At 42.1% G+C, this 121,896-nt stretch overlaps 2 protein-coding genes across 2 annotated transcripts; both read left to right on the plus strand.

Annotated features, from left to right (window-relative positions):
- Nucleotides 1-48,572: 48,572 nt before the first annotated feature.
- MAP10 (microtubule associated protein 10) lies at nucleotides 48,573-111,486 on the plus strand (the record flags this gene model as incomplete). The annotated part of the gene is made up of 2 exons (XM_080341448.1): nucleotides 48,573-50,965; nucleotides 111,171-111,486. The coding sequence occupies 2 exons, from the start codon at nucleotides 48,573-48,575 to the stop codon at nucleotides 111,484-111,486; spliced, it is 2,709 nt and encodes a 902-aa protein (XP_080197574.1).
- Nucleotides 111,487-111,623: 137 nt separating this feature from the next.
- Nucleotides 111,624-121,646, plus strand: NTPCR (nucleoside-triphosphatase, cancer-related; the record flags this gene model as incomplete). Its single annotated transcript, XM_080341449.1, has 5 exons — nucleotides 111,624-111,719; nucleotides 114,402-114,564; nucleotides 115,634-115,730; nucleotides 118,494-118,703; nucleotides 121,548-121,646. The coding sequence occupies exons 1-5, from the start codon at nucleotides 111,686-111,688 to the stop codon at nucleotides 121,644-121,646; spliced, it is 603 nt and encodes a 200-aa protein (XP_080197575.1). The 5' UTR covers nucleotides 111,624-111,685.
- Nucleotides 121,647-121,896: the final 250 nt, after the last annotated feature.

Genomic DNA, 121,896 nt, shown 5'->3' on the forward strand with positions numbered 1-121,896 from the left:
AAACTCATTTCACAGAACGAAAAAGAAGAGGTAAGTCTTGAAAATAGTTAACCAAACAGCCCAGCCACTGCATGGTGGAGACTGATCTCAGAAGACACTTGTGTCTCAAGCCAAGAGAAGTAATGAGAAAAACAAGGATTATTAGGCAATAAAAGAGTTACTGTGCATTTCATATTTAATTTAAAATATCTTCCAGCAATGACCTCTTTCCCCTTTCAAGGAAGAAATCCATGGATACAACACTAGAAAGCTGGCCCTAAAGAGCCAGCCACTGTACAAAAAAATTCCATTTCCTCTACCCAAAGATATGGATACATTTCCCACTTGCATTTGAATTAATTTCCCTGGGTATTTACAGATGAAACACCAGGCACGGCAACCATTTTTGCAGTTTTTGTTTCCTAAGGTCATTCTTTTAAAGCTATCTTTCTGTTCCTCCACACTTAGCATTGTTTGCCTGCAGGGAATCTGAGAGCAAGGCAGGTACATCTGTACACACTGCAAGTGTGGCTAGCCCGTTCACTGTAGCGAGTGAGCAATAAGAAAAAGGAAAGAAATAAATAAAAATAACTTGAAAAACATCCAACTTATCAAGCCAGCAAGGACTTTCAGACAGGGATAAACACACTTCTTGTTTGCACAAATCTGTACCTGAAGGAGTGCCGCCAGTCTATTGTGGCTTTTTTCCAGGCTTACATCACCATAAAATGAGGTTGAATTGTGGTGCCCAAAAAAAGTTGAACACAAGTGAAGCAAGCCTGAGGCTCATGTAATGTGCTGAATTGATAGACTACTGCACTTCAGAGGCATTGTACCAAAGTGTACCAATAATAATCAGCCGTCAGCAGGGAATATTCATCAACTTAAAGCTTTTAAGGCCTTGAACTTGATGGCTCACTGCTGCACATTGCCACAGCTCCATTTAGTTCAGTGAAATTGCACTGACTTGCAGGTCTAGCCTCTTCCCTTTTCTTCCAGTATTGCTGATTCTTAAATCAAGGTAGTGATATTGGCCAAATTACTAAGGGCAAGCAGGCTCCGTATTCATGACAGGTATAGAATATAGAATACCGTTCTCCATAGCTTTTTCAAACCTTCTAGCAGTTTAACTGGCAAGAATCAGTGTGTCATACTCCTCAGAACAAGCCTGCTCTAGACGTTGTGGTAATTTCCATTATGTATTAGCACGAAGTTGTGGATGTGAAGACGTGACCCTTTATCATACCCTAGAGGAGGCAAACAGGCACAGGTGCCAGCATTCAGTCTCCAAACACCTGTTTGCTGAGGTCTTTGGGCACAGATCACTTACTGTCACCCACAGCTCAGATATTACAGCACATTAAACTACACTGAATCCTGGTGTTACAGGACAAAGTGCATCCTCCCATACACCACAATGACTTAAAAGAATACAATGAGACGGGTTGGCACCCCTCAGCACCCCTTGTGCTCTCAGGTTATGTCAGTTCACAGCCTTCCCAAGTACAAAAGGTACCTGAAAATTAACAACAGCCAGAGGCTTGCTCATTGAAAGTCAGGAGAAAGTAAAGAGCTAAAGATATTCCTCAGTATACGTTAAAGCAGGCATTCCTGCTACAGGATTACTTAAGGAACAAAATCTCTCACCCCACCTCAAATTCTTCCCAAAAAGCAGCTCTACTAGAAGCCACGGAGCTTTTGAATGAGCCCCAGAAATAGGTTTTTGAGTTGCACCTGTCACCAAGAGAATCAAATGACTGATGATGGGTCCACAAGTACCTCCTTCAGCGTTGTGTCAGGACCCAGTAGAGGCCCCAGGGAATGGCAAGGGCTATCTGGGGGTGAGAACACTGAGCTGCTGCCAGGGACATCCAGTTACTAGGACTGTCACCTTCAGGACAACACTTGCTTATATGACCAAATGTAAAAGTATGGCTTTCAAGATTAATTTTGTAGCATGGCGCTCAGGCTGCCATTTCACCCATGAGGTGGCTCCTCATGAACACAGCTTTGGAAGCCCCTACCCTGAAATTATTTCCGCTAGAGTAATGTATTAGACTAGTTATTCAGAGTCTGTCGGAGTCACTCAGGTCCTGCTTTGACATCAGCAGCCTGGTATTTTCATCATAAGTGAAAATGTCAGGAAAGCTAAGGCAGCCTGGTGACAGTCACATCATTGCTAACTCAAGAGCAACCTTGCGTTTCCAGTTTCTGAGTCAGTGGTGACTGGGCACATTGCACCGGTAATGGGCTTCTTATCTGAGGATGAGCTGCCAGCCTATTGCAGCAGCCTGGTGACTCATCCCGAGAGTATCTGCACTACTATTTATCTAGCAGGGAATGCTGATAGTTAGTGGGGGGAAAATGGCCTTGTTCCAAAGGAGTGAAGTAATGGGATGATAGTAATAATAATTTACTTCTGTAAAGTACCTCTTATTGTGAAAAATCACTCAACAGATTATATGTGTGTGTATGGAGGGATCAATCTGTCCCCTCTGCAGGGGACATGGCAACCATTCTGCATCAGCAATGCTGCACAAAAGCATTTCAGAGGAGAAGTGAAGAACAGCTTCTCCAAATGAGCACACAGAACGAAGATATTGTGCAGGGAAAAACACTCAAGACATATTTGCAAATATTTGTATCTTCAAACAGAAGGCTCTCTTCTGCTTTCCTAATGCCAGGGCAGTGCGAGCGCAGGGCTTTGAAGAAATGCCTAGGCCACGAGAAAAATCCAAGGCACACAGGAAAACAATAAGTACACACAGATTAGAGAAGTGGAAGCTCAGCAGCCTGCCTGCACTGTTACCTTCAGTTTCACCCCCATGGGCTCCCTGTTCTCTGCACCCACAGAGCCCACCACAAAGGCTTGCCTTGGCAAAGCATGTGGAGGCATCACATTTCCCTCCTGCTCAGATGACTTGGTTAGATGGGCTCAGCAAACAAAAGGGGAACACCATATGTGAAAATGTGACCTCCTCTCATGCCAAAGTGGCCACAACCCTGTCTCGCACGCTTTCCCCTAATGCTCAGCACTGCTGAGTTTCACACAGCCCTAAAGAGGCATATCTACAGCTCACCAAGATAGGGCAACTCCTCTGAACTTAGTGATTCTGTCCCAGGTCAGGCCAGTGGAAGATACCATCTCTCATCTCTCACCCACCACCAAGGAACGAGCCCAGGTGGGCAAGAGCCTCCTCACGCCAAGCAGCTGCTGCACAGCATCTGCCCTGCCCAGCAAGCAGAGCTCTTCAGCTGCTTCCAGTGGGGACCAGGGTCCTCCTGCACCCTCCCAGAAGCCACCCAGGCTCCTACACTTTTGCTGAACCACACTTCAGCTTAGGGCTGCTGTGAAAATAGGTGAGCTCACCTTCCTTCCCAGCCCGCCCAATGCCCCACTCCCTCCATTAGTGATCATCTGGCTGTGGTGTGATCAAAGGAACGGGCAGATCCAGCTCAGCATAAGTAAAAAATAATATGATAGGATAGGATAGGATAGGATAGGATAGGATAGGATATAATATAATATAATATAACATAATATAATATAATATAATATAATATAATATAATATAATATAATAATGAAATATGCCATCAACTCTTTCCTTCCCTGACCCAGCTAATTGGGCAGGAGTACTTGTGCTGACACAGAAAAGCCTCTGGCACCTGCCCTTGTCCACATCCTCTGCTTTGCAGCAGATGAGTGCATCCACAGCCCTTGGTTCAATTCCTACTCACACCTGAGGCACCTGTACGGATACCATAAGTGAAAGTGGCCACTAGATAGTAATAGAGTGCCTCAAAGGAGGCCTATTTCGTCTTTTCATGGCAAACTGCTATTATCTTTGTTCTTTTCACAATGATCTTACAGGAAAACACAGTAAGGTTCCAATAACTGTGCTTACTAACCCTGTGCGAGGTGTGACATAACCACTTTGCAGTGCTAGCAGTCCTCTGAACCACCATAGGGCCAGGAAACAAGTTGCATACAATTTAAAAGACAGTTGGCCTATTCCCATACATTACAAGTAGGTTTTAATATAGGAACTACTGCAGTTAATGTATGTAAGCAACCCAGAACAAAGGAAAAAAGCCAGTAGGATTTTCAAGAAAATGCCAGCCAAACGAACAATAGACATACCCAGTGTGGGCATTTAAAGACAACCAACAGTGACCTAATTGTTCTCCCATCAAAGTCGATGGGGGTTTTGCTATTGATTTCCAATATAGCTACTGTTTCCATAGGCTGGAATTTAACAGCCATGAAAAGACCTCTCCTCCACCTTCAGTTTTACACACCGCCTCTTCCTGTTCATAACTGCGGAGTCCTTTTTTCCATGTTAGCTCCAGAACCTTTTACATAGAAAAGCGATAAATATTCAGCCCTATTGGATTTTCTCTTGGTGCAGCTTGGAAGCTGGAAGCGAGGGAGGAAAACCAGGATCACAGAATTAGAAAAAACATCAGCAAACATTGCAGAGTCTCTCTGCATCAAACCACAACTAATGTCTGAGGCATGTTTTTTTTCAGTGTTGCAAGAAATTTTTATCTGGGCAGATGGGAGATGGATTCAAGAAGTATCTGACTCACTGGGCAGAAAGAGTAGGTAAAAGCCTAGACTGTGATGCTACTGTAGTCCAGGAATCACTGAGATCAAAAATCCTATCAGATTACTGTTGTGATTTAATTAAGTGCTCAGACATACACACACTCACATTTATGTATATGGGGCATCACACCCCCAAACCTCCCATGAAAGCATTTTAGATATTCATATTGTAGTAATGGCTAAACGCTGTTGGCAGTGGTATCTTTTATTTGTTCACTGCTGTTAGGAATGCCATGCTAGATGGCACATGAAACACCTCCCCTCTACAATTTAGGGCAAGGACAAGACACCTTAGAAAGACAAGATGAGAAAATGAGCAACACATGAATATTGCATTTTGCCACCCCTGTTCGCACAGTACGGCTCACCACCCGCTCAGCAGATATTTTTCATATGCTATTTCTTTAGAATATGTCAACAAATGCATGTTTATGCATAAATGTTAATTATGCCAATGCAAAGGAAACCAAGATGGTATTAATGATCCTCTCTGTGCTCCTCTTTGATTTTGTTTCCATTTGATGCACTGAGTTGGCCTCAGTGTGAGTTGCAGGGTGGCTGAGGTTTAAAAGCGCACATGATGGATCTCTCAGGCTGAACTACCCAGCAGCCTCTGTAGCGAAGGTCACGTCTTAAACCATTCCCTTGCTCATAATCATGTCAGAGTCAATAAACATTTATATCTCAATACCAAATGTAGCAGTGCTGGTGGTTTAGATTAAGAAGGAAGGAACATAGGTCAGGCAAAGAGACTGCTCTACGGGTTTTCTCTGTCACAATATCTTTGATCAATGCAACAAGCATCTCTCACCACCTACCCCACCACTTGAGAATATCTTACCTACCTCTGGAGAACAGCCTGCCTGGAGTCTTTTATAAAAAATATGATTTAACTCTTGGTATTTTTACAGAACCTTGAAATGTGATCTGTTCTGGTCTTTCTTCAAGGTAAGACCTGATCTTGCCAGCAATGAATTTGCAAAGCTAACAAAACAATTCAGACATGTTCATGAGGGTGTTTCCAATGTCACCGGGACAGATCATAAATTTTGCCGCTTCTGCCAAAAACAGGAGATAAGCTCTAGGCTAAATTGCAAACTCAGCTTAGTCAGCTCAAGGCTGAGCCCGAATGCTTTTGACACCCCCACACATATGTTGAAGTGCTTGCAGTTAGCCTCTGGCTCTCAAAATTGGCATTTAAGTAGATGGAGTTCACACTCCTCTGGGTCTCAAACATATTTTACTGAGTGGAAAATAAAGTATGTAAATTATTAGTCCCAAGATTTGGGTAATTAGAGGGTTAGTCACTTTATATCAGCAATTGCAACAACAAACAGAATGCTACAGTATGCCTTCTGCATCTCACTGGACTGATTGGCACTTAATGACAGTGAAATTCAAGGTACGCTGCTGACAAGCTGGCCCTCCCAAGTGACAGCCAGGCTTGTGGAACACCTTCTATGATTTTTTCTGCTGTGTGCAGGTTGCTTGAAATCTCACCTGTGTAGGAAAGCGGGGAAAATGAGGGACTCATGACTGACTGAGCATTCGCAGACTAAATTTTGTCTGAAGCAACCGTTAGTTTTAAGTGGTTTCAAATCATCCATTCAGAGCAATCACCGGAGGGACAGGTTCACTATAGCAAAACAATAACAGTTTAGGAAATGTTTTCAGTACACTTCAGTAAATTTGGAATAACCTTCTGCATGCCTTTCCTGTGAGCAACTGGTGATCCAGGCAGTTTTAGAAGACAAACGTAGAGAAAAAAGAATAAGCTGAGTTTAAAATTGTGATGCGAGGCAGAGTCTGTGTGTGAGCTGGGAGCACGAGGCCTAAAGCAAACTCCGTGGTGGCACAGCCAGATTCTTCATTGTCGTGGACCATTAATGCCAAGGTACACTTGTAAAAATCACTCTCCCACTTAGTAACAACACACAGGATCCTTTCTGTACCGGTAAAAATGCCAGCATAAAATGTGGAACAGTAGTGATCCAGGCCGGTAGCAGTCATGGACGCTCACCTGAACGCCAAACATAGCTCTCCTTGACCACACACATTTTTGCTATAAATTGCTGTTTACTCACATGAGCGTCCATTGACCTTAACACTCAGGAAGCCCCAGGAGCACGGATCAGTGCTCAGTCTCCCACACCGGCAAAGACACCAATGACACCTGCAGGTAGGTCTTCATCTGCCTTGAAACTTCGTACCTCCTGAGGATTTGCACCCATTCCCTTCCGCTACTGATGGGGTTTTTTTATTTGTTATGCTCTTCACAAAGTTTTCCCTATCAGCACCATGAACTTTGGTTAGGCAATTCTTCTCCACAAAGCAGATAATTTGCATGCCATGGAAGTTCAACATTTTCCGACATGTTAATCAGTAAACAGTTGCATTTAAGGGAAAAAAGAGAAAGAAAGAGAGGAAAAGAGAGAAGTTAGAACTCCCTAATTGATTCACGAACCAATGGGATCAAGAACTCTTTGGTTTATTTATTCACAGTTAGCAATTTATCCAGCCCTAATTACAGCCGCTAGAACATTTTCTTAGCTGCAATATTAATTATACTTCTTTCATGGCTGCTATTTATATGAGCAGAAGATGAAATATGCAATTAGCTGATCAGATGCTACAGCGGTATCACTGATAATTTTTTTTTACAATAGATATCATTATCCTCTTAAAACGGGGCTAAAGGTTGGGTGTAATTGCTGCCCGTCATTTACCATGCAGTACAGAGAGTTCCCGGAGAGCCCATACAGAACCAGAGAGTGAGTGCAAAGCACCCTCAGCCCCACAGGCAAGCCCAGAACACCCCAAACAAAGGCATATGTGTGCAGAAAGTTTTCTCATTTTGGAAAGGCTTGAGTATCAATTACAAACAGAAAAAGAAACAGAGAAGCTAAGGGAGAAGGCTGCCAAGAAACACCAGATCAGTCAGGACAATACGAGGCACACAGTCCTGAAAAGAGCAAAACCAAAGAGACTTCTGCACCTACGTGCTGAGTGGAAAGGGGCTCAACGCTGCAGGCAAGGACATCAACCAGATGGATGCAACCCCCATGTAAAACAAGACTCTTGCTCAGCCAAGAAGAAGAAACTCAAAGAAACCCTTGATTCCATCACCATTTTCTTCCAGCTATGGAAACAATCTATCATGGCACTTTATATTTAGCTGAATACTTGCGTCAAGGAGGATAAAAACAGGAAGAGCACTAATAACTTGGTCTTTTATACTGTTCCTTGTATACTGCTTTTCACAGGAGGCAACACGTTATTTCCATTTTGCAGGTAGTAAAGCTGAAGCACAAGAGAGACTAAAAATATGCTAAAGCATTACTGTACAATGCAAGAGAAAAAAATAATATTTCCATTACAGAAGCTCCTACAAAATTTATTAAAGCAATAAGTTCTTAAAATTACTTTTTATGGTATGCTTAAAAAAAAAAAAAGGCAGATATAACATATTTAATTTCATAGACTCTTGGAGTATGTTATCCATATGAAAAGATCCATATTAAAATCTGACAGAACATATACTGGTTTTATCTCTGCTTATTTTACATCTCATATGCTTTGTTCCCATAAAAATCTTCCCTGGAAAAGAGGAGAGGAGATGTATCCTAGGGCTTTAGTTTTCTTACTTGCAAGTTTGAGGAGAAGGTGTTTGCAAACCATCTTTCTCCCCATTCTTTCAGCAAAAGTCTATTTTAGTCAGCTTTGTGAGTTTGGCTTCTAAGGTTAGTTGACTGTCCTTTCTGTGTATAAAATGAGAGCACCACCACGGATTCAAGGATTTGCTTTCAGAAAGAGAAGTTTATGTATGAGAGGATTATCACATTTACTATTTAAAGTTCCAGCAACCTGCAGGATTTATTTTTATGAGTCCTGTTAATTGTCACAGTTATAGGAAAGACTAAACTTTAGCTAACAGAAAGGAAGCTGCTTTGCTTGTGTTTTGCTCTAACACGGAGAACAAAGCCGAGCCAGACTTTTAGTTATTGCGAGTGTGCGCAATTTTGGAGGCCTGAAAAGACAATGTATGTTTGCAGAAAGTAAAACAATTTGGTCTGAGATTCACTGCTCTGGAGAGGCAGCCATGAGGCTGAATCTCCAACCGGTGAGAGGGTGCCAAACACTTGCCCATTTGTGAGAAACGCTGTTTCACAGAGCAATTCGGAGCAGCCGTACTGCTGGTAGGAACACCCCGAGCTTACCGTGCTCTGGTGGGACGCAATTATTACCCTAGTATTGTCAAAAAATATTTGCTGGCCAGAACTTTCTTTAAAGCTTCTCCAGAAGTGAAACTTTTACAGGGAACACACTGATCTGGGCCAAGTTACAAATAAGTAAAAGCTTAAATAAATAACTTCCACAGCTTTGCATTTACATCAGCTGTTCCATCCTGTTAATGCCAAATTGTTTTTGTGAGGCAGAACTGTATATATTTAACTTTATTATTTTGCCTTTCTATTTAAAGTACTAAGGCATTGTGTTTAATAATTGATATTTAAACTTGCAATGTGACCAGATGAGACAATTAAATATTTTCAAAGGAACTTTAAGTAGGAATTTCCTTTTCAATAGTTTAAAAACTTTGATTCCTATTCAGAATATCAATTTTCAAATACTTGAACTTCTATTTTCTAACCAGTTTTTGCTGGTCAAAGTGCCCCACGTTTTTATAGTTAGACCTAATTTTCACTGTTTCTTTGTCCATTTAATAAATAATATATCTCTTTCTACAGCTCATTCAGAGCTCGCTGCTGGAAGTATATTTCTGTAGGGAGTTCTTTTTTTCATGACACATTTCCTTCCAAACTTTAACTTACTCAGTTCCTCTGGTTTCCTTAGATGACCTGGGCTTGCCAGAGAGAAATATGTAGCTTAATATATTTGAGGCAATAAGAGCCCTCACGCAGCTGATGAAGCAGCAGCACTGGCCGAGGTTAATGGGGAGAAACAATCCCCTTAGAACATGCTCAGTGTGGTACCATGGAAATCAGAACAATTTCGCTGAGTGAAGAAGACATTTTTCTTTGAGCATTGCCTCCTTCAAAGCAAACCGAACTCCAGCCCCACTGCTCAGAACTGTGCACTATTCTCTGTGGCTGAGAAACATGATGGATGGCCCACATTGTTTAAAGACAAAGCTGTTTATAAATATCTCAGCCTATGACAAAGGGCCTGATCTCACTTATACCAATTTTAGCCCAGCTTTACATTAACTTATGTGAAAGAAGACCCATAACATAGAAGCTCCAGAGAGTAAAGTTTCTTCCAGAAACGTGATCCACTTCCTGCGTTTAAAAGATATTTATGCTCCCTCTGTAGCAGGCTGGAGTCTGCAGGGATATTTTTTTATTTCCTGAGGAAAGATTGATTTATGATGCTCTGTTCGTGTTGTTATGTAGTCATTCCCTTGTGCATTTAGAAGGTCTTTACCTTTTTACCTTCACCAGCAGGACTTATCAGGAAATGCATACAGCAAAAAGGGATGACCAGGAGGAGGGTGTCACCTGACGGCATCTGGGCAAACATGATGTCGTGCAAAATTCTGTATCTCATAACACAGACTGTGAACAACATCGCTTAAAAGACCAGGTATGTAGATAAAATACCCCCTCCCGCATTTTTAATGAACATAAGTAATTAAGATATCTTTCCAACTCCTCCTACACCCTTGCAGCCCATTGCTTGCTTGCCCTCCTTTCCAGGCTTGCTGAGAAATGTCCATAGTTTCTCAAACATGTACCACTCAAGCTGACGGACTCATATGTCTGAAAAACAGTGATGAAGGCGAGCCAGAAGATTAGAAAAATGCTGCAGTAGGTCATCCAGAAGAATCAGCTCTGGAGGGGAAAGCAGAGCCCATTAATAACAGACTTGTTTCTTTCCACTTCAGAGCTCTCAAGGTGCAAAACTTCAGATGTGCAAGACTTGACAGGCCTGTAGCACTTACAATTAGGGTGCGCAGACAGGAGCATTTGGCACCAATGAGATAGTTTGTAGAGAAAATGTACTATTTCAGTCATCTGAAAATGGGAGCGTTAGCACTTGTCACAGGCAGAAATTGGAGGGAGATGGCAGCTGAAGTGGGGCCAGGAAACGTGTAGCCAGGACAGTAAGAAGCCCAGAGCTCAGGCAGTGGGAGAGGAGTGCCTTGGAGATCAAACAGCCCAAGAAGAAATGCAACTGTAAAAAACACTGCATGGGAGTGACAGTGCAGTTGGAATTGGGGTCAGTATCGCTAAGCCGAAATACAAGACTACTCAGGACCCAGAAGAAAGAGTCAGTGAAGACAAAGCCAAAAACCAGCAGTCTCCACTGCACCCAGATTGACGAAAGTGGGGAAATCTGGTGAGTTTCAAGCTGAAGCAAGGGCTCAGCTCCTCCACAGGTGAGTCTCTGAGCAGCTGCCTATGGGATGTGAAGGGTCCATGCCCAGCTCGGCTGCTGCACCCACACAGCTCCGGGGCCCCGCGAGAGGCGAGTGAGCAGGGGCTGATGCTTCTGGTGTCTCCAGTCTGAAATTCACTCTTAGTAAGTTAGTGTTTAACATGTGCTGATGCAAGAAGAGTAAAAAAAAAAGGGAAAAGGGCAGATAGTTTATACCTCAGACACAAGCAATATAACATTAACCAGCTTCCCATCTGAAATACATTGTAGGACTCATGATGCTTAGGAAAAACTCACCAATACAATCTCCATAATTAAAAAGACATGAGACCACTCATTCAAAACAAAGTCTTTGCAATTGAAATTGCTTTCTTATTACAATTATGAATTCCTTTCCCCTTCAGTTCATGTTCTTTTAGATTCCTTATTTCAGTGTGACAAGAACTTGATTTTTTTTTTGCCTTTATAATCTCTGCAGGGCTGGATTTTGATATCACCTTCCACACTAAGTACCTGTTGGCTTTCTTGGTCTCCAAGAAGCAGTGACATTTAATTTACAATGGAAATCTAGCTTGATTCTGATCTTTCCTTCATTAGTATTATCAAAGATGGCTTCATCTAAGTCAGGTGTCTAAAACTACTGAAGCAGAGTGGGCGAGAAATAAAATCTCCATATTTCCACCACTGTTTGTTCTATTAGCCCTAGAGGGACTTAACATCTATTTTCTTGATCAGTCCTACTTCAGCAAAAAGTTCCAAGCTACTCTCCTAAAGCCTAGTACTATGTCTGCTTTTTTTATAACTACACCATAGCAAGGATTAAAACCTACCTCTTGAATTGGTTTGGAGCATCAACTCGATGTGTTATATCTGCTCAAGAATGCTTACTTCAACACATCTTGAACATGCTGTTAGAAATACGTCTTTGTGTCAGGGAAAACAAATCGCAAGAAACTAGCTGTTGATTTTATCCATGCAATGAGTTAATGTAATATGTATGATAACTGTATAAACAAAAGGACTTCCTATAGAAATGTGGATTTATTTTAATAGAAGAGAAAAATAAATGAGCATATTAGAGCAATATGTGAGAAACACAGATTAACAGTGTACTTGGCACTAAAGTCACAATGGTATAAAGCTGATTCACTTCTGATTTACATTAGTGCAAACTCAAACTGGCTGTGACTTTTTGGTTAATGTGACAGTAAAGCTCACTTAGTCACTGATCTGAAATGTTTCCCTCAGGGCAACTGTGACAGAGTGATGACTTCAAGAAGGCTGTTATCATTACGGCTGTGTCACTTACCGTCCATAGAACAGAATAAGCTTCAGAAACCTGAAGTATTCATTAATCCAGTTCAGGACAGAACTGGAAAACAATAACATTATGTGAAGAAAATAAAAAAGAATAAAAGGCCTTGCATCTTTATACAACTCTTGCTCTGCAAATGATACAGGCCTAAAACAGTATAAAAATCAGACCCCTGTGTAAACAACAGTTTTCTAAATCGCCTTTATGCTTGTTTCTCACTGGTGAATCACTTCCTGTGTTCTTGCTACATACTCTTCAACAACAATGTTGTAAACTACTGCTGAAAATCACAGAAGAAACAAATATTTCCTTTCTTTCAACCAAGAAGTTGAAGCCCTCACAGAAAATGAAGAGCTCTGAGTATTCAGCACCTGCAGCTATGGCAACCTGCAAGCATGATCATCTAATAAAGTACAGAATATAGGTAAACCTCTATTTCAGTCTTCCCAAATCAAATAGATTCTCAACACAGAACAACACATATCTAAAACTCTGCAAAATGAGGTGAGGTTGCAGTGACGAGCAAAATCAGAGCAATATGTCACAAGCAATCACACATACTGGCCAGTCTTCCAGAAGACAAGCAGACATTTATCTCTCAAGAGGGCAAAAGTAATGAAGGGCTTAATCCATTCATCTGTTCTCAAAAGCAGGGTCCAATTCTAGCATAATATAGCACGAAGCCTCTGCTTCATGTTGGCAATCAGTCATTCGTCGGCATTTAAGCCACCATAAATTCATCATCCCAGAATGCATCTGAGGGAAATCCTAGGACTGGAAGAGCAGGAATGTTGCTGGTCCAGATGAAAACACTGTGACAGCTCTAGGTAGGGAAAGTCCCGAGCCCCAGTGTAAGGCCCCCTCCTTTTAAACATGTGCTACAAGACCTTATCCAAATCACACAGGTACTGAAGCCACATACACACATATCATGAAAAAAACTAAGACCCCTTTCCTGACTCCTATATCCAAGGAGCAAAGGATGCATATATTCAAGGAGCAAGCGCCCATCCAGTCTGAATGACTCTATGACCACATGGTGTCATTTTTTTTGTAAGATCCCAGTGCTACCTATTGCATCGGGTGAAGCCAACCTGAGAACAAGGTGCAGCCCAACACCAAGGCTCCTCTGGCAGGGCAAGTGGCTGCCACTGCCCACTGAGCCCCCAAGGTCTCCAACCAGAGCAGCTGGCACTGCCCTCGGTGTCAGGGTGTGGGAGGTTGGCAGAACCTCTGTCTTTACTTCTGCTGATACGAGGAAGACACCTGCATGCTGGAGATGAAAAGTAACAAATACACTGGTGCTGCAGCGCCTTCTGTCTTTAACAAGCACTTGAGAAGGCAGGATGGCTGGACTGCTGCTGCCTCTGCAGACAACTAGGTTTAATGTCAGATATCTAAAGTGGACTAAATATTACTTTACTGGGGCTAACATCAGGTTCTGCCATCTGAGACTACTGGCCTTAACTTGCAGCAATCAGACTGATCACTTCTGTCCCAGGAATGTACCACCACACCTGCTCCAATATATGTCCTATGATACCTCCTTTTACAGTGATGGTTCCCATGAACGCTTTGCTAAAATGAAACTGTTTGCGTGCATAACAACAATCAAGGAGATAATGATTTAAATTCATTAAAAATACTTAGCTTACCCAAATTTCTAATTTCTTACAAATGCTTCCTATGTAGCTGACATAAAGTGCACCCTGGATGACTGCAATCACAAACTGGGCTGGGAGGCAGTTTATGCATCGGTAATACATCAATGGGTGCCTTTAGAGACATTCTACTTACCGTCTGTATTCCTCACAGTTAATTTTTACAGGAAGCCGAATACGGTGTTACAGAACAAAAGCCTTGAAAAGTTTCATTTTACTTCAGAGTTTTGTCTTCCCTCTTCCTCTGTCCCAGAAAATGTAATGTTTGCCCGTATATTTGTCATTCTCAAGCCAAGACTGCACATTTGGTGCATTCAGAATATTTGATTTAGAATTCCTATGTATAAAAATTCACTTAACTCCTACTTGCATTCACCGTTTTTTAATACAGGAAAAAGTTAAAGATATTATGCAAGATGGCAAATGCTTAAAAAGAGCATTCCATAGGTGCTATATTGCTGTTTCTTTGGCTCAAGCAGCGAGTTTTGGATTTTTTCTGTTAGGGTGCAATATAAAGTATGTTGGACACACCTAGCACTATTCGAGACCTCCTAGAATATCCAAGCCCCAGCTGATACAGGACTTCTGGGAGGCCACTGCCTGCTGGAGAGGGAGGTCGGAGGCTAAGGAGAATACTGTTAGAGCATCTCAAATTATACTAGATGCTTGCAAATCACTGATTTTTTCCCCAGATCTTGTTTCTTCCAGTGAAGAAAAGCAGGCAGTTTCCCAGCTTAAAACGATCTCTGCCTGTTATCCCAGGAGACTCCATATCCAACACCTCTCTCCCTTTGCTTCATTTTAAAGCCAATTTTCTGCCAGGGACAGAAGAACATTTCCTTAGCTGCTAAGTTCATTTGCATGTTCAAAACCCTGGAAACCCCTTAGTCCATATAATTTACCTCTGAGCTGCCACTGAGGGCTTCATCTTCAGAAGCACACTTAAAAGCATAACACCTTCAGATAAATATATTTTTATTATTATTGTAGCTTCTCAGATTTATGCATACATGTGCAAGAGCTCTGATGGGTCTTGGATGCCTCTGTGTAAAGTAGCCCAAGACAAACATTTGCCAAAACTACTTATGGGTGCCCCAGTGTATTGGGTAGTAGACTCACATATCCAGCTAGTTTTACTACAAAAAGCAAAGCTCTGTTGAAGCTGAAGGCAAATCTTCAGAAGGTGATGGTTCCTGGATCTGAGACTCACTTATTCACCATTATTAACATTTTTCAGGCTAAGAGTATGTCATTAAGAGCACAATAATGTCAATGTAACAACGCATAGCAAGTAACAAACCAGCTTCAGTGAAGCATTTATAATGATGGATTGTTACCCACTTCAAAATACTTGTCATACTTCCCTATATCTGGAGTTAGGAGATATCTTCACAGGCTCCTTGACTGATTTAACAAAACACAGACCTGCGATAGCTGCCTTGAGTCTCTGCACAGACAGGGGAGTGAACAGACACTTATGGGGCACGATGCTCATGTCCCGATATGGGTGCTTGGAAAGGGCAAATGAACCAAGCCATAAAAAGGCCTTTTTCTTCCCTTAATGATAATGGGCATGCAGGGTGATCAGCTCAGCTCGAGGAGACTGGGGACTTTCACGCTGAGCAAGAAGAGTCCACCGGCAGTGCCTGCAGTCTTCGTTTTGGTAATGGCCCAGATGGAAGTGGCAGATAGGCAAGCAGAAGGCCAAGGGCTTGGCCTAGATTATCTGAGACACGTTACAGAAGCACATTCCACTCTTCACATATGTTTTCTTCTTTTTGAAAAGCAAAAAGACAGTAGTATTATTTTTGAATGTGAGTCCTTTCCCATTACCCTCACTGAGGCTGGCAGGGGCAGCTGAGGGTGAGCAGCCACACTGACATGCAGGACACGCTCTGCTTTCTCCAGACAGGTGGCAAGGCTCAGATGTTTGTAAACAGGAAAACATCTTTGATTTATCCTGCTCGAGTAAATTGTCTTTGTCTTTATAACTGGAAATGCAGGTCTTTGTAAAGTCAAAATTTCTGTGGGTAAAAGTAATTTTTCACTTTTTCATTAGACCACAGAAATGAAATGCCTTTGAGTCATGTCAGCCTGAGCAGAAATGTCTCAGATGAATTTGCAGTGTCTCAGTTCAGCACTAAGCTGCATCCACTTGAATTGCTGTAGTGCTACAAACGAGACTCAGCACAACGCCACCTTTCCCAAGAGGACAGTTTCTCAGGCTGCCCCTTCGGCTGAAACATTACACCTGGATGGACAGGGCATGACTGTGGTGTGGCCAGACAAGGTCAGCCCAATCCAGACACTCAACCCGGAGAAGAAAATCGAAAGCAGAGGAGGTAGAAGCAAAAGTCCCACAAGACTCAGATATAAAATAAATTAAAAGAAGCATTTCTTTTCATTTAAACAAGTACTATAAGTAAATGTGAGACTGGAAAGTCTGGGAGTTACCCAAACTGTCTCAACTTTTCATACCAGGTCATGAGGAATTAATATTAGAAGTATCAGAATTTTCCACAGGATGGAAATCCTGGTTTTATTGTCCACCTATAAGAATGACCTCAGGTTTTCTGCATTTAAGATGGATGTGGACAGGCAGTGCAAAAATGAGATGTTTTTTCTTTCTAACCATTAGTATTTCAATTTGTCAATGATTCAGGAAAAACAGAGTCTACTGATATACATCCAGAGGCAGCTTTTTCCAAATAAAAATAGCCAGCTTTTTTTTTTTTTCTTAGATTAAAAATTATACTTAGCAGAAAATAAAAGACAGAAATTCTGCAGTATGTATTTCTAGAAGCTGTAATTATGGTTCACCTCTTTCCAAGATAAATTAAATTCATTATTAACAATGCTTTTGCTAAGAACCAAAATGGTATTTAGACCATCCTATGCCCCAAACCTCTTTCTTATCTGGTTAACATTTCTAAAGATGAGATTCTTTCACATGTGAAAGATACCCTGAAGGACAGGTGTTTATAATGGAAGTGACAATGAGAAGCTGATTATTTTCACCTTAATTTAACAAATAATATGAAATCATTTAACAGTATCTCCCTTTAATTATAAAACAAGAACATATTTTTCTTTGGATTTTCAAACAGCACAAGTAGAGCTGTTGTTGCTTTAAACAGACGTTTCAGGCAATCTCACACATTCCCTGATCACCTTAACATTTTATACACGGGTGGCATGCACATTTACTTACACTACATGCCCGAGGGTCAAAGCATGGTGTAGGCTGCACAATTAGAGTTATCAAATATTTATGCAGATGTATAACTCTGCTGGATATGCTTTAAGTGCTCCAATGCAAGAAACAAAATATGCGTGTGGAGGAAAACAATCTGCACAATACAGAGGCTATTCATATGCAATGGTTGTTGGGAACTTTGCTCAAATAATATTACCAACCTTCTGCTTTTATTATACAGGTTGTCCAAAAAATGGTATTACTGAAAAAAATGAGAGCAGGAGATCTTAGATTTCTGCCTTACTTTTTTCACTCTTTTCTAAACATCTATATTCTTAGGTGTGATGACAATACTCTTTTTCTGCTTCTTACTGTTGTAACTTGATATGGTGACTGCACATAAGGAGATAAAGTATTTAAGAATGTGCTGCCTTGATCAGAGGTAACTTCATATGTCTTGCCAAAAGGCAATAGGTCTCCCCCTCTGGGATGCAGAGTCAGCCATAGCTATTTCCAGATAATGTACGAAACAATTTTATAGTCTCAGGATCCCAAATTAAGGTGTAATGAGCTGGAGGAGATCTATGTGCTATCACGGCATCTCGTGATAAGTAACCTTCAAAGGAGAGTTAGATAAAACAGATGTGTGCTTTATGTGTATCATTTCCAGGACCTATCCCCAACTCTGCATGTCTGGAAAAAAAAAGCAATTGGCAAATTACTTGTAAAAATGAGGGAGTTCCTTGGTTAGAGGCTAAGGACACCAGCTACCCCTGGGAGCACAGAACCGCTTATTCGATGTCTGGAATTAATGCCTGGCTACGAGACTTTAAAGGGGCACCTCATCATGCAGTCAGTGGCTTTCAGCCTGGGATCTGCAGACCTGACCATGCAAAGTGTCTTCCTAAGGTGAGCATGAGGAAAGGTTAAGGAAAACAAGAGTATTAACGCAAGAGGCTTACATACCTCAGTACCTCTAATGGAAGACATCTCTGGCCCATCAAATAAAAATCCCTCAACCTGCTCTCAGCATGCAGAACAGCACTGTCTTATACAGAAAAGTAGAAGGATTGCCTCAGAGTTAGAAAAAAATGATGTTTAATGACAGTTGTTTGTAACACGTTCTCTGGAATAACATCCATTTCATCTTTTAGACTGCATACCATTTGTTGTCCTGTCATGTTGCTGTTGTTTTGACTTTAGAACTAACTGTGCAAATTAACCCTTTGTCAAAAGACGCAATGGACATTTTGTTCTGGTGTCTACCTGTGAAAGTCAACTTTTTCACCTAAGTGAGAGTCCCAGATCCTTCTGACTTCACACAGATTAGTTTGCGATCAGTAGCCAGACTTCTTTGTGACTGCCACAATCTTGAATATTATGCATACACACCCACCCTATTTTGTGAAATGCACAGTGACTGAACACTGGGCTGTCTTTGAAAACCCCACTGGGCCCTCAGCCACCAAATACATTTCCTGGGCTATTTGCACACAATTGAATTCTATGTACCACCCACACTCCCCTTGAGTCTTCACTGACTTATTTTCAGGGTCAATGCCCACCTAGCCACAGCTGGATGAAGCAGGGGACTGAGAAGGTATAGAAACCTTCTTCCATATCACATCTACTTTCTTTCTCTCTCCCAGAGAGCAGAATGGGACTTATTATCGCTGATAATTAGCAAACCCAAGGGACCATTGCTGAACAAGTACCATGACCAGCCCTGGCGTAACCCGATTGTAATCGCTTCTGCTTGGGCTTGCATTGAAATTGGCTCTCACGTATCTCCATGGGACCGGTGCCTGAGAGGCAGAACTGAAAGCGCTGCACCTATCTTCTGGAAGAATCAACACTTGACAAAGCATCCTGAAATCTGCTTCACTGCCAGAAGTTACACAGCACCAGGTTGAACCAAAAATTCCTTGTTGCTATGGTTGCCACTTGCTCTAAATCTCTTTACTACTCCTTGTTGAACAGCAGCAAAGGAGAATAAAAACATATACAACGCTTGTAATTGCCTGGTGCATATTTTAACGTTTCTCTTTGGTGGCTGCTTTAAATTATGCAGTAATATTGCTGGCATGCTTCCCCAGTCCCGCTTCCCTAAGAGGATCCATTTTACAGTGCTGAAATTGGACACTGGGTGTAAGAATCACACATTTGAATATTTTTTTCAGTAGCAGATGTGTCACATGCAATGTATTACAACTCAAGCTGTAAAAATTAAGTGGCATTTGCATTCATTAAGCATACATGAAATCTAATTCCATTGGGTCCAGCAGTATTAAGGTCTGTCTGTTGCTGCTGATGTTACAGCTTAAGGACATTATATCTTCCGGATAGATTCTGTTTCATAACCTAATAAAGCCAGGAATTACATCCTGGCTTGATGCCTTTGCAAATCCAGCTCAGCAAACATACAACATGAAAACTGTAGACGTAAATTATTGATATTAATCATTGTCCAAAATATTAATTTACCAAAAAAAGGTTTAACAGATTAAGCAAACTACGGGCACCATGCCCACAGCAGAACTAATTTAAAAGACAACAATATGATTTGCTGAAACCAAACCTCACTTCTAATCTTCCTGCTTTGTTACAGATACGGTACAGAAAAACTGTTAACATTTCACCAAGGCTATTTAAAGAACCAAAAGCTTGCAGTTACATTTCAGTCAACTTCCCAGAAATGTTGATCTGCACAAATCTCCAGGAAAATCAAAAAGGCTTTACTTTTTCGATTTTGACGGTTTTTAGCTGATGTAGAAATTAGGTTAAAAAAAAAGGCAAAATGTGAAAAAATTTGAATTGCAGGTTTTATAATTCACTCTGCAGAAAGGATGGTTCGGGTGCAACACTACAAGTTCAAGCCTGAACTCAGCCAATAAACCAATGTGGACAAATAACTTTTGTCTGCATGTAGTTTCACAGAAGACTTTATAACCAAGAAGACAAGGCTGCCCTCCTTATTATGAAATCAAATCTATCAATTAAAAAAGCATGAACTGATTTTTTTACTGGCACTTTCTGTGAGATGAATCCAGGTGTCAGTGTAAGTTTCCATCCACAGTCCTTAATTTCCAACTATCAAATTAACAAGGATTCATGAAGTGCAAGTGCTTACCTTCCAAAGTCGTCGATTCCTTCTCTGATTCTTAATGTCATTGCCAGGCTAGTCTTCCTGTTGGAAGTACCAGCAAAATGTTTATTTCTAATGAGCTTAACAACAAATCTATTTCCATGGAGATGTGAGAAACAGAGAGGGTTTACTTAATTATGTATAAATGATGCCTTATTTTCCTATAAGGAAATTCTCAGTAGTCTGAGATGTTGTTTTTCAGAAATCAACGTTCTTGGCTGTATCTACAACATAATTTCAATGGCACAAGTGTCCACCACAGGCAACAGATGATGTTTTTGCCTTTTTGTGGACAATCATATCTTTGTTTCATTTTAAAACATATTAAGTGCATATATTTTATTTATAAGTGAAATATAAATGAGAATATAAAATGGAGCTAAACTCATAGCAGCTTCCGTTTCCAAACCATCATCTCATCTCTTAAAAAAATCCCTCAAACTACCAAGATAGTCTTTGAAATTCTTCAGATCTAAGCTAAGTCATCCATATCTTTCTTGATAGTCAATGGAGAGAGATAGGAACCCTCAGAAAACAATTAATCTCATCTTAAAGTAGGTGGTTTAGATAAGAGACCTAAGCCATTTTTGAGACCTGTTTTGCTCTATGAAAGCATGAATTGGACAGTTTAGATCACTAACTGTTAGAAAGCACAACTTTAATGAGATCTCAATAGGTATCTACTTCGAAATCCACATTGAGAGCACAGTTTCAGCACTATGTTTCCTATTAATTTATTGCAACATTGTAGGAAGAAGCTAAAAAGCTTCATATCTCTTTACTTATGAGTCAACATAAACCATTTCATCTATAACAAAAAAGCACACAGGGGATGACTTAGCAACAAATGGTCCAGGCTGCCTTGTATCCAACCTAGAGAAAAAGCCATAATGTAAAGTCCCAGTCATATTTATGGAGAAATTAAATAATTTTTAAAATGAAGCTGGAAAAAAGTGATATTTCATTTTCTGGTTTCTAGTTGTCAAGCTTTTACATTGGTGTCTGTCTGGAACTTGACAGACCCCAAAATATAAACCTATTTCTATGACACTAAAAGCCAGGGGAATGCAGGAGGCCATCATCAGAGGTGATACAATGCAGAAAAGGCCTCGGGAAGGCTGAGGTTACAGCTTCTCTGCAGTGCTGATGCGTGTCAGCTGATCCCGGCCTTTCCGCCACAATACTCTGTGCTAGACCTGTGTAAAAACATTCACCTCTATGCAGTACGACAGACTGTAAGGTGGGACACATTTTGGGCCAAGGTGCTGGGGGAGAGAGGATGATTTGTTACGAGTGCTCATGGCCCAACAGAGGAAACTGCCCTTCCTTTGCAGAGGGTGCTTACCTTCCTTCTCCTTCTCCCTCTGGCCCAGCACAGAGCTCCTGTCTGTAACGAGAGCAGCATGTTTCATGTAAATCACTTCCCAGTGGAGTCCATCATTAATAACACAGACAGCTCTAAAGGGAGAAACCCATGCCATTTAGCAGCAAGAACTGTTAATGAAAATGTCATTAAAGAAGTCAATCTGCGAGCTATGAAATAAACGGTCTCTCTCTCTTTTTCTCTTATTTCCTGTCTTACACATCTCTGCATCTCTGGGTGCATTCTCCTCAAGTCAATCTTTTTTGGCACCAAGTCACAGCTTTACCTGGAGGGCAGCATCAGTTTCTGGATAACTGGTCATATTTGAGAGGAAGCATTATTTAAACACTGTGGAAATGTGTCAGAAATACTTTAGATAGGTATGGGACTAAATGGCAAGGCTGAAGAAGCACAGATTCCAGTGACTGGCTGTAGGCAATTTCCAGCAGCACTGATCTGGAAGTTGCAGTGTAGCACCTGCTTTCCTGCATATACAGTAGAGTTGACAACGGAGCATCATGTTTGCTTAGATTTCCATGTTCTTCATGCTTGTAAGTCATATTGTTGACTGGAGTACCTTTCTGGCACACCTGTCTTATGGGGGTCTACTTAGCTGATTCAAAAAGCCTAATTCAACAAGAATTTGTGGATAAAGCCAGTATCTTTTATTAAAATAGCTACTGTATTTATTAAAATACCCAAGACTTTAGGTACATAGAAGGTGATGAAAGCATGTGTCCAGAAGTCTGTCCATTTTTTTTCTAACAAAGTTATTGTCTATTAAAAAATAACACAACTCTACTCACAAACCTTATGACCTGACAGAATTATGGGTATAACAGCCCATAATCACGGCATCATAGAAGGGCTGAGGTTGGAAAGGATGTCTGGAGATCACCTTGTCCAACTCCTTGCTCAAGTAGAGCCACCTAGAGCCAGTTGCCCAGGACCATGTCCAGATGGTTTTTGAATAGCTCCAAGGATAGAGACTCCACGACCTCCCTGGGAAAACTGTGCCAATGCTTCATTACCCTCACAGTAAAAAAAAGCATTTCTTGATGTTCAGACAGAGCCTCCTGTTTAAATACACTGTTTAAACTTTAAATCGACCCCTTATTTGTGCTCAGTACACACCACCCCAGCTTGTCAGTACATTCCTTTTCCCATCAGCTTGGAAACTGGATCAGACTTTTACACTGCACCATTATAACCCACTGGTGGCAAATGGGAAAATGACGAGTCTATTTTTTCTCAGCACAGAGTGGCAATTCAACAGAATGTGGTAAAAGATGGGGTGAGGGAGGTGGGACGAGAGAAGCACCATTTCCCTATTCTCCAAAGAAGCAGAGGCACTGAGAGGCTGCCACCAGCCTAAGTCTGTTCCCTCTTCCCCTGTTACTGGACTTGGCAAGAGGAGGGACAGAGCACTGAAAATGTTCACACCAGGCAGTAGCAGCCAGCCAGTGATGGGTGGGGAAAGGAAAGCAAAGCTGCTTCTTGCTCAAGTGTTGAGAAACAAATGAAAGTCCAACAGACAGACAAAACGTAGCCAGCATTTCGGAACACTGATCATTTTGCCATTGAAACTGGCACCCCGGTTGGGCAGTTGGCACAGAGGGAGGCCACTTAGCAGGTCCCAGCTGCCCCGGGATGCCTGTGGGACAGCCGGCAGTGCGGTGTGACAGCCCACAGTGATTTGCTGCGGATCATCCCTCTATCTGACTGCTATTTATTGTGCAGGACACATATAATGTTATGCTTCAGTGGATGTACTTCACTGTCATGCCTGATCAAAAGTGTTGCCTTGGAGCGATCTTAGCTTGAGAGAACCCCAAGTAGTTTTTATAAGTAAGAAGTCACCCCAAGGTGACACTTGAGAGGAACAACATTAAAGTGTTCTCATCTCTCTTGTGTCCCTGGCTACTTCAGAAGCTCACAAACAAAGCCCAGCTCTGCTAGCTGGTACTCCGAGAGTAAAAGGACCTTTATGCCCTTGTTCATGCTTTATCAAGGCTTCCTAAGTAGAAAACTAACTAAAAATGCTGACTCCAGTCACGAACACTGGCGTTTTAAGTGAAGATTGTTAAGTAAAAGATTGATTTCAAGGATATTTAAGTAAAGATAAAAATATGAAAGCTAGTGAGCTCACTTTTTCTCAAACCTAGGGAGAAACCAATGGCACAGAAACAACACTTCAGGGCTCACCTCAAGGCGTAAAAAAACCCAGATTAGCTACACACAGAATAATCATATACCCAAGCACACATGGAGGCAATCCCCCTGGGCAGAGCAAGCTGCATTCCCCCAAGGATTTTTCCTCATCTCCAGGGAAATGCCTCCGCTGTGCGTGGAGGCGTGGAGCAGAGATGTCTGGGCTAGCTCCAGAGCCAGTACAGGGCAACGCAGCATCTGCGCCACAACAGCTGGCTGACCCGCGCCACGTGCACGTCTCCAAGCGTGGGCTGAGGCATCGCCATGTCTCTGCACCACGTGGCTGCTGGTCAGCACAGAGACGGTCTCAGGGTGGGCAGGGGAAATACTCTCCCCTCAAACCCACTGCATGCAAAGAGCAGAAAGTCCTTTTGAAACATCCCTCTGGCCAGTGCTTACAGCGTTACTGCCAAGACCATGCTTCCTTGCTCCTTGATTCAGTCTGCCTACAGCATACTCACTGTTCTACCTAGGTTGGTTTTCTCCCCATTGGTACAGTAACCACAAGCAGAAAAACAGACTAAATTCTCTTTATGTTTTTGTGGTCTTCTTGCTAGGCTTATTCATAAAGGTAAGGCTCGAGTGTAGTCTTACAGCCCTCAGTCAGCTCTGTGTGTGCTGAAACCAGGAACACAAATCTCAGATGAAGGGCTGCAGCGAGCAGCCATGAATGGGTTAAGCGAGTCTCTTAGGCAAAATAAAAAATGCCACTTCTCTGTTAGCAGCTGAGATAGGACTTGTCTCGGGCAAAAGCACTTGGGATGGGACTGCCAGAGTCATTTATTTCCTCAATCTGACAAAGAGCCGAAGGGAAGGATTTGTTAAAGATTCATCAACCCTTCTCATTTTTTTTAAGAGCTGAGAAATCTCACGCAGGAGCCCTCTGAGCAAACCCTTTCTGAGGGCAGGAAAGAGTCCTCAGGTGAGAAAAAAAGCACAACAGCTCGCTCAGGAGCAAGAAGAGCTACACCTTACAGATGGCATCCATTAGAAAGCTGCAAAGCAGGCCACCTTTTTTGCCCAACCAGGTCAGCAGGTAAAGCCCAGGTCTGCACTGCACCAGAGGCCACTGCAGACACTGGAACAGCCTCTCTGCTTTTACTGCTGATGCAATTTTTAATCTGCCCACGTGGATCCCAGTAAAGCCAGCAAATTTATCCTTTGTCATCAGTCAGCCCCAAACCTTTCTGTGGCATCAAGTACTCTAATAGTTTTCTTTTAATTTGCTTTGCTAAAAGTGAGAGAAAAATAGCTATTTCCCCTCATTTTTCATCCACGTGGAAGTGTAAATTTTTCATGCTTTGGAAATTTTCATTCTGAAGAGCTAAGATATCAAAGATGCATACCAGATACTACAAACCACAAAAAATGCAATACCTTGGGAAAAAAAAAGATCTTTGGAAACCTACCAAAAGACTTTGCAATCCAAACCACAGTAAAATTAATTTAATTTTTCTGAGCTCTTTGAAAGATCCAATGCTGCCAAACACCTAGAGAAAGTTCATTAAGTTCTTCAATGAATTTTTTCTTTGATCAGAAAGGAGCAAGTGGCTGAAACAAGTGTTTAGCAGGGAAACACAGAAGCATTGCCAGAACTTTTCTCAGGAAAGGTTTCCATCTCTAGGGTGTGATTTATGGCTGAAACCCAAGAGAGGCTTAGAATTGACAATAGCCTGAAGTCCTGGGCTCTCACACAGCTGAACTTAGGACCCCGGTGTGCTAGGCAGGTATTATAAATCAACAAGCTATTAACTACCTACCAAAGTCAGCCTCTCACAGGCTGGCAATGTTCCATTTTGCATAAAAAATTGAAGATTGTGAAGGAGATCCCTATTACTTCTGTGGTCAGAGCACTTTTCTAGAATGTGGGAGGCCAGCAAAGTTGAATCTTTTTCACCTGATGCGACTTGATTAATGAACTGTTGGCTATGCGAAGTGAGGATCTTTCTTCCTTTCTGCATTTTCTCCCCTCAAAAATAGAAGGAACTTGGTTTCAGCCTTATATAGAACAAAAAAGGGTTTGTCTTTTTGGTTTTGTTTTCTACCTCAAAGTCGTGTACAACTAGAAAATCATCTCTCACCCAGCTGTTAGAGATGACTCATCCCTGTAAGATGGCTGTAATTTTCTTTTGGGACACTCAATAGCTTCCAGGTGAGCAGCAGTGCAGCACATAATGGGCACATCCTGAACTGCAGGGGTTTCTAAAGCAAGCCCAGGTTAAATGATGCTCCTTGGAGCAAAGATTCAGGTTTAACATGGACTCAGAGGGAGAGAGCTGCAGGAGCTGAGAAGTTGCATGGTTTATACTTTGCCTGTATCTTTACCATGGCTCTATTGCTTCATGCTCAGGGGGAATCAGGATTCATGAATGAGATTTTTTTTTTAAACAGCCTGCTTCACATATGGGCCATGCAAGAAAACATTTGTTGCAGAGGAACCAAACAGCTTCACAGTTTGAATGGATCTGAGTCCCATTTCAGCCTTAAATCAACCTTCAGATATAATAGTTTATTCTAGTCTAGTGCACCTGTTTTCACCTTACCACAGGTTAACTGGGGGCCATCATACAACCAGTTATTGTTTCATGTAACCAGCAATAAAACTACCTGTCTGGATCACTGCACACTTGTATATCAACAATAGGACATGATTTAGGAGTCCTTGGTCCTGCTGTTTCAGGTATGAAACCACAATGAACCGTAGCCATTCTGTCAAAAGACTCTCTTGGGGCTGAGGTTTGGGCAAAGTGGAGTGTGCCCAGGAGATTTCAGCTTCGTCAATGCAAAACAGCTGTTTCTGAGGTGTGTCATTACAAATACACTGTGCATCTATACGCATGTGCACATCCCAGCTAAGTGAGGGGGGAGCAACTGCCTGCAGCCCGGAATTTTTACCTTTTAGCATCCCAGGAGGGCTCAAAGGATAAGCAAAATAAGCAGGTGACTCTCTGGAGCCTGTGGGGAGCTGGGTATTTGCTCAGTCTGATTGGCTGTGTTTTCCCACATGGGCAAAGCTGGAGTATTGTGTAGCATTAAACTTCTTGTGGCTTTTCCTGGAGTACCTGAAATCTCCTTTCTCCTCAAGCCCAGGTAAAACTTCCTCCCCCAGGCCTGAGCAAGGTGCTTCTGAAATGGTCAGGTCTCAGGTCCCACCAGCTCCAAGAGGGAAACACATCATTTCTTTTGCAGCCATTCAGCAGGTGTAAGATTATATCATGCCAGGATGTATATTGTCACTCCTGTCCCTTCACTCTTTCACCCTCATTTCCTCAAGCAGTCACAAGAAAAAAAAAAAAGGAAACCAGTAACTTCATTAAAACTACCCTGCTTCACATGTAGCAGGAGTATATTCTACTGAGAAACTATTCTTTGCGGATTAAAAGTCAGCTGCACAATTCTTTAGGACAGAATAAAACTGAGTCCCCTCCAAGCAAAAACTTACCTGGGTGTCTAGGGATCTCTTGAAAATATCCAGCTCTGCAAAGCATTGAAGTAGACAGAGAGCTGGAAGAAAATAGGATGAAAGTAGATGCTGATCTACCTTTTTCTCTGTCCCCACCTACATCAGCCCCAAGGAAGAGCATGTAGCTGCCCTAGCATTCCTCCAGCAATTATTTATCCTTTTCTTGAAGACTTCAGACGGATGAAAGCCCACCACTCCTTTGAAAAGCCAATGACAGTTGTTTTTCCCCTTTCACTCCTTCAAAATAACAGTTTTAGACTGGCTCTTACAAACATGAAATACCATTTTTCTCCTGAAAACTTCCTGTGAACATGCAATAACTCTTATGACCTGGGAACTGTGTAGAAATCCTTGGATTTAAATGGTGCTGCCTTCATTTCAGGTGTGCTGGCTGACAGCTGACACACACTGACAGTAAACATGAAATAATACAACTATGTTTATCTGCTCATATTGTTTGGCTTGTGGCCATCGTCACAGTAAATAAAGCTCTCACATTCCATTTGAAGAAATGGGTTAACAGATTTAACTTAAAATATCAAGCACCTACAGCATTTCCTGTGTCACAGGTCGTATGTGTTTGTGCATATGTGTATGACAGACAGTGCTGGAATATTTTAAACACTAAACTGCTGCATCCAGAGATTGATAAATTAAATAATCATTCATTAGTTACCATAGTGATGCAGATGCAATCACAGTGAACAAAGAAGGAATGGGACAGGGGGAGAAAACAGAACAAATGCTGACAGGAGCAAAGCCCTGCATTGATTTTTGTAAATATATTTTTATTTATTAAAATCCACTCACTACAAGATCTTGTTCCATATTCATTAGTGTTTCACCTGCCTGCAAAGGGAAATGGGAGATACTCTGATAGAGCCTGAAAGATCCAAATCCTGAGCTGGAGCAAATTGGTATAGCTCTATCGACTTTGGCAGAGAGCAGCCAGTTTACAGCAGCTGGGGATATGGAAAAACAAACAAACAAAAAAAGAGCATCTAATTCTCTCTAGTTTCTGCAGCAAGTGAATACTGCTGCATCCTCTGCTACTTTAAAACTTCTTACAGCAATGCTCTCCAGTAAACAAGCACAGACAGGGAGAAGCTGGCTTCCCAAAGCTTTCCCAAAGCCAGCTGATGGATTTTGCCATGTAACTGTCATTAATTTCCATGGCAGCTATACAGCTCTGTCTTCTAGTCAGCCTTGAGAACCTCATCAATAACGCCGCTGCTACTGCTAAGAGAAACCGCATAGGGTGAAGAGCAGTGCTCATCGGGCAGGGTTTAAGCAGAGGGGCATGTGCAGCCTCGGCCAGGCCGTGGGTGCTCCTGCTCACAGGTGCTGCTGCACTCAGCTATGTCACCCGGGCACGAAAGCAGAAGCACCCATCTAATGGCAGCTAAATGACAGCAAGAGAGAGGACTCTGCCCTCCTTTGTGTCACTGGCAAACGTGGTCAACTGCCTGATGATAGGGCTAAGTGACTGGCCTGCTGAAAGGGCAATTAAAACTTCTTATTTCTGCATGTGTCCTTAGAGAGAAGACAGTGTGCTGATAGATAGAAACTGCAATGAGACTACTACCAAGGTCTGGGCTAGAGGGCAGGGTCTTCCCCAAGACAGAGCAAACTGCCTCAGCCCTGCACCCTGGCATCCATCCTCTCACCCCAGCCAGTGGCAGTGGGCAGGTGAATGCCTAGCCTGGTACCATCCACAGTAAACCAGCAGCAAAACACCAGCGTTAGCACCTGACATGGTTACAGGTCTCATCCAGAAGGTCTTATGCAGAAGGATAAGGAATTACTGGAGAGAGTCCAGTGGTGGGCTACAAAGATGATCAGGAGCCTAGAGCACCTTTCTTATGAGGAGAGACTGAGAGAGCTGGGTCTGTTCAGCCTGGAGAAGGCTGAGAGGGGATCTCATCAGTGTTTATAAATACCTCAAGGGTGGATGTCAAGAGGATGGGACCAGACTCCTTTCAGTGGCACTCAGCGACAGGATGAGGGGCAATGGATCCAAACTGAAGCACAGGATGTTCTATCTGAATATGAGGAGAAACTTCTTTACTTTGAGGGTGCCAGAGCACTGGAACAGGCTGCCCAGAGAGGCTGTGGAGTCTCCTTCTCTGGAGACATTCAAAACCCACCTGAACACATTCCTGTGCAACCTACTCTAGATGAACCTGCTTTAGCAGGTGGGTTGGACTAGATGATCTCCAAAGGTCCCTTCCAACCCCACCCATTCTGTGATTGTGTGATTTTTTACTCCACCACCACTTATTTGCTGGTGATAAACTATGACATGGGAATGGGGTGGACAAGCAGGCGGTTAACAGCTTGGACGCAGCAAACACAAGAAGCACACCAAAGCGCATGTGTCAGACCTGAGTGGCCCCAGAACAAATCGTCACCACAGCCCAAGCTTATTGCTCTTTGGGCTCCTGACCCTCGTCCAAAGTCAGAGTCAGTCTCCCAAAATCTGTGACTGGAGTCAGCTTTTGGCTAGTGATTCTCAACAAATTCCACGTAGAATGGATGACCTTTTGCAACCCTTTTTAGGACATCAACTATATCCCCATATATCATAAATATATCAGAAATATTATGTAGATGCTCCAAGAAAAATCATTAACATCACAGAAGCAGAGGTGGAAGTAGGAAACTGGGCAGCATCATGCCCAGAGATCTGCCTGCAGCCCATCCTCACAGTACCTGAGTGTTTCTGTCCAAAATGACCACCAGTGACTACTATGGGAGCTATAACCATCAGAGACAATACAGCACATTGAGTGAACAAAGCTGGGCACCTCCCTCTCAGCTGCACCATCCAGATACCCACTGAGAGATCAGGCACTCTCCAAAATGTAGGAAGCCAGGCTGAGCTCCTTTCTCCCAGCTCTAGAGCAGTGCTGTAAGAAAGGCTGTAGAGACATAAAGGAAGTCCCAAAATATCCAGCACTGTAAGAAGCAGCTGTGAGTGCCCCAGTCATCCCCCAGCAGGCATCTGCAGGCCTGCCCCGGGCCAGAAGGGCAACACCAGACTTTGTGCCATTCAACAGAGGCTGCCAGAGCACAGCTGGTGAAAGGAGACTATTTTCTGCAATGTGGGCAAGGTGCGGGGAGCAAAGCAGCCTTGCTGCACTTCGGGTAGAAATTCTGTCCCTTTTCTTACACTATTAGCTAAAGACATCTGCTCAGTAATGTCTCAAATCTCTCAGCATCATGTAGTTTTTGCTTAAAAGGCCAGTGTTCTCTGGCCATTTAGATAAGCAGGTATTATTAAATCTACTTAGAAATCTTGGATACAGTAACCATCTTTACATAAAAACCTTCTTGATAATAAGCCCAGTGGAAATCACCAACCTGTTTTATCTGGCAGTAGGAGAACCAGTGTTAAGATTTTTCCTACTTCAGTGAAAAAAAAAAATCCCCACTTGATTGCTCTTTTACAAATTGTATTTTGTGTTACATTTTAGCTGGTTGTAAAGGCTCTCTATATACAGTTCGAGTCCTGTATGCAGACCTCTCTGCAGAAGAGAACAGTCTGAGGTTGCTTGTCTGTGGTTTTTTATTTCAATTATATGTGTGCTAATAGCTTCAAAACAACATCTTCGCATTCACAGCACTCTGAAAAGCACAAAACCTTGAAAACACGGTTCACCTCCTCTGTCACTTCCACAGGTACTCATTGGGAGTAATGCTGCTGAACACAAGTGGAAAGCAGCACCTCCTGTGTGCTCCTGCGCCTGCTATGCCCACAACGCCCTGCTGACACCACTGCTTCCCAGGTATGTGGCCTTTCACCAGGACTCAGACCTCTGGCAGAAAATTGCCCCCTTCTGCAGGAAGCCAGATCCTCTGGGCAGCCAGGCTCTGTCTATAGGACTTGCTGTTCTCCTCAGGCATTCGCAACGCTTGGGCTGTGAGCGCTCTGCCTCGGATGAGACGTGTCCTGCACTCTTAGTCTATGAAGTCATATAATGGAAGCACATATGGGGAACATGTTGACATTGGTAAGGTGAGTGATGTAACAACAGAAAGCGCATTTACAGGCAAATGGGTTATGATAATTGCTCAAGCAAACAATACGAGCAACATATTGGAAACTGGCCTTTGGTGTGCTTTAGCAGTGTTGTCATCATCACCCTGTTTTCACAACAGGTAATACACTATCTCTGATCCTCGGGGACTTGACACTTTCCACAGACACTCTCTGTACGTAACTGCTGACAAATATGCAGCCTATAGCTTATTGTATACCTTAAGGCACCATTGGGTGTCCCTCCTGCAGCTTTGTGGCATTCACAGAATGGGGTGATGCAGTTTCAGCATCGCATGCGTCTGGCCTTGGACTTCCCAGCCAAATGATCAACTACTGATTGCAGGTGTTTGGCAGCAAGAGGCCTTCAGAGTGAACCCAGTGAGGCATTAACTGCTTTAGCACTGTGCGCTGAGGAGGCGTAGAAAATAAAAAGTGACTAAATCAAGAGATTCCTCTCCCCATCCAAAACCCAACGGGAACCGCTTCTTGATTTCTTTACTTGTTAGTCCTGTTTCTGGATCTTTTCAGTAGCGGTCACGACTTTTTAATGGTTTTGTGTGATGAAAGCCTTTGACAAGAGCATATGTCACAGGAAGCGCAGTGGTGAGCCATGGCTTTCATATATATGTTAACCAGCCTTTATAGCATTACGGGCTGTGGGTGACACAAGAGTAATTCAGTTAAGCTGCAGCAAAGTACATGGTTTCTGTGCTATAGATCAGAAGACAAAGGAGCGTGGGACTGAAAGGCGAACAGCTGGAGAGCAGCAGCTCCATGGTGTCCCACAGCACACGGTTAGTATGGAAATGCTGCTGTGCGAAACGCGGGGGACATGCTCTGCTGGGGACGGTGCTGCTGGGCCCACTGCACCAGGGATACACGCTGCACAGAAAAGCCTTGCCAGCCAGACAAGTGTTTATGCACAACTTAATGCTGAAGTGAGAATTTGGGACAGCTTGAAGCGTTGAAGAATATCACGTTTCTGTTGCAGATAGCCAGATTTGCCCACAAGCAAAATTCACTCGGAGACATGTACAAAGTGAATTTGTTTTTCCCTCTGATAGTGTTGTCATCCCCGCACCCCCATATAAGAGGAATCTCTGGCTGGTGTAAATCTGCCTTTGAATGAGACTCATGCCTCTAAATGCCTTAGGAGCTTTATTTTTTGAAAATCTGACTTTAAAAGTCCTGGTTTCCACCAAGATAACAGTTGTCTTATTTAGAAAATGACAACAGACCCAGCAGTTGTCCACATTTGCAGTCTCTAAGGAGAGATACTGAATAAATGCAAGTGTTCTGCTTTGTTGTGTTTTTAATTCAGTATTTTCTACAGAGGCTTAAAAAGTATCATCTACTATAACACAGAATCCTGAGATGAGTAGAATAAAATAATAGGAAATCAAACATTTCTCAGGTTAACTGACAGCCATTTATTGTATTTCTATTTCTAGGCTTCAATTAGAGTAACATAATTTGTAAAACGCTGAACAGGTAATCAAACTGCAATCAGCAAATCTTCTTAAAAAAAAGAGACAGAGAGAGAAAAGATTTAAACAACAAGCTTTACAGATAGGAGAATAAAAGTAAATTCTCTTCAACAGCCCCATGGGAAAATCTAGATGTAATCAATTCAGGCTAAAATTTAATTAAAAGCCAGAGCAATGGGATGGGGGACAAAATTCAGGTATATAGGAAATCTTTGAGAAATATTCCAGTGAGAACACAGTGAGATCGTTGCTATTCTGCTCGTACAGTTGAGTCATATCAGTAAGCAATCCATATACATGCACCATCTGACCTATGGAGAAAAAAATAGACTCATTTTCTCCCCCTACCCAAGAAACTCCCAGCTTAGAGAGGTTAAAAGACTGTAACAACTGCTTCATAGCATTCCAAATATTTCTGTGCCTATCCCCAAAATAGTAACTGGTTTATCAGTTCTGCTTTATCTAAATCTTAACTCCTCATTGGCCTGCCCAATAATTTTGGTTGAAAATGACCTAGAAATTAAGCATAATAATAATTACAAAAGAGAGAGAGAAAGATAAGGGACACCCAGGGTTTTCTCTAACATGTACAGCCAATGGTCTCAGGCTGCTCCGCAGTGGACTTTTATGGTCACTGCCCAAAACATAAACAGCTCCTATCCATCACTGCCACTCCTTGTGGGATACTAACTCCTCAGTGTATGACTCTGCTGCTCTTGCCCTGCCATATCTGTGCCTTTCCAGGGGCTTCCAGGTCACACTCCTGCATGCAGCTGGAGAAGGAGGCAATTTGTGGGTGAGAACAAACCTCATCCACATCAGACCTATTTTCCAGATAAATATAGAGTTGTCTAAAGAATAACCACCAGGATTTTCAGATAAACTAAAAACCAAAACAAAAACCCCACCCTGATTTCCAAATAGCTTCACTGCTGCACACCTGTGACTCCTGCACACGTACTGGAGTTCTGCACCTGTGTGTGTAAAACCAGCTTGTGCCCTCATTGCACAACGATAGGGAGCTCAGTGATGTAGCAAAACCTTGACACTGGATGGTGAGAAAAATTATGTCAGAAGGAGGAAGCAACAGTGAAAAACAACGAGAAATATACACCTCTAAACTCTCAGTAAGTTTCATGCTGTCCAGGTAACACTAGGAGGTAAAACATTCCAAGCAGAAATGTAGTTGTCTAATTTGAGCACATTTCTTCAAAACTCTATGTTATGAAAATTATGAAGAGTCTCCTGTTTTTGTTCTCTTGGAAGAGGTTTCCAACTTCCAGAAGGAAAATGAGAGAATTTGCAGAAGAGAGATGAAAAAGTATCTTATTGACAGATGCAAGGAAGACACTGTCCTGATTTGTTCAAATGGCCTTATAAAATGTTCATTGCCTATCAACTGATGTATTAATTATTGACAGGGGAAACCTAGCAGGCAGAGCTGCACTCAGTTTGACCGAGGGTGAAGAAATGTGCTGGCTTGTACCACCAAATTCAGAAAGTGCCGGATCCATGGGAAGCTGTTGCAAATGCAAAATCACCTTTAAGGGGAAATTTCTACATGAAAGCATGACACCAGTAAGAATCCTGTTCCTCTGTCAGTCCCACTTTCTTTGAGTAAATGTGTACGCTAAAGGACTTTTACTTCAGTTGAAATGGTGTATCACATTAACATGCTTTTTCAAACTTGTATTCTAACTGCTAGGAAAACAAACGTGAAAAGAAAGTTAAAAGCACTCAGAAATGAAGCGCAAAAACCCTGGCAGCCAACAAGCGTTCTAATAAAAGCAGAAGAAATACATATATAACATAGATGTATACAATATATGCTGGAAGCTAGCTGGATTAGGGATGTGCTAGAAGAGCCACAGTCAGATTTTGCTTAAAATCAGATTACAGTTCAGTGTGACAGGGGTTAAACTGTGTGTTGCAGAAACCTCCTAGGATTTTAGGCCTAAATAGAAAAAACTCATGACACCAGCTATTTGTAAGAAATTTTGCCAGCATGGCAAAATGTTCAGTTGAATAGAAAGTTGAGGCATACGCTGTGTGCATGCTGGATAAGCAATGTGTATTGCCCAGAGATGTGAAAGTTCACTCCCAAAGACAGCACTGGGGATGGTGTTTTCTCCAACCTAAAAAATCCTTCTATTGATTGTTTTCCCTTTAAAGAAATCACATGCCTACCACATTTCAAAGGGAACCGTCCATCCTGCACAAGCTCTTGTTTTTCTGCTGTTGCTTTTCGCTGCGTCTCAGTAGGGGTGCAGCTCCACACTTGCAATGTGTATACAGCAGGCCAGTACATTGCTCACCCAGTGTACAGTCTCAATCCCTGCAGGCAGGCAGGCTGGCCTTACTGCTAACAGCAATTGCAGAAAAAGAGATTCAGAATCACTAACAAAAGCCCTGCTGAAGACACTGAAGAATTTTTCAGAGACTCAATCCGGAAGCAAGTGTGTAATTATGCATCACGGCTCACACACAAAGCTCTACTGAAACTTCTGGCCTTCCTCTCCTCTCCTCTCTTCACCCCAAAATCTTCCTATTTGTTGTGGTTTGGTTTTGTTTGTTGTTTTTTTTCCCTTGCTTTCTTTTCTTCTTCCACACAAACTGTTCTCTTGGCCCTTTGAGTAGATTCACAAGATCTACTCCTGACCCACTTTTCTATTGTTACTCCTGCAGCTCTCATCAAGAAACTTGGCAGAACTAAAAGGCTTAGTAGCAAGGCAGCAGGGTCCTCTAATGAGCTACACCAGCGAGCAAACCTTCCCCAGCCTCACCCTGCCCTTGTTTCGGTTTCTTTGTCATTCAGGTCAGGAGCAAGCTCTCAAAGGAAGAAGCTTGATCTCCCTCATGGAGCAGACTCTGGAACCAAGCTCTTGCATTTAACCAGAATAGCAGCCCATGGAGGACCCTCAGAGCAAGCAAGGACATTTTGTACCTTTAGGGAAGAAACCAAACACACTCGTCCTACTTGGAGACTTACAGCTTTAAGCGGAAATGTCTGATTTGGTGTACTGCTCTTGGAAGCTGATAACATGCCAAAACGTAACAATAACTGCAAAGATACAAATACAGTCAAGGACAAGAGAAAAGGACAATGTGATTAACTTTGATATCGCACTTATGCAAAGTGGTAACAAAAAAGTGACGGTGAAAATGAATAGTTTTGGGTTTCCTTCTGCTCATTGACTTTTTGCACCTGGCAGAACTGTGCTGCTTTTCACACCTCCATCTCTCAGCAGTTCTCCAACGCTGCACACACCAGGTGCCCACGTGTGCATAGGGCTCCCCCAGCGCTCTGACAGGCCTGTACACCAGCACAGAGAGGCACCCCCTCAGCCAGCAGGCAGGATTTGCAGCGTGATTAATATGTTTCACCCTTGCTGGAAAGGTGCTTTACAAAGCTCCACTGACCTCTACCATTCCTAACTAGTAAAGCGAAAAAAACCCAAAACCCAAAAAACTAAGAAACTGAAAGGAATTTTAACAAGATAAGTCAGTGCATGCTCTTTTTTTTACAGGGTGTTATACTAGAAATAGAAATCTTTTGCAACTTAAAAAGCAGCTAGACATGGAGCACAACCAACAGTAACACTTCTTAGACTGGAGAAGCTTCAGTTCCAGATCTGGAGCTTTACATTGTCTCTAACCTTCACACCTCCTGTTATGGGATCAGGGCTCCAGAAGCTGCAACCACTGGCACAAAATAAAGTTTTGGTTGTCTGGGCAAAGTGGATGTCACCAGCTTCCCTAATATTCTTGCTAGGTTACAAATAGAAGTGCTGTTCAAGAAAAGAAGCCCTTTATTATGTACAGTACGCCACAGTTTATTTTCTTCAAGCAAGGGCAGAATACAAGAAAGTGGCAGGAATTACTGCTGTAGCAGCTAATGTAAGTTTTTTTCCTGCAGTATGAGTAGACTCACTGACACCATGAGCTCCACTTGGTCCCTAAATTACACTAGGATGTATCTCAACCCCAATGCAAAGGGAGCACCTCTTAGTGACACACAGAGTTTGCTTGTTTGTTTGTTTTTGCCAGAGGGGTCTATGATAATTTAGCATGGTCTCCTGAGCAGTGCTGGTAATGTCCATTTGTTTAGCAACTCCTTTCAAGAATACCAGCAGAGGAATTGATTAATTTTGTGACAGCAGTGGTCGTTTGCAGAACGCCACCTCTCGCCTATTAATCACTTCAGGAGGGCAGCCCCCCGTTCTTTGGGGCCAAGCCCTTCAGCCCTCCTTTCTCTGGGGCCAAGAACAGCCTTTGCATACCAGCAATGGAGTTATGGAGCCACACACAAACCTGTGAACAACAGCTGAAACTCTGTCAGTAGTCACTGGTTCCCTGTGTGATGCAGTATGTTAGTGACAGAAAATCACAATGTGTGTTTTCTCTTAGCAAGGTTTAAGTACCTGCAAACTGTGATTTCCAATTCTAGAAAGAGCACATATTCATGAAGCTGTTAAGCTGATAGCCTTACTTATTTAAGCTAATACTGTCTCCTTTTGGCCTGTGTGATTTCAGTGGACTTCACTACATCTATGCAAATATCCTGCCACAAATTATATTGATGATATATCCTCCAGCTTGCAGATCAGATAAGATCACAGCACATTGTTCAAAGATCTGACTTTTATACAGTCAGAGACTGTGCCAAAAAGCAGTATATTACAAAGCAAAGCCTTTGTTTATAAAAGAAAAAAATAACTCCCACTGGAGATCTCCTTGTTGTATACATGGGAAATTATAGGAGTAAAATTAGATTGGTATAGTTTAATAAAGGTTATACTCCCAGAGCTGACACTTTTTCTTGAATGATATACTATTTCCTTACTCACTTCATCTTTTTTCACAGAGATTTAAGATAGAATACTTTACTTCATGTTGAGTCCATTAAGGGTGTAAACATGGTCACTGAGAGATGCAAGGCTGATCAGTGCTCCTGGAGGAATCAGCATCCATCAGCTGTTGTGCTTGTTCATATGCTCAGGGTTGAGCTAATCACCAGATTTGGAATGGGGAAGCAATCCTCTTCCAGATTAGCTCATCAGAGACTGCTGGTTTTTGTTTGTCTTCCTCTGCCACGTGTATGGAAACGTCTGCAAATGTCACCCAGCAAATCTCCTGCTAGCCAGGAAGACTCAGAAATGCCCTTGATCTCTCCCATTCTCCTCCTGCAGCACAATTGTTGTGGCATTTGGTCTTCTAGCACAGACTTGGGGTCTGTTGTGAGAAGCCTGGAGTTGTACAGAATCCCGGGATGAGGTCTGTGCATCTGCACTGCGTCTTTCTGCAATTTGAGAGGCACCGACTCAGTGACTCGGGTGGTGCCCTTCAGTCCTGCATCTTCAGTTCACCTGTGTGGCCGACTCCTTGCTCTGGAATGACTGCCATGGAGGGAGCTCTGCAGGTATTGTGGATGCAATTTCCCGACATATCTCTAGGTGTACAAGATTACCCATGAGCTATTGGCTCTATGTTCCTTTATAGTGTGAGGAGTGAGAGGGAGTCTTTTGGGGTTCATCTCTGTTCATCTCTTATGTTCAGTCTGCATTTGGTCAGATGAGTTCCACCCACAATAACGATACCATTTCAGGCTTCAGCCTTAACTCCTAGTGTCGATGTAAGCCACGTGCTGGGCTTTGTTTTACACTCTGGTTGTGAAAAAGACTCTTAAAATTAGTGTAAGAAAAATAAAGCAAGTGACTGCTCTATTTACATGCTAACCTTACCAAAGATTGAAGTGTAGAGTTCAAGATCACCCCACTCAATTGTAGACATTTAACCCAGCCAGCTAAACAACCTTGGTTCCTGTACAATCAACAGACAAAAAGAGGCTCCTCAGAGAGGGAGTCAATTAGTCTGAAGGTCTGGCAGCTCTGGAAGAGCCTCTCTCCCTGCAGCACAGGGCCAATGTGGCTTGCTTGCCTTCACTAAGCAGGATGAATGCAGGCCTTAGAGATGAACAAACTGAGAAAACAGACAAACGAGAGGGGCAGAGAGTGAAATGAAAGCTGCTGCAAATCTGACATCTGTTTTCTGCAGTGTGTGTTTCTCACACACAGATTTGAGGTGCAGGGGTTGCACTTTGCTCACCCTTTGCTGAGCACCGCACACAACCATCTCCTCACGTGGGCTGTCCCACCACAGCCAGATACTTCCATGCTGTTGCAGGTCACAGCACCACATTTGCGGTGTATGCAGGAGAATGAACCTTTTTCCTGTTTCAGATCCGCCTACAAAAGCACAGCTGAGTTTTCAGAAAGTATTTTACCCCCTGCCTGTGTGCAATGATACAGATAGCTTTCAACAGAAGTGAGAAAGTATTGGGGGGAAGGAATCCTCCTCTGAGAATTTAGTGTTAAGGCCTTCATGAAAGATGTCATTATAAAGAAATGAATGAATGCATTTGTCAGCCTCTGGGAGGTTTCACAGTGGCTTCTATTTTTATCTCTTTTTATCCCTTGAAGGAACTGAGAACTAATATTTGCAATGCCTGACTGAGGATATTAATGTTTTCAAAAAGCTGCCATTCCTTCCAGGGCAAGAAATAGAGTAACCTGTTTGGGTTTTTTCACTGGTTTGTCTCTTGAAATGAAATTTCTGTGACTGTGTTTCCAGCAAGATTTGCCTGCGGGACCATCCAAACCTTCTATTCCTGTCTCTTCAACCACTATCTAACCTCAACAAATCTGAATGATGTGTAATCAGCTAATACATGTCCAAAATACACTTCTTTTTCTTTCCTTTAAGTATTTTTGCTATTCTGTGTGCTATCATTCAGTTTGGACTTACAGACATCTCAGAGACCACACGTTTGTGTAAAATCATGATATGTGTTTGCTGAGGATAAAATGCTGAGGAGAAAAAAAAAAAAATGAAAAGTATGTTTTCAGAACAGAATAATCTCATGGCTGTTATATCGGTACCAAACTCCCTGAGTGCAACAATTTGCCTGCCTGAAGCAGACATATTTCTATTTATAGTTAGCAGAGTGGTAAATCATTAGTCCAGTTACTGGTACATTCATGCCTCAGAACAAGCGTCCGCAAAATACAAGAAGGCTATTTGAAAAATCATCACTCGCTACTGCAAGACTAGATGAGACTTGTCTAAAAGGCTGTTGATCTTGCATTTGATGAAGCAGACAGGTCAGTGCTGAGCACACACTATTACCTTGCCAGAGGCTAGGTCTATTGTCAGGGCAACACTTGTGGCCTCCATTGGCCCGAGCAGCAAACAATCAGCAGTGGAAATTGAGACTGGAGATCCCATCAAAAGGAGATGGCAAAGAACTCACTGCGTAAGGTTATGTTAAGGACCTTTCCTGTATGGAGCAAAGACTGCATATATGTTTTCATTCATTATGTTTCAAATTTCACTCTTCGTGACATGAAACCATTACCAGCCTAGTCACATGCTGACTGTCTCAGGACTTAGTGTGGAAGAGAGGACGAGACACTGAAACCTCTGAGTGCTCTGCCACAGAAACAGGGCAGACTTGCATTTTTCAGGACTTTTCTTCTTGATTATTTCCTCTGCAAAATTAAAATAAGCAATTTAAAGGCAAATTCGAATTAGCATATTGAGGACAGTTTATTATTTATGAGATGGAAATCAGGATCTTGGATGACTGAACTCATTAAAGACCATTTGGAATAGTTTCCATCTATTTCTTCCACGGCACCCACATAACAAATAATTCACACAGTAATTAATGCCACGTCTTCCCAAACAATACATGCTTCCGACAGGAACTGTTCAAATAGGAAATGCACGAAACTGCACTGAAATAGCAATAAGCTTAAAATACACACCAGCAAAACCAGGAGACTTTGTGTCAGGGCAATCACAGCTGCTTTAGCTGAACTTACTGGGCCAAAGACACCCCTGACTTAAATCAGAGAAGGTCAGCAGAGGTAGACAAGGAGGGTATTTGGCCCTGCACTGATACACCTCTCATCTGACCCTAAGTCTGGGGCTTACAACAGACAGCACTCCGTCTTTCTGCCCATGCAGACTACATGGTGTAGCACAAGAGAAACAAGCCTATCTTCCTCCCTAGCTGTAGCCCACAGGGCTATATGCATAGCAGTGAATTACATACTTTTCCAGCATTGCAAATATGTGTGAAAAGCTCCTACAGCGATAGCTAGGCTTTGCAGTGGAGTGCAGCCCTGGGATCCCCTGGCCAGGGCCAGCTGAAGGGCCAGCAGCAGGATAGCTGTGTCAGCACAGTGCTGTGCCTGGACAAATCCTCACAGGAGTTGGGGAGATAATTAGCTCAGGCAGGCTGCCACATTTGCAGAGCCTAAGAGCCCTGCATGGCAACTCGGTGAGCTATGCAGACACAGCAGCCTCTCGGAGCATCTCCCCTTGTGCTGCAGGAGCCACTCCTGAAATGCAGGAAAGAGCTGGTCAGATCTTATATTAGGAAACTGCTCACTTTCAGCTGCTCTTCACTGCTTCTGAAGGGCTGGTGGCCTCACCACTGGGCTGTGGTGTGCCATTTCAGGGGCAAGCAAAACAATCCCAGGGACAGCCACTTGCCATCACCCCCCAAGGCAGGGCCCTGCGGGGCTGGCAGGGATGCTGTGTGCTTTGTGCATCCCAGAGATTTCTTCCCTTCCAGGGGGTACTTATCCACTCAGCATCACTATGAAACACTGGTCATGTCTTATGAGAGGAACTCAGGCACTGAGAAATTAGATCTTCCCAAGGAAACCTATGGCAAAAGAGGGAGTTGAAGCTAAATCTCCAGTTTCTCACATTTATTATCCTAAAACACAGCTTATTCTTTCCTTCTAATCAATAAATCAATCACAGCCACCACCATGGTAAGTAGGAGTCAGCAAATTATGGACATTAGCAGGACACCAGTGAGAAGTACTCCGTCCTTGCCTCCTGGCAGAGTAAGAACAGAAGCTTGAAAGGATGAAGCATGCATGAGTGACATCATGGTTGAGATCCCTGGAACAAAGCTGTTAGCCAAGAAAAGGACTTCATCTTTAGAGTGGAAATCCTACTGCCAGGAAAGCCAGGGACAAATGTTCATCAGAAAGTCATCTGTCTCACAGTCCACCTTACTGAACCACGGAATTGCCACCCTGTCTCCTTGGAAAACAAGAAGGCACATGAAAAATACAGAGCTAACTGGTTTCTCTTTTTGCCACCTCCACAAGCAGCTTCATACCTCCTGTTCATTAAGGGGGATGAAGTATGTTTTTCCCCTTCCTACCAGGCACAGGCACTTGGGTATCACTCAGCCTCATGAGGAGGATCTGGTCCAGCTCTGCAGCTCTGCATAACAACATCCTTGGCTCTTTTTGTTTTGCTCTCTCTAAAGGAGAGCTCCCAAAGCAGTCAAATTGATTTTAATTTGATTTTAAAGGGAAAAAGAGAAGCAGCTTAGAGTTGAAAATGTGCAGTGAACAAAACAGCTGTACTGTAAACCCCTGAAAAAACATACTTTACAATGGTAATTATGACAGATTAAACAATGAGTGTCATCAGTGTGATGGTACAATGCACACAACACTAACTGTTTCCTACTCAAATATTTGCAGACATATCCAATTTTTTATTGTAATGAAATCTCATCTAACTATTGAATTGACTTTAAGAACCATCCTGAGGCTCACAAGAGCTTTCACTGTCAGAAGCTCTGTCAGATACTTGAACTGTAATTCACCCCCAATGGCTCCCAGCTTGAGCTAGAGGAATGCTGTAAACGTAGCTTTTTAGGAGGTGGTGAGTCTGAAAAATCACTGCCTACAGAGAGAATGCTAAACCCTGAGAGGGGCTGACGATCTAACCTTCTCTACAGTTACAACAGGAATTGTAAGGGCCCCCACACCTTTGAGAAAACTTTTGGTACAGATTTTCTCTGCTTCTCAAACATATGCACACAACTGTGCTGCTGTGTGATTAAGTGGTCCTACTCGGATGGCTGAGCACCTGGAATCCTTTCGTCATTCAGTACATATGTGCATGACAAGTATGGGCTGCAACCATTAAGCCAAAGAAAATAAATTGATCCCTTGGAGAACTTTCTGTGAGCTTCCCAGCTATTGGATGGGGAGTAACACAATATAAACAATAATACATTAATTAATGGTAAATGACAGCATGTGAACCCATGGGGTTTCCGTTAATATCAAATGAATTCATGATGGTTTGTATCAAGTAAAAGGAAAGACTGCTGGCAAAGCCTCCACGTGCTAATGACACCCAGTTATTTAAGGAAATTGGCTTTGCATGTTGCTGGGCATTATGTAAAGAATATTCAATGGACTGAATCCTGAGGTCAACCCTTCACTATTGTTTTAAGCAAAAATGTCTATTGGCTTTAATAATAACTTTTTTTTTTTTCCTAATAAAGGAAATCACCTCAGATGTGACCCTTATGGATATGTCTCATTGTCATGGTCGGTATGGTTGTCTGAACTCCTGTATTTGTGGCGTCCTGCTTCCTGTTGGCTCTCACGGAGCCATTCTCTCTCAAGTATTCACCAGATTTTCCCATGTTTCCTTTAAGTGTCTTATTGAGCTGATTTTCCCCAGATCCAAGAAAGATGATGAGGACTGCTCAGTACAGAAGGAGAAGCTGTGTTTTGTCGCAGTCCCATTAATTCTTGAAGAAATTTGGAATCAGAAGGCAAGCTGGCATGGGTTGTATTTCCAAGTTGGCTCTGAAAGCCACAGATTCACACATATCTCGAAGGCCAAACATTTCCCCCTGCTGAGGTAATGAGAAAACAATCCTGTGTGCCACCCCTGCTGACTTTGCAGAAGTAACTCTGCCATAAGCCTTAACTCTCACCACTCTGAGAAAGTAAAATCTTAGGGACAGCAGTGAAATCATTAAAAAGATGGGAAACAGACGGGTGTTTGCCAAATGGAGACGGACCACACATATGGGCAAATAATGTTTATTTTAACACTCCCAAAGTCTGCTAAAGACAGTAGGGAATGAAAATAAAAGTGAGAACTATCATACTGAAGTAAGAGGAGTTAACAAGCATCTTCAGGGTAGCAACACAAAAGAGGTTATTTTGGAGCTGTATGGCTGAACAGGTTCTGTACCAGCTGTTCTGACCGCCCAACTGATGAGGCACTTTGTGGACATGAGAAGTGGGGAGAAATCACAGCATCCTTCATTTTGATGGATAGCAAAACGCCTGTGCCAATAATACCATTGCAACTGTTCCCAGGCTGCTCCATACATCACTAGATCTGGGTCAGCACAAAATTAGGGATCATGAAGAAGAAACTGGACACAGGAAACAGCAAAGCTCCCTGCAAATCTCCGCACAATACACAGAAATGCATGCAAACGGCAATTTCTGAATAAATTTAACTTTCTCATTTGACTTAATTCCTTTTCAAAACCTTTTCTAGATCCTTCAAGAGAGAAACCTAAACATATTGCAAAAACCTCAAATGCCTTGCTCATGTATTTTAATTTTTTTTTTCTGAACTGAAGAAGAGAGTTCATGAAAACTGAGAGAGTTATCAAAGGCTGCCATCCTTATTCCTGAATTTCTTCCTGTTTATTGCCTTTTCACAAGTGGCTGACTCAACAGACAACTGAGAAAAAGACAAAATAAGTCTTCTCTGGGAGGCACTTTAAGATGGAGTATTTTAAGAACTGCTATTATATTGCAGCTGAATATTTCAGCAGACTGTCTGACCCCCTTCTGAATCACAGTGCCACCAGGCTAAATATTTGCACAAATTCCGAGCATCGCCCTGCAGATTATGCACAGAGAAGAGTGATTTTATATCAAGGCAGACAACAGTTCTTTACTCCAGGATGTGATCTGTAAAAATAGCAATCTTGAGAACAACACCAGAATAAGTAGATTTAATTGTAGATCTAACAAAATCCACGTTTTCTCAGGATATTTTTTTTTTAATAGCCATACTTCTCCATCCATAAACAGGTATACAACTGTACAGAAAGATTTCTTTGTGTAGAGAGATCAATGAATCTGAAATTTTACAGAAATCAAGGGCAAAAGAAGACAGATTTGAACCAAAGTTGCTGAAAAGTGGCTGCTAATGGTACCAATTGCCTGGGATGGATTTTTTTGAGACAAAATGTTAGTGCTTCAAACATACAAATAAGGTCAGTGAAAGACTTCACTGAATCATCAAAATTCCTCAGCCTTCCAGTCTTTCAGAGAAACAAAACAAAACAACCAAAAAACAACAGAATTGAAGTCTAGTTCTAAGAAAGGAGGACTAAAGAGATTGCACTGAAAAGAATGAGAGCTATTTTTAAAAGATTACTGAATGTAACTAATGCAGACCTTAATATGTACCTGCTGTCTTTGGGGCAGTAGCAGGTAATGAAGCTTGGCTCCATAACCCAGCCACTCTGAGGCATGCCTATTTTCTAAACCACTCTTTTGTGACATGAAATCTACAGAACTGTTATCACAAGTCTCTTTAAAATGCTGGTTCATAGAAACCAGGACTACTGGAAAGAAAAACATCTTTTTTTCTAGCTTGCAACTCGACAACAAAATGTTCTTTTCTGTTTATTTTGAAGAGACTATGCTCTCATGACCAGAAGATTGACTTAATAAAACATGTTAACAAGAATAAACCAACAAATCAATGCCACTTTCTATTTGAATACTTGTTCTGTCACTCACTCACTGACTGATCTTACACAGCTTATTAACACGTATAGTTTTCATAAGTATTCAGTATTTTTTATTTATATTGTCTGCGCAGGATGAAATACAGGAATAAGGCTGATTTTCAATGACACAAAATTGAAAAGCTTAGTTTCACATGAAACTGTTGGTTCAGCTTCTTAACTGTTGGTTCAGCTTCTTAAAACAAGGCTTTGGTTCCTCCATAATTTAGCCCCTAACTTCATCACAGTTACCACACACAAAGATGCATCTCTTGCCTACTCAAGTTGGAAGTTTCAAAATTAAGAGGTTAAAAATCTTGGACTAAACGCCATAGTGACAGCATGCCCATCTGTAAAATGGGCAAAACACCAATCCTTTGTATTCCCAGGAGGCCTCTAGAGAGACTCTTTGACCACTGTTAAAAACATCTGTCGCTCTCATTGTATCAGGGAGTCTTCTGTCTTCTTTTATTGAGAATAACAACTAAACTGTCAGGCCCTCTTGGGATGAAAACGGGCTAGAGGAAAAGGAAACACAAGGAAAGCAGACAACTGACGGCAGGAGATGAATGTGGCAGGGAAATGGACTGGCCATTTGTTTCCTCTGCCACCATGCTGATACAATGGCAATACCCGAGCACTAGCAGCCTCGATGGCAGAGGACTTGTAGCTCTCAGACTCACGTATTTACAATAGAGGCAGTGGAAGAACTGTGAGGAACTTAATTATTTGCTTCTTAAGCCCTGGTCACAATTCAGAGGTCAAACTCCTTAATTCTCTTCTAGAATAGCACAGCATAGATCAGAATACTTCAGTTGGAAGCCACCTACAACAATCATCCATAACTGCCTGAGCGCTTCAGGGTTGACCAAGGTAAAGCATGCTATTATGGGCATTGTCTGAACATCTTTTCAACACTGACAGGCTTGGAGCTTCAACCACCTCTCTAGGAAGCTTGTTCCAGTGTTTAATCACCCTCTCGGTAAAGAAATGCCTCCGAATGTCCAGTCTAAATCTCCCCTCGGGCAACTTTGACCATTCCCATGCATCCTATCACTGGGTACCAGGGAGAAGAGCTCTGTACCTCCCCCTCCACATCCACTCCTCAAGAAGCTGTAGAGAGCAATGAGATTGCCCCTCAGCCTCCTTTTTGACAAACTAGACAAGCTCAAAGTCCTCAGCTGTTCCTCACAGGACATTCCTTCCAGCCCTTTCACCAGCTTTTTTTCTCAGATGTAACAGCTAATGAAATATGTGTCCTTTAAATAATAATAATCAAGAGAACTGACCAGCAGTGAAGAATTGGATTATTTAATCATTTCCCACTGGTTATTGCTTTTATAAAAAGTGATTGGAACTTGGCAGAGGAAATAAAGAGGGGAAAAAAATGAGAGAATACAAAGAACAAAGAGAGGGGAGTGGTGTTTCTTTTAGTTACTTCCCTGGTGGCAAATGATGAAGATGTACTGTAATTTTAAGTGATCACCATCAGTTTAAGGCACATTGTTTTAGAGTGAACTTTCTAATTGAACAAAATAATTTTCTACCTAGCTCAGCAAGTATTTTCTGTGCCTGTGGCAAGGAGGTTCTGCTGTAAGAGGAGGGTGGTCAGAGAGGCAAGGGCACTCTCTTCACCAGGTAGGAGGGCAAGGAGTGAAATTCTCCACAAGCATGTCCATTCCAACTCCTAGCTTACATGAAGGCTGGAGAAAAAGTAGGAATTTATTAAGATATGACCATGGCCCTCAGGCATTACAGAAATTGAGACATTAAATATGAAGAGGTGACATTTGCAGCTTATTAGAAAAAAAAAATTATTAATGTGGAACTGCAGATTTTAAAATCTCAGCTACGTATGAGCCCTCAACTGTGGAGAGACTCTCCAGTACACAGCCTTCAGCACAGACCTCGATGTTTCTCTTGGGGTGGGAAGAGACCACAAAGCAGAAAACACTGTAACGCCCCTGACTCTACAAGCACTCTTGCTGACTGATGGCACCCAGTGTGCTGTTTTATCCCTGCCCCTGGGGCTGCTTCTCCTGACTCACAGCGGGGAAAACATGACCAGGGCCTCAGCCGCTGCCTTCTGGGCTGAGGGCAGGGGCATGACAGCAGCTGCCACGCTGCACTGGCCGCCCATCAGCAGGCAGCACCTGGTTTTCCCCTGCTGCACCCGCTGCCCCCCACTCAGCCTCTTCCCGCAGCCCGAAGCCAGGACAGGCCTCAACATCGAATCATTTCAGTGGAAGAGACCCTCAGGACCATTGAGTCCATCCATAACCTAACTCTAGCACTAAATCATGTCCCCAAGAACCTTGTCTAAACACCTTTTAAACACCTCCAGGGATGGTGACTCCACCACTTCCCCAGGCAGCCTGTTCCAATGCCTGACAACCCTTTCCGTGAGGAATTTTTTCCTAATATCCAATCTAAACCTGCTGCGGTGCAATTTGAGATCATTTCCTCTTGTCCTATCACTTGCTACTTGGGAGAAGAGACCAACACCCTTGATGCGACAACCTCCTTTCAGGTAGTTGTAGACAGCGATAAGGTCTCCCTTCAGCCTCCTTTTCTCCAGGCTGAACAGCCCCATCAGACTTGTGCTCCAGGCTCCTCACCAGCTTCGTCACCCTCCCCTGCACTCTCTCTAGTATTTCAATGTCCTTATGGTGAGGGGCCCAAAACTGAACACAGGATTCAAGGTGAGGCCTCACCAGTGCTGAGTACAGTGGCACAATCACTTGTCTAGGCGGCAAGTCCGCCGCGGGACTCGAGGCCACGGGGCCCTGCGTACCGCCCCAGCCGTGGGGCCGGGGGCCTCGTACTCCCTCAAACCCCTGTGCCCCAGGGCTGGCGGGCAGCAGTTCCCGTGGCGCCATCGCCCACCCGGCACGGACTACAACTCCCAGTGTGCTTTGCAAAGGCGCGTTGCTGGGGGCAACGGCACCGGGGGAGACTCCCTGGGGCGGCCGGACAGTGCTCCTCTCGCGAGAAACCGGCGGCCTCCTCACACACGCACCTCCCGGGCGACGCGGGGCGGCCATGGCGGCGGCGGACGCAGAGGGGCTGTTCGCGCTGGAGCTGCTGGTGGAGGCGGTGCGGGTGGCGGCGCCGGGCCCCGCGCTGCGCCTGGCCGTGGCGCTGCGCCTCCTGGACTTCCCTACCCTCCTCCTGCGGCCCGCCGCGCCGGCCCTGCGCCCGGGGCAGGCCTTCCCCTTCGGCCGCGGCAAGCGCTGCCTCTTCCGCTGGCGCCGGGGCTCGCTCTGCGCCGCGCTCCGCCGGCGGCCGCTCCGCGCCCTGCTCCTCGCGCTGCCCGCCGGGCTCGCCCCAGGGACACCCTGCCTGCTCGGCAGCTGCAGCGTCTCCCTGGCCCCTGCTGCCGCCGAGCTGCTGCAGCGGCCCGGGGCGACTGGTTCCTGCGGCCGCCGAGGCTGCTTCCCGCTGTGCGACTCCGCGGGCCGCCCCGTCGGGGATTTGTTCCTGGGCTACCGGCTCAGCAGCCTGGAGGCCGCTGAGGAGCCGCCCCCGCCGAGCCCCGCCAGCCCCCAGGCTGCCACGCCAGCTGCTGCCTCCCCTGAGCCGCGGGATGAGGAGGAGGAGGGTGAGGAGCTGGAGGGCAACATCTTTTGCCCTCCTGTACTGTATTACAGCCGTGAGCCCACTGACCCTCTCCTGCCACCACCAGCAGCGGCGGCTGCAGGGCAGTGGCAGCACGTCGAGGCCTGGAGACCCCAGGAGCAAGAGCAGGGCCAGAGCCCGCCGCGTCCCAGTGCTGGGCCCTTGCTGCTGCACCCTGCCAGCCCTCAGCGGCTCCACAGCGCCCTGGGGCAGCTGCCGCTCCTCAGCGCCCTGCTGGCAGAGCTGTCCGTGCTCACCCGAGGCGCTTCACCTGCTGCTGTGCACCCCCACCTGGCCAGGCTCTACCAGGCCCCGGGAGCTAGTGGCACGGCCTCACAGCCCCCCAGCCGCTCCTCTGCTTTCAAGCCTGCAGAAGCACCTTTGGGGCCAGGTGGGAGCAGTGGAGCTGCTCGCCCTCGATTCCAGCGAGATCAGCAAGAGACCATCTCACCAGGGTCTTCTTGGACTGGGAAAGGATCTAAGAAAGCTGTACCCCAAGGACAGCCCAGCTCTGAAAGGAACTGCAAAACTAAGGAAAACAGACCTCCCAGGAGGAAACTGTTGTACGGGCTGACAAATACTCTGAGGCTACGGCTGCAGCAGACCAACCCTGATAAGCTGATAATTCATGAAAAGAGAGAGCAGTACAGAAAAAAACAAATGGAGATGCTGAAGGAGAGAAGCCCTTTATCCAAAAGAAAGCTGCTCCGAAATGCTGGAGAACAGAATACAGTTTCTTACAGGCATTGTAGCAAGGGAGACCGTTCAAAACAGAATAATCAATTTGATAAAGCTGTTCAGACTTCATTACAAAACAGTGTTCCTACAGAGTATGTTTCTGTGACAGGAGATGTGTTCCCTGACCTGCAGAAACAGGCTGTTGAAAGTCTGGTGAGCAATGATGAAATTTCAAGCAAGGAACATCCATGCAAAGTAACTACAGCCCCCTTACTGGAGGAAACTGTATTAAAATCTGCTCACAAGGAAGAGTATGCAAAAGCCCAACTCCCAACAGCTTTCCCATCAGATGGTAATGCAAAGGGAAGTAATGAGGAAGCAGTACACTTAATTCACCATAAAACCATAGAGCACGATGACACGTCTGTTGTAAGTGATCATAAACGAAGCCCCAGCAGGAGTGTTGAAAACAACTCTGAATTCATTTACTCAGATGACTTTGCTAGTCCTGAGAACACAATTTATTCAGAGGACTTCAGCAGTGCTGAGTGCACAGACAGAGACTTGGAAGCTCTTGACAGCAGTCCTGAACCTCTGTGGCTTGAAAGCCCAAAGCAAGGTTGGTCAGATCCAGAGCCGGAATCCAGCAGGTCCAGAACTTCAAAGACAAGTCAAAGAGCTGAAAGTACTTCAGATCTTCTGCCAATTCCTTCAGTTTCATCCCCAGTCCAGTCTTTGAAGAGAAAATATGACTTAAAAACCAGCAAGAAAACTAGTAGTGAGTCTGTTGATTCAGTTAAAGATGCCTCCATTCAGGCAAGGTTATTGGATGAAGAGCAGATCAGTAAGAAAGAGAACAGGGGTGATCAGCAGATTAAACAAGCATCTACACTGAGAAGCACACAAGTTAGCTCCGATACTGACCTGAATAAAGGAAAGGGGCAGACCTCTGGAGGAAGAAGCCAGCCAGTAACTTCAGTTTGCTCTTACTGGCCATCTAACGTGTCTGACCTTGAGCTTAGTGTCCTGGAAAACAGCATGTCGGACAAAGAGGAGGATTTTCTGGGAAAACTACATGTTCCTGATCAATGCAAAGACATCAGTGAACTTGTAGTAAACAAACTTCCGGGATACACAGTGTAATTACGAGTTTTCACTGTCTGGATTAAGATACAATATTTAAATTTTGTAAGGCTGTTACATTTAGGTGCAATATATACAAGTTAACTTAAGACTATATCATGCACAATTAATACATTGGTGAATTTACTTAAGAGTTTTTTTAAATAAAGTAATATTTGAATATCAAACAAATAGGTCTTACGTGGTACCTACAGAATGACTTCAGTGTCAGTATCTTAACATAAAACTAATCCAAACAGCACAAGAAACATCACTTACTGTCAAATCTAAAAGCAAAGACAGAAGCAGCAAATGCAGTCAGTAAGCATAAAACTTGTCAAGGGTAGAAGTAATACTACAGAAGCAGTCAGGTACAAAATACGTTCCTAACTGAATGTTAAGTTTTTATCCCTCATGAACACAGTTCCACACTTCATTTTCATTATAAATATTTAGTTAAAACACACTGTCACAGCCAGTAAGCACAGACTTTTATCAGCTAATGTGCATTGTGATGTGTTTGTTTCACTGTTCTATGACCAAACACAGCTGACCAGAACTAGATAAGCCCGTTTAGAATTTCTTAGGTTGAATTTTCTCATGTAAGTCAGATGTTCACAATTTATTATAAAATACTTTAGGAATTATTGGTCACAGTAAATCTATATAATCTGGGAGGGCTTTGAGAGGTTGATGGAAGTTATTTGACCTTGAAGACTGAGGATGTGCAAAGAGGAGGGAAGAGCGCAGTAAATTTTCAACGCTTTGCAACTCCCCGATTGCATTCTCTGATACAGGGGCAAGGGGGAGGTCAGCACCCACAGTCCATAAACTTGGACCAAACAAGCATCATGATTTACAGATTTGAGATAATGAAGAATTTGCCATGTCCCCTTTTTGGTTCCTGTGGGTAAACTGCTACCTGCCACATTCCCTTTTTTGCTATGATGGTTGAACTACCATCTGATGTTCACTTTGGATTTCTGATTTGTTTTTTTAGGACTTCCAGTTTGATCACTGAACTTAACGTCTTCTCTCGTGTTTAACTACTGCGTATTTTTAGAGTCCCTGTTAAAAATTTCAGAGACATTCTTTGACTTGAACCTGAAGACAGCTCAAAATTCCTGCCTTCGGTTTTAGGTCTCTCTCGTCCCCACTTTCCACCCTCTTTGAGGAGTTTGTCTCCTTTGCCAGCTTCACATTCTGAACTGTCTCACCATTCGGGACATTTATCATCAAGACTGTTAAATGACAGACTCACAAACTCCCCTTTTCCCTGTAATTTACAATCTGACTTTCCTCAGCTTTTCGATTTCTCACTGTAGTTCTCCATGTACTTATTGCAACTCTGTGTTTAACATCTTGAAGGGATTTTTTACTTCCATCCTCCTATGTGTTTATTTTGTAGGAATGACAGTACCTCCCCTATTTAAAGTACTAACATCTGTGAGGATTATTCAAGTATCTGCTGTTGACTTCTGAGAACGCTACCAATACTATTTTTAATCTAAAGGTAAGCAGCCGAAATACCCATATATTGAAGGAACCTCTGGCCAGAACAATTCTTAAGTATTATTTGGTGTGCCTCTGTTTAATCACCTCCAATGCTAGACAAAAAAAAAAACCTTTTTTTTTTTCTTGTAATGCCATGGGCCTCTTTGATACACATGGATTCAGACTGTCATTGATATATGGCAGTAATTCTGATTTTATTGATGGAATAACATCTTGCAGTTCTCATGGGCAAAACTGTAATTAAAATACAATGCTGCCCAAACACTTTAACTCTGTGGCTATTTAAATGAGGTGCTAACACTAAGAGTCCACAATTTGAGGATCATTACTTAATAAAAGTTTATTTTTAAAATAAAGTTGTATTTTCAGCCCCAAATGGGTTGAAACTCAATAGCGAATTCTCAGCCCTTTTTCTATCACCTATCTCCACCTTTGAATTTCGAGAAGCAAATATGATAGGAACAGTATTTATTTTTGTTTAAAACTAATGAAACTAATCACTTTAGAGCTAATTTTATTTAGGATAGCATTTGTAATGTTTTATTCTGTAATAGAGTTTAAAATTACAGCAGGAGAATGAAGAAAATGACAGGAAATGCATACTAGGAAGACAAAAGGAGACATTACACAAGGATCATGCTTACACATTTTAGTTTGGTTTCATCTTTTCAGATACAGATTCAAGTGGTTATTATTACATGGAGAGGTTAACAGATAGTTTTTACCCTCTGGGGTAATAATCTTGGCAGATATTATCTATGTTGTTGTGAGAGTAAATGAAGTTTTACTTAATATTCAAACAGCAACTCTCAGTCAACATAAATGGGAAAGAACTTTGTGTCACATATTTATCATTGAAAACTCATAAACCAATATATTCGGAAGTACATGCTAATAATAAGAAGATTCTATATCTCAACAGAACAAAAGAGAGATCTTTACTACTGGTATAAAGTATGAAAAAAAATAAATGCCAGCAACAAATTCTCTGTTGTACGAATCCCGTAATAACCTACACTCAACTACATTATATTAGCTAGACAATTTTGTCATTGTAACTTGCATCCTGTACTCCCGTGATCAAGTTGTTAACATCAGAGATTTAGTAAGAGGTTTCCCACCTTAATGGAAGTATTACACCATTTTTTCATAGAGACATCATTTTTAGATTGTAAGGGCTAAATTGCATGGATTATGTTTGTGCTGGGGACACGACAATATGCTGGGAGAGGCAAATAATAGTAGCATATCCCCTGCAGTTCTTGCACATCTTTCCTAAAGTAGCACAGATACTTCAGAATATGGGCTTGTTTTTCAGATACCCCATATGCATCCCATGAAATGGAACCATGGTGGTGGAGGGGGAGTGTCTGAGGTGTCTGAGGGAAGTAGCAGGAGCAGAGAGAAGCACCAGTGGTCTCTCTGGTAGTTCTGCAGTACTTTTCTGATTCAGTACCAAGAAAGCCAGCTCATTGGAAAACTACTTTCCCAGAAACACCTCAGCTAAAGCTGTTCCCTAATGACTGTTTCAGAGACAAAAAAAAAAGGGGAAGAGGGAATAATCAAATCATGTCCCGCTGCACAGCAAAACCTTCATTTGAAAACTCAGCGTTTTGAGCAAGAATGCTTAATTTTTCCACACGCATTCAATCCACGGTTCTTCATCAGAGTTCCTGGAAAGATTATTAATTAGTACTCATTACAGTGCGGGCCTTTATCCACTGAGAGACTGATGTAAAACCAAATTGGTTTCTTACAGCCATCCAGCCATCTGCTTGTAAGAGCTTTCAGTTGTTACCGAAGGCTGAGCAATCCCCATAAACACGCAGTCTCTGTTATGGATTTAGAAAGTGCTTGTCAGAGCCAATGGCTAGTGACAATGCAAAGTGCCACAAAAACAAAATATTTACTAAGATCTCCATTTCCTAATTTTCCGTAGCCCTTGGAGATTTCACATATAATCGTATTTTGACTGAATTTGCTGTTGTCTTCATTTTGGTCTCATTGACTCATTAAAAACTTCATTGCTCCACACTATTAAGCAGTAAACCGTAGTTACTTCAAGTTTTATATTATTGTTAGTTGCACTTTAAACTTTACTACAGTGAAATTAAAATGTGAGAATTACCTAAGTTTATTATAGATCCTCACTAAACAAAGCCATCTAGCTTCTTACTTTGGATTTGTTACTTTAGCAATTGATCTTTGCTTTAAATCTGTGTAGTATTCTAGAAGTAAGGTAGAAGAGTATTCAAAAACCATAGTTTCATTGATTAAGGTGGTTAAATCAGCTCAAATAAGATTTAACTTAATTTTTCACCCCAAGTCCCAGACCGAGAAATAAACTCTTAGATATATACGTAAATTCTTTTCAGAATTTATGGCCCTAAAACAAGTTTGCTATGTCTGTCTTTTAAACAGTTATTTAAACATATTATTTATTAAAATACATTCATATAGCCAGTACTATATAACTGGTGGTGCGATGGGAAGAGCAGGATACCAAATACTGACAGTTTGGGTCACCTTACCTCTTCTACTGTAATGGTTTCCTGCTGTTAGATAGTTCTGTTCAGCCTTACTACTCAGTCAGGGGCTAGAAACATTTTTAAGAAGTCCCAGCCGGGCATGTTTCCTCCACTTCATTTTTTATTCCTCAGATCTCAGCACTCTGATTAGATGACATAGTTTCTTTTCTGTTTGTGATTTCTCTGATGACAGTTCTTACCACCTATTTTACAATTTGTATTCCCTTCATCATTTTGGAAGTGTTTCTCCTCAGTTTTCTGAAATCACATCCAGCCTTGGTAACTGTGTGATTGAATGTTTTGGCTGAGTTACTCATTCTTAGTACTTTCCTTTTCTTGGTCCCAGTATTTTATGATGCCTGCTGTTGTAATCATTTTGTTTCTCTTTGTGTAAAGTGCTGCTCAGAGTTAAATGCTAGTCATTATTTGGAAATCTTTGGGACTTTGCTTTCCTTTTCTCAGCATTCGTCACCAGCATCTAATTTACTGCTTTCTTAGCTTTTGATTGTCTAGAAGGAAGTCAAATAATTGAATGTTTCATTCACACCCCTAAAAGGTTTTCTTGACTTCTACATGCAGGATTTTCACCAGCTCCTGTGAAAGGTAACACTGCTCATTCAGAGCCACAGAACGACCATCCTGGACTGTGAACGTTTGCCCGTGGTTATCAGCCATCAGGTTTCTCTACCTCTCCCAAACCCTGCCTTTAGTCCTGTTCTAAAGTTTTGATTTCCAGACTAACCTTTCTTTTTGAGATGACTGAGGCCATCTCTGTGAGAACAGATGCTGCCTTTAATTTAACATGCACTTAGAGCTAATGGCAACCACATCTGCTACAGCTAATGTTTGCTACCAGCTAGCTGCTTGCATTTTCCATCCTCCCTTTTAGTCAGTATACTGTTTGATTTTAATTTCAGTTTTGTTCACATTCAGATTCCTCCCTCATTTTAAATTCATTGTGTGTATGCAGTTCTGTTATGCTGAAGTCATCCAGATGAGCTGCAGCTTCACTGCCTTTTTCTTGTTGGCATTGACATTCACCTGTATTAAGCTGTTTTTGTTTTGGCTTTTATGATTTCACTTGTCTGAATTTTATATGCCAATTGTAACGTAAACCTCCCCTGACTTTAAGGAATTGCTTGCATTTTCCCAGAAGGGTAGTCAGTGTTCTCTATTGCTTTCTAGAGGATGAATTTGAATGTCTCATGCTGGAGAAAACAGCATTAATCTTCAGTTCTGCAGAGACCTCTGCATGTGATTCACTCACCAATTGTTTAAAATAACATGGCTTGGTAGAGGAAATGTTTAAATAACATCTGAGATACACATTACTCCTAACCAAATGAACATTTAAAGATTGGTTCAGTTACAGTTAATTTAAAAAAAAAAGGAAAAAAGAAAAATAAAACCCTAAAATGATAAGTAAACAAACTTCAGATGTCTATTATATATATTTATTCTAATCATAGACTTTTTACAAACATTTTGAGTGATAACCTTGTAGATTTCCTTCATACATTGCAGTATCTGAGCTAAATCTGATAAGAATTTGGTTCTCCCTGTATCCATAAACAGAAGGTAGCAGGTTTTCAAAAGGAAGTAAAGGTGTTTACATGGTCAAATCCCCTGCAATTCCACAGGAATTAGTCATCTCAAAAAAAGGTCGCAGAATGGAAATGTGTGCAGAGGGCTCTAACAGTATTATCTCTTGGAATGCAAAAGTGTTTTTGAAAGAAGATAAGTCATGCTTCAAGAAATATTTTCAGATTCCAGCTCTTTTTCTTTTGACTTTAACTGCTGGCAGATTCAGTATTTTTTCTGTCCTTTATGCTTATGTACTAAGACTATATAACCTTTGACTCTCCCCTGAATTTCAATGGCACCATGCAGTCCTGCCTGTTATTTCTCACACTATCTCCAGAACCTTATTTCAGGGTTTGCCCCCCCAAATTCCTGTTGTTCCTTTCACCTTGGTGCCTTGCCTGCTCCAGCTTCTCCTCATCACATTTTTCATGCCATCTCAAGAACTCAGCTTGCCCATACTTACCATTGAGAAAAAAAACCCACACACTTCTCAGACACCTTCATTGACTTGTTCTCATCTCTGATATCAAACTGAAGCTCTGCCCGTTGTCTGCTGGTCTCTGCAGAGTTTCTGCTTCCGTGCATCTTAGTTTCCTACTCTGTGCCTGTTTCAATGTAACTCTAATGTCTTCCATTCTCCAAAAAAAAAAATTGCTGTACATCTGTCTTTCTTCATCTCAGTCCTGCTCCTTCTGCCAGTGGGTTGCTCTGTTGCTCAGAGTTCTTGTCCACAGGAACATGCCAGACATGGAATGTAGGACAGAAACTACCAGATCATGGTCTGACCTTCTCTACATGACTGTCATTTCATCACTAGCATTTAATTACTGGCATTTCATCTGCTTACTCCTGACTGCTGGTGTCAACACAGGGATATGACTATAATAATGATAATGCTAATCAAAATTTAATGGCATATGTAGTGAAGGAAACTCTACAAGAAACATTGTCAAACCTCACTAACCTAGAATACGATATAAAGGAAGCTCTGATGTACCATGGATGTGGTTTCAGTTTCCTTATCCATAACTCTAACAAGTGTCAGGAATAGAATTATGGTATGTAAGAAAATCTGGTTTCTGATTCAAAGCCACAATTCATAGCCACTGCTGTACTCTTCTGAAATACAATTAACAGCCTTTTGATTGTTGTGGGTCTCTCATCTCCTACTGCTCCTCTAATGCTACTTGACAGCCCTCCAAACATTGTGCAGTTTTATTGGTCAAATGGAATAGATGCATAGGGCTTCTTCAAAACAACCATCTAAGCAGTTGTTCAGGGTCCTTCAGCAGAACGGCAAAAACCTGAAAGCAAGGTACTACAGTATATTTTCTATATACCCATTTTTGATACAAAATATTGGAGCAGATTCGCTGTTATCAAAACCTTTTATCAACAGGAAATTTGGTTCATTTTCAGGGAAAGCAGCAGATTCACTAACCCACTGCTTCCATGGTATTCATCACTGTTGCAACACCACTTTTTAATTGCATCCTTTTTCCAGATTTTTAGCTGTTGATACATGTTGATACACACATGCTGTGTGAATTTAGTTTGGGTTGGTACAGTCAAGGGCTGCATCAAGGACAGTACTAGTAGCAACTGAAGGTTGCTTTCCATTTCTCTGAAACCTTACAGCAGTGCAGGAGTCAGGCAAAGAAATATCCCTTCTGTGCTGCTGGCATCACATTTGTGTGTCCAGAACAATGACTTGTGGGCAAACTTAGAGAAGTTTGGTGTCAAGTTGGAGGCTAAGTTACAGATGCTCCTCTGAAACTATTTGCTTGTTTTCAAATCTTAAAATGGAACTAAAGTTTTGTTTTCCCGGCCCCTATGAGATATCTAACAAATTAAAGGGAAGACAAAAAAATTTCAAGAAAGTGCCCCTGTCTTCTTAAACACTCACCAAACCTAGGCACAGGAAAGCCATTCAAGGAATGTTTACAGAAACCATTCAAAAAGTATTTCTAAGCACTTTCCCATTCCACTCAACATCCCAAATAATTTGAGAACAGCTTCCTTCACTGTATTTATTACTCCTACTTCTGATCTCAATAGGAAGAACTGTGAAGATATGCATTTTGTTTTGGTTTGAGTTTAGCAACAGTGTAGATCCCAGCAGTCCTGCTTTTCCTGGAGCCATCTCACACAGGCCGGCCAGCAGTTCTGCAACTGGAGTAAATACCAAAGTCATGGATCAGATGTAGAGCATAAAGCAGAGTAAAGCTGTACTGATGCAATACTAACAACAGGAGTTTGCTCCCTGCACTCCAGGTCAAAGAAAGTATGTCATTCTGGGACAGCCCCACAGCCCTTGCATTTTGACCTGCAGGACATTAAGATGAAGACAGACAAGAACAGGAAGGAGGGAGAAAGTTTTAGGGATGAGTCCCTCTTGAGGGGACTCTAGTTTATTTGTTTTTCCCCTGGCTAACTTAAGCATCTCAGCTGGTCTCTGAATTACCTTCCTGGATTGCATAAGGAAGGGTTTGTCTTTTAAAACACTCTGGGTAAAAATTACTTATATATCAGAAATAGTGTATTGGGTTGGAATGAAAATGAGTAATAGCCCATCCCTGCACAAAAGAACACAACTTGCTGATCTTTTCTCTTTCTTTTCAGTTTGGGAGTTGTTCTGGATGAAGAGTTAAAACCAAGAAGCACACATAGGAACACACACATCAGCAAATACCCTTTGCCACCCCAATTAAAGACAACAGAGTAAAGCAAAAACAATGGAAGAAGCAAAGAGGAAAGCCATGCCACTTGAAGTTTAGAAATTGCTGTAAAGCCGTAAGTGGTGACAGGGTTTAGTTGTTCTTTATTTTCCCTCATCTTCCTGACAGCTGTTGGGGAACATCAACAAGACTTTTAGACACATCTGGAGGGTAAGTGCAAAAATGTCTCTTGATGCAAATGAGTTGCTCAAATGCATCAGCTAGGAAACCTCCTGTCTCCGGTCCTGCAAGTGGTCAGGAAATCCCTCAGGCACCATATCATGGATTATTACACTCTGTCTTCCAAAAGCTGTTTTTAAGATTGACCTCAGTGCCTATGTCTAAGTAGGCAGCTGGTTCAGTCATTCAGTATCACACTTGTTACTCCAGAAGAGATCTAAATAGCTGCATCCATTTCTGCCTGAAAGCTGCTTCTCACCATTTACTCAGAGCGGGCCAGATTCTTGCTCTTACAAGAACTGTCTGCAGCAGCTTTACCTCCTGCTGCTCCATTATCCCACGTGCAGTCACAGAACCAGCTACAAGGAAAAGGCCAAGCTTCAGCTTCTTCATGTGCATGTGGTGGAAGGGGAAAAGACTTCCAAGGACTCAGACAGGCAGGGAAGCAGGGTCCAGTCTATGCCTACAGCTTTAATGGCTTCCACATTCGTACTCCTTTTCTGCCATGACTGGGCCTGCCCCGCTACAGGGAGCGAGATCACGACACACACCTTTTCTAGGCACAGCACAGCGAGTGTGAGAAATAAAATGTGTTTATGCACATCCTCACGCTATGTATATCCTTGCTTGCCTTTCATTAACCTGCAATGGCAGGCAGATTTTCTCTGTTTGTTTGTCCTGTTAACACCTCCTACACTAACTACCCAGCCTAGGTATCCCATCCCGCACCCTGGAAGGCATTTGCCTCAAGGTGTTACTTACATTGCACATACTGATACGCTGAGACACTGAGAGTTGAGATACTTCCCTGATTGGATCACAGCTTTTACAGTCTCAGAAATTCTGGTGGGTTTTTTTTGTTTGTTTTGGTTTGTTTTTTTTTTTTAATAAGAATCCACTATTTTATTGTGGTTAAAAGCTGTTAAGGTGTTATTGATGATCTAGAAAATAAATCAACACCCCAACCCCCCAACTTTAAGAATTGCCTGTGGAAGTTTATTACTTTACAGTATTTAGTAAATAGTGAAGCAATTCTTTCTACATTATTTAAACAATAAGATATGCATATTAAAAATTCGCAAAGTACAGGTAGCAGTTGTCCCGGTAAGAATGCAGATGATGTCTGCTGCTATCCAGCACAGAATATGTGGACATAACAATTAGGAACCATCTGGTGACCTGGCACTTGCTAGTACAGGAATGAAATTTCAATTAAGTTTTATTATCAGAAAGTGTAAGTGACAGCTCCCACTTGAAACCCCAGAGCCAGTAAACTGTCCAAATAAAGAGAAGGATGTTGCTCAGTTAATGGGTTGGATCACACTACTTGATTACATACTTTGTAAGTAATGTGCTCCCTTCCTGTGTTCTTGGGCACAAATTGCTTAAGCAGTTGGATTTTTAAGAACTGGCCATATGGGAGGTAAACTGGGAACTGCACTGCAGTTTACTGAGAACAGGGCAAAACAATCGATGAGTCAATCATTTCCGTGTTTGACAAGCCAGGATTGCAACTTGTGCAAGATAAAAAGAAAAGCTCAACTGAAAAACTGTGTTCTGACAATAAGGCTGTGCCAGCTCACACTTCAACTGTGTTGGGGTTTACCTAGAGCTGTGGAACAAAACTCAGAAGTGGGAGAAAACTCCTGCTCTCCTACCCCAGTGCTCACCTTACTATCAGTGATTCAGGTGCTGGTCTTCAGGGTCTCAGAAGAAAACCAGCCCATCAGCAAGTTTCAAAAGAGAGAGATTATTAATGATGTAGTAATGACAGACTCACAGTCTTTTAGCTGTGAAATATGTTCCCATACTAGATGAAGAAGCCCCAGATTTCCTATTCTGTCTCAGCCATTGATAACTATTATTGCTGTGATTGTTTTCTTTAATATTTAGTGTATTACACTGAGGGTCTGTCAAAAAAATATCAGTCACCTCATCCAAAAATGCTTCAACTTTTCTACATTACAGCTAAATTATAATTCTAGTTCCATTAAAGAAATCCACTCTGCAGCTACTGACCCATGAAAGTTATTACAGATCTCAATTTTGTAGTCAAGAAACCAATTTTGATACAATCACAGCACCTGGAGAAGGTCTGTTCTGCTTCAACTGATTTCCAGCTGTCTAAACCAGAATCAAAATTTACAAATAAGAACATTAAATCCAGACTGTGACCCACTGCACTTTGAGTTCATTCAAGAACAATTCCACGGCCCCACACTGCTCAAGAGAGTTTAAGTCTCAGTCTCTGGAAAATTTATCCAGTGTACATTTACAAATACAAGGATACGCTTGACTTTGCAACATTAGCCATTAACCTTGAAGTATCCATCATCTTAAGAAGGAAAGTAGAGGATTTCTATACATTCATTTTGCAGTTTCAGAAATTTTCCCCTTTTACCACAGGTGACCGCACAGGCAGAAGTCACTGCCATCCTCCACACAACCAAAACAACACAAACTTTAGATTAAGGTTCATTGCACAAGCACAGTGTTGGTTATTGTTTATACCTATGGGGCACTTTGTATTATATAATGTATTTTTCACTCATAAAATAATTTCTCGTAGGCTCTATGTTTAGTAAGACAGTAAGCTTTGTACAAACAGAAACTATTCTCAATGTTGAAAAACCCTAACATAAATTGACTCTATTCCCAAATTCAAGCAAACACCAGTAGTGTAATCTTGTTCTCAGAGCAAGCTCTGCTTGGCAACTGAATGGCCAAAGTGCTCCCAAGGGCAGCAATTAGTATTTTAGCCAGTGGAATCATCTGGGGAGACTCTTGTAAATTTAATGAACTCCCCAGTAGTCAATCCATCATAGTCCTTAATATGCTGGCAATACCACTACTGATAATGTTGCCAATATATTATAAGCACTCATTTATTGCCTTAAATTTTAATGCAATGAATTTGGCATGTGAAGTCTTCTCAGACGGTGATACGTTGTGCTAATGCAATCATGGATGGGCCATTTGGGAGTATAACAAGACTGAGCTCGGTACACTTGGCAGAACGTCCCTGGGAAGTCAAGACATTTCTCACCCAAGCTTCTGTTCTTTATCTCTTACCTCCCTAGTACTTGTGCCTCTAAACTAGAACACAATTATATCTGTTCCTTCTGGGCTTCATTTTATGGATTAGAGAAAAGCAGAGGAGAGAGGTCTGAGTGAAAACTCAGGCTCTCTATGTATTCAGCCAGCTTTCAGACATGAACACGGAAGTGCTGAATTCAGCAGTGACACACAGAACTACAGATGATAGCACTTGAAGGACTCAAGACTTCGTCTAACCCTCAGGCAAAAATCAACTTGTAACTACATCTTTCCTGACAGATTTTTGTCTAGCTCATTTTTAAAGAACCATAATAAGAGAGATTATGCATCTTCCCCAGGCAACATGTTCTAGTGCTTAATGATCCTGAATGTTAAAAGTTTTTCCCAGTGTCAAACCTCGGTGTCCCCTGATACTATTTAAGTCCATTATTTCCTGTCTTACACACTACAAAGAGAACAAATTATTCCCTTCCTCTTGAAGGGAGCTTTATGCCTACTTAAGCCTTGCCTTTCCTCTTGGTTTTTCTCTGGACGAAGCAGCCACAGCCCTTTCAGCCTTCCCTCGCAGGCCACTGGTCATTCCTATTGCTTCCCAGTCACAGCCACACATCTTCCCTGCAACACGTACCTACCCTGAGCCATACACAGTCACTCCAGCAGATGTTTCTCTAGGACTCAGATGGGAAGAACAACTTCACACACCTTTCAGTCTCTCTCTGTTTACTATTATCTGCAATGTAAAACACATCCTTCCTCTTTTATCAGTTAGCTGTTAATGAAAATATTGAGTATGCCCAGAGTCATAACAGACCCTTACAATGCCTCGGTGCTACTTATTGTCACTTTGACAGTGACCCATGAAGAACTATGCACTGAGAACAGAAAACCAACCACATGAGTAATTTCACATCCCAGCTTATCTGCAGGAATGTCAGAGCATCCTAATGTCAGGACTCATGACATCTATTGATTCTCCTATATCCAAACAACCTGTTACACAACCACAGAAAAAAAAAAATACATTAGTCTGGTATAAATTATTCTTGACAAATCCATGCTGGCTATTACTCATTTTCTTGTTAACTTCCAAGCACTTAAAGGATGTTTATGTGACTATTTGTTACAGAATTTTTCCTCTTGGATTTAAAAAGGAAAACAGGCAACGTGCAGGTAATCAGTAGTAAGGACAATCTGTCCAGAAAAACAAATGAGTAAGGGAACACAACATACCTCAGCAGCTTACATCTATAAGCAACCAAAACTCTAATAGATTGAAGTACAGTTGAATAGCAAAAAAAAAAAAAAAAAAAAGACTTTAAAGTGAGACTAAAGAAATCCTTTATGTCCCTTAACTCACTGTTGAGGTAGACCTACCAGAACACACAGACGCATCATAATGATAGCATTAAACCATAGCAGTATGATCAGACTCACTCAAATCCCTGAACAACTTTGCCTTAACAGGATGACTTAACTGTTCCAAAACTACACTAACAAGAAAAGTGATTCAGGATGCTGAAGTATTTATGTGAGTCAGAAGAAAAGCTGCATTTCCACTAAGCAGAAATTGCATTTCTATGTAGGCTGGAAATGACTTAGCGTACAGATTTCTCACCATCAGTGCTTAGGAAGAAGTTTCCTTCCAGGTGTAATCAGGAAGAGGACTATTGTCATCTGTGAGGCATCAGAAACTCTCTCTTGCTGTTGACAGGACAACTCACATCAGGAAGAAATTTAAATGCTCGGAGGGACACAGTACTTGGGCTATGTCAATAACGTAATCAGGGCCAGAGCATGGACTTATGCCCTGGTAAATGAACAACCATGCTGTTGAACAGCCTGCACCTCACCAGCTGGGCTTCAGTTGCACCCAGAAGCCCTGTCCCACATGTGAGGGCTTGGGCTGGGGGACACCATGGTCTGGGGGAATTTCCCAGGAAACACACCAGATAACACCGTCCCTATCTAGAAGAAAAATAATGGGATGATACTGAAACCATGACTGCCACTTGATGATGGGCTGGAAGATAGATCTCGGCCTGCTGTATTTACTATTACACATGTAGCCTTGGAGATCAGCCTGGAAACAGAAAAGGCTTCCTAGAGTGGTGTGAGGAACCTCACCAAGAATATATGACAAGCCCAGAGCAAGTCTCTACTCAGTCCCCGAGTTCTATCTCGATGTTGTATTTTGGCTTAACCAGGCAGGCAGCTTGCTCTCTGGCTCACCACATCAAAAGGCCAGGTGAGGCATCCAGTGGTTCACGTGGAGAGAGCAGGGAAAGGACCCAAATCCCTTCAAGCCTTGCCCCTGGATCCTAGTGCATGCCTGGGTAGTAAAGCACAGCTCCCTTTTTTTCACTACCCCAGAACAGCATATCCCTCTTCAACTTAGGGCAGATCCCCATCTGCAATCCAGGAGAGATAGCAACCAGCTCCTTTTCCCTTAGGAAGGGCATAATGTCAAAGGGATGTTTTTCCCCAAATGACAAGGACCCTCCAAATCCCAGCTTTCATGGTAGAGAGTTTTGAATGGAGTTGGAAAGGCAGAGATATTACAGGTCTTCACATAAACTTCAGAAATAAAGCAGAAGTTAAAGCCAAACTGTGCTTCTGTGCATCGTCATCCCACTATTTCCAATCTTTACCGCCTTCCTTGGATCCAAGACCTCCAGAACTTCTCACTCAACCCAGCTGAACCAATGTATTTAATCATTGTTTTAAACTTCCCTCCACTATTTCCTTCCAGCCAAGTATCCCTTGATTACATTTCACCTTCCTACCAACATCAAAGCATTCTTGTTTCAAATTTGTACAAACTCTTTCTGAATCTCCACAGCTGGACTCAGATTATATTTCCCCCAAACAAAAAGCTGCAGCATCCTTTCCTGCCTTAATTTTCAGTACTGTTTGGATTCAAGCCTGCACAGAGTCACACACCTCAAGCAAACAACAGAAGCTTTGCAAAACTTTTGAGTTTCCAATTCATTCATGTTGCCATTCAGTCAGCACTTTCATACCTAGAAAACCTGTTTTAAAGGAAACATATTTTCTGTTTATTGTTATCTGACAAACTACTGTGTATTGAGCACCAGAATGAATAAAACTGAGTGACAGACAACTTGGTCAAAGGCCAAAGTTAAGCTTCACGGCTCAGCAAACACTGGTGGAATCTATAAAACCTAAAAGAAGATTATTTGGAGTACAAGGAGAGAGTATTTCAATAAATGTTTTTTTAAAATAATCCCAAATTTAATCAATAATATTTTTAAGATGAGCATATAGCATATCAGAGATGGACCAATATTTGCATGAGGTAGATGAGTAAAGGAAGAGAGAAGCATAACTGGAGAATAGCTTTAAAAGTTATTAACATTAAAGCCAGCAGCAGAATTTGCACAGGCAGACCAGAGCTACAGCATGCCTTCCTTCATTGCTTATGCATGACTCCAGCTTTGGTGTGCTTAATAAATCATCCTGGACTTAGTATTCATACTGGATTTTTGAAAAGATCTATCAAACAGAGAGTTCTTTAACTTCTGTATTTAGAATTAATCTTGCTTTAACCATCAAAATGCATCTTTTAAATACACACTTAAACATGTAACTATCAGAGTAGGAACTACTATTTTTTATTTTAAATTTGCCCCACAACCACATTAGTCCTTTCCTGTTTCACAAGGGAAAAAGACAGCTCCGCACATAAATGTACTTCACATTTTCTGATTCAGTTTGATTTCACTGTTCATAGATAAGCTCTTGCATCACATTTAATGATTAAGATGTTTTTTCTTAGCACTTTCTTTACAGAAAGCTATTCCACAGCTACCGGACTAGCGCAGAATATGTTTGTATATTATGCTCTTTTTTCACGTGGTCTATGAAAAGAAATTAACTTTTGACTACAAACTTGGGTTCTCTTCTCAAAAGGATAAAGTACAGAGAGCCAAATCTGAAGTGGATTTGCTTGAGTGGTTTGGGATGTCAGTAACAACTGCTTTAAGCATGGACATGGGGCTTTTAATATAGTTCTTGTCACATTATGCAGCCTTGAATCTATTATTGAAAAAGTGAATTTGTAACCTGTAAACAAAAGAGAAAAAAATTATTTAGTAAGTCAGATTTCCCAAGAGGTTGGACTGGAGGCTTCTTGGCAACAGCAAGAGCTTTGTCTTCTGTGTTACTCTCCCTTAGGCAAAAGAGATGAGTTGCATACTTTTACAGTGTGGAGATGTATTCATTTGATGTTGATTTTTAGCTAGACCCTATCAGATTTAACAATGGAGGCAACTTTAAATTCCATGAGTAAATCCTTACTTAGTACAAGCAAGGAAGGAGGGAGGTGCAGATCTTGACTTTAGAGACTGGCAACAACATGGAGACTCTGTCATCGTACTAAATACATTTAATAAGCATATTTTTTGAGTTAGCTATTCTTAGATTGATTTTCTTTGAGTGTACCACACTTAAAGGTGTTAGCCCTCAGAGCATAAAAATTCAAGAGCAAGAAGTTGTAAATTATGGAACAGATCTCCCTTCAGCAGAGGGCAAACTGGAGAATTTATCACAGAGCCAGAGCACCATAAAGCCCTGTCTTTCAAAGATAAGCTGAAAAGACCTTTCCATTGGGAACTAACCACTTTTAGTTAAATGATGATATCACAAGTTTTAAAAGCTGTTTTATCTAAGACTTTACAGAGTGGTCGTACTAGGTATAACTAAAGGTCCAGTAAAAAGTATAAGAAAAGGGCACAGTCGCCCTTCCTCACCGCACTCCCCGCCTTTGCTGGGTGTGTTGTCCCAGCGACAGATCTTTGCCAACACGCTGATGATCCCCGCGGTACTGAAGTGATCATTTCAGCCAGCTGCATCCCAGATACCCTCGTTCCATCCTCTTATCCTGTGGGAAAGCACACGTGGGGCACTCTCAGATCCTTCCATTATTTTCCAAGGGCCTGTGCTGGAAACATAGCCCTTCCACAGGAGAGATGGAGAAAGCAAAGGAGGTTTCATGACACACACCTCAGTTACAATTTTAGAAAAGAAATCAGATCGGGCTAACTAGATTTGTAACACTGGAGATACTTTTAGGCTGACCTGATGGTCAAGATACCCCAGATCAACTAAGAAGCATTGTAAATTTAAATTAGGTTCTTTTAAATGATAGTGCTTGTTCTCAACAATCTACACATACTGTTAGTCAGTCTTTATTTCCCATGCCACTGCAGTGAACTTTGGCGCTTGAGACGTCCATCTGGATGAATGCTGGATGAACACAAAGATAGGCCAGGAGTCTGTAAGTAGCATTTCTTCTGCATCTCCTGGCTGACCAAGAAATAGCACCCTGCCTATCTCCGGAGTGCCAAAAGCATTGAGCACAGAGTTAGTGCTGTTTTCCTTAAAGATTAATTCTTTTCTTAGGTCCCTACACTGGCACTGATGTACAAGGCAAAAAGGACAGTTGCTGTTCCACAGGCTCCACTGAACATGGTCTCTTGAAAGCAAGAGGAGCTCATTTTTATGGATGAGCCAAGCAAATGAAGAGAGATGGAAGAGCTCTGGTTTTAGAAGGGCCACTGGTAACAGGGAGGCTCAGTGATCAGGCATCTCCATCCTCAGGTTCTCACAATATTCCAGCCTTCTGTGAAGTTGTGAAAGTCTGTGAAACGTTGAAAGACTAACTGAAGGGGAAAAGAGATCACTAGGCCTTTAAAAAGTCTTCACTTTTCTCTGTAATTTAACACTGGTTCCACAAATAGACAAAATATATAGTTTTACCAGGCTTTTTTAGCCCCCTGAGAGTCCCTCAGGCATAAAAAGGAAGGCATTTATTTTCCCTTTAGATACCTCAGCATTCAGAAAGAATACAGGTTATTCATCAGTGTCAAGTTTTGAGCTTCTTCCTTTTCACAATGGGTTTTCAAATAATAAATATTCATTTATTGACCTAGAAAATATGACTTTTTTTCAGGCTTTCTCACTCATGGCAACGAAATTAAAAACTGCATTTTCATCTGGATATTGTCTACCCTCAAATACCCATCCTCATGTAAAAATGCTATAGGTAACAATAGTAATAATACAAAAGTAGTCCCCAAAATAATCCAGACCCTTGTGTAACCTGCAACAAATCAAGGCAGAAGGATTATTGTGGGAAAGGAATTAGACCATGAGGGACCAAGAATAGCGTGATGGAATAAACTCCCCTTGAGCAAATACCCCGTACAGTTACTGCGTCACAAGGGTTTCATACTTATTCACAAATTGTATCTGGAGAAAACAAAGCTTCATAGAGAATATCATCATCCAGATAAGCAGAGCAGACAGAATCCAGACACTTTCATAACTTCTTTTCAAACCCAACCCAGCTGAGTAGCAAGTGAGAGATCAGCTCCAGCCTAACTCCCTTAAAACTCCTCTAGTCCCCTCAGTACATGGAAATAAATAGCCTAAGGTCTACAGAAACACACACTGACCCTCCACTCCAGTGGCCCACCTCTCTGCCTTCACTCAAAGGAGTGACTTCTTCCCTGGGCTCTGACTGTCACCACAGCAACAAACCAGGACATGGGCCTAGCTCAACAGGACCATAAAGAGCTGGAGACCAGCACTGCTGCAACATCACTAGAGCAGGGACTGATGGCTGCAAGGGCTAAAATGGGACCCTGGGCAGGGTGGTCTCAAGTGAGGCTTATCAGGGTTACTGAGGCCTGTGGGTGCCCCCAGAGCCACGACACTCTTCTGAATACTGTTATCCAGCACCACACAGATCTTACTACTGCAGACACGGCTGGTGTCAAATTCGGAGCCAGACTTCGGTGTAGGTCTTCCAAAGACACATTGCCTTTCAAGATGAGATTGCCTAAGGTGTCTCAGGGCTGCATCCCCATCCACACAGTTCTCCCCAGCACGAAATGCCCTCAGCCATGTGATGGGGAGCAGCTGCAGATCCTTCTTCCCCATCCAAACCCTCCTGTGGCTGCATTCACTCCTGTTCTTTCCTTGCCTGCTCTGGAGAACGGACCCAGCACAGGAATCCCCCTTCACTGTCCCCTGTAGCCCAGGCTGGGGTCTCATGTGGCACCACCAGCCACAGGCAGTGCTTGGAGACACATCCGCAAATGTCAGCGTACAACAGTGCTGACCCTTGTAACACGTGTTTGCAGATTAACCCTCTCTGCCTCATCACCAGAGCATTTAGCTTATTTTATTAAGCCCTTATGTTTTCTGTAGCTTCCCACAAACCCAAGCAGGGGAAGAACAGTGACAGTAGCCATTTGCCATCTAACGGCACAGGGGGAGTTTCCTGCAAATACAATTTACCTAAATGCCATCTGCTCTCCCATGCAGTCAGGAATGTTTTCCTTGTGTAAGGAGTTATCCTGGATCTAGTTTATGTAACCCTCTGAGGCACATTAAGCCCAAAGCCTAATTGTTTTTGAGATGAAGATGTGTTGTTTGGACAATAAGGGTCTAAAATGATGGGTTCTGAAATCTAGTTGTGGTTAATTACCAAAAAAAGAAAAAGGAGTAAAAAAAATGTTAAAATATCTTTTTTTCTCCTGCCTTTGGCCTCTGTCTGAACTCCCTGTTTGTTTTTGCTATCTCTCTTGTTTATAGCCAATGTGGGTCTCACACTGGGTTGTCCCAAGATGCACTAGTAATTTCAAAGCACTCTGTTCTTCTATGTATTCCTCATCCTTGCTAGAAGAGCGTTATTAATCATCTGACAGCCCCATGTCTCCAGACCAAGGACCCTGTCACTTCTTCCAGAAGCATCTTCCCAAAGCCTGGCAGGTGAGCCTGCTTGTTCTCCCTGTGCCTTCCTCTGCCGACCCCAGAGTAGCTACGAATTGTGCTGACTTCTTAAAAGAAATAACTGCAGGTGCCGAGCTCTTTGTTTATTCTGGCAAGGCTGAAAATAGCAACTGCTAACAAATATTTTGCCCTTCACAAGGCTTCTCACAGAGATGCAGCTGTTATCTCATCTAGTAAAAGTGCCAGCCCTAAGGGAAAAACAGACACTTAATTAGGTTAGGATAAGCTTCAAAAAGGTGACTATCTAAAATTAATACCCATAATGCTGTGTGGGCTCAGATCCTTAAACCGAATCCTCACTTTTGTGGTAGGGAACACTTATTTGAAGCTTTTTGTTTCCCATACTTGTCTCTCATTGATTGATGGCTCTGCTTGATCATGAAAAGCAGCGTGAAGAGGAAAAGGTACAGCTCTGTCGAGGTGAACAGATCCCTGGGACATAACGTTAAGCTTCTGGGGAACATATCAACCTCTGGATTCCTGAATTTACAAACCTGCCAAGACAAAGTGCATCCACGGAAAGTCCACTGCAGGTTTTACAGTGAGACCAACATGTTATGCAAAACTTTGGGATTTTTGTCTGCACCCTGTGAAAATCCACACAACAAACGGTGGAACCTGAGACACGTTTTCCCAGGAAACTTTAGCACCCTAACATGAGAAGCTTCCTGTAATTAGGAACACAGGAGTTGGTGCCAAATTTGCAAGGAACGAATCCAGGTCAGATTCAGTTACTAATATAAATTCCAAAATACACTGGGCTTTGGACAAATAGCCATCAAAGTGAGATAAGAAATTTTATATTCTGAGCCTCTGCCATCCATGCCAAAAGGAAAAGTTGTTGAAGCACATTGCCATTTTCATGAAATAGCAATTAAAATAATACTAATAGAGAACACCACTTTTTTTTTTTTGGAAATTGAGCCACATACGAGAGCCTCAGCAAGGAATGTCTGTCTCACAGTCCACTGCAACATTGTCTACAGGAAAAGCTCCAACAGAGAGACTAAGCAAAAGGTCATACCAGAACATTTATAATGGCTTAGTCTGAAGGATCACAAAGCTCCAGGTACAATCCATTAATCCATTTTTGCAACACCACATCATCCCTTTTTATAGATGCTCAAGAAGAGAGACATAAATCATGGGCCTTCTGACTTCTTTTTACATCACGTCTGCTTTGAAGGCTTGAAAGCTTGCCTCAGAAGTTTATGAGGAGAACCAGGGCGGTCTGTCAAGACTATGTTTCCCTGCTCAGGTATATGAAACCTCTTTTAAATTATGGGGTACTACAGTCTGATTAAGAGTCAAAAGGGATTAAGCCTGATTTAAAACACTTGAGGCTAAACAATGTTTGATATTTAAACAGAAATACCTTCCTAGGATTTCATACTGGGTATGTCAGTTATATCTGTAGTTTCACATAAGCACATAGACACACACTTAATAAACTACTGCAATTAAAAATAAATAAGTCGATTCCTTGTATTAATCTTTGAAAAGGCAGGTGTAAAGGAGACTATAACTGAGAAGTTCAGGGTTGGTAAGATATTATTTTTAACAGTTTTTACTATTAATGCATAGATAGAGAGAGGATTAGAAGGCCAAGAACCTGCAACAAATAAGAAGAGACACCTCAACATTCAGCTCCCAGTTTTGACCATCACCTTGTTTTTCTTCAAACTTACAGATCTCTGTGTCACACTGTTCCTCAGGCAAATGCTTGAAATAAAGATGGAAATATTCCCTTGCCACTGCTCCACACAGTGTAAGGAAATAAATCACCTTTTCTCTGGATAGATTCCAGTCTCTGTACATTTTGATAGTTAAAACAACAATAAACATTCAGAACCATCAATAAAATGAATCATTAAGATCCCACAGTTTTTCCTCTCTCCCCAAGGGAAGAAAATCAGTCTGAAAATAGGCATTGTTATAGAAGATCCAGGGTAAGTGTAGCAGCTTCTCATCCAGGTAATTTTTTTGTATATGCATTGGGCCATGGCTCTGCTTTTTCCACAAAAAGCGTGAAATAGAAAATGTGTGGACAAGTAGTCAGGATCAAGGGCCAACTATTCCAGAAGGGTCATGTGCATCACAACTATCCCTTTTGTAGCACTACAGCTCGGGGATTGGCAAGGAGGGCTGGAAGAAGCTGTGGCTCACAGCTCCCTCCAGCCAAAAGCAACACCTGTGGGTTGCTCTATACGCTCAGCTTACACTGGTTGATGGCTCGTGGATAGGAGCTGTCTAGCCCAGTTTCTACTGCTGTTGCAGATAGCAACCCACAAGTGCTCCACTTGCTCCAGCTTATTCTCATTACTTCATTTCACAATGCTGTAATTCATGACAGGATGGTATCCAGAGTTCCTGCTTGTAAGGAAGTACGAAATAAGGAGCAAGGGCTGTTCCAGCGGTCCTGACTGCACTGGCTGTGTGGCACATTGAGCTCACTCTAGCAGTTCTGTTCAAGAGCAGCAACAAAGCTCCAAGTGTGGTCCATGCTGAGGACGCAAGGGGAAATAACCCCAGTGCTTCACAAAACTCACGCAGCTGCAAAGGCTTCTGTGCCCAAGGACAGACAGGTCCTGACGTTATAACTCCTCAGAGAGCTAGGCAGGACAAACCTGTTTCAGTTTTCAAGGATATACCTTGAAGAAGTCACCATGTCACAGAATTTGAGAAATTCAATAGCAAATAATAAGTCAAAAGACTTATATTTACTTCTACCTAGGGGGAGCATGTGGAAAATAATTTAAGGGAGAGCCTTAAAATGTTATGCAAAAAAAGTAATCACTGCTAGATCTTGTCTGTAAAATACACATTGCTGAGGTCATCCTCAGTCTCAAAACTTACTGAGCCTTTTCTAAAAACCATACAAGGTTTCAGACTTCACAGTGAGATCAACTGAGCTTTGCCTGATTTCTCATTTTTGGCCCAACTATTGGAGAGCTTTAATTATCAGATGCCAAATAATTATTCATTCAAGATATAAGATAACATGGATCATAATCATTTATGTTGCAAAAGTACAGAAGTGGCTGGAGTTACACTGGGGAGCACTCTGACCGACGATCTTCCAGCCTTAAATTAATTACATGAGGAAATTTACCATTTTTATATTTTACTTTTACAGGTCATTAAATACCAATGTTAGCTGTGCTGCTTCATTTCTAGAACATGAATTATAATTAATAGCATTGCAGTAAGTTAATTTAATATGGTAATAGCTTCAGAATAGCTTAATTGTTGTCATTATAGAGCACCTGCAGATGTTCAGCCAATCAGCTCATTCATTATCAGACCATTCCATGTATCCATACATAAAGAAAACTTTGCCTGCAGGAAAGGTAATGAAATGTTTCCAGCATTAGTACTGGAAAAAGCATTGCCTTTTCTAAGGGCAAAAGGTCTAAGGGGAAGGAGAGGGCTGTAGCTATATAGGAGAATTTTTTTTGACATCACTGACATTTTGGGAAATGGAACTATCTTTCAATGTCTGTAACCAGAATGTGCTGTCCTGTACTGCCTTCCACCTGCACAGCTATCGTAATTGTTTATATTCAGCCTCATCTTGCAAATGCCCACAAGCTCTGTATAAGTCAACACTGGGCCATTTCCACATAGTTTCAACCAAATTCTCATGTGGACATGATTTGGAATAACCAGATGGCACTATTCTTGCTCCACTTAATGGTTCTTATCTAGATAAAAATACACCTTGTTTCTGGAGACCTAGAAGAAGGGGGGAAATTGACAAATACACATTTTAATTTTAGTCCCTCTCATCAATAAAACCCCTTTTTCAAAGGAGTCACAGTAGTGCCAGAATATTTGAACTACTGGCCTGCAATTTTTTTAATGTTTGTCGCCCTAAAGACCAGCGTTTTCTTTATGACTTGTATACCTCCAAGTGCACCCTTGGCACTAAAAAAGACAATAAAAATGAAGGACATATGTTTCATAGAAGTAAAATACTATTTCCAATATGAAGGTAAAGGAACAGAGGTAAACAGCATGAAGTGACTTTCCACAGTCACTTCAGTTAAGAACTCGTTTGGACTTGATGATCTCAAGGGTCTCTTCCAAGCAAAATGATTCTATGATTCTGTGACAAACTGGAATCCAAGAAAGATTCAGGTGGGCCTGGAGCTTGTCTCGTCCAACACGCCACTCCCTGCAGGGACACCTTCAAAGTGATAGCACATTGCTTAGGGCCTTCTGCAGTCAAACTTTTTATACCTCCAAGGATGGAGACCCTCCACCTTCCCTGGGCAACGTGTCCCCATGGTGCATCCCTCTGGCTGTGACACTTTTGTCCCTTTACCGAGCTGGTGTTTGTCTCATTGCAGTGTGTGACTGATGCCACCGCGTGCCCATCGCTGTGCGCCTCTGGGAGGAGCTTGGCTCCATCTCCTCAGCCCTCCCCGCTGGAGGCAGCAATCAGATCTCCCTGAGCTTCCTTCACGCTGAACAGAACAAGTCTCTCCACCTCACCATGCACTGAAATGGTTTCCATTCAGAAGCGAGTGTGCTTTTAGTCTTGGCGAGAGCTATACAGATTTGCCAGTCCTTGTTTCCTCGTCAGGGTTGGTCGCTTTTCAGGACTGGCACACAAGACTGTGCTTTCCTGAATTAGAGACTCTGTGTGCTGGTAGGAAGCCAGCAGGAGATGTTTCCTCCACGGTGGGTAAGGCAGTGCCAATCAGCCTACAAGTAGTACCAGGCCTCTGTGTGAATGAGTCGCTCTTGGCAAGTGTAGATCCTGGGGCTCCTCTTGTTCCCAAATTCCATCTTTCCCGAAACGCTGCAGGCCCGACTCTTTCCTCTGCTTGGAAATCTGCCTGCAGTTAGTGCTGCCTGAGCTGTCTCCATCATAATGACTCAAATAGAAGTAACCTTGTTTCCAAAGCATGGGGCACTTATATAAAGCATGAAAGGCCTGTTCATCTCTTTATGAAAGGCAATGGGAGTTCTTTTTAATTTATTCAGGTTCTTACACTGCAAGTTAAAACTTACAAGATTAAGAGATGCTCTACCCTGACAGCCTTTAGAGAAGAAGGAGAGATGACCTTTGTGGCATGGGCTGTAAGTTTCTGTAGCACAAAAACCAGTATAGCAGCATTTTTAGGAGCAAAGAGCCAAATTTCTGGCAAAGCAGCAAGACTGCATAAAACAAGCTGAATTTGCTTTGCAACCTTGTCTCCTCAGTAGCAGAGATCTGATTTTGCTTTTAGATTTGTTCAAATGCTGCAGAGTAACAGCAGAATTCAGCAAAGGATAGAACCTTAATTCACAGCTATATAAATGTGCCCTTTATTCTGTTTCAGTACAGATCATATTTATCTATATATTTGACATCCAGGTTCACTAAGTCCAGGGACCATTGTGTAGCAGATGTATAAAAGAGCATTCATTCTGATTTATTTTTGTAATTAATCTGAGGTCCTTGGATCTAATTCAAAGCCATTTCAGTCTCTAAGCTTTTAGAAGAGTTGTTCCTATTTTATACCAGCATGTGTTAAAGAAAATATTGGCCTCTTTTCCTGGAGCTGGACTTGTGCAACGCTAACATGTAAAAATAATCCCACTGAGACCCCAATAACTGCTTTGATTGCAAAAAGCCAAATGTTCCTATCTACTACACAGCGAGGAGAGGAGCAAAGGGCTCTGCAAACTGGAAGAAAGGACGAGACAAAAGCACAGATGAGATGGGAGAGAGCTTTGCCCCATATTCCTGGTGAGTTTGCAGAATCACTTCCATATTAACATTGCAAAGTTTGTATCTGCAAGGTTCAGAGGAGCCAGCGAGCAGTCCCTGGGAAGGGCACATCCCTTAACACCCAGCACGTTTCTCAGTCACAGTTAATGCCGCTTGCAGCAACGTTAGTGGCACCTTGGTGCAGCTGCAACTGCCTGAAGCAGCTCTGGCAGGAGGGATTTTTAAGGGCAGTGCTACCATTTCTTGGGATAGTGAGCAACAGTGAAGCAGTGACACTGCCACGATGGAATTACTGTCCTATTGAGTCTAGCCAGAACAGGACTCTTGAGCCATGGAGAGCCTGTGCCAGGCTGTGTGGCTCTGGGGAGGTGAAGGTGAAGCCTCCCGAGCATCTGCAGTGCACACTGCAGGCCCCAGCCCTCCGTTTTTTGCTGCAGGGATGCCTCAGGTTTACAGCATGCACAGGCTATTTGTGGAAGGCTCTCTGTACCACTCATCCCATCACAAACCTCTTCCCTCTCCAGGAGGGTGCTTTGGGTTTATGTCAGTTTGCAGAGCATTTCACATAATTTCCTTTTCTACCACAGGTAGAAAGGTAGGAGGCATTTCACCAAGATGAACAGGAACTGGCCCAAAGTAGAGAATTGACTCCTCACAGTTTTATGAGTGCTAAAGTCTAACCAGCTTTTGGATGACAATTAGGAAAAAAATGAGAGATACGCTTTCTTTGCCTCCTTTTGCTCTCGGGAAAGATCTTGAGAGGTCTAACTTCAATGAGACTGGAAAATTGAAGAAAAGAGACAAGCGAGAAAGAAAAAAGATGACCCCAAACTGACTGTTCACTCCTCTGTGATTCATTCCAACTCACTCATCTGACCTGTAGACAACTCCTTCGAGGAAGTGGGGCGGGGGGGGGGGGGGGGGGTGCAAAAATCCCTTTAAGGGACATTCTACTCTGAACAGAGAATGCTCTTCAGTTACCTCCCTCAGTGCATGAGAGATTGCTGTCCAGAATGGAAACGAGAGGCCTGCCATGGCAAGGATGGTGAATACGGTGAGTTATCTGCTACCGAAACAAATGGTGTCTCAAAATGAAAGAAAAAAGAGCACACACACACACATATACTCCCCCCAAAATGCAAGAGAATCTGACAGATCAAGCATGAACACGAGAGTCATTCCTCGTCTGAGAAAAGTTACCTGTGTTCTTTCTGCTATCTTAGTAATGTCACTGAACTATCTCAAAGGCCAAGAGTGTTAGCATCCAAACGAGAACAGGAGTAAGAAGAAAATGGTGAAGCTTTCTGCAAGAGAAACTGGAAACTCAGAGACTTTTGTGTCAACACACAGTAGTTGTGTCCTTTGCAATGACCCTGTTTGACACCAGTCCCGAGGTGTGGTCTGTCCTGTGTACACCCACCACTATCTAGGTGGCCATGAAAGCTGTCACGCTGACAGCCAGAGAGATGTACCTCCACTGTAGCCAGTGGCCTTTGGGAGGCAGCTGCAGCTGGAAGGAAACACAAGAGAGTGGCACTGCTGCTCCTTTTAGTTTATAAAAAAGCCCACAACAAGGGGTGTTTCCTTTCTTCTCCCTTTTCTGGTCCTGGGAGGAGGGAAAGGTAAATTAAAATCTGGTTCAAAAAGATAAGTTTTCAGCTCCAGTGAATTATCACTATCATAAATGTCATTATTTTTACTCATCTCAAAGAAACTACTAAGTGTGCACATTAGTTTCTGTTAGCACACATTAATGCACCTTAGAAAGCAGAGAACAATCAAACCAGTCTTCCTTAAATTTAGAAGTTTTGTATTTAGAAGACCCTGTGATACTCTGAACTCATATATGCAAGCTATATCATTTCTAGTACTATACTGTATTTTGCTCCATTGTAATACAGTTGTGCAACAGTCAGCAGAGAGTCTATTCAGAGATCCTTCCAGTTACAAATTTTCCAAAGGAAATTCATTTTCCAGGGTCTTCATAAAATATATTATATTCCAAGCTGTTAGAGAGCTTTTTTTTTTCTTTGAACTGATTTCCCTCTTTGTTCTCCAGCAGGCAGCCCACTTGCAAAGAGTATTTCCAAGACTTGCTATTCACATGCAAGATCCCAGCAACACAGCAGAACCCCCCACGGAAGATGTGCGATACTGAGTCGGTTCCCCAGCAGACTGACCCAGCCTCCATAAATGTGTCATTAAATGCCAACTCCTTCCATCCCACAGCTAGCAGTCTGCATACAGAGAGAACATTAATCTTGTACACTCTCAATTTTATTCTCTGGGAATATTTGAGCAGTTCCAATTTGCAGCAGCTTAAGTGACTATGGAAAGATGTGAACATAGCTTAAGTAATCGCTCAAGCGCTAAGACTATTTTTCTCTCATTCTGCAGCCAATTCCCAGGCCCCGTTAGCTAATGAAAATACAGTTGTCCCTTGGGATTTCGAATTATACCACATGACATAGATTCAGCTAAAAATGCCTTAGCTGCTGGACTACATCATCATACAAAGCACACGCCAATTCCCTGAACCACTGCTCAACGCTTAGACAGGCCATTCCTTTTTCTAACCATAATGACTGACCGTGGGTAGTGATTGAAGTAGAGAGCAGCAAACACCACATCATGGCAGCGAGAAAAGCTAAATCTGTTGATCCCATGACTAAATTTGTCCCTTTCTGCTATCAGCCAAGGGTGACAGATGAAACATTGTGTTAGCCTGATGTGATTAAAAGGTAGACCTGGGGGGAGACAGTACAAGCGACAGCTGTCAAAACACAGTTCAGGCACAATATTTAAGCATCTCTTATCAGTGTTTATTCATTCAAAGGTTGTAGTAATAGAGAAGAGCTTGTGTACAACTGCACACACGTCTGTACTTGGGAAGACAAGGAGCCCTGGCAGGCTTCTCAGGGAGCTGTGCAACACTTTGGTGCCGGTCATTAATGCACCAGCTCAGAACTTCATATCTAAGCCTAACACCAGAGCGTGTTTCACATTTGCAGTGTTGCATGTCACAGAAGCGGATCCCAGAGATTCTTTCGGCCCATCCCAATGATACCTCGTGGGCTTAACTCAGTAGAAATTGTCCCTTTTGATACCTTCAGCTTAGGCAATTTCTGGCTTGACAGTGCTGCCTTTGTAGTTAAATACAAGTACTACAAATGAAGAGTGTTTAGTTAGATTTTACTCCATGTAGCAGAGGTGGTCAGGGAAACCGCTGCCCCATCTTACAATGATAGCTTGGCTGATTTCTTGGCAGCCTTCAATTAGCAAGATTCACTCCAGTTTGTTCAAGCACAGTTTCTTAAGGAAGTACTGCAGGATTTGATCCAAATTGAAAATGAGTCTTCCACACTTCAGTTTGAAGAGACAAATTCTGGTGTTTAAGCCATTTGTCTGGCTCTAGTCACAGGGAAGCCTTCCAGGTACTCTATACAGCCCTATACAGCGAAGATATATGTGATTCACTTGCAAAATGCATGTGGCTCAGCAAGTACAAGTTTGCCATTCCTGTGACAGTACTCTGTCACAAAAAAGCCAGAGGTTATCCTCAGATAGAGGAAGCTAAATATCATACTAAGCTATATAAATAGATTAAAAGAAATGTATAGAACAATAGATTTCTACTCCATGAAATGCTGGTAAGGCATGTTCGGGGTTACTGCATCCAATTTCAGTAGCCCACTTCAAGGAAGAAATCTAGAGAAAAGAGTGCAGCAGGATATGATGAAAAGGGTGGGAAAGATTTAATCTGGAAAAGAGAAAGCAGAAGGGAAAGCGTAAGCTTCATGTATGAAAATGTTGCTGCAAAGCAGAGAACTGACTCTTCCCAATGCCTGTTGCAATAGGACAGAATTAATAGCTTAAATTGCACAAGGGAGATGCAGATTTGACATTAGGAAAACTTTCTAGTGGGAAAGTTAGTTTAGTATTCAAAGACTGCCTGAGGAGGTTGTGGAGTCTCCATCAGCAGAGGCTTTTAAGAATAGATTAGACAATCATCTGGTCAGAATAGTCAGGGAGAGTGGATTCAAGGAGCTCTCATAGTCTCTTCCAGTCCTGTTTTTACAGTCCTAGAAAAGATATTTTTTACTTCGTTTAGCTGCAACTGTCTGTTTCAGACTCCTGCTGGCACAGATGATGTTCAAGAAAAGTGGTGGATAAAACACCTCAAAATGTGTGTTTCTACATTCACTTTGCATACTACTATGATCACTTAAACCACCCAAACTTTAATGTGTTAATCCATTAAAATGGTGCTTTTTTGTTTCAAAACCTGTGCGTCTGTAGTGGAAGAAGGGATGGACGTCAGGCATAATGAAACCTGAATCCTAGCGGCTCCTGAGTGGTTTGTTTCCCTTTCATTTTGTGATCACAGTAAGGTTTACACAAACACATACACACACACAAACATGACACAGAAGGAACTGATGATATGCCGTTATAGCACAAAAAGTTCATTTGAGCACACAGCATTCATGGTTTTCCTCACAAAGATTTCAGTTCCATAAGCCTCGCTTGTGCAGGTAATCAATCCTCTTAAAACTGAAGGTGCAGAACCCATGAAGGAAACAACAGCTCATCAGAACAGGAGTCAAGACTATGAGATTTGTGAGGCCAAGGCACCAGTTCATACCACTAAACTACTACTCTTGTGTGACATCCTTGTAACTACTGGCAGCTGGAAAAAGGAAGATGTTATCTGGAATGAAAATCAGAGATTAGGCAAAATTTATTTTCCTGCTGCCAATGAAAACACCAACACAGGAGGCCAGATTTTAAAAAAGAACATGTGTCAATATGCGGATGTGCATGTGTTATCTTTTAACACTGGGTGTTCCCTGCTGCTGTATGTAATTTAAAGATCTGTTGCCATCAATAACTTATGTATCCAGTCTTGCTTTCATGACATTGTTACACCTTACTGTTCCTATTTTCAAGGACAATTTAACATTTTTATACTTTTTTTTTTTTTTAAGGGAAATTCCTGCTATACTTCTCCTCAGTATTTATTTTATTCTAAACTTTTGACTTAACTATAAACAGATTTTAGATTACTATATTTAATTCATGTATTAAGACAAAGTCTCATCTGAACCTTCCTCCTCATCCCTTTCCCATACTTCTCCCCCTAGGCTTCACATTAGCTTTCAGGATTTAAATTTTTGTACATGACAATACAAAGTGAGTCACTATTTAGAAGCTCTTCCTGCAGTGGTGTAGGAGTTTTAGTAGCAGTGAGATGTGCCTTCACAAAGCACGGACCGGGGGAATCTCTGTGCTGTGATTCCCATTTGCCCACGCAGCACACATTTCAGTACACACTGCATGCTGAGCAAAGGATCCTCTGGTCTTTAAGTGTAATTTCCACTTAGAGCTGTGGGCATTAAATGAAATTAGCAGGGAGCAAATTCAAAGCAAACGAGATTCTTGGTGACACAATACATGGTTAAGCTGCAAAAATCTTTGCACAGGAATAAATGTAAAAATGTGTGCATGTTCAAGAAAGGGCAAATACACAATAAAAAAAATAAAAATCTGTGGTGCAGGACTCTTGAATACAAAGATACTGCCACTGTCTGAAATCCCTGGATCTTGGGAGAGAATTCTGGGGAGGGATTGCTACAGACTCGCTCTGTTCTTGCACTCCTCTCCAGGCTTCCCCATTTGGCTGTCGCTAGTGACAGGATAGTGATTAGGTGAACCTTTCTTCTGACCCTGGGAGGCTCTTTGCATTTTCTTACATAGAATTGCCTGTAGTTGATACGGGATGGACTCTGCCCCATACTTTCTAGTTTCACACTGGCATATGACTTTCAGCTACAAAGTCGACAATATAATTCAGACTCCAGCAAATCTCAGGTACCGAGCACAGGACCTACTCTTTGCTGAGCACACAGCATCTCCTGTGCTTGCAGCACAGAGCCACATCTTGCCCAGAAGCCCCCATGGTGCAGGAGCAGCCAGCCAGCCAGCCAGCCCCAGGGGCAATGGCTGCGCAGAGTGGCTCCATCTGGCTTCGTGGGTCCTGGAGCAGCAAGGACACCAGGGTGCTGCATTCAGGACAGGAGTTGTCTTGGCAGGGGTCATTGCTCAGGAAAGACACACAGCAGTCAAAGGCATCCTCCCAACTGCAGCCTAGCACATGTCCCCACCTTATAAAATAATCCAGTGTGACCATTATGGGACCCATCAGGTCCTGAATCTGTTTCTCCTGAAAAGAGAGATACAAATACTTAGTGGTATCCACCTGATCAGCTTGATATAGAAGACACTCAGAAAACAAACAAAAACCCCTTTTCAGAGCAACTACCCTGTTGCTAACCCAAAACTGAGGCTGTTGAAATCTGTGGTCTGTGGTATTTAGCCCAAGTTCTAGAAGTGCTGTGATTCCTGCTGCTACCAGCCACATCCCTTCACTCAATATCACCCATAGACCAAACATGGTGGGTGGAAAGAACCAAGAGAAGAAGGTGTCCACTAAGGAAAGCAGCAAACTATTCCTTCAGCAAGCTGCAGTGGGCCTGTCTAGCACAGTGTAACTGCAGACAGACAGACAGACAGGTCTCTCCAGACCTGTTTAAAACACACTGCAGGGAAAATTTTCATCCTCTCCATTAGAAAGCTGCCTGCCCTGCTGGTGCTTTTTTTGCCTCTCCTGCCTTCTCCTCTCTTACACAATGAGCACCGTGGAAGAAAAAGTGAAGCCAAAGCAAATGCCCACTTAGATCAAGAGTTCGACGTAGGAGATTTGGAAGTGAGGCTCCCAAATTCACAAGCAAACACCTACCAGATTTTCAAAAGCAATGTAGGGATGACAGCAACATCAGCCTATAAATGAGGAACAATCACACACCATCAGAGTTCCAAGCCCAGCCCTGCGATGAGGAACCTGGTCTCCATCACCTGGGCTGTGCTGCATCACTTCAACGGGAGATCAGCAGTGGAGAGTCGGCACTCACCTCATGAGCATCTGATGGCTCCTACTGGAGAATAGATACAAGTCCCAATTTGTTACCTCCAGAGATGAAACTCGATGAGAACAGTTAATGCAAGACTCTGTTCCAAAGTCCGTGACATAAGTTGCCTTTATCACATTAGGGGAGTTCATTAGTCACAGTATTCTGGGGATACTGTGTCAGGTTGCGTTCAGCCTCAGAGCCCTGATCCCTAGTCAAAGTATGCTATTTGGAAAAGCCAATTTCAAACCATTTCCTAAAGAACAAACTGTTATTTGTGCATATTTGCCCAAACAGACTTAAAATGAATTCCCAAGGCTTTGCAGACTTCACACAATTCATCAATTTCTCATGATCAGGCTGGGGAGGCGCAGAGGCAGGCTCATGGTACTTTCATGTTTTCTCATTAAAAAACACCCATTGTTACATTAATAAGACAAGAGCATCTCAGCAGGACATATAGCTATGTGACATTTCAAGGCTTTTGAAGAAAATGCACAGAAAGGAAGTAAACCCCAGCAGCTACAGCCAGCAAGAAAACAAGTAAATGAGCTTTTGGTGCTGAGAACAAAGACTAGGGAGCCAGGAATGGATAAAGGAAGTGGAGATATGACAGAAAGGGGGAGATCATTCTGCCTGGGAGCCTCATTAATATCAGCAGACTTGAAAGAATGAAAGACTTCAGAGGTCAAACTGTTCAGATGTGTCCATCTCATGTAGGCTAGGATAAAAGACACTGAAAAACCACTGTCCCACTCCTTGCAGTGTATCACACCCTTTACTAAACCCCATTCTGAAAGGGCTAAACAAACTCGCTACATTTGTCGAGTGTATGAATTACACTCTGTTTATTTTTAAGTTTTTCCTTCAGACTAGGACAAAGATGAAGGAAACCATGCCTCATGATAGGACTCTAGGAACCAGTACTCTTGGATTTAGTTACAGTAAAGCCAAAATATCTCATTTTTTGCAGACATGCCTCTGTTAGAGCCCACCCATCTTCACGTGATTATCCTTCTCTTTTTTCAAACAAGCTTCATCTGAGACCATGCAAACCATGCCTTCACAGCTAGCAGCAGTAAATCCCCTGCTTTTGATGCTACTGGCATGTTGATCAGCTCTTCTCCACTGGGAGCAGGAGTTAAGCCCCACCAGACTGGGGGAGTGAAAAGCATCTGCAAATACTGGCTACAAGTCTAAACACTAACTCCTCTGCTCAGGAGCATGAGCAGCTGCTGGCAGCAAAAGCAAATAAATGCACTCATTACAGAAACATTTACTAGTAGTGAAAAACTGTTTTTAAAAAGTAGATTCAGCTGTTCGAGATTGCCTTTACACGAGGCCCATAGTTTGAAAAAAAACAAGTGTAGCGCATACCTGGCCTAGTGCATTCCTCGCCATGTTCATGATTCACTCACCATCATTCCTGCTTCATGTTCATGAGAAGGGTCCCTCCCTTGACCAAGAGGAAACCATAAGCCTGCTACAGACTAATTTCAATAGCTTTTACTTATTCCTGTGTGCTTGACAGCCATCTTTCCAAGTAGCCTCCATACTTTGTTAACCTACTGTTATTAATCCCATTTTGCAGTTTGCTGAACTCTCCTTCTAACACCTTCTCTATGACCAAGCAATTCAACTTCTACAGTCAAAAGCAGCAAAACATCTTGGCATATTCTATTTGGTATCATACATCCTCAGGCCTTCTAGATCTGTTTGCATATTTTTTTGCCATATAACTTTTTGGAGGACTTCCCATAAAACATATAATATTCTTGCTTTTTTAAAAACCTTGGGGGCTTTCACAGTGTAGGAATAAAATACTCTCACAGAGATGTGTTACATAGCATAACTAAATCTTCCAATTTACTGTACTGCTTTGGAAATTTGAAGTCAGCAAACTGCACAGTATCTGTTTTAGCTGTCTTAGAAATACTGACGTTTATACATTTCCAAAACATCTTCCTCCGGGTCTAAAAATATTCACATTTAATCTCTGACAAAAGACAGGGTCTTTTTACTTGCAAGATTTGGTCAAATTGCCTTCAACTTCTAAAAAATATTACAGAGAAAATCTTGCTTCGGTGCTATAATCTTATAAAACATACCTCAAGCAACAAACTTCAAGATATGTGGATACATTTTTTTCATATGGAGGAAATCAGAAACTGAAATTGCTTGAACTCACTATGAAAACAAAAAAAATAAAGAAACTGTATTACTAAATGGTAAAAATACAAAACTTCTAATTAAAAGATCTGGTTTTCCTCTTAAAAGAAAATCACTACATAGTTTGGGGACTTGTGACCTTTTAGGGTTGTTTGATTTTCATAAAAATCGAGCTTTTTCATTTATCAAAATCTTTTCATGAGGAAAACAAGCAATTCCCTGACCAGTTCTTTGAAGCACCTTGGATTATCTATCCATATTTTTCACGTACAAGGAAGAAATAAAAAGTGTCCCACAGGTGTCTTCTTCCAAACTGACTCAAATATTAATAGGCAGATGCAAATAATTAATTTATGAGCTGATATTTATTGTCATTTCAAGGTGATTAGGAATGTGTGTGTGAAGTAATGGAACTTCCTGGCCGTAAGGAACTGTTCGGCACATCCAGCCCAAAGCACAGCGCTTACCTCCAGCAGCCCCAAAGACAACTAGCAGAAACAAGTACCATGAACGGAAAGCATTCAGAAATAGCGTTCCTATGTCAAATGAAGTTGGAGGAAAAGAAATTCTGGCTTTTATTCCTGTATGACATTAAGAAACAAAGGCGATTTTAATACTAAATGCTTCAAGTTGATCCTTTGGTATTAAACTGCACATAAACATTCGGTAAGAACTCCCACAAATCCAGTATTGTATTTGCAACAGAACTGCTGACAGTCGTTGGAGCAACAGTTTACAGTACGTTAGGCTGGTAGATCAGAACTACAGATAAAGTAAGCATATTTCTAGCAGAACTATAATCAGTAAAAATAATTGTTTAGGTAGTGTCTAAGCTTGTTTTCCTCAGATGCACAACCAGAAAATACTGTTTCCTGAGTCAGCTCTTACAGAAAAAGCATTCACATGTTTCTTCCTCAAAATTATGCTAACAAAGGGATATTAATAATATTATCCTACCAAGATTCTGATTTGCTGGATTGTCACCAGAAATTGTCTATAGATACCAAACACGCTCCTGGTTTTGATGAGTAATCAAACTAAACTGATTTTCCATTTAAACATAAGTTAATTTTTTGACAGTTTAAGGAAGTTATCAGTCCTTTTTTACTCAAGAAGTACAATCTGAACAGTGTCCACACCTCTGGTTAATGGTGATAACCCTGAAGTGCTTCTATTCCTATGCAGAAAGACTGAATGAAGAAATAATCTATGAGACTGCCAGGCTGTGAAGGAGATGTTGGTAGTTTAGACATTTGAGCTAACACTTCCAAATTGTTTTACATCTAGCATTAAATGGCATTATTTGGATAATAAATCAGAATCCAAACCACATCTATTGTCCTTCCAGTGGCTTCAGGTTTTTTTATGTCCCCCTTCAGATACTGAAAGCAGACATTATTTCCTGTGAGAAGCCACACCAAATACCAATTATTCAAACACCCTTGATTTATCCTTGTGGCAATTTGAAACAGCTGCAGGAAAAGTCCAGAGCAGAGATATAATGAAGTTTGTTAAAAACAAGGAAGGCAAACACTGTACAATACCACACAACTTACTCTAAAGGGCAGCACCTCTGGGAGGAGAATTATTACGTCAATTCTATGAGCCAAAATAAGAGTATGGTGCTGTCCCAGAGAGATAACACATCAAACAGCAACAAGAAAAACTGGGCGCAAAAATACACTGGTCGCAACTGCTGTGTGCTGAAAATGCTGCCTCCCACTAAACCACGCTCTTCTGAAGAAGTGTTTTATGGTTATTTCCTTGGTTTTGTTCTTTATTTTTTAACTGCTGGCACACACAAGTTTGCACTATCCACTGCCAGTTTCAAGAGCCATTGAGTTTACATTTTGAGTCAGGCTTTCTGTGCGTAGCTGCCTGTCCTCCACCTATCTTCTCAATGCCTTGGACAATTTCAACAAAATTTGACAGAGATGCTGATAAACAAAACAAACCAGGACACTGGGTAAGTGAAGACCACCAAGAGTGCAACGACCGAGGGGTCTCACATATTAAAGGACACCAAGGAAGGCACATGGAAAAGTGAGACAGTCCTAGTGCTCCAACTATGGGAAAGTCTAAACTGCTGCAATTGCAGTTCAATCACAACCAGACCTCAGTTTGCGGTTGCTGGATCGTCACTGTGCCACTGAGGACATATAGCAGGGGCTTCCACGTAAATGCTCTCCCTGGGTCTCCTATCTCTGCTTGAGCCTGCAGACACCCACCAGTGGGACAAACAGAAAGGGAAGGAACATGGTTGTCCTGTTATCCCAGTGTCCCCCCTCTGTGCTCTCCTCCTCCCTCCTCCTTATGCCACTCCCCGGGGGCCTTTGGGAGGGTCTGTGCTGCTCAAGTTTTAAATCGTACACAATTCCTTCTTCTCCCAGGTGTGTCATTCCACAGTTGCACTACTGCTTTATGTAAATGTACATACAATATTTTTAAAGTAAATATTCATATTAAATATTAAATACCTGGTTAGTCAGACTTGTTGCAGGCAAAGATTTTAGTACATAGTATCAGGTGTTGCTTCACAATTCTGTGCTGTCTTATTGAGCTCACCAGCCTGTCAAGGTGGCAAATCTCTGTTAATGAGGAGACTCAGAACAGAAAACTGGACCGTCTCATCAGAGCAGAGGAACAGATGAGCACCTTCACATCCTCTGAGTACATAAGATGAAAAATCAAAATATCAGATGTGTCCTGTAGTCCCAACATGAGCAGAAATGCTTTTCTTCATTCTCCATTAAAGGAAATTACTGCAATTGTCTCAATATAAACATTAGTTCCATGGGCAGCAAAGCTAATCAAACCTATTTTATTATAAGCTGTGTTTTGTGGTTGGATTTGCTGATATTTAGTAAGATGGCAGAGCTGCTTATATAATCTTTTGTCATTAGCACATTATACTGTTTTTCTATGCATATTTTCTGGTGTCTAAAACAGCACAAATCTGTATCACAGGGGTTTTTTTCTCATGGAGACACAAATAGGGGCTCTGTCTCCCCTCCTCCTTGGTTTCCTCCTGAAGCCTGTCGGATTATGACGACTCTGAGATCAACACCCTCCCGCCAATCTGCCTGAACCTGTTGGTCTCAAAAGTTGTTCACAGGGCAGGCGGGCACCATGCTCAAAACCTTCTTGACTTACTTTAAAAAAAAAAAAAAAGCTGTAAGAAGGCAAGACAGCTATGTTCATTTTTGCAGCCACAATTAGAGGTAGATGATGCCCTTGTATCCATTTGTACTGCACTGAGAGAAATGTAAAAAAATCCTACAGAGTTCCTTTCACTGAACTTTCTCCTGAATCAAGAAGAAGGGAGGAAATATACTACACAGGTGTGCAGCACCAGAAACACAAGAAAACAGCACAACACAGCATTTGTGTTGCCAGGTGAGAAAACTCATGGTAGCCACACTGTCACTGGGATCTGTGGTTGTGTTCTGTGGCTGTTGAGATAGCAAGAAGCCAGAACTGGCAAACCAGCTCAGAGAGCCAAAAACCAAACAACCCTTACCCACTGCCATCCTGCCTCTGCCACCCCCAGACCATGAGACTTTTACAGCAGGATTGTTATTTCTCAATTAACTGAACAGGACCTGCAATTTCTGTCATTTGTCTGACTTCTTCCTTGCTACCTGCAGGCACCCATCTTTGTTTTTACTTAAATAATAGTTCCTTCCCTGGCTGAAGGGGCAGGAAAAATTTCTTTTTAGTCTACATCACCCTGTTCTTCAAAAGCTTGTTAGTGTAACAAAAATTGAATCCTAGTCAGTATTTAATAGATTAGCAGAACCTCTCTGTAGCACAATACAGTAAATCAATATTTACTGTGTGACAGATGACCCAGAATTATAGAAAACTCTGAAAGTACTACATAAACTTTCTGACAGCTGTATGTATAGCTAAGGACTTTTTGTCTATAGAGCTAGAAAAGCAAGATAAAAATCCATTTCCTTCACAGACTTAAGACAATGAGAAGCAGTTAATATAAATTCTCTGTACCAAAATAAGGAAGATCACAAGTCTTTTGAAGTTTCACATCCTCACCTCATAATAAAACATGTGGAATATTTTGACTAGGTTCATAGGCCTCTGTTGATAACACCTACTGGTTTGGGGACTGTCAGTCTCTGTTAACAGGGATGAACTCACAACCAAGCAGATCCAGCTGTGCACAGCACCCCATGGTGCTGGCCTTTGAAGAGCCCTGTTGAAAGCCAAGTGACTAGCTGTTAAGCCATGGATGCTTAAAAGAATGGGGGGGGTTACTCCTAAACATTTTTGTTCAGAAGAGCTAATGATTTGGTTTAGGAGTCCTGACAGGTCAAGAGCAATACTGTTGCTTTAACTTGTGTGTTTTGTGACAAAATTAGACCTCTCAAGATAGTCAGGGCACATTGGAAGCACATTGGGACCAGAGGGCAGAGATGCTGCAAAGAGAGCAGAGACCTCACATGCTCTGTATCCAGATGCAGTGCAAGCATGTCAGCACTGCAAGATACCTTTCTGCAACTGAGAGCCTGGCTGCAATACAGAGATTGTGCTGTTTCTCCCTTCCAGAGCTATAATCTGCACATGGACAAGCACAGAGCAGATAATGCCAACTCAGGTAATTTATAGCTTGGGCATCTCCATGTCATACTCTATGGAGATTATAGAGATGCATCCTCTGAGAACAGCAAACAGGTTCAGCCTGAGATTGCACACGGATTGCTATCCAGGAGGGAGAGATATCCTCCTTAGGGTGCAGCTGGGACCACTGGGAAGTCAGGGATAGAAGTAATTTAGCAACTATGACACCTACCACTACACCCATGAAGGTAAATGGATGATTTCCTCCCCTCCCGCATGATTGCATCAGTCTTGAAAGGTGATTAAAATGCGAACTGAACACATCACTGAACAGGACCAAATTAAGAAGAAAGGTAAGAGTCTTTGAGACTCTTTCTATGAACCAAATCATTCAAAATGTTCAAAGAGAAAACATGCCTTTCTTCTTTTTTTAACTGCACCACTCTCCTGTGTGATTCTGCACGGCCTGGGGAAGCGACCTTACACAGCTTTGAGAACTAATACATTTCTCTGTATTGGAGACTTTTCCACAAACAACTTCCTCCAAAACAAATTGACCAAAAAAACACTGGTCTTCTAACATCCAAACAAACAAAAACCTTGCTGTCATGAACCACCAGTAAGTTAGTCCAAACCCCACAACATTAAAGGATTTATGCTACTATAACCACTCATAAAAGTAGGAGAGATTACTCTGACAGGGAGTAAAGTGGTTAGCCAAAATTACAGCTAATAAAATCATTCCCTTCACAGATATTTTTCTGTGAGATGGAACAGATGCAACTAAACTGCTACAATGATGGAAGCTTTTGTACCTTTAGATGACAAGTTCAGCCAAGGTCAGGTTCAAACTGCTTCTGGAACCTACTAGAACGTCCTCTGTGCCCAGTGAACTGATGGGGGTTTTTATTGTGGATGGCATCTCTCCAGCACAGCAGGCAGGACTGAAGCAGATGTGCAGAGAGTAAAAATAAAATGGGATTGGGGGGAGGAGAAAACCGTAGGCACTATGAGACACATTCCTCTTGCAAAATTGAACATGATTTTGATTTTCCTAGAGCTCGCTCTTGGACTGTTGAGATGTGAGACAGGTTGCTCCTACCAGACACGAGCCTGTATATGGGAAGGAGCAACAGGAAATACTGTACTCTTGTACTGCTACAATGTCATGCAAGTAACAAAGGTATCATAGGGCAGAATGTGTCCCAAAGACATTAATCTCTTTTGGGATGAAATGCAATTTCATTACTTCCCCTCCGCAGTGCAGATTATGTATGCTGAAGTTACTGCAGCACTTGCCTCCAGTTTGTTATAGCCAGCTTTGAAACAAATGTACTTTTACACTGAACAAAAGTGGATTCTGCCCAGGGAAGTGGTTGAGTCACCATCCCTTAAGGTATTTCAAAGATGTGTAGATGTGGCACTTTGGGACATGGTTTAGTTGTGGACTTGGCAGTGTTAGGTTAATGGTTGGACTCGATGATCTTAAAGGTCTTTTCCAACGTAAATGATTCTGTGATTCTATGAAAGCTACAGTTACAGAAGATGGAGCTGAACAGCCTCTCCTGAATGAGCAGCATCTAATCCTTGCACAGTTGTACATACAGTTTAAGAGGTTTGGATTTGCTTTTCCATTCTATCACACCAAAAGCACCATGGCAGCATTCAGTGGAATTCACAGGACTCTCCAGTAGCACTAAGTGGTGTAATAGTGCAGGGAATCAGTCTCACATGGTCAAATGCTGATGACAAACAGCAGCAAGAACATAAGGATCTGCCAGGTCTCACTGGAGATCCAGTGAGGACACAGGTGATCAGGGTGAGCAGAGACCACAATGAAAACACTAGTGCTGTCTGAGAGAAAAACCCCTATGAGGGAGAGCACTTCCATTCCTGCCAGCACAGGTTCCAGTGATCGGCAATTTAAAAGGTGGTTTTTACTTTCTGGAAAAACTGAACCTTGGAACTTTCTGCAGACCAGGACTATACATCAACTACAAGTAAGTTTAAAACAGAAAACACTCATCTAGCCAGAGCAGACACCCTCACCCAACACTTTAATAAGCTGTAGTCACAACTAATTGTATGGAGAAGTGCACAATCAGATTTGAGGTCTTGGAAGTGATAGAAAATCCATCAAGACTGCTATGTCCCAGGAGCTAATTACCATCCATTAAAAAATTTGGCACTCTATTTCTGATATGAGTTGTTCCAAATTCCCTATTAAAGCTCATTAAAACTGCTCTACTACAAATACTCCTGTGTGTATTAAGAGTGATTAAGTCACCTCAAGTCACCTGAATGAGTGAATTTGAGAGCTTCCCTCTTTTTTCTGGGAGACTTAATGAGTTTTCTACATCACCATTTTCTAGTCTCTCTCTTCCTAAGTGTATTAACACCAGCACAAGGCAAGGAAGCCCAGTAACGTGCACTAATGCTACATAATGGCAGAATGTGCTTCTCCATACCAGCTCTGGATTCCCTCTGCTGCACTGCCAAGGGCTGCGCTGATTCTCAGCCTCAGCATAAAACCAGGAATACATGTTCAACCAATTATCCCTCAACCCCTGGTCCTCCCCAGTCCTTTTTGAAGCTTTCTTTCTCAAGACAGACTCCACAGTGATAAGTGGAATCTACTTCTTTCTGCTTCTGGAACATGCAGCCTTTCATTTGGCATACATCAGTACACTTAGTTCATAACACAATACAGGCTGCTCTTCTTAAATAACCTACCTTGCTCATTTTTGTTATTTCAGCAATTTTTATCATCTGTAAACTTCCATGAAACAGCCTTGTGTTTCTTCATGCTACAGACAAAACCTAATCATTTAGATGAGGTATTAGTACTTTCTTAGCCACAAAAAACTGCAAGCAAGCCTTGTACCTTTCCTCTACAAAAGATGGTCAGCAGCTCAAAGGAAATCAGTGTTTGTATTGACACAGACATGCCACAGTTCCACAAAGATATCACAGTACAGAAGGCTGTTCCTCCATTCACCCCTCATAGGTCATTTGAAAGTATTTTTTTTTTAATAAACAACTGTAGCCTCATAGTTTTTCCTTCAATGGAAGGCACTACCCAAAGCAAAGTTTGTTGGCTACAACCTGCAATAAGCATACAAAACTCACAGTTGATTTTAAAGAGTTTGCCTTTTGGAGCTGTGCATTCTCCCATGTTTACTGGGACCATAAGATATCCAAATGAGAGCTAAGGGGAGAAAAATAACGATCATCTTTATTATGGACTATGCCCTGAAACAGTTTTTCTGTAAGTACAGACTTTTCAAAATCACATGAGCTTCATAAAAAAAAAAAATTAAAAGTAATTATTACTATGTGTTTATGTTATTGTTGCGTTTCTTTTTTTTTGTTTTTTTAATTTGTGTACACTTAGCAAATCATTTTGGCAAAAAGTTCCACAACAAAGTTGGTCTTCTACAATCTGCATATTTTTATAATAGGAAAATAAACATAGACATATAGAATTTATTTATTCTCTGCCATTATTTTAAGCATATCTTACCACCAATTCTCTTTTCCAAACTATGTTCCATGACACATGAAGAAGATTGGAGGAGCAGATTGAAATAGACTGGTTATCCCCAACAAAAAGCTTCACTGATTTGGGTTCTTGCACACTTCTATCTCCCTCTCAACTTGAAAGCTTCAGGCAGATTATTTTTCTAAAGTCTGTCTTTGTCCACATAGTTATTTTTCTTACCCGCCTCCTAAACAATTCTTCTCCAATGTCAAGGACAGCCCTCTGTTTTCTAGACAGTACTAGACATTTTCTTAGCAACTCTGTCCTCAGATTCCTTCAGAACTGGACCAATACCTGGTGACTTGCTGCTTTCCAGTTTTCCCTGTGCACTCCAGTTCTGTGTTCTTGTTCAACATATTCATACGCTGGTGCAGCTTCAAGGTAGAGCAGGAGGCAGCACAACAGTTCAGTTGTCCCCTATGGCATGACCCTAAGTGCACACTGTGTCACACTGGAAATGATGAGGAGAGACGGTAGGTGGCATACAATACTGTAGGTCCTCCATCTTCCTAAATCTGTCCCTCCGTCTCACAGGACAAAATATACAACAGACAAGTTCTTCCAATTCCGCATGAATAAAAGGCAAGGAATAGAAAAAGACATTCTGCCATCCTGTCAGAACACAGTGAGCCAAACTTTCTGCTCAGTTTCACTCCGGAGGCCACATTCTGCCTCTTATTTTTGCCTTTAGTGACGCTATAAAGTCCACAGGCTATTACCAGGCATAAGAGAAGGAAGTCATTTTTAATCTGACACTGTGTGAAAGAAAAAAAAGTTACATGAACACAAGTATTTAAGTGTTTTTATAGACCAGAGCCCCTGAAGACCTGCCTTAGCAGAAGACTACGGAGCAGAAACAAGTCTGAAAAGGAAATCTGACACAAAAAATAGCTTGTGTGGTTGTTTTCATTGCAGAGTACACCACTGCAAAGACAAAAAGAACTCACAGAAAAACTTTTCATGAACCACAATTCTTCTGGGATTCCATATACATCCAGTGCACCATAAACTGTAATTGTGGAATAAACAATAATTCATGCCTTTATTCATGTCTAAGCACAAGAAGTTTTCTCCTTTTCTCCACTTGTACCCTCTCCCATGCCTTGTTCCGGTGTTTGGCTGGGCGATGTAGTGGAAGCAATTGAACACAAGAAGCAAAGGAATAAGAAGTCAGAGTTCAGTGGCTCCTACAAGATAATCAGTGCATCACACTTGCTAGAAGCTAAGATCAGAGGATAAAAAACCCAAACCTGTAGTTTTGAAGTAGTAAGTAGTTCAGGAAAAGCTGCTTTGTAGAGACTGAAAATTATTCCATAAAACTTCCGCCCATGGCTTTAATTGCATGTGTCTGGGATCAGCATCTGAGAATCCTTTATGATAAGAAGTCAATACCTACAACAAACAGTGACATACATCTACAACTTCATCTACAAAATTAAAGACTGCACTTTCCAGTAAGTAAAATACAGCAATCCAGTAAGTTTGTACAATGCAAGGAGTGAACAACTGTTTATATTGTGGCACTGAGCTTGTGCACTATTTTTAACCTCTTTTATTGTTTAAGTATGTGCAACACTTAGGGATTATTCTGACAAAACAGCAAAAGCCTCAATAACACCTACAGGTTTATTTTTAATTCTTCTTGATGTCCATAATTCTAAATTGAATAATGAGCATTGTTTACCACTCTGTCACCTGTGCTGGATTCAGTTCAATCTGTATGTCACGGTGAATTATTGACACACTGTAACACTATTTTTCTGTATGTGATAAAGATAAAACACAACATATAATTTGCTAACTCATTCTCCAAAATCAGTTAATCTTCTTAAATGTTGCCTATTTCAGAGAAAAAGTCATGGAGGAAAGAGAATGTATATCATTATGAGGTTATTCGAGTATTAATGGCACCATTATGAAAAAATGTGGTCAAAATGTATTATCTGATGCACAGATCTGTAGGAAAGTGGACATGCAGCTATGAAACTTGAAAGGCTAAAGCCACTGCTGCATGGTTAAAAAGTTCTATAAATTCAGGGAAGTCATCTAGAATCTGCATTGCTACCTCAGTCCCGACTTGCAGACCACAAACTCTACACTACATGTCTCAGCTGAAAAAATAAAACTCTTCCTTAATACTGATCTGGATAACCAAGAAAGGTTTAAAGGAACTTCTTATCCCAAGAAAAAGAAGAAATTGAACTTAATGCCTCTTCAGCAAGGAGAGACAAATAGAAGAGTGGCCTATGGAAACACCTATGTGCCTTCTGTGTAATTTTTTCACTGTCTTGAGGACCAGCACCTACACTGCTAACACTGGGAAGTGGAGCAGATTTATGAGGATGCAAGATCTAGAGGCTGAGGATTGCTAAGAATATGATGTGTGGAGTGGAGAGCACTGAAGTTGTTTACATGTTATTTCACTTTGAATCACAGAATCACAGAATGTTAGGGATTGGAAGGGACCTTGAAAGATCATCTAGTCCAATCCCCCGCTGGAGCAGAAACACTTAGATGAGGTTACACAGGAATGTGTCCAGGCGGGTTTTGAATGTCTCCAGAGGAGACTCCACAACCTCCCTGGGCAGCCTGTTCCAGTGCTCTGTCACCCTCACTGTGAAGATGTTTCTTTTCATATTTAAGTGGAACCTCCTGTGTTCCAGTTTGCACCCATTGCCCCTTGTCTTATCATTGGCTGTCACCGAGAAGAGCCTGGCCCCATCCTCCTGACACTCACCCTTTATATATTTATCAACATTAATGAGGTCACCCCTCAGTCTTCTCCAAGCTAAAGAGCCCCAGTTCCCTCAGCCTTTCCTCATAATGGAGATACTCCACTCCCTTAATCATCTTCGTTGCTCTGTGCTGGACCCTCTCCAGCAGTTCCCTGTCCTTCTGGAACTGAGGGGCCCAGAACTGGACACAATATTCCAGGTGTGGTCTCACCAGGGCAGAGCAGAGGGGAAGGAGAACCTCTCTCAACCTACTGACCACGCCCCTTCTAATACACCCCAGGATTCCATTGGCCTTCCTGGCCACAAGGGCACAGTGCTGGCTCATGGTCATCCTGTTGTCCACCAGGACCCCCAGGTCCCTTTGCCCTACACTGTTCTCTAGCAGGTTGTTCCCCAACTTATACTGGAACCTGGGGTTGTTCCTACCCAGGTGCAAGACTCTACACTTTCCCTTGTTATATTTCATTAAATTTTTCCCCGCCCAACTCTCCAGCCTGTCCAGGTCTCGCTGGATGGCAGCACAGCCTTCTGGCGTGTCAGCCACTCCTCCCAGCTTGGTGTCATCAGCAAACTTGCTGATAGTGCACTCTATTCCCTCATCCAAGTCGCTGATGAATATATTGAATAGTACTGGCCCCAGTACTGACCCCTGAGGCACTGCACTAGATACAGGCCTCCAACTGGACTCTGCCCCATTGACCACAACTCTCTGGCTTCTTTCCTTCAGCCAGTTCACAGTCCACCTCACTACCCAATTGTCCATATCACACTTCCTCAGTTTAGCAGCAAGGATGCTGTGGGAGACTGTGTCAAATGCTTTACTGAAGCCAAGGTAGACCACATCCACTGCTTTGCCATCACCTATCCACCTGGTTATGTCCTCATAAAAGGCGATAAGGTTGGTTAAGTATGACTTCCCCTTGGTGAAGCCATGTTGACTGCCCCTAATGACCCTCTTATCCTTGATATGCCTTGAGATGGCACCAAGGATAAGTTGATTGTATGATATGACTGTTTGTGTTATTTTACTTTAAACATTCATTTTCCACTTCAGCAAAACCCTCCAGCATTCTGAACTGTAATACTCCTAAGTAGATTATTATATTCAGCAAATTATGGAAGTTTTTTTCCTACTGACAAGATAATCCTCATCAAATCAAATTGGCCTTATGGATTCTACAAGCCAACTTAGATGTCACATTTAAGTCAGACTTCTTAAGGGGAACAGAAACCTTTCAGTCTCCCAACATTTCCATCATGCATCATCATAGCAAAGCAATTTAAGCCACACACTGCAAACAAGAGTTAAATTAATTTAGGAAATTACTTAAACTGGTAAAGAACTTTTTTTTAACTGTAAACAGACATCTGTTTCAATCCTTATAACCATTCATTAGCTCTGGTGTTTGCCAACATAATGCAGCAGATGTTATTTTCTTGTTGTATATTTTCATAAGACACGGTCATTGTTTAAGCTACATTCTAACAAGGACTCAGAATGAAATGCAACTAGTTAAATTAAAAATGGAATGTTATTCTCCAATGTGAATTAATTACAATGACACATTGAAGTAAGAAGAAATAATACATGTTCTGCAAATAGCTACAAAATGGCTGTAATGTTAACATCTAGCTGATCTTTATGCACAAGCGGAAATAAGAGTACACTGGAAATGCTTGTTATCGTGTCTCTGAGCATTCTTTTATAACATAGATGTGTGTATAAATAATGTATACTTGACAGAAGCACATACATGGAATCATAAAATGATAGAATGGTTTGGGTTGGAAGGGAGCTTCAAGATCATCTAGTCCAACCCTCTGCCATGGGCAGGGCCACCTTCCACTAGACCAGGTTGCTCAAAGCCCCATCCAACCTGGACTTGAACACTGCCAGGAATGGGGCATCCACATCTTCTCTGGCCAGCTTGTTCCAGTGCCTCACCACCCTCGTGGTGAACAATTTCTTTCTCATATCTAATCTAAATCTACCTTTTACCAGTTTAAAGCCATTACCCCTTGTCCTATCACTATACTCCCTGATAAAGAGTCCCTCCCCATCTTTCCTGTAGATCCCACTTAGATACTGGACAGCTACTATAAAGTGTCCCTGAGCCTTCTCTTCTCCAGGCTGAATAACCCCAACTCTTTCAGTCTGTCTTCACAGCAGAGGTGCTCCAGCCCCCTGATTGTCCTTCGTGGCCCTTCTGTAGACCAGCTCCAACAGGTCCATGTTCCTCCTACGTTGAGGGCACCAAGGCTGGACGCAGGACTTCAGAAGGGATCTCACAAGAGCGTAGAAGAGGGGTAGAATCACCTCCCTCGACCTGCGGGCCATGCTCCTTTTAATGCAGCCCAGGATAGGGCTGGCTCTCTGGGCTGCAAGTGCACATCGCTGTGTCAGTTAAGCTTCTCATCAAGCAACACCCCCAAGTCCTTCTCCTCAGGGCTGCTCTCAATCCATTCTCCACCCAGCCTATATTTGTGCTTGGGATGGCCCCAACCCATATGCAGGACCTTGCACTTGGCTTTGTTGAACTTCATGAGGTTCACATGGGCCCACCTCTGAAGCTTATACATACACATATAAACACAGTCTGGTATTTAAATTCTGTATTATTGTCTAAGCCAATGTATGTAGTGGAAAAGGACAAAATAAATTGAATAAACAGGAAATCTCTATCTTTTCTCAGTCTCTCTAAACTGAAATGCAGCCCAGTGTGTTGAAATCTCCCAAAGTTCAGATAATTTACTTCCCATTTCTCTTTTAATACAAAAAATAAGATGTAACAAAGAAAGTTTTCCTCACACTATTTCAGTTTAACAGAAAAGGATGGTAAACCTATATGAGATATCTCTCTAGATTTGAGTGGTACCTATATGTATCTGATAACAATCTGAAACATTAGATGTTCATTTGGACTGGATTTTAAATCTCTGCAAGTTCATCCATCACCAGCTTACAGTCTGCAGGAACAAAAACATTATTTACTTTATATCTTGTTTCTCTTTTCTGTTCTTTTTTTTCCTGACTCTAGTGCTTGTGAAAAGTCCAAAATTACTTTAACTGGAGAGTAGACTAGATAAAAAGATGTTCTCTTTATCACCAGAAAAATGGCCCTACCTTGTCCTTTCAACAAAACTTAAGTCTGAAACCTAAAACCAGCTCCCAGATTCTGACTACTAACATGTCTTTCAACATCGTGCATTTATTAAAAATAAAAACTTTATAGTCCAGTTTGAAACTCCCTATTCAGCATTCAAGGAACACAGACTACATAAAGAATTCTACAGCTAAGGACAAAACAAAGCATGTAAGGCCAATGTAACTTCTGTTACTAGACCGACAGCTACAGCTTTTTGTAAAACTTGAATAAGCTTTTGGGCATGCCATCCCTTCTTGGAGTAGGAAATAGATACTAGAAGCAGCCTACTTGAGAACTATATAACAGAGAAAACTGAGAACCGTGACAATTGCAACAAAACTCCACAAGACTATTTAAGATACTCAGTTTTGCTATTTGAAATTCAGACGACACAAGATAAAGGCAGCAGCCAAGTTAAACATGAAATCTCTTTCCTATGAGATCAGAGACACTGGTATTAACCCTACAGTTAAAAGCACATGACAAAAAGCCAGTTCATGTCCCAGGCAGTGCAACTATGCTATTCTGTTAGTATCTGTGAAACTGTACTATAAACTTTCTACCTGTTCCACCAGAGCAGGCTCACACCAATAACACTAATCTGTGTAAATCGCATATAGAACTTCAAAGGAAAGAACAATGAAGTACAAGGATTGCATAACAAATAACACTTGGAAAAAAAAGCAGAAAGAACATGCAGGGTTAAGCACAAAATATCCTCAACTATCTGACTGTCAGGTTTTGCCTTCAGATAGAGTTCTGAACAAAACTACGAAAGACAATAGCAGAAGCAGAAATAACAGATGACGTAACAGGAATGGACCTGAAGAGATCAGTGGGTCTTGCTGAAACTACAAGATGTGAGCCCGTGCGGGTGAGAAGGGGAGGGAGCACACTGCTGGTCTAAAGAACCCCTTCCCTCTCAAGGTCAGTAAGCATGTCAGGCTGTTGGGAAGAGGCAGAGCTGAGACTTGCAAGGCCACGGGCAGCAGTGAGTCTGCTGTCTCTCACACTGATCGGATGTAACTGGAGCTACCCAGAGCTCCCAGCCCCTGAGGCAGGCAGCTGGAGTCTGAGGTGAAGCCCATCTTCTGTTTCGATTCCAATGGCCAGGAAGGAATGAGTTCCAGCAGCTTTAGTTACAAAGTAGTAAACAATAATAATAATAATAATAATACTAAAAACACAACAAAACCAAACCAAAAAAACCAAAACCAAACCAAACAACCAAACAAAACAGCAATAAAAACTTAAAAACAAATGCAGAAGAGGCCAAAATGAATCAAGAGACAACATAAGTTAGTAGAAGGACAACATGCAAGGCTACATATCTATGTGTGGCTGTGGCTGTGCAGTAGTGCTTCCTGTAAGACTGAGCTATATGCCAGAACTTGGCTTTGTGTTGATCACAACAATTTGAGACATCAGTGACTTGTATTCTCAGAGGACATTGCATACCATTGATCATTAGGCATAACACTTAAATATCATTCTATCCCTTGAGGAGGTCACCCTCATGCTGATGAACTGATTAACCGTTCCAGAGGTCTGCTTACCATTTAGAAATACAAGCTAGAGTCCAACTACAGCCTTTCACTAGAAAAAGTACACCAAACACTAAGCCCCATACATGAAAGCCTTAACTCCTTTGAGATCAAACCTACTTCATTTCCACTGAACAGCACCTCCCAGATGGCTCCAAGGCAGGCCCCAAAACACTAACAAACAGACTGTCCACTCCCCCTGCCCATGGCTACTCCCATCCCAGATGACTGTACAACCTTTGCCTACACAATCTAGTCATGTGAACAGATCAACCATGGACTCCTCATGCTAGTCCACCCACCCCTGACTCTACACCTCGGGGCAGAGCAGCTCCAAGACAAACATGCACATGCGCAGACAGACACTCCACAGAACAGACAACATGACTAGACTGGAGAAAAATGCTCAACAAGAATGGTTCCTGGATCAGAGACACCAACGAGCATGAGAACCTACAGGGCAGCAGCGGTGAGGCAAGGAGCCTCTACTGCAACCCCAGAAGAAAAAGGAGTTGAACGTAGTGGCCCCTAGCGAGACAGGACTGCCAAAACAGAGACAGTGCCAAGTGTAGAAGACTGGGCTGCAAGACCTATCAACTCCAGGCACAAGCTGGCATCACGCTGAAAAGTTCCCTGCCCCCTCTACCTGCCCAAAGGGAACAGACCCTGTACCACTAAGAAATGCAGCAACCCACCCCACAAGCGATGTGCAGCAAGTGAAAATGTAGCCCATAAAATACAGTAATCATATTATCATTAATATTGTGTATTGAAATTTCCTATAGAAAATTAAGATGCTATTGCGTTACACTAAATTTCTAGCAAGACCACAGATACTGTCTAACTTCCACCATGAGTATATTCTGAGTAGGACTGAATGACAAAGCAGAATTAGATTCCATAAGCATCTCTTCTAAAAAAATACTCCAAGGCTTACTTTGCCTCCTCAGGAATCCAAAGGTCTCCCAAGGACCCCCTCATCTTCCAGGGCTCCCCAGACCCTCCCCAGGTATCGCCTCATTTCCCTGGGGCTCCCCTGAGATCCACCGTCATCCCCAGGGCTCACGTTGATTCCCCAAAGCTGCTAAGTTTTCCCCAGGACTTGCCTTGGATCCTCAGGGCTCCCAACGCCTTCTCAGGGCTCCCAATGCCTCCCCGTGACTCCTTATTCCTTCCCAGGGTTCCCAGGTGCTTTGTATTTTCCTGTAATCGTTGACTGCACTGAAGATGGAACATTGTTTTTTGGTTGCGCTGCTGTATACCAAGTTGCTGATATCATCTCTCTTCCTAGGACTGATGGTCAGGTTATCTAGTAGGGGTTAAGATGAGCATCTAGTGTGTATCTGTAGATGGAGTTTAGGCATTTCCGAAGGAAGCAGCAGGGGCATAAGGCAGAGTGTCTTTCAGGCTATGGGGTGGCTCATTGCCTTCCTGATTACCCACAGAGCACTGTATTGTCCCTAGAACTTTTGCAGCATGCAGCAGCCCCTGGTAGATTGTTCAAATGTACCTTCCAGAACTGTGAGCTATGTTTTTCTGTGCCTTTTACTTAAATCTCCAACTTAAATTGTGTATCTATCTGTTCACCATCCAGCTGGGTGCCACAGCCATAGTTATTTAAAGAACTTTTTCCAGCTACAGAGGAGCATCAAAGTGACTTGTTTGATATTGTTTGTGAAGATGCAAAGGGCTGAGCCATAAGGTTCTGCAGGGATGTGAGTGGTATCTGTAAGACTGTCTTACAGGTTTTGTTTTACTTCTGTTATAAAGATGCAAAGCAATGAGTAGGTGGGATATTGGCAGCAGAGGTGACTAAGCCAAGGTGAGCAACAACTAGTACTGGTAGACATTTTTCAGGTGCTCCTAAGTGTCTGGGTTGCACTTCATAGTCGGGGTGGGTGGCCGCACTTCTTACCCATCCAGGATCAGTCCCCTTTGGGTGGGTAAAAGGGATAGGGAATACTTCAGCGTGATGCCAGCTGGGCAGGTCCAGCCTGTGTGTCCATGTTGTTCTGTAGTTTGAGAAGCTTGCCTTGTGCCTGTTAGATGATCCTCAGGTCTCGTTGCGCTCAAGGGGCACCAGGCATCTGGTGTGCCATCCCAGACTCTGGAATGCCCATGCCAATTGGCGTAGTGCCGACCGGGGGCTGGTTTTCTTGTGTCAGCAGCCGAAAGTGTCGCTGGTTCCTGCGCCTTTGGATGTTTCTGGTTGCTTGTGTTGTATGGTTTTGTTCCAGGCTGTGTCAGCACCTCTGTTCTGTAGCCCTCTAGTTTAAGGGACTGGCACTTCTTCCCAGCATCCTGAAGTTGCTAGGTCTTGCAACTGGCTTTTTGCGCTTGCATCATCTCTGTTTTGGCAGTTCTGTCTCATTAGGGGCCGTTACGTTCAACTCCTTCTTCTGTGGTTGCAGTAGAGGCTCCTTGCCTCACCGCTGCTGCCCTGTATCTTTTTGTGCTCATTGGTGTCTATGGTCCAGGAGCCATCCTTGTTGCTGAGCTTTTTTCTGTGGTCTGAGTCATGTTGTCTGTAGAGTTCTGTGGAGTGTCTGTCTGCACATGTGAGGGTTTGTCTTAGAGCTGCTCTGCCCCGAGGTGTAGAGTCAGGGGTGGGTGAACTAGCATGAGAAGTCTGTTGTTGATCTGTTGACGTGACTAGATTGTGTAGGCAAAGGTTGTACAGTCATCTGGGATGGAGTAGCCATGAGCAGGGGGAGTGGACAGTCCCTTTCTTAGTGTTTCAGGGCCTGCCTTGGAGCCAGCTGGGAGGTGCTGTTCAGCGAGAGTGAAGGTTTAATCTCAAACCCTTCCCACGCCCCTAGAAACCAGCCATGATATTCCTGGTCCATGGACCCATTATGACAACTAACAGTGGCACGACTGAACACAAATGTAAGTGCTTGCAGGATAATTGCCCATCTCTGACAAGAAGTCTTAAGGCAGGGCTTCATCTTTTATTAAATTTTAAATCTTAAAAGTATTGCCTTGCAATGATATTTCTACCCAGCTGGTGCTGATTCACTTGCGTCATTTATGAAAGATTTTTACTTGAAAAACACCTAACCTACAAATGGATCAAAATATCAGTCATGCAGACAAAGCACATATTACAAACAAGTAAATAACAAGCTTTTCTTCTGGGAAGAAAATAAATCCTCAGTTCCTGGCAAGGAGGCAAACCACTGTTCCTAGCAACCAAGACTTCAGAACAACAATCTAAACTGATGAATCAGAATTTCTAATGACAGAAACAGAATTATACACAGGTATCTACAAAGGTTTATGGGAGAAGTTAAGCATAACTACGTTACTAGTAACATGACAAATGCAGCTAAGCTAGAAAACATATGATAAAAATAGTAACTAAAACAAATGGTAACCACAAAGATGGCTTTATAATTTAAAAAAAGGAATTTTATGCATCTGATTGTTCAAATTACTTTTTTTTCCCAGTAATATTGAGCTGAATTGGCTATTCAACAAAGTCAATACCATTAACTGCTAATGCTGAAATAGAGTTTTGCTTTTCACATCAGGCAAGAAATGTTTGACAGCCATGCCAGAGTTTGTATAGATTTTAGCAAAAAATGGACTGCTTGTTTGCCCTCTGTGACTTTCCTCATTGTGGCTGGGCAAAACCACAGGTGGCACTAAGAGGAATTTATTTAGCTGGCAAAATTCCTTTCCTTTGTTCTTTTATTGGTAGAAAAAGAAGGAATAGAGAAGTAACTACTAGGGACTGAATTTTCTTGGGAAAATGTGTTTGTTCTTTTAACAAGAGCAGGGGTACAGGGTCTCCCTCAAACTAACAACTAGGGTGAGGGGGAAGATGTAACAAGAGCAAGGTACAGGCATCTTTTTGATGTTGGCACAAATGTAAGCACACATAGCATCAGATTAGTAGAATGGCATCTAATTTCTTTAATTAAAGAGAAAAAAAACATAACAAGATTCACTGCTTGAAAACCAAAGCTAGAAAAATCTGAACAGGAAGGAAAATGCAAATTTTAAATTAAGGTAATTACTGGAATATTTCATTGAAATGTGTTGGTATAATAGATTCCTGAGCATTCCACTTGGATAACTTTCTAAAAGATAAACCCTCAAACAACCATAATGTATTAGGCTTCACACAGAATAAGTGGGTAATATTTCATGGCATCTGTTAGAACACAGATACGAATAAATGTACATAATGGTCTCTTTCGACTCGGAATGATCAAAAGCTTTAACCCAAAGTGAATATACAAAAGAACAAGAAAACAATTTATGGAATCTTCTGCCAACTTCATTTATGTTGATTAGTATCTTCCTGGAGAATAAAATCTAACTGAAATAATTTCAAGGTATCACTAGTGTGAGTAATCCTGGAAAAAGTGGAAACTTGTTTTATGGAATTTAATTTTGTAGTTATGCTATCTCTCAGTTTCTTCAAGACTTAATAACTTTTGAAACCAATAACCAATTTAAAACAACAAATAGGACACTAAGTGTCTGAGAAATTAAATTCTTGAAGCTGAGGGACCAGGTGTATAATTTGCTTTTCCTCATTGCCAGCCAGCAAGAATCAATCTATTGGCATACCCATGTCTTAGTATAATATACCTATAGGTAGGAATAATATATATAGGTATGAATATCTGTGATTTTCTATTAAAGGGCTTTCACCCTGATCAGCCAGAGAGGGGAACAGGATGAATCCATTGCTACTGTTTATGCTGTGTTTTCTGTTGGTGTTGATCTACATGGCAAATCATGTGTATGTCTATACAAATACTGTGCGGGGGTGTGTCTATTTGGGAATAGCTCAGCCTCACTACTCTTTGAATGGGGGATCAGAGAGCAGGAGCAGCCTCTCCTCTCTCAAGCTACCAGATTCAGGAACTCTCAACAGCCCCTGTTATCACCCCGGATTTGCCCCCTTCCCTGTGGATGCCAGAGACATGAAGACCTTCTTGGAACAGCTTTACCCTTGCCCACCAGTATACTGCAGGGCTTACCACTGCATCCTTTATGCATAAAAGCTGTTAATCAAAAAAGGAGCTTCTCTGAGGAAAATAAATCTGCAAACTACGTTTTTCTAAATACATCTGTATCTACAGCTTGTTGGACTGGCTTGGCTTTTGTTTGCATTCTCTTAACTATCCATGCTTGTTAACTTTGGATATTTTTCTTATTGTGTTTAAGGAGATTAGGCCCCGGTGTGTGATAATTTGCCTCGCTTTCCTGGGATTTTTGTATTCACTCCATCCTATGGTTTCTCAGATTGAACTGTTTTATGAGAATTACTGTTTGATGCACTTGTTCCACTACAGCAGCTTGTACCAAGCACTCTGCCAACTGTCACTCAAAGTAGTATAGAAATTCATTTATGTTCCAGCCTATGTAAACCAAGAATCACAAGAATGACATTTTCTTGACAAAACTGTTACACCTTAAAAAACAGCAACTGAAAAATTTAGCAATATGATCAAATTTATTCTGTACCATAATTAAGTTCTTCCTCAATTACAGGTTATTCCATTGACAAGTGCACAGCAGAATTCAGTTGAAATTTGAAATTTCCAGGCAAGTATCTATGTCAAAGTAACAGATTAACATAGTTAATTTATTAACAACAAACCAAGTGGGATTTTCTTTTTCCAGAGTGAATGCGTTTTGCTTCTTCTACTAAAAATATAAGAATACCATACAAAATGTCATGCAGTTTCAAGGACACTGTTTTCTTTTTGAAGAAGTAGACGGTGGGAGATTATTGAAAAGAGCAGACAAGCAAGCTGTCTCATGGAGAATGGAAACAATGAAACCTGGTTTCCTATGATTTATGCTCTTGGTTGAGCTCTATGTGGCTTCTCTCCTGCCTAATAAGCATTCTGTTTATGCTGCATAATTTGCCTCAGACCATTAAAAGGGTCTTCTGCTTATATTCAGACATGAGTGTGTATTAAAAAAAAAAAGTATAAAAATGTATTAGACTTTTTACTTTTTCCTCTCTGCCAAACTGGCTGCAATCGCCCGTGAGGTTCGACATGCTATGCTGGTAGAGACAGAGGACTACATTCTTTGAAGGCTGGTTGGTCTCTGTTTACAATAGGAAATGCAATTTCACAAATATTCTCCAACTTCCATTTATATGTGTATTTATAACATTTGATATAATGTATTTCTTATGTCTCTATTTTCAGGAAATGCTTTCAGGAACTTCTGTTCTGGGGAACACAACCATTGATGGAACATAAAGGATTTATACTGCATGAACCACACACAAAAGTTCCACAGATAAATCACTGATAGAGGGAGTACCACAGTTTTCATCCAGAGGAGGCCCTGCATGTAGCTAATGGCTTTTCTCTCTGGAAAGTTTAAGATTAAAGGCTGGCAGGCTCTAGCTGTCTGATGCTTATTCTCAGACACCTGCTGACGCTGTGGTTACTTCACAGGCCAAACAAAGTCAAGTCAGAAATACCTAGTATCATTAGATGGCCAGCAGGATACAGCTAAGGCCACTATCTGTAAGAAGGAGCATCCTCTGCAAATGAGAACAAGGACAAAATAAGGAACTCTCTAAAATTAAATATCTTAAAAATGGAAGTGTACTTCCCCATCATAATGTAAGCAAAATGACATACAAACTTGAGGTACCATGAATCATGTTGGAGAGCAAGAAAAGGGTTTCAACTTAACCATTTCTTCTTCCATGAGGGTCAAAAAAAACCCTAAACCTAACACCAGATAAACCAAGGGCTAAAACTGTGACACTGTGCTGAGCCTTCCTTCAGGCAGAGAGTGCTGAAAGGTAAACTACTGCCCAACTGAGGGTGCAGGTCAGAGATGGCAGATTACACTCTCATTCCTACTGGCTTCTCCTCTAGGGAATACCATAAATATCATAAATGACCTCTTTTCCTAGCCACTGGTCCGGAAACTTGCAGTTAATTAATTTCACCCTATTCAACAGAAAGATCTAGGACTCTATCATTACTGAACATCCAGCAATAAATGCAAGCTTCCCCAGGCTTAGCTAACAGTTTTTAACAATGATTGGCAGCTCCTTCCAAGGTCTCCACAGGTCACTCAGAATCACAGCCTGCCCCTGGTACTCCAGGGGCACTAGTTTCCAGGCACCAGAATTCTGTAAATACTTCTTTCACAGCCTTGCCCAACCATAGAGTTCAATTCAGCATGAGTTGAATTTAACTGACCCTCACCTAGCAAAAACGGAGTCTATGTAGTTGGACAGGAAAATAGTCTGAGTTGGCAACCTTTTAGGAATGAATAAATGACTACTAATTAAGCTGCCCATAATGGAAAAGATGGTTTCTTCTCATCCTAAAAGGAGTAAATCCCATGTGGACCGTTTTCTTTTAGAGTTACCTACACTGGTAAGGTTGTATGTTCTTCCTACTTATTTCAGCTAACCACCTCCTGCCCTGATTGGGAGAGCATGCAGGCTGACTCCAAAGGCTACTAGTTAGAGCACACAGCTACGCAGAAGACAACGTGCACACTGCAACTCGTGCTTCTTGAATAACCTATGTTCTACGCAGTCACTAGATTACAGAATAAATATTTCAAAGGGATAAAAAAATATATGAAAGGGAACAAACCTAAACAGTAAATCTTTGAGGAAATACACATAAAACCTCCAATTCATAACAGCAAAACTCAAAAAAGCACAATTGGCATCACTGCTTCCCAGTTTTTGTACATTTGAATGACTTCAATCTAGATAGAGCATGGAGAAGGAGAGAACATTTTATGGTAGCAATTACAACAGAAATTCAAGTGGAATGCTACATAATTTGAGCCCTGACACTGCAAATGCTTTACAATACATTTGTTTGCAAGCCCAAGGTCTTAGTCCAACAGTGAAATAACTGTCAGAGTCCTGTATCTGCAAACAGGACTAAATAGTTCTTAGATTACGGTACCAGCAATCAAGGGTTCTGTCAAACAGTAGTGGTAGCCCTAAAATTCTCCACATGCACTTCTGAAAATGAAAGGTTGATTTATAAAACCTAGTAAAAGTCTATGTTGAACAAAACAACATTGTCTGTGTCTCTTCATGTGGCCTGCCTGGGCAACCAGCCAACAGACTGAAATAGTTTAATATTATATAGAAAACCTACCTGTAAAATCAGTTACAGTAAGCTCAGCACAGGAAGTTCAGGGCACAGGTGAAATAGCCAGTTAAAAGCGTTGTTCTTGTGTTAACAGCCTAGTAAATACACAGTTCTTCTGTGTGCTTCTTTCTTTAGATTAAAGATGCCTGACAAACACCTGCAAGAAGCCATAAGTTAACATTACTATTTCATTCCTCCTGAAAAAAACCCCACAAAACAAAGTATTGGAATGTAGACTATGAAAATGCACTTTTCATCTTAGATTACATAAGAAGCTTTGTTACCTCTCTACCTTCCTACTCCCCAAGAGGAACACTAGCGTTGTCAAATTTTTTAAATTACGTATTTAAGCATGAAACATGTTCCATACTATTGAAGTGAAATAGGGAATAAGAGTCTTTATGTTTAAGATAAATTAACTAGATGTGGTCACCAGTGAGAGCAAAGAACAGGCAAACAAGAATGCGGAGTTATCATCTCCTCTCTGAAAATACCTCTGGCCAGATCCAGTGAAGTAGTTAGGCCAAAGGAAGGTACAGATGTTCTAAACTATGCTACAAATAATGCCTGGCTGGTCTTAATTAACACTTAAAATTTTGCTTCTGGGGACACCCAAAATTTTACATAAAACAGAAGTATACTTATCATATGTAATATACCTAGTGAATTGACCCTATGTAATATATCTATTGACTCTACAGTGCTGTTGAGGGCAGAAACTACATCTTCCCTCTACAGTAATATCTTAACTGTACCCTGTCTGGCCCTATCAGCTTGAATTTGTGGCTGTGCCGTGTCTCAGCTTTAACAGGAAAAGCCTCTGAATTTGTTTTATAAGGATACTGTCCTGGCAAATGGACAATATGGATTTCAAGTTCCTTAACTTGAGGAGGCATTTGAAGGGGATACATGTTTCCTACTACCTGACTAAATGGTAGCCTATTACTTGAAGCAGAAGTGCTACACCTGCAATTATAGTGCAGCTGTAAAAGGTTCTGGTTTATAAATCTCAGCTGAAGAGAAACACTCCTCTACTATCCTGAAACACTGCACCAGGTTTAGGGGTAGAGAGTATTTCTAAGCATCCTCTCCATATTTCCTGGCAAGCTATGCTAGTTCTGATCACTCCTGCAAGACAGTTTCCCTTTGCACTGTCTTGGGATCCTAGGCATCAGCTCCGATTCTGCATGCCACCCAAGGGACGAAATGCATAATTTATTAATGCCGCCTCTTAACATCTCTTTGTTGCACCTTCTCCTTCTGAAAGTGGTGATGATAATTTCTGCATCACAAGAGAGCAGACACTTTACTGGAGCGTAACTGGAGATTGAAAGAGACTTTTGCTTTCCTCAAAAGCCAGAATAGCAGTGCTGCAAGGTACTCTTATTATGCAGTGAAATAGCTGATTGCATCTCTCACACTTTTAGATGACCCATGGTTCTATATAGACCCTGCTCCTAGCTGACCTGAAAGTATTCTGTATTTAAAGATGCAGAATCACTAAATAGAGGGTTGCTCTTGATCCTGCTAAGAATATAAAACAATACAAGGAAGAGTGGCCATATGTGATGTACACATCAAAACCATTTTGTTCGATTTACAGAAATACCTGTCTGTTGTGATGTACACTCTACCTGCCAATCTATACATTTCATCTGTCTGCAAAGGATACTCGTTATCTTTGTGAAAATTATAAATAACATTTAAATCCATGGGAAATTACTGAAAATGAGAACCAAAGATGTGCTGAAGGGAATCATTCTAGCTGAAGTAAGCAACAACCAGGATGTATCCCTTTCATAGTATTTCTGGGTGAACATTTTGGTGCTTATGGGCAGGGAGGGATCAATATACCTTAAAGTCAGGGCATCGCCTCAGCACCACAGCCCTCCGCACAAAACTCCTTTTCCCTGCTCTCTTACAGCTCTCAATCGCCTGAGTCCAAACAAATAAGGACATAAGGCATGTTAGGATGCAGACAGATCTGTCAGTGCGTTTGTTAAACCTGCCAAACCTTTTCATTTGTGACTCAATTCACTCAGATTTGTAACAACCCCCGCAGCTGTACATTAACCCCCTTGGTTACATTTGCCGTCTGCATTGAGGTATCAGAAAATCCTTTTGTCTTTTGACTGGTTGGCTGCATCCTGGAGCACGTTGTTTACTGGAACGGGTACGAAGCTCTGGGGAGAGCTTCCTTAAGATATTCAGAAATTAAATAGGTCAAGCTGAACGGATACAGAAAATGCTGACCCACATTTAGGAAATGTTGATTTCCTTTCTCCCCTAACCTTAAATAGCGTCAATCTTCTGGGCAGCACCACAGCAGCAGCCCAGCGCCGGGCCGGGCCGGCTCCTCAGCGTCACCCACGCGAGGCCTCGGGCCCCAGCAGCCCCCGGGACACACCGCCTGCCCGCCGCGGGGTGCCGTGGGACGGACAGGCCGGTCTGCCCATAGCCAACCCCGCCTGGGCGCGGCTACCGACCGCCACCTTTACAGGACCGGCCGATTACAACTGTACGCCGGCCGCTAGGATTCAAGGCCGCAAGGACCGCCATGTCAGGCACCGCGGGGACAGGGCCTCGGGGCGGGTTCCTCCCGGGCCGCCGCTATGAGGGGAGGCGGCGGGGGAGCTCCGCGCTGCTTTGCCACGGCCGCCGGCAAAGCACCGCGGCCCCGCAGCGATAAGGCGGGAGCGGTACGAGGCTGCCGGGGCAGGACCGGATCGAGGGGGCGGAGCGGACCGGAGCGACGCGGCTCTTCCGCTAGTCGGTCCGCGTCGGGTGGGGGAGAGGGCCGAGCGCGGCCCTCGCCATGTCCAAACACGTTTTCCTTACGGGACCCCCAGGTAACGGGGGCAGGAGGAGCCTGGGGAGCGGGGCGAGGGGGCGCGGCGTGGCCGCTGGGGCCTGGCTCGGCTCAGCCTGGCCGGCCGGCCTGCGCGGGGCTGTGGAGCGCTTGGAGCCGGGGGAAGGCACCTGCCGGCGGCCCCAGCGCTTGCCCGGGGGCGCGGGAGCTCCCGGGGCGCCTCCTGCCGCAGCCCGGCCCGGCAGCTGCCGCGGGGTGACCCCGGAGCGGCGTGCAGGCCCGTGGCTGTCCCTGGACGGGTGTCACATGTGGAGGTCAGAGGTGCTGCATTAATTAATTTGTTCCTAATGAAAGCCCATTTTAGCTCCCCATCCACTCACATGGCACAAAGGTGACCAGGTGCTACTGCTTTTTCCTTGGCTTTTGCCCTGCGGTTCAGTGTTGGGGGGAAAAATCCTTCTGGACAACGATTCCTGCTTCATTTAAACTTCAGCCGTTAATAATTTCTGAGCGCTCATCCTTTCTGTAATGTAGATGAGGGTCAACAGGCACAGACTGAAGCATAGGAGGTTCTGTCTAAATACGAGGAGAAACTTCTTCATTTGAGGGTGCCAGAGCACTGGAACAGGCTGCCCAGAGAGGCTGTGGAGTCTCCTTCTCTGGACACATTCCTGTGTGATCTGCTCTGGGTGAACCTGCTTTAGCAGGTGGGTTGGATTAGATGATCTCCAGAGGCCCCAACCATTGTGTGATTCCGCACTTCCAGCTTGAGTAATGTTAAGTTATAGGTAATAACTCGTATCCCATATGCACAGGCCTTGATTGAAGCAGTGGAGTAGTCTCTCATGGTGTGGGAGTCCAATTATTGTGGGGGTAGAGTGGCACAGAGCATGAGGGTCGGACTGTAAGGTTGGTGAAGAAATATCGCAAAGCTTTCTTTTGTAGCCTGAAAGTAAAGAAGTGGGCCTAATTCTCCTTTTTATGAACCTTTTTCTTCTTGTCTGGAATTAGTTGAAAATACTGCTAGGCTGAGATAGCAGTGCCTTCCACCCATTTCATTCTGGTTTTTCCATCCACCAAATAAAGACAGCCCTCCAGGAGACACAGAGGTTAGGCCTGCTTAGGCCTTGTCTCTGTTCACTTAACTGAATTTGAGGGAACTGTTTTGATTAGCTAAATGTATAATTCTAAGCTTTCTTAAACTTAGTTTGAAGCATTTTAGCTTTCTTTGGCAATTTACTAAATGAAGGTAACCAAATTAGAGATGGCAAATCTACTTAGCCAAATGAGTACAAATTCGCTTATATAGACAAGGCCCTGAAAAGATGGTAGATACTGATGGTGCCACATTTGTCATTTTATTGTTTGAATGCCAGGAATCCCTTTGGCTTCAATTTTGAAAAGTTTGCTTAATTGTTTGACTAGGTCCCCTTGCAGCCACAGAATGTTTTTGCCATTGATATTGACTATTAAGAAAGTAGTTCCTACATCTGCTTAAAAACTAAGGGAGAAATTTGGTATGTACATGTTGAAATTATTTCTGTTGACATTTTCAGGCACCTCACATTTGGTATATAGTCCTTATCTCCAGGAATTTAAAGGTTTATTCTTCAGGATATTTTCTGTTTTCTGATTTTTTTTTTTACAACAACAATTAAAAATGAAGTGATAACACTAAATTTTGTGAGAGGCAATAGAGTTGAGTTTAAAAGGAGATTGTCAAGGGATGTACTTGTGCAATGGCAAAGGAGAAGAAATAGCTCCTTTGTGGGAACTGAGAGGATGTCTGGAACATGGCCAACGTTCCAACGTTCACGTTGTAGAAAATACATCAAACTGTGCTAGGAGACGTCAAATGGTGAGGGTTTTAAGGATCTGTCTTGGGGTAAGAAAATGGATTATAGGACCACAGGCTAGTTTATGATATCACTTTCAGAGGTATAAAGGAGGGTCAGCTCTGAGGCCAGACCAGGTTGCTCAAAGCTTTATCCAGTCAGACCTTGAAAACCTCAAAGGGTATGAAGACTGTACAACCCCTCTGAGCAACCTGTTCCATATCTTGATTGTCCTCACCATAAAAAAGCTTTTTCCTGTATCTAGTCAAAACCTCTCTTGCGATTCTGTTGTTGGAAATACCTTTTGCCATGTAGGACCTGGTATCTTGGGGGCACTGAGTACTTCTGATTTCTAGGACATCAACAGAAGTAGGGTGTCCTTTGTGTCAGTTAGGTTCCTGGCAGCAGTCAGTTATGACTTTATGATCTAACAGGGGGATGAGCTCAGCTCTGTTCGTAAAAAAAAAAATAGTGAATAGCAGTGCTAGGAAGGGAAACTCATAAGCCATTCTTCCAGTCAGCTTGGGTATCATTTGTGTAACGGTATGGCTCTTGTGTGTTTATATGCCTTGAGGCAAGCTTTGTTGCCTGCCCACACACTATTTAAGCTAGCAAATTTAGTGGTAGCCAGCGGTATTTTTACTGTTCTGTTGTGACTTCACTGTAGACATACTTCTTAAAGGCTGAAAAAACATTACAATATCAATACAAGATGAAGTGTGAAAGGTGTTTCTGTTCTTCCCTTTCCTTCCATTTAAAAAAAAATAAATTTGCAGACCTAATCAATGTTCCTGATGAACTGATTAATTACTGTGGTGTTTAAAAATGAGCGTTTAGTGGAGAAGAAGATTAATCCTGTGTGCTTTTTGTTTCCTCTTTATTTTTAGGGGTTGGAAAGACTACTTTGATACAGAAAGTCACTCAAGCTCTGAAATCCTCAGGCATTTCCATTGATGGATTTTACACAGAGGAGGTTAGAGAAGGTGGCAGGAGAACAGGATTTGATGTTGTCACTTTGTCTGGAAAACGAGGACCTTTATCTAGAGTCAGGTACTGGGGTTTTAATAACTTTAACTGGCTTATTGTTTGATGCTTCTTCAGTCTGTCAGCATGTTCAGTGCTCTTCCAGAGGGTGATTTCCAGCACACATAGGACTTTTGTGGTCAGGTTCTTTGGCCAGTTCTTGTGTCCTGCCTGATGCCTGTATTGTGTATGTAGACCATGTCTCTGTTGCCTAGTGAAATACTGAAAATGTGCTAGGGAAAGGTGTTCTCTCTTACTGCCTTCTTTACGCCAGATAGAGAGGAAGCGCTACTGAGCGTTTTGTTGTGAAGCCACGTCTCTTTGGGATACAGTAAGTGGCTTATTCTAAGGAGGAAGATTTTTTGTTTTCACCAGCTAATTTATGGAGACAGAAGTGGAAAATAAAAGGGAAATTGCATATGAAATTATTTTAAAGAACCACTCTCTGGCCCACAAAACCCACGTGAATTTTAAAAAAAAGAGGGTTCCAGAGCCCCACTAAGAGGGGGGCCTCTGAAGTGCAAAGGGGCTCACAGTCTCTGCTGATTTACTAGACTTAGCTTTTCATGCTTTGAGCAAAAATTAGTCTAGGTCCAGATGCACCTCATTCAGACACAGTTGTCTGACTAAATAATTTGCATATTGTTAATAAAGGAGGTTTACCTAGGACAGTGTGATAAAGCATGCAAACTGAGTATTTTTCCAAGATTGTTTAAAGGTTTTGCAGCCCGCACTGAGATTTGGGCTACTGCTGTGATGCTGTCTGTAGTGTCACATTACCAAATTCAAAAATCTGAAATGCAGGCGTATATTTTGATTTCAGTGTAAGTATACCTGCTGGCTTTTATATCCCATGGTCCTTGCATACACTGTTCAAATTTGAGCTTACACAGTTGTGAAGGTAGCTTATCTGAGAGTATGCTGTCTGCAATATAACCTAATGAATGGTTTACAGAGTTTCTTTCCTTTTCTTGAAAGAATGAAGGGGGTTTGACTTATTAGGATAACTTCTCATAAATCCACTTGAAATGACTGCAGTGAATTCTCGCTAAGCTCATTATTTAGAAGGAATCTTGTGTCTCTTTTTCAAATTCAGTTCTGGTTCTTCTACTTCAAGACGTGAATATCGAGTTGGACAGTATGTTGTAGACCTTGTTTCATTTGAGCAGCTGGTTCTACCTATGCTGAGAAATGTAAGTATTCTATGAAAGCTGCTGAAAAATTGATGTTTTATGATAATTAGTGTTATTGGAAGGTTGTTCTAGAGCACTAGTTTTGGATATTAATAAGTGGCCTGTTTCTTGGGTATTGAAGTTTCTGATTGACTTCAGGATCAGGAAGCTGGAGGGGAAAATCTGGCTTGTTCTCTTGTGCTTGCTGTGGTGTTGGAGAGACTGAAGTCCCCTCTCATTCCTGATCTGATATTGTCCTGTGAGCAGGACCTCCTTGCTGTGTGAGATGGCCACTAGGAAAGTTTTTCCTGTGCCACCATCTTGCATATAGGAAAGCAAAAAAAATTGTATGAGTGGCTTACCATCAGAACAGGGTGGAGTCAGTGGGTCCAAGAAAAAGGCTTTTTCTGCTGCTCTTCTTTACAGCATTTTTTCCCCCTCTTGCTCGGATTCCCATCTTCTTCCAGTGTAAGCATTTGGTTATTTTTGATTATGTGTTTTGATTACCATTAGTACCTGCAGAGTGGTAGGTTTTAACTGATAATGGTAGCTTTATAATTTGGGATTTAGCCTGCTGCACAAGGAGTGCTCTGACTGTGACAAGACTTTTCATCAGGCCTTTTGCTGTCCTTCTTGAACATTCTGTTACTGCCTTTTTCCCTCTTCCTCTCTCTCACTCCAACCTTTCCCCTCTCCAAAATTGAACAAAAATAAATCTGATTTTGGCAATAACATATCACAAACATTGTTCAGCAGCTGCTGAACTGTACTACTAAAAAAATCCTATTGTGATTTTTCTACACTGCCAAAGCTCAAGGGGCCAAGCAAGAAGAGACTTCTTAATGAACTTCGAAAAGAAACAAACAAAACATAGAGGTTCAAGGAGGAGCAAAAAGGAGATTAAGGATCTGATTCTTATTTTTGTCAAGGAACTTTAAAGTCTGAGATCAGGGAAGCAAGGATGTTGCAGGCAAGGGAGAAAGGAAATGTGAATAAAATGGAACAATTTTTATATTTTTTAATTTTACTGTAACTTGATTGACTGTGTTAGTAAGTAGAAGGATAGTTTAATAAAAAATATTTGATTAAGCCAGCGCTGTACTTGGAATCCTTTTACTGCTGCATTAATGTGAAGTCCAGGAGAGATCTTGCTAGAAGGGTGTTAGCGGTGTTGAGTTTTTCTGGTTGTTATGTAGCTTTCTGCAAGAACAGGAGAGTGAAGAGAGAAAGAAAAGGGCCCAGCAGAGTCGGAAAGTGCATGACCCTATTCTCATTCAAAGTGCTGTTAATCCGTTTTGTGGGAATGTGGTCTTGCTTGTAGACAGCACAAAATGGGAGAGGAGGAGTGTGAGGAAGATCATAGAACTGGAACAAGAAGAGACAAATGAAGAGTGAGGACAGGAGAGTTGTAGGTATGGCCTGGTTTGATTGGAGGCCAACACGGCGTGGGCATGTGCCCATTTAGCCTTGAGGACAGTTTCAACTCTTAAAACTTGGGTCTCAGTCACTCCAGTGAGAACAGAGGTAGTTCCTACGATGTATGATCTCTCTGGTTCTGGAAACTTCTTCAGGCAGCACTGAGGAATTTTTTCAAAGCAGAGTGCTCTGTTTCTCAATGTGTGACCTCATGACTAGTATTGGCTTTTTAGCTCACTGATCTATGAAAGGATTTTAGATAAAACAGCTACTCAGCAGAGACTTAGCTTGAAAAGATTTTAGGATGCATGTTATACAGTTCTTTCACTTTCCCAGAAGCAAATACTTTGCCTTCACAAGGGAGAACATATTTTTTTTTTCCTTTCTTTCTAGGTTTTGTATAATGTGGCTGGTATTGATATATATTCATGGATCTTCAGTGATGTTTTGACTTGAGTTGATTTCCTCCTCACTTCTATAAACAATGAAATATAGTTCTTAGTTACTGTTACCAAGAGAGGGTAGGCAGTGCACCTCTTTTTCTGCTTTCTGAGTTGCCTTTCCCTCAGTGATAATCACCCATGATCTCTCCTAGACTTCCCTGCTGCTCCCTTCAGTCTGCAGTACGGTAACGTTTAGCACAGTATTCGCTTCATGGAAAAAAAAACCCAACACGTGGTTAATCATTAGTATGATGCCTATCCTACCATCCAGGGAGATTGCTAGAGCTATAGAATAAGCTATATCTCGACAAAGAAATGGAAAATGACTGTTCTGATGTGAGAGAGGCTTGGAAATGGCTTGATTTTATCTGTGTAGCTTTGAAGAAAGCTAGTTGTTCTGAGAGAAATGCTAGTTTCAAGCCTCTTTTGACGCAGCTGCAAGATGAGAGGCTTGCAAATCTAGATTTAATGCAAGTCTTTTTTTAATGCTTGTGTTGCATGAATATTGATCTATTCTAAATGGATAATTTGATAGAAAGGGTGAAGTTTTGAAAAATTGGTGTCCCTCAGATGGATTGAGAGCTGCTAGGTGGCAAAGTGTGGTTCTTATTTGTCAAATAGCTTGTATGGGACCATTAAGAGAATTTTGCTTTGAAGGAAAACTGATATTGTGGGTATTTCCTGTCGTAGTTAGTATTTATGCTGTACAAATATTTTCATCTTTCAGAAAAATCTGTACTGAAGTAGAAAGGACGGATTTATAAGTCTGTCATTTAGCAGCAGTGGCTTTGACTCTTCCACTTGCCCCAATATTACAATTTATTTCATTCTTTTGAAGGTATTTTTTTTATTAGCATAGAAAAGATTTCTGTTGCTTTTTCGAAGTTCTTTGTTGTTTACAGTCTCCCGATGCTCTTTTCCACAGGTAAGCCACGGCAGTGATGCAGAGAAAACAGTTTGTGTCATAGATGAGGTTGGGAAAATGGAACTCTTCAGCCAGGCTTTTATTCAAGCTGTTCGTCAAACACTGGCTGGCTCAGGGACTGTGGTGCTTGGAACTATTCCAATACCTAAGGGAAAGCCACTGGATCTTGTTGAAGAAATAAGAAGTAGGAAAGATGTTAAAGTGTTCAATGTGAGTAATATTTAATATCCTTTAAACCCTGCTGTTCTAGGTTGCTGGTTTATATTTGGCTCTGTTCAAAAACTAATCATTACCAATTGATAGCTGTGGGTAGCTTGTATGAAATAAGTTTTTTAGTTTCCATTTTATTCTTAATGGGCAGGTGTTCACCTTATTAAAAAAAGAGTCACATTTGGCACTTACTGTAGTGGTCTCACGCAGCTGGCTTTGCTTGTGCGAGGCTGTAGAAGTAATGATGTAGTTGTTTTAAAAGGGTTTTATTTTTGCTGTAGTATTATTGCCGTACAAGTTTTCATTATTCATAAGAGTTAAATCTTTTGAAGAACAGTTAGATTTTTAAATTTATTTCTTTTTCCAGACTGGCTTGTAGGAGTATTACCAGTAATCATGTTCAAGCAAAAAAAAATACGGCGTCAGTGGAGCTGCAGAAATGATTTCTAGAAGAAAGACACTTGTAAATGGGGTGTATGTTCTTTGGAGTCAGTAAACCAATTTTGGAATTCATTGTGTTATTTTTACAGACATATTTTTCAGAACATTAGGTCCTCAAAGTGCTTTTCTGATCAGTTACAGGGAGGTTCTCAAAAGCTTACCAGAACAAAACATAGCCTGTTCATGGGAATATGTGTGTGAGGTTTCTGTAACATCTGTAAGTGTCCTGAATGCTTCATAAAAACAAGCTAAACACAGTCCCCACTCCTTTGGTTTATTTTTCTGCTCAGTGTGTACTATTTTTAGTAGAGAATAAAGCTGTATATGCAAAACTGAACTGTGCATCTCTATAAATTATAAATTCAGTAAGTGGGACTTACACATCCTGGCTTACTAAAAGAGGTAATGTGCTGTAGAGCAGTGTACTGTAGCAGCCAGTTCTTCAGATGCACATCACAGTGAGGATGCTTAACTTCGTTTTTGTCCAAATGAATCAGGAAGGAAAACTACTATCTCAACGGCTTTGTACTGAATGGTCTTAATGACTGCAGGGAAAGCAGAGCCTCCATCTTCTTTTTTCTTCTTCAAAGTGAGATTAATAAAACTGCAGTGCTCAGGCAAGTTCCTCAACTTTCTTTTAGTTGGTGCTCCCATCATCATCTTAGATTTCTGCTTTTTTAAATAAATCCCTGTTTAATCAAGTGCTAGAGCAATCCGAGGAGCAAAGATGAGAGAAGATTTGTTTCCTCGCATAAGCATTCAACTCCTACCCTTCCTTTTGGAGATAAAACCCCAGGTTTCCCACTGACGAACTGATGTGTATTAGTTGTCAGGGTGCTGAACAGGGATGCACGTGAATGTGAATTTGTTATGACTGGCCATACAGTGGGAGGACTGGGGAAGAGGGGCTGAAGAAAGCCTTGATGAAAGTAGCACTCATTTGGTGCTTTAGGCTACAGTCATGGCAAGGCAATAGTGTGGTTTTGGTCCTCTCAGAGGAGGAAACAGAGTGCTAGAAAACAGCATTTGGCTTTTCAAGGGAGCTTTTGAGGCTTCTGCTGCCTGATTTCATCAGGGGATGTTCTGAGGGCACGTACCGCTCAGCCTGGGTTGTTGGTATGTCAGTCTGCCCGCACAGCTTTCTCTGAAGCGCAACTACAGCCAGCTCAAGTCGTCCTGTACATTTCAATGGAGCAATGTTTTCTCTAGCTAAAAAAAACTTCACCGAAAAAGCCATCCTGTTTATGCTGCTGATATTAGGGTGTGCAGGTTTCTTTTATTTAAATAGAGTTCTCTGGTGAATCTGTTAGCCAAAAGCATGGGTGTGAAATGTGCACCGGACTGCAGTAGTTCCCAGGTGGCAGAGACCTGTGCTGAAGTCTTGTGCAGGAGGGCATGTGTCTCGCTTGCTCCAGTGACACGCTACACGCTCTTTCCCAGCTAGTTAAAACGTGTGTATGAGGCGGAACAGAACCTGCCTGTGGGGAGCCAGAGGTGTTACTGGCTAAATGCCGCATCACCAGATCTGCGCCTTAAGGGCTGTGGCCTGGGGAGAGCCTGGAGTGCCCCAATAGCTCATGGTCAGTAATTCCTTACTGACTTTTATGGTGCCTGGAAGTGTGCAGAAGTAGGTGGCAACTTTCCAAAAAAGTTCTGCCTGCTTTGTCACTTGATATGGAGTTAGGCTGCATTCAAGTAACTCAGCGGAGTTTTCTCATCCTTTTTTTTTTTAGTGTCACAAGGATAGTTGTGATGTTTGACACTGATTGCGTAGAGACAGCTGTTTGGGGTTTTATAGTCACTTCTGTCTTGAAAACATATTCAGTTAGTGTAAATGGGCCCAGATGCCCTAAAAGCAGGTGAGGATTTGGTCCCAAATGTTTAATTTACTATATTTTGAGCACTTAACTATAGGAGTTCTGATATGTAACACATTTTTTTCCGTTGTTGCCCAATTCAGTTTTCCTGAGAACTAAACTTTATAGTGAAACTACAGAGGCTCTTGTTGCACTTCCCAGGTCTATGTAGTTTTGCAGATACAGTGTCATAAATAGGATCAGATTATCCTTAGCAGCTGCAGATATTAATTTTCTTCCATTTTGCCATCTATTAATTTTGTTTCCATGAAATCCACTAGTGAAGTTTGGTTGCATATGCCTTTTAAGAAAGAAAATAAATAGTTAAATGGATCAAAAGAAGAAAAGGTTCCATTTGAACAGACTGTACAAGAGAGGTTTCATTGACGGTACTTTAACAGTTAGGGGAATAAAGCTTTTGTCCTCTACTGTTGCCTGCTTGGAGACTAGGTGGTAGTTTCCTCCACCTAAATGCTTCGTATAGGCAGTGTCTGCAGTTATTTTCAAGTCCCTGTCTAAAAATCTACCCATCTGGGTGTACATTCAGTGCAGATACTGGGAAATGTGTTCTCTCTGGGAAAGCTGCCTGCACAGAATGTCTCCAGACCTTAAGAGGAGACTTGTATCTATCGAGCAGCCTTTGTAGAACAGTCGTGAAAATTTCCCAGCACTTGGCACTTTCTCTCTGCTGCCCTCACTGGACTTCTGGCATGTAGGTATGGAAAAGGGATAGATAAAATGTAGCATTGTTTTTGTTGGCTGTAAGACAGTGGGAAGAGCTATTAAATGTTCAGAAGGTTCTTTGAAAGTCAGGATATTGGGACACTTGCTGTGAGATTTAGAGTTTGGCTGATCTATGCTTTGTGCCTTGTTTACCTTGGGGTCTCTCAATAGGC

This window comes from Nesoenas mayeri (assembly GCF_963082525.1).
Source record: "Nesoenas mayeri genome assembly, chromosome: 3".
Lineage (NCBI taxonomy): Eukaryota > Metazoa > Chordata > Aves > Columbiformes > Columbidae > Nesoenas > Nesoenas mayeri.